The following is a 130,759-nucleotide window of genomic DNA, read 5'->3' on the forward strand; positions in this document are numbered from 1 at the left end:
CTCGTGACGTTCATCTTCTGGAGTGCGACGGACATTACTGGAATGTTCAGGAAGATAATATGGAAAGGTCAGCATCAGAAGCATGCATCCTGGCTGGGCACGGTGGCTCATACCTGTAATCCAAGCACTTTGGGAGGCGGAGGCAGGCAGATCACCTGAGATCAAGGGTTCGAGACCAGCCTGGCCAACACAGAAACACTGTCTCTACTAATAATACAAAAATGAGCCAGGTGTGGTGGTGGGTGCCTGTAATCCCAGCTACTCAGGAAGCTGAGGCAGGAGAATCACTTGAACCCAGGAGGCAGAGGTTGCAGTGAGCCAAGATCGCACCACTGCACTCCAGCCTGGGTGACAGAGTGAGACTCTGTCTCAAAAAAAAGAAAAGGAACATGCATCGTATTACTAGCTGTCTCATGTCCAGTACTATGAGATGGGAGTAGATGAATGGCTGTCCTGCTGTTGAAGTCCTTATGTTTTACATCTCTTTAAAAAAATGAAAACAAAAGGCCTGATGCAGTTGCTCACGCCTGTAATCCCAGCACTTTGGAAGGCCAAAGTGGGTGGATCACGAGGTCAGGAGATCCAGACAATCCTGGCTAACACAGTGAAACCCCATCTCTACTAAAAATACTAAAAATACAAAAAATTAGCCAGGTGTGGTGGCGGGCGCCTGTAGTCCTAGCTACTTGGGAGGCTGAGGCAGGAGAATGGTGTGAACCTGGGAGATGGAGCTTGCAGTGAGCCGAGATCACGCCACTGCACTCCAGGGTGGGTGACAGAGTGAGACTCCATCTCATAAATAAATAAATAAATAAATAGGCCGGGCGCAGTGGCTCACGCTTGTAATCCCAGCACTTTGGGAGGTTGAGGCAGGCGGATCACAAGGTCAGGAGATCAAAACCATCTGTTGAACACGGTGAAACCCTGTCTCTCCTAAAAATACAAAAAATTAGCCGGGTGTGGTGGTGGGTGCCTGTAGTCCCAGCTACTCGGGAGGCTGAGGCAGGAAAATGGTGTGAACCCAGGAGGCGGAGCTTGCAGTAAGCCGAGATTGCGCCCCTGCACTCCAGACGGGACGACAGAGCCAGACTCTGTCTCAAAAATAAATAGATAAATAAATACATAAATAAAATGAAAACAAAAATATGTAGCTTGTCAGACCACGCAAAGGCACATAGGCTTATAACAGAGCTCAGGAATCTCCAGTCCTTTCTGGAGCAGGCACAGAGACACGTGGGCTTCAGCAGAGCCTATAGGGTACAGATGATTCACATGAGAAGTTTCAGGGCTGGACCTGGGGAGGAAGCCTGAGCCTGAGCCGGCTGTCCTGAGCCTGAGTAATCTAGCTGCGTTGTCGTCATCCATCTGGCTGCCATCCAATGCCAGGACACAGTAATGAGAGACTGAGCTTCCTCTGGGAGGGAGGAAACAGTTAAAATCTTGCAGCAGCTGCAATCATCTAGGCGTGGTTCTCTTGTCTGAGTTGGGCTGCACAGATCCTGGGCCAAGGGACAGAAGAAAGACAGCCCAGGAGCAGAGCCTCCCAGATGGCTGAATTGGATCTGATGGCTCCAGGGCCACTGCCCAGGGCCACTTCTCAGCCCCCAGCCCTCCTCAGCCTGGACTCTGTGTCGGCCAGCCCAGTGGAAGAAGAGGACATGGGCTCCTCAGAGAAGCTTGGCGGGGAGACAGAGGAACAGGACAGTGACTCTGCAGAACAGGGGGATCCTGCTGGTGAGGGGAAGGAGGTCCTGTGTGACTTCTGCCTTGATAACACCAGAAGAGTGAAGGCGGTGAAGTCCTGTCTAACCTGCATGGTGAATTACTGTGAAGAGCACTTGAAGCCACATCAGGTGAACATCAAACTGCAAAGCCACCTGCTGACCGAACCAGTGAAGGACCACAGCTGGCGGTACTGCCCTGCCCACCACAGCCCACTGTCTGCTTTCTGCTGCCCTGATCAGGAGTGCATCTGCCAGGACTGTTGCCAGGAGCACAGTGGCCACACCATAGTCTCCCTGGATGCAGCCCGCAGGGATAAGGAGGTGAGTGCTTGGGGTCCATTCATCCATTTGGGAGAGGGCGGTCGGGGATGGTATGCCTGGCTGGCTGCAGCTGCTGGGTCCACTGACACCACTACCATGCGCTGAGCATACCTGAAAAAGACTTTAGTTTCAGCGTCTGCCTGCTGGGTCATTGTAAATATACATTGCACTTGGTTTTGGAAGCTGTGGAGTAGGTTGCTCTGTCCCCATCTCTGTCCCACTGTCTGTGCAATCTCTGTCTGTGTCGCTGTCTCCTCCTGCTTGCTGGTTTCCTGCTGTGCCTTATACAGCTTTGGGTGGAGGGCGCAGAAGTTGTGGGGCTTAGGACGGTGGTATGTCCGTCTGGCTGGATCTGCATGGCACATCCATTGTCAATTAATGAAATAAAACCTTGGCAGAAATTCAAGAGAAAAGAACAACTCTTTCTCCTAGTTTCTTTTCTCTTTACCCCAAACAAGAGACCAGTAGAACGGGCCCCTCTGGAGGTAACAGGAAATCTAAGAGCTTGAAAAGTGCTAAGATAGCAGAGAATTTGAAACTTAGGTCCAGATACAATGTCACAGGTGGCTTAGGGAAAATAAAAGTTCCTCACCAGGTGGAGGTATCAGGAGAGACTAAGAAACATCATGCTCATAGCCCGTCGTTTTTATTTCCATCAGATAAGGAAACTGTTTCTAGAACAAGTCATTTTTCTTTGCCCTAAGGCTAGATCCTGGAGAAGTTCCTGGAAATTGGTTTGGCACTTTATATGCTTTTTTTTCTTCTACTTTGACTTTCAGCGAACGCTGTTTTCAGTCGGGAAGTGTAGTTGACGTTTGTCCCACATTTCTTACATTCATCATCAAGGAAGTTCCCTGTTGACACTGCGTGCAGACGGCAGACCTATGGCCATTTCTTGGCAAATGTTCCCTGGCATCAAAGGAAAGAGGTTTCTGGGAAAGGGGGTCTACTTGCCAGGGCCCCTCCTCTCTGCCAATCCCTAGACATAGATTTTAGCTGGTGCTAGTGGGATTTTTCTGGAAACCTCTGTATTCCAGATGCCAATGAGTCACCGTTTCTGGCCTGGGAAGCCACTTGCCAAACTGTTTCCAGCGTTTCCAGGGTAGGGAGTGTCCCATCTGGAGGACAGGTAGATGAAGAAATAGATCAAAGGGCAAAGCTCCATAGAATTGAGGAAAACAGCCTTCATTGAGTATTGCCATGTGCTAAATGCTTTTTGTGGATTTTCTCACCCAATCTTCAAATAACTATGAAGTTATCTCATATCCTCATTATCTCCACCACACTTGTCCAAGCTCATAGTCGACTAAGTCACAGGGTGAGGAATGGAAGCCTCTGGAAAGCCATCCTACTGGAGAGACATGAAGAAAGGACACAAAAATCACAACGTTATACTCTTTTTTTTTGCACCAAAACCTGCCACACATATACAAGAATTTTATTATTTTTAACTGGAAAAGTGATGCATGACGATGTTAAACAATAATCTCCACCAGCCGGGTATGGTGGCTCACGCCTGTAATCCCAGCACTTTGGGAGGCCGAGGCGGGTGGATCACGAGGTCAGGAGATCGAGACCATCCTGGCTAACACTGTGAAACTCCGTCTCTACTAAAAATACAAAAAATTAGCTGGGCATGGTGGCACACGCCTGTAGTCCCAGCTACTAGGGAGGCTGATGTAGGAGAATCACTTGAGCCCGGGAGGCAGAGGTTGCAGTGAGCCAATATCAGGCCACTGCACTGCAGCCTGGTGACAGAGGGAGACTCTGTCTCAAATAATAGTAATAATAGCAATCTCCACCAAACAGTGCAATCGAATTTACTAGGAAAGGAGGGTCCCCAGTCCATCCCAGATCACCAAACCTCCCTTTTCTTCTCGAAGACTAATACTGTCTACACTTTCTTGTTTCCTTGCAGAAACATTCTATGCCTGTACCAACAGAGATACAATGTAAATTTTAAATATAGGGCACCTCATGTATTACAGAGACGTGGGGTAATTGTAATTCCAAGCAGGAGGAGTTGTGTAGAGCACACGCAGAACTCTGAATTCAGACGTCCTAGGAGATAAATATCTAAGGTAAAATGAGGACAACTGAGGAATGGGCTTAAAGGCAGTTTGGGGCTCAGAAGCAACATGGCTTTAGATACAGTGCTAAAGCCCCATTCCCCAGACCCCTCTGCTTTCTGGTCTGCTTAAAAGAGCTCTTGTCCTTCCCATCCTGTGTCCTTGTTTTCAGCTCGGAGAGCAAGTTTACTCTGTAAGTGTAGCCACACTCTAGGTGGCTTGTCCAAATCTTAGAAGCCAAAAGGTTTCTTGCAAGGAGCCCAGGAGACCAGCCTAGAAGACACAGTACCTTGACGAGGCTAAAGCCTCCACCAGGATGATTTTGAAAGTCATCAGACATAACTAAGGCTCCGGAAACCCAGTAGTCCTTTCAGCTAGCCCAGGCCTGCTGGAGTTACTCACTGAAGGTCACTTTGGGTGGTGTGAAGGGCTAATTACTCGGGCAGTCATCCTGTGTATAGGAAACTGCAAACGGCAGGGTCAACCATGAAGACACAAAGTGGCTGAGATCCTGCTAGGGTCCACAGAACGACTCATTTCTCAGTTAACCAAGTGAGCCCTTTCTGAAGTTCCTATGGTTTCTAGCCACATTGGTGGGCAGACACTGTGTGCTTTGAGAAGTGGGTGTTCTTTGGTTGTCTTTTCTCTCCTGCTGAGCTTCCAGAGCCCAGCTATTTTTCATGGGGACCTCAGCACTTCCCTTTGACCCAGCCCAGCATCTCCAGGCTCCTTTGTTTTTTTTTTTTGTTTTTTGTTTTTTTGACAGAGTCTTGCTCTGTCACCTAGGCTGGAGTGCAGTGGCATGATCTCTGCTCACTGCAAGCTCCACCTCCTGGGTTCATGCCATTCTCCTGCCTCAGCCTCCCAAGTAGCTGGGACTACAGGAGCCTGCCACCATGCCTGGGTAATTTTTTGTATATTTAGTAGAGACGGGGTTTCACTGTGTTAGCCAGGACGGTCTCGATCTCCTGACCTGGTGTTCCGCCTGCCTCTGCCTCCCGAAGTGCTGGGATTACAGGTGTGAGCCACCACGCCTAGCCGCCCCTTTGGTTTTAAGAGCAGCTGGTCTTGCCTGCTGGCTGCCAAGTCTTCTCACCTTCTCTGAATCTCAGGCTTGCTATGTGGAAATGAGATCGTGTGTGTGTGTGTGTGTGTACAGGAAATCTGGACTCCTTCTATGACTGCCTTTCCTGTTTGTTCTGATCCATGAAGCAGGTATGGTTCTTTCGTGTTCCTCAACCATATCAAATGTTACTAAGTGCTTCCTATCGCTAAGTGCTGGGCTGCACTGTCTCGCCTCCAGGAGCTTGGACTTTAATCAGGAAGCCGAGACACATACCCTAACTCCATGGGGTACCAAGAGGCTGGCACAGTGCAATTACTGCACCTGTGGAGCCAACCCTGGGAGCAAGGTCAGGGCAGGTTCCTAAAGCAGGAAGACCTGAGCTGAGCCTTGTCCTAGATCTTTGGAGAGCGTTAATGCCAGGCCACAACACCGAACCTCCGCATCAGTCCCAGAAACTTCAGGGCTGGATGCTGACTGCGGACACAGTCTCCATGGTGAGCAAGAGCCAAGTATCTAGAGCCAAAAGTATCCGTGCTCATTTGGGGAGCAGTTAACTGGCATCACTCACAGACTGTTTGCTGGCAGCCGAAAGGTGGATGATATGTGTATGTGGCCACTTGGGAAAGGAATTACTTGAGCTGGGAGCAGTGGCTCACACCTGTAATCCCAGCACTTTGGGAGGCTGAGGCAGGTGGATCGCCTGAGGTCAGGAGTTCGAGACCAGCCTGACCAACATGGCGAAACCTTGTCTCTACTGAAAAAATACAAAAATTAGGCTGGACACAGTGGCTCACACCTGTAATCCCAGCACTTCGGGAGGCAGAGGCAGGCGGATCACGAAGCCAGGAGATCGAGACCATCCTGGCTAACACGGTGCAACCCCGTCTCTACTAAAAATACAAAAAATTAGCCAGGCATGGTGGCAGGTGCCTGTAGTCCCAGCTACTTGGGAGGCTGAGGCAGGAGAATGGCATGAACCCGGGAGGCAGAGCTTGCAGTGAGCTGAGATCACACCACTGCACTCCAGCCTGGAGACAGAGTGAGACTCTGTCTCAAGTAATACTACTACTACTACTACTACTACTACTACTAATAATAATAATATTAAGTATTCACATAGTTCAGAGAACTACTGGAAAAGGAAAGCCATGAAGGCATCATTTAAAGAGTTAGAATCCAGCCCTCTGAGATGATGAAAGCTAAGGTATGATCATGTCTGCAACTTACTTTTATATTGTTGGCCCCTCTCTCCCAAAAGGTAAATATGACAAATATTATAAATTTTTGAGTGGGCGTGGTGGCTAATGCCTGCGATTCCAGCACTTTGGTGGGCCAAGGTGGGCAGAACACGAGGTCAGGAGATCGAGACCATCCTGGCCAACATAGTGAAACCCCGTCTCTAATAAATACAAAAAAAAATTAGCCGAGCGTGGTGGTGCATGCCTCTAGTCCTAGCTACTTGGGAGGCTGAGACAGGAGAATTGTTTAAATCAGGGAGTCGGAGGTGCAGGGAGCCAAGATCGTGCCACAACACTCCAGCCTGGCAACAGAGTAAGACTCCATCTCAAAATAAATAAATAAATAAATAAGAAGATAATATATTGTCGTTTGCAGTTGATAAGACTGTCTACATAGAAAAACCAACTATGGCCAGGCACAGTGGCTCGCGCCTGTAATCCCAGCACTTTGGGAGGCCGAGGCGGTTGGATCATGAGGCCAGGAGATCGAGACCATCCTGGCTAACATGGTGAATCCCCATCTCTACTAAAAATACAAAAAACTAGCCGGGCGTGGTGGTGGGCGCCTGTAGTCCCAGCTACGGGGGAGGCTGAGACAGGAGAATGGCGTGAACCCGGGATGCGGAGCTTGCAGTGAGCCGAAATTGCGCCACTGCACTCCAGCCTGGGCGAGAGAGCGAGATTCCGTCTCAAAAAAAAAAAAAAAATTAGCTGGACACAGTGGCAGGTGTCTGTAATCCCAGCTACTCAGGAGGCTGAAGCAGGAGAATCGCTTGAACCTGGGAGGCAGAGGTTGCAGTGAGCCGAGATTGCGCCATTGTGCTCCAGCCTGGGTGACAGCAAGACTCCATCTCAAAAAAAAAAAGAATTTCTTTCAGCCATTTTGAGGAATGCCCAGGACTCAGTATCACGTAACTTGGTTTTTCTTATTCTCCCAGGCTGTATTTTGAGAGGGGTGAGTGTGTGTCTTATGTGACTGAGCTGGCATGTACTATATGTCCAGTGGTGAATTCTGACCAGCTGACCGAGGAATGCAGTCAGCGTCCAGGTGAATGCTAGCGCTGCCTTCTCTAGAATGGCGAACCCTGCGTGCTTGGAATACAAAGGAAATGGCACAGTCTGGGATTTTCTTCTCTCTTCTCACTCCCCCTGTTCTTCCTGTTTTTCATCTCTAACATGACCTGGCCATCACTCTCTGTGTGCCGCCTTTGCCCTGTAGCAGAAGGAACCCTTCTGTTAGCATATTGATGTAGTCTTGCACCAGATAAGAAGCTAAATGACTTGAATGGCTTGATGAAGCCCATGTGGCCAGCTCGTGGCTGGTCACATAATATTCTGGACTCTAAATCGTGTGCCTTTGACACGTTTGTCCGTTGTCTTGCTGAAGCAGGCAGAGCTGTCTGTGCCCTGCCTTCCAGAGCTTTCTGTGCTCATGGGCACCACAGTCCTGCCTCTGGGCAGGGCTCACCCTTACCTGAGACGTGTGTGTGGCTGACCTCTTGGGAAACCCTGAAGCCAGAGTCTGAGGCACCCCATCATTTTCTAGGAACAGGAATAACTGGAGAAACAAGTCTTCCAAAGTGGCTCCACCTTTTGAGGTAACTGGGAGTGCCTTTTCTTGGGGTGACTCACTCAGGAAGGTCCCCGATTGTGTGCTTAAGAAGTCCTTTTCTCTCCTTTTATGGTAGTCTGCAAATAGCAGAGAGAAGCCCTTTCTCTGGATGCTCCCTGGGTGCCTCCTTATGGCCCTGCTGCTACCGACTGCTTTAACACATTCTTCTGTCCCTGCTGTTTAGATGCCATGTTGTAGGAGCCTGTTGCTAGGGTGTGTTCTGTTGTGTCTTCCACAACCTTTAAACAAGCAGCTCATGTTCCTTTTCTCTCCCCTGGAATGGATCACTGTGTAAGCCTTTTTCATAGGTTAAGAATCCAGGATTGCCCCCAAATAGGCCAGACCCACCCCCACTCCCCACTCCCAGGCATCAGGTCTCAGGTATCAAGGGTGAAAGGTCACTGGGGCCCCCTCAGCTCCACTCTGAATGACCTGGAGCCTGAGCAAACATTTCCTGCCTTCTGCAGTGTCCTGGAGAGATGAGTCCCCTGCCTGCAGCAACTTCCCTCCCCAGGGGGCCTGGAATTCCCCCCCCCCCCTTCAGTGGAGAATGGAGAGACAGTTTATGCCCTCTGAGTTCTATCAGGGCATAATGACTCGCAGCTTTAAATGCAGAGGGAAGCTATTAAAAGCAGTGAAAGCTATTCTTTTTTTTTCTTTTTCTGTATTGCCCTTATGGAAGTAGGAAAGTGACAGGGTCTTTGAAGTTCACAAAGGCTTAAGTGCGCCTTGGCACACCTCTTGGTGGAAGATGTTTAGTGCATCCCAGGAGGCAAGATTGAAGCTGAGGCCAAAGCAGGCAAACCCGGGGTTCTTGGGCAGGCACTTGCCTGGGCTAGAAGGGCTGGCTCTGCCTTCGAATACAGAACATGAATGCAAAGCAGCCATGGTAGCAGGAGTAATAATGATTGATGTGACGATGCTGGCACCCACTGACATTTATGGAGCTCATTAATAATGTCCCCGGTACTATACAAAGTTCTTATTGACATACGTTATCTCATTAGTCCATTCTTTCCTAATCCTATGAAGCAAACACTTTACTGATCCCTGTCTCACAGGTGAAGAAATGGAAGTTTAGAGATAATAAGTTCTGAAATAAACAGGCCAGGCACGGTGGCTCACACCTGTAATCCCAACACTTTGGGAGGCTGAGGTGGGCAGATCACGAGGTCAGGAGTTCGAGACTAGCGTGGCCAACATAGTGAAACCCTGTCTCTACTAAAAATACAAAAATTAGCTGGATGTGGCGGTGTGCAACTGTAATCCCAGCTACTCCGGAGGCTGAGGCAGGAGAATCACGTGAACCCGGGAGGTGGTGGTTGTAAGACTGCGCCATTGCACTCCAGCCTGGGTGACAGTGCAAGACTCCATCTCAAAAAAAAAAAAAAAAGAAACTTAGGTTTGGTCTCTGCCCCCATTTCCTGGCACCCAACAACTCTTAGAACCCCCAGACTCTGAAGTGATAAGTGTCTGAATGCCAATGAGATGACTGGGTGACTGAGGGGGCTCCCGAGAGCCTCAGGCTGGGGGCTAGTTGCCAAGGGAGCCAATCCTGTGATTAAAGGGTTTGACTTCCAGCCCCATCTCCCCAGTCTCCTCCAGGGAGGGAAGTGAGGCTGAAGGTTGAGAGGATCACCAATGGCCAATGATGTAATCAATCATGCCTTGCACAGTGAAGCCTCCATATAAACCCAAAAGACGTCAGGCGCGATGGTTCACACCTGTAATCCCAGCACTTTGGGAGGCCGGGGTGGCAGGCAGATTATTTGAGGTCAGGAGTTGGAGACCAGCCTGACCAATATGGTAAAACCCCGTCACTACTAAAAATACAAAAAAAAATTAGCCAGGTGTGGTGACACATGCCTGTAGTCCCAGCTCCTTGGGAGACTGAGGCAGGAGAATTGCTTGAACCCAGGAGACAGAGGTTGCAGTGAGTCGAGATCGCACCACTTCACTCCAGCCTGGGAGACAGAGCGAGACTCCATTTCAAAATAAACAAACTTCCAAAAGGCTGGGCTTCTGGGAGCTTCTGGATTGCTGAAGGAGTGGAAGTCCCTGGAGGGTGTGCACCCTGCACCTGGAGAGGACATGGAGGTGTCACTTCCCTCCCACATCCCTTGCCCCATGCATCTCTTCCATCTCCAAGTAGGGAGTGTCAGAATTGAGTTACATTTTAGGACACCCAGCTGATGTTGGAGAATGGCTTCGTGAAAGTGTTCTGTGTTGTGTGAGTATAAGACAAAGTTTGTTTTTGCTATTCATAAGTAAATTTGCCCAAATTCTCAACTGCTAAGTAAAAAAAATGTGGACTTCCCACCTGGCCATCTGACTCCAACCCTGCACTGCCTATGAGGCTCCTGTGGGGTCAGCCTGGGCTCAACTCCACTGATGAACTTGGAAACATGACTTGATTTTGTCACCTGTACATTTGAAATAATAATCATGTTTACCTGTGCTGACAAAAGGAGTCAAACTCTGTAAAATATTTGAAGATATTCATCCTGAGCCAAATATGGGAGACCAATGGTCTGTGACACAGCTCTCGGGAGACCCTGAGAACGTGCCCAAGGTGGTTGGGGTACAGCCTCGTATACGTTTTAGGGAGACATGAGACATCAATCAAATATATGTAAGATGTAATTTGGTTTGGCCTGGAAAGGTGGGACAACTGGAAGCCAGGGCTTCCAGGTCATAAGTAAATTTGATTTTCTGATTTTCTGATTGGCAGTTGGTTGAAAGAGTCAAGTTATTGTCTAAAGACTTAGGAATGTCTGAGTTAAGATAAGAGGTGGTGGAAACCAAGGTTTTATCATGTGGGTAAAGCCTCCAGGGAAGAGGTTTTGGAGAGAAGGGATTGTAAATGTTTCTTATCAGACTGAAAGAGTCTGCTGTATCAGTAATTCCAAAAGGGAGGAGGTTATAATGAGCCATGTCTGACCCCCCTTCCCATCATGGCCTGAACTAGTTTTTCAGGTTAACTTTGGAATGCCCTTTGCTGAGAGGAGGAATCCATTCAGATTGTTGGGGTTCTTAGGACTTTATTTCTGGTTTACAGCTAGTATGGGTATGGCAAGGATGGTGTGGGGTAATCCACAAAATGCTTGAAATGGTGAGCAGCATGGCATATGTGCTCACTGTATTTTTGCTGACTCATGCTGACTGTAGCCCCAGGAGGGCATGGACTCACTGCTGACTCTTCATGCCTCCCGGCTGGTTTCTGAGATCAACCACAGAGGTTAAACTTCTTTCCAGGGAAGAAGGGCGGGGATGTCAGGGCCGGAGAATGCCTGTATCCTTCTCCATGCATTGGGCTCCTTCCTCCTTAATTCTCTGCTTTCCACTTTTTAGGCTGAACTCCAGTGTACCCAGTTAGACTTGGAGCGGAAACTCAAGTTGAATGAAAATGCCATCTCCAGGCTCCAGGCCAACCAAAATTCTGTTCTGGTAAGACCAGCCTGGGTCAGCCAGGCCCTTCTAGGGGCGTGGGACATGGTACTGCATGCCTAGCCTCCATTCCTGTAGGTTCCTCGGGGTTTCTCCACAAATGAGAATTGTAGATACAGTTGACTACACCATGGGGTAGCCTCACCTTGATGTCAGGATTTGTTATGAAATTAGTTTAAGTTTTAAACCTGGCAAGTGATTTGCTTTTTAATAATATAAATTAGAACCAAGATGAATCCTATAATAACAACATTCTTATTTCTACATTTGCATATGCTGTCTTGACAGGGTGTATGTGTGTGGGGGGCTGGGTGTTTAGTCAGAGGTCCAGAAATTATATGTAATCTTGGCTTCTTCCATTATATGAGTCTCACCAGTCCTATGACCTGGCAACTGGAAAAAAGGAGTTGAGAACTCAGGATTAGTGATGGTATTTGAGAAGGCTGTGGTGTGCCAGGCTAAGTAGGCAGTAAGTGGTCTCCAAGTGGACTCTGAGGAGTTCTGCAAATGCCTCTCATCAGTGGCAAGCCAATAACCACCACTCAGAAGAAAATGCAAAACAGGCTGGGCGCAGTGGCTCACACCTGTAATCCCAACACTTTGAGAGGCTGAGGCGGGCAGATCACTTGAGGTCAGGAGTTCGAGACCAGTCTGGCCAACATGGTGAAACCCCGACTCTACTAAAAAATACAAAAATTCGCCAGGCATGGTGGTGTGCGCCTGTAGTCCCAGTTACTCAGGAGACTGAGGTAGGAGAATTGCTTGAACCCAGGAGGCGGAGGCTGCCGTGAGCCAATTTTGCACCACTGCACTCCAGCCTGGGTAATAGAGTGAGACTCTGTTTCAAAAAGAGAGAGAGAGAGAATGCAAAACACCTACCCTGTGGAAGTGAATCAGCATTGTCATCTCTATATCCTGAGAATGAATGATTCCATCCATCCTCCATCCATCCATTCACCTACCCCTAATGCATGTATTCATTTCAACTTAAATTTTTACCTCCTGGGTGTTTACAACCAACTAGCTACTGAAGGATGAAACACCTCTTTCTTACCCACAATATTTTATTAAAGGAAGAAAGAGAATTATCACTTTAAAGCCATATAAACCTTCAGAGAGAATGGATTTCCAGGCTCAAGCTAACCTGTAGAACCACAAGAGGGTCTTGTGTTTCCCCGTTCTTTAATTTTCAGACACTTTGATCCCTCCTCAGTTCTCCTAAGTACATGATGACCAGGGGAGGTAGTTACTACAATAGCTACCATGCACAAGGGGCATGAAGATGACAAGACTTGTCTAGGGCTATCTAGATTGATGGAACGGGAGAACCTAGAGTTGTTGCTCCCTTGACCTAGGAATGACTCAGTATATTGACAGGCATGCACACCACCCTCCAATCTTTAAACCATTACCTGCTGGCTCCTTGGATGTGTTGAGGCCTCTCCTCCCTGTACTATTTCTGCTTTAGTAACGCAGTAAGTAATGCCCTTTGCACATTACATTTACATGCAAGAAAGAAGTGTTTCTCAATGGGAAGGTTTAGGAATGAGAGGCCAGGCCACAGCAGAAGTCAACTCAATCCACCAATATCATCTGACGCCTCCCTTCCAGCATCCTTCCCGAGGATGGCCTCAGTTGGGGCTGGGGGTGAGGATTTGGATCCTGAGTTTGTCTTTAGTCTCATGCCTCTTAGTCTTGTGGTATCGTGCTTCTGTGAGGAACCTATGGGTCGTAATTATAGACAGGATTCTGCCCCTTTCCTACAACACCCTCATGCTGGTTCCCATGCTGTGTCCTGCTCCTGCTTTCTGGAGGTGATTGGGAGTGGGCAGTGCAGGCAGGGAGTACTCTGTGGCCTCTGTGACTCGTAGAGCCTGGACACCTGGAGCCTGAGTGGACATGAAGGGGGTGAGTAAGCCGGGGAACTAGGACACATTAGCTAACACAGAGTCTGGATCAAACACTGATCCAGGCTGTTTGCCCCTATACCACCACTATTTGCCCCTGCTCTCCCAAATGGTTATAAGCAAAACTCTCCTGTCTTCTGAGGTAGATTTCTTCATCGTTACTTCTTTGCCATATGGAAATGTAATTTGACTCTTAGATTTAAATCCAGTCGTGATTAATATCTCAGGAATTACAGTATTTACAATGTCAAGGAGGCAACACCTATAAACAGTTGGCTCAGGAATTGCTGGGAGGCTTGGCCTCTTTCCCTCTTGGTCGCCTGCTCAGCAGCAGCCTGTGTATTTAGTCCATTATGGGCATAGGATGTTCCCGTAACTGGTGCCCCCAGTGAACAAGGGGCTAGGCCCTCTCTCCTGTCGGATCTTGGGAGGGGCCGAACTTAAAGGTCCTTCCCTGCAACATCCCCCCCAGCCACAGCTCGTGGGCTGAAAGAAAGCTCAGCTGAGCTCCTTGTGTGCCTCCCCAGCTCGTCCTAGTGAATGTGCCAGGGCCCAGAGGGAGAGGTCAGGCTGTGCCAGCTAAGTGCTATACTGCAGACACATGGATCCCCAACCCTGGGCCCTACTTCGAGGCAGTGTGGAATGGTGGTCAAAGGGATGGACTCCAGAGACCAACAGTCTGGGTTCAAACCTTGGCTGTGTTATCTTGGGCAAATCAGTCCATTTATCACTGTCTCCATTTCCTTATTTAAGAAATAGAGACCCTAATAGCACCTACCTTTTAGGGTTGCCAGGAGAACAGTGCCTGGCACATAGTAAGAACTTACTACATGTTGGTTGTTTTTATGATTATTGTTATATAATTAAAAGAGTGACCAGGCTGGCAGCAGAGGGTCCTCATTCCCAAGAGAGTGGCAAGAGGGAGAGAGGTGAAGTGTCAGAGGGCTGCAGAGCCTACACCTGGCAGAACCCCAGGCAGCAGGTTTGCCACCTGGGGGGCCTGGGTGGGGCCCAGGTGGCTTTCCTAGATCTCAGGTCTTCACTCTTCAGGCAGTGCTCTGAGCCTCCCATCCACAGTCCAGAGCCCATTCTCTGCCTGCCTCCTTCTCCACTATTGTCCCCACCTGCAGTTTCTCTGAGCAGCTGGTTCAGGTGCTGCTATTCCTCCTCCCAAGGGTGAGGACCAGCCCTGAACAACAGGACTCTGGAGGGAGCCACAACACCAGATAGCCTCAGGTTTCCCAAACCGCCTCTCCTGCTGCCATGGCTTCTTAACACCATCACCTGTCTAAAAGCTTTTCTTGGTGTGGACTGGAAGAATTTGGATAAAGTCTACCATCCCCGCTCTTCCTTAATCCTATTACCACAGTTTATTTGCTCCTAGCTCTGTCCAGCTACCTAACCTCAAGGAAGCCAACAGGTAATGGAAAAGTTGGCATAAAAATGAGAATGTAGGCCGGACGTGGCGGCTCAGACCTGTAATCCCAGCACTTTGGGAGGCCGAGGCAGGCAAATTGCTTGAGACCAGAAGTTTGAGACCAGCCTGGGCAACATAGTAAGATCTTATCACTACAGAAAATATAAAAATTAGTTGGGCATGAAGGTATGCACCTATGGTCTCAGCTACTTGGGAGGCTGAGGTGGGAGGATCATTTGAACTTGGGAGGTCAAAGCTGCAGTGAGCCAAGATTGTGCCACACCAACCTGGCAACAGAGGAGACTTTGTCTCAAAAAAAAAAAAAGAGAGAGACAGAGAATGTAGGGAGATTGTCTGTGTCTTCCCACCATCCCCCTCCAGTAGGGGTACCCCTTGGCTTTCTTTGTCCTGCTTATTCTTCCCTTTGCCACCAGACTGAAGACTGATCAGAGACCAGTCATTCTCGTGGACTGAATTCCTGAGCCCTGGCCTAAGCCAGGGCCTGAGCCAGGCAGAAGACCTCCTATCTGGTGTCATCATTTTTTCTTCCCATCTCCCTCCAAACCTTTAGGCTCCCACCCAACCTGGGCCCAGAATCCCATCCTTTCTGAGTCCTCTCCTTACTGTGCTCTCCCCTTTTTGATCCGGGTCTCATTCTCCCTCCCTGTCTCCTTCCTTGCCAGGGATGGGAGGTGCCCCTGAAGCCTCTGCCCAAGGATATCTGCTGTTTGACTTGCTTTGGAGCCCTGATGTTCAGAGCTGGCCCTTAACATTGGGAGGAGAAAGAGAAAACAGCACCCGGAGGGAGCTCAGAAAGTCTCAGATGGGATAGGGCTGGAGTGCAGGGCCTTGATCTCCGCTCACTGCAAGCTCCGCCTCTCAGGTTCATGCCATTCTCCCGCCTCAGCCTCCCAAGTAGCTGGGACTACAGGTGCCCACCACCATGCCCAGCTAATTTTTTGTATTTTTACTAGAGATGGGGTTTCACTGTGTTGGCCAGGATGGTCTCCATCTCCTGACCCAGTGATCCGCCTGCCTCGGCCTCCCAAAGTGCTGGGATTACAGGCGTGAGCAGCCACCACGCCCGGCCGTCTGCACCAATTCTCAAGAATACCAGAGAAGAGGAAACCTTCAGAACTTGGAAGGATGTTGTAAACATGATATTGATCGAAGGCATTCCCAGAGGATGCTCACCATGCAGAAGAGTCCACATGCATATGCCCTATTGTTCAGACCCTTAATGTTTCTCACCTGGATTTTCTTTTATGTTTTATTTGAATGTCACGTTCTGTTCTGTATATACATGCTTGTCCTGGAATTGCTTGGGTGCCATGGTCATCTATACCATAAACATTTTGTGGTGATTCTCTACATGGTAGAGACAGTATCATCTTAGACATGCATTTGGGTCTGATGGACTCAGTGTTCAGTTTAACCAGACATAATGAAATGCTAACTCATGCTGATTATACAAAAAAAAAAAAAGCCAAATTCTTTACCTCTTGAAATATAACTATCAAGTAGACTGAGTACACGCATTGCTCTGGTAGGAAAATCAATTTCAGAAACTTGATTAACAATCCCAGAGTGTCAGGGTTGTGAGGGATCTCAGAAGTCATAGAGGAATTCACTCTCTCATCAAATGGATGAGGAGACCAAGTTAACAAGTAAATCCTTTTTCCAGGTACCTGGAATTCACATGAGAATAAAGGATTCCTTTTACAATAGGGAACTGCTCCCTAGTATATGTTTCTCAAGCTGACATTTCTGTATGTTGAGCGTCTATCAAGTTGGACGCCTCACTAAGAAGTGCTTGGTTGTCTTCCACCCCATCCCCCCACCAGGTGTCGGTGTCAGAGGTCAAAGCAGTGGCTGAAATGCAGTTTGGGGAACTCCTTGCTGCTGTGAGGAAGGCCCAGGCCAATGTGATGCTCTTCTTAGAGGAGAAGGAGCAAGCTGCACTGAGCCAGGCCAATGGCATCAAGGCCCACCTGGAATACAGGAGTGCCGAGATGGAGAAAAACAAGCAGGAGCTGGAGAGGATGGCGGCCATCAGCAACACTGTCCAATTCCTGGAGGTATGGGGGGTGAGGGAGCGGAGGCATCCCACAGCTGCCTCACGAAGCACCCTCGCTTTGCTAGGCCCATGGCCATCTGTGAATGGAACTGCTTTTTGTTAAATGCTGTGCACAGGGAGCTGTGGGAACAGAGAGAAGCAGATTCTTCATTCAGCAGAGTATAGGAGGGGTAGGGAGGGAGGACTGCTCAGAGCAGGGAAGCTTGAAGCAGGTCCTGGAAGATGAGTCAGGTTCAACGTGCAGTATGTTCCAGGTAGAGGGAACAACATAGGCAAAGGTAGAGAGGTTTGAGGAAGCACAGCTGACTTGGGGAACCAAGGTACTTTAACAAGGGTGGAGCCTGGGGTGCTGGGTGCAGAGTGAGGAGGCTGGCATGGCCAGGCAGGTGTCTGGCTGGGAAGGGCCTCAGATGGAAGAGTGATGAGAGTCAGTGAGTATGTTTTATAAACCGCTCCAGCAGTCCACTGCATGGAGGTTTGCTTGGTAGGGATGAGACTGGAGCCCTGCTGCTTTTCAGAGAGGGCTGTGGCTGGAGTAATTGAGGAAGGCTCAGAAAAGGAAATGCTTTTTATTACAGTATATCATTAGACATTAAACTGTAAACCATTGGAACCAGGAAATACTTTTCATTACAGTGTATCATTAGAAATTAAAATGTAAGCCATTGGAACCAGATCTGAAGAACATGTAACCTTTCGGGGAAGGAACACTAGGTTGGGGGTAAACTACAACATACTGAATCGGTCACTAAACAGCTCTGTAACAGCTCTTAACATCCCTGGGTCTCAATTTTCTCATTTATCAACAAGCCCACTGGAGTATATAATTCAGAAGCCTCCATCTAAGCTCTGATATTCTGAAATACAACTTTTTTCTTGCTTCCATTTGTGAAAAAATTCTCTGCTAGTTACAAAAACAAATGTTTATTGTGAAAAACTTGGAAAATACAAAAAAAGAAGAAAAAAATGATCCATAATCCCAATACACAAATACAACATAATTAACTTTTGAATGAGTAAAAGAGAAGCAGAGAAAGACAGACAAAAACCCCAACAGAGTTTCTCTCTTTCTGTTAGTTTCTTTGCTTTTCAATATCAAAACACAAAGAAAATATGAACAACCATTTAATAACCATTTGGCTTCCCACCTCACAAGTTTCCCTTAAGATCTGCCCAAAGAGTATACAAATTATTTCTGTTTTCTCCTTTTGTAACTTTATTTATTTATTTTTGTTTTGTTTTTTGAGACAGAGTCTTGCTCTGTCGCCCAGGCTGGAGTGCAGTGATGCGATCTTGGCTCACTGCAACCTCCTCCTCCCGGATACAAACAATTCTCTGCCTCAGCCTCCTGAGTAGCTGGGATTACAGGCGCCTGCCACCACGCCTGGCTAATTTTTTTTTTTTTTTTTGAGACGGAGTCTTGCTCTGCCGCCCAGGCTGGAGTGCAGTGGCCGGATCTCAGCTCACTGCAAGCTCCGCCTCCCGGGTTTATGCCATTCTCCTGTCTCAGCCTCCCGAGTAGCTGGGACTACAGGCGCCCGCCTCGTCGCCCGGCTAGTTTTTTGTATTTTTTAGTAGAGACAGGGTTTCACTGTATTAGCCAGGATGATCTTGATCTCCTGACCTCGTGATCCACCCGTCTCAGCCTCCCAAAGTGCTGGGATTACAGGCTTGAGCCACCGCGCCCGGCGCCTGGCTAATTTTTTTTTAAATTTTTAGTAGAGACGGGGTTTCACCATCTTGGCCAGGCTGGTCTCAAACTCCTAACCTTGTGATCCTCCTGCCTCGGCCTCCCAATGTGCTGGGATTGCAGGCGTGAGCCACCATGCCCAGCCTGTAACTTTATTTTTAACATAAAAGACTTTAATACATATAAAATAAATTTTAGTGTAAGATAACTTACTTATTGGCCAGGCACGGTGGCTCACGCCTATAATTCCAGCACTTTGGGAGGCCATGGCTGGCAGATCATAAGGTCAGGAGTTTGAGATCAGCCTGACCAACATGGTGAAACCCTGTCTCTACTAAAAATAAAAAAAAAATTAGCCAGACATGGTGGCGCATGCCTGTAGTCCCAGCCACTTGGGAGGCTGAGGCAGGAGAATCGCTTGAACCCGAGAGGCAGAGGTTGCAGTGAGCTGAGATTGCGCCATTGCACTCCAGCCTGGGTGACAAAGCAAGACTATGTCTCAAAAAAAAAAAAAAAAAAAAAAAAGATTTATTTTGGCAAAAGATAACATTTCCCCCAAAATTGTTGGTTAGGCATTCAAAACAACATTTATTGAATAACTTATCCTTTCTCCCACTGATTTAAAATGCTACTTTTGTCATGTACAGTATATAGCATTAAAATGTTGAATTACCCTTTTCTTTATCAATTCTCTGGTTTTGATTTCCATGGCTCTATCTAATCATTTTCATACAACTGTTTTCATTACTGTGTTTTCTGCTATACCTGGTCTGCTCTTTAATGCTTCATTTGCAGCTGAAGTTTGATACTGTGTTATATCTGAAAGCATCTTTCCTGATCACACGTTGTTTTGAAACTTAATGAAACTGTGTGATTGTCTGTGTGAAGACACTTTCGAAATACTAAAGCAAGGTACAAGAATTACAGGAATTTATGCATTGGATGAAATTGACAAGGAAGAGGCAGCACTTCTGCCTAAGAGCTCCTCCATTTTCTACCATGGCTTGTGTTTATATTGTCAAAAAACAAGTATTGACGGAATTAACAAAGCAAGAATGTTCTTTATTTTTTTGGTCCCCAGTCTGGACTGTGTATTGGAGCTGTTCATGGCCATCTAGTACATCTTGATTTTTAAAAGCCCACTTTCTCACTTAACTTTTAAAAATCCCACTTATTCTGAGGGTCTAGCAGCTAGAAAAGTGCTTTCTATTTTGTTAGACCCCGAGCTTGACGCTTTACGTGTACTTTCTTTGTCAAGGACACGTTACTATCAGCCCATTTTACAGATGCAAAAAGTGACTTAATGAGGAGAGAAGCCTAAGTTTAGAAATACAGAAACCACAGCAAGTTCTGCTGTTTCCTTTTCTGTAGGAGTACTGCAAGTTTAAGAACACTGAAGACATCACCTTCCCTAGTGTTTATATAGGGCTGAAGGATAAACTCTCTGGCATCCGCAAAGTTATCACGGACTCCACTGTACACTTAATCCAGTTGCTGGAGAACTATAAGAAAAAGCTCCAGGAGTTTGCCAAGGAAGGTGAGATGCATTCTGGGCCATGGACTATAGTGGGTGTGTCTCTAGCAGTAGATGATGGGAAGGTGAGAGAGGGTCAGGGAAGGGAGGATGAAATCAGGGGAATGTCTCATTTTCTTTTCTTTTCTTTTCTTTTTCTTTTGTGTGTGTGTGTGTGTGTGTGTGTGAGAGAGAGAGAGAGAGAGACAGTGTTGCTCTGTTACCCAGGCTGGAGTACAATGGTGTGATCTTGGCTCACCGCAACCTCCACCTCCCGGGTTCAAGAGATTCTTCTGCCTCAGCCTCCCTAGTAGCTGGGATTACAGGCACCTGGCTAGTTTTTGTATTTTTAGTAGAGATGGGGTTCCAACATGTTGGTCAGGCTGGTCTCGAACTCCCAACCTCAAATGATCCGCCCACCTTGGCCTCCCAAAGTGCTGGAATTACAGGTGTGAGCCACCATGCCCAGCCAGATGTCTCATTTTCTCAAAGCCATCCTACAGACAGTGTGTGTTACTAATGGACTCTCATCTTGATGATTTTCTTTTACAATTGAGACCCAGAGAAAGAGAATTAGTCATGCTTATATTATGCCATCGGCTGGCATTTCTATGACTAGCTTCCCAGGTTGCTGATGCCTATACTTTTAAGTTAAATCCAAGACAGTCTGGATCACTTTTTCAGTGGTTTATACCTTACCTATGAAAGAAATGTAGTCTATTGAGCATATCTCTGTGAAACATTTCTAGTTTTCAGCCCCTTCTTTCCCCAGGAAGTCCAGGGAAGGGTGGCTGGGAAGTCCTGATTTGCAGATTCCTGACCACTTGGACAGGTGTGCATTCACAACTCTCTGATTTTCTAGAGGAGTATGACATCAGAACTCAAGTGTCTGCCGTTGTTCAGCGTAAATATTGGACTTCCAAACCTGAGCCCAGCACCAGGGAACAGTTCCTCCAATGTAAGTTGTGAATGGCACCCCCTTCTCCATTGTTGATATCAGTGCAGTGCTTTGCTAAGTAAGAACCATCATCTCTCATCGAGGTTTCAGGTTCTTACAACCTCATGTCTATCCCTAAATGATATACTTCTTAAAATTTAATTTAAACAATTTTTTAACTTTTCATTTTGAAATAATGTGAAACTTACAAAAATATTACAGAAATAGAACAAAGAATTCCCATATATCTTTCACTCAGTTTCTCCTAATGGTAACATGTTACATGACTACAATACATTGATCAAAACCAGGGAATTAACATTGCTATAATGCTATCAACTAATCTACAGAATTTATTCAGCTTTCACCAACTCTTTCATCAATGCCCTTTTTTCTAGCCCAAAGTCCAATCCAAGGTCACAGATGTTTCCATGTCTTCTTAGTCTCCTTCAATCTGAATCAGTCTTTCAATCCTTGTGTTTCATGACCATAGCAATTTGAAGAGTGCTGGCTAGTTACCTGGTAGTTCATTTCTATGTATGACTTGGCCAGAATTGCATAACTCATTGACCTGTCATTAAGTGGTATTGACTTGGTCCATTAGCATTTTTAAAACACTGCACAGTTGACCCTCGAACAAGGTGGGAGTTGGGATGCCAATCCCTCATATTGTTGAACATCCACCTGTAGCTTTTGATTCCTCAAGAACTTAACTAGTAATAGCCTTCTGTTAATTGACATAAACAGTCAAGACATATTTTGTATGTTTACATATATATGTATGTATGTATGTATATTTTTTGAGAAAGGATCTCACTCTATTGCCCAGGCTGGGGTGCAGTGGCTTGATCATGGCTCACTGCAGTCTTGACCTCCCACATTCAAGCAATCCTCCTCCCTCAGTCTCCTGAGTAGCCACAGGCACATGCCACCACATCTGGCTGATTTAAAGAAAAATTTTTTTTAACAATTGCAGAGATGGAGCCTTGCTGTGTTGCCCAGGCTGGTCTCAAGCTGTTGGCCTCAAGTGATTTTCCCATCTCAGCTTCCTGAAGTGTTGGCATAAGCCTCTGCATCCAGTGAGAACTTTTTAAATTATGGAATTTTTAAAATAGCCTTTAATATGCTAATTCATTTGGCAAGCATATACTGAGCATCTTCTCTGAGCTAGAGAAGAATCCCATGCAAAATGCGAAGCTCATAGATTAGAGGGAGGACAAGCAGGAAACAAATACTCACTAGAATACATTATTACAAATGAGGAGGGGTGCCAAGTTTAAAAAGCCATAGTGCTCTGAAAGAGAGTGATTTAGAGTCACAAAGGGCCTCTTCGAGGACATGAACTCTCAGTTGTAGCCTGAATGGATCAGTAGGAATCACCAGACTCAAGGTAGGGCATGATCACATCTTGGAGGGAACAGGTTGTACCAAAGGCTCAAAGAGGATTGAGTGCTGAGTAGGTCTGAGATCAGCATGGTGGGAATGTAGCAATCAAGGGAGAGAGAGACACAGGAAAGGACCAGGGATGCGGGGCCTGGTAGGCCAGGGCGAGGGGTTGCTGCTTTATTGTAAGAGCAAGGGGCACCATGAAAGGGTTTTAAGCTAGAACAACATGACTGGCCTAAGCCTACAGCTCGAAATAAGCAGCACAGCTCTGTTGTGGAGAAGGTCTTGAAGTGGGCAAGAGAGAACAGCGAAATGACCAGTCAGGAACCCACTGCACGAGTCCAAGTGAGATGAGTGTTGGCTTAGGTTGGGGGTAAAGCACGGGGCTGGAGAGAAGTGGTAGAATCCATAGGAGTTGCTGCTGCCTGTGTGTGTGGTGAGGATGGGGGATGAGGGTGAGGGCAAAACAAATGTCAAAAATGACATAGAGCTTGACTTAAGCAATGGGGTGCATGAGACCCTGTTATTCTTTGGGAGTGGGAGGAGAACATGAGGGCATGTTTGAGAGTTCTTCATGCTCCATTTGATCCATTCATTCATTTTTAAGATGTTTTTCAAATATTTTGAAAAATGAATGAATGGTTCAAATGTGGGTATAGGAGTACCTGCTTCCCCAAACACTTGGCAGCACTGGGTAGGATAATGCCAGGCATTCAATACATGTTTGTTGAATGAATGAATGAAAGAGTAAATTAATATATTTCTTGATTCAGTTCATCAAATAATATCATCAATGTCAAGCAATTTGAGCTTCATAAGGGAAGGGAGTAGATGATTTGTGCTCTCTGTTTTCTGGTCTTCACTCACCTCTTTGCCTAGGGAAACAGCAGCCTGGGTAAATAGAGAACAGAGAAATGGATGTTTTCTCATATGTGCTTTGGAGCCCAGCTGGGTTTAAAGCGTTCTGTCTGAATCAGCTGTCAGTTCCTGAACCACTCTCCTGCCTTCTGTGTCTCCTCAGATGCTCATGACATCACGTTCGACCCAGACACAGCACACAGGTATCTCCGGCTGCAGGAGGACAACCGCAAGGTCACCAACACCACGCCCTGGGAGCACTCGTACCCGGACCTCCCCAGCAGGTTCCTGCACTGGCGGCAAGTGCTGTCCCAGCAGAGTCTGTACCTGCATAGGTACTATTTTGAGGTGGAGATCTTTGGGGCAGGCACCTACGTTGGTCTGACCTGCAAAGGCATCGACCGGAAAGGGGAGGAGCGCAACAGTTGCATTTCCGGAAACAACTTCTCCTGGAGCCTCCAATGGAATGGGAAGGAGTTCACAGCCTGGCACAGTGACATGGAGACCCCGCTTAAAGCCGGCCCTTTCCGGAGGCTCGGGGTCTATGTCGACTTCCCAGGAGGGATCCTTTCCTTCTATGGTATAGAGCATGATGCCATGACTCTGGTTCACAAGTTTGCCTGCAAGTTTTCAGAGCCAGTCTATGCTGCCTTCTGGCTTTCCAAGAAGGAAAACGCCATCCGGATTGTAGATCTGGGAGAGGAACCCAAGAAGCCGGCACCATCCTTGGTGGAGACTATTCCCTAGACTCCAGGAGCCATATCCCGGACCTTTGCCAGCCACAGTGATGGAATTTGCATTTTAGGGTGATTTGGGGGCAGAAATAACTGCTGATGGTAGCTGGCTTTTGAAATCCTATGGGTCTCTGAATGAGAACATTCTCCAGCTGCTCTCTTTTGCTCCATATGGTGCTGTTCTCTGTATGTTTGTAGTAATTCTTTTTTTTTTTTGAGATGGAGCCTCGCACTATCGCCCGGTCTGGAGTGCAGTGGTGTGATCTTGGTTCACTGTAATCTCCACCTCCCAGGTTGAAGCAATTCTCCTGCCTCAGCCTCCCGAGTAGCTGGGATTATAGGCGCCCGCCACCATGCCCAGCTAATTTTTTGTATTTTTAGTAGAGACGGAGTTTGACCATGTTGGCCAGGCAGGTCTCAAATTCCTGACCTCGTGATTCACCTGCCTCGGCCTCCCAAAGTGCTGGGATTACAGGCATGAGCCACCGCACCCGGCCTGTTTGTAGTAATTTTTAGGCACCAAATCTCCCTCATTTTCTAGTGCCATTCTCCTGTCTGTTCAGATAAATGTCACACTGTGCCTCGAATGGATGACCAGGAACCTTCAGAGTGGCTGAAAAGAGTGCAGAGTTACCATGATAAATTGCTAACTTGTGTATTTCCTATGTGCTAGATACTGTCCTTGTGCTCTCTGCATATTAACTCAGTCCTCACAGAACACCCATTGGGTAGATGCTCATATCATCCTTTTTTTTGCAGATGGAGAAACTGTCCGGGGCAGTTAGCTAATTTGTTCAAGGTCACTCTGGTCACATGATGACTGAGTTGGTCACATGGTGACTGAGTGGCAGAGCTAGGATTCAAGTCTGGGGTAGAATGACACTGGACTTTAAACCACCACATCATATTGTCTTCTTTATTACATCATGCACATTGTATGGAATAAAGTGCATAGCAGAGAAACTTCTTGAAGTTTGCAAATCCACACGCAACATCTGAGTCAGCCATCCCGCCATGCACTGGCTCACTGCCTCACTGCCTCACACAGCAGCCCTTTCTATTTGGGGACAGCAAGGATTAGAAGAAATGTCTTAACAGAGTCTTGAGTTTTAGTCCCTGTGACCTCTGAAAAGGGGTCCTACTCCTCTCCTCTAAAATAACCTGGAGTATGTGGATTTGTGTGATTTCTCATTCAAAGAATGAGGTGCTTCAAGAACTGTCATGTAACCCCCACGCCCCAGATGTTCTTGTTTGCATATTAAATTTTCCACCTTCCTTTATGGTTCTCACTCCTTTCCCTCTGATTATTTCATTCTTCTTTCGGCAGATGAGCTTCCTAAGATTAATCACAAGCATTCATCAAGCCTTTAGGTAAATGGCAAACTGTCTTTAAATGAATTTCTGAGGCTATAACCTTAAGTCTCTGGTGGGATTCACTAGAAATATAAATTTTGAGTCTGTTCCTGTGATCTTTATCAAGGCCACAGGAACTCTTTTTCTTCAGTCAGTCTGATTGGCCTGTCTCAAGAGTATGTTACTTTAGCATAACTTGACTTGTTACCTATATTTGTGTCTAAGGATGTATACAGTGTAGGATTTAAAATGATTTTACTTTAATTTTATCACATTATTGCTTTATGCTGAGATACTTGCGATTCATGGTTCCTCATCCAGTATATTCGCTCTCCTTCCTAGCTTAGTGTCACCTGCACAATTGGTAACCCTTTCTTCTTAAGTCTTATCCTTGTTGCTAAATATCTTGATGAGATTAGGACCAAATCTAGAATCTTGTGGCACTCAGTCAATAGCTTCTAGGTTTAGTTACATACAAATTATGCACGGGTGGAACTGTGCAATAATGTGGCCCCAGCTTTTTCACCTTTATCCACTGAACTTGATGAAAGACATTTTCAGTGGGAGAAATCAGGATATGCTATGTTTAGGCCGGGTGTGGGGGCTCACGCCTGTAATCCCAACACTTTCAGAGGCCGAGGCAGGAGGATCACCTGAGCTCAGAAGTTCGACACCAGCCTGGCCAACATGGTGAAACCCTGACTCTACTAAAAATACAAAAATTAGCCAGCCATGGTGGCACGCGCCTGTGATCTCAGCTACTCAGAAAGCTGAGGCAGAAGAATTGCTTGAACCCAGGAGGTGGAGGTTGAAGTGAGCTGAGATTGTGCCACCACACTCCAGCCTGGGCGACAGAGCAAGACTCCATCTCAAAAACAAAACAAAACAAAAAAAGATATGCTATCTCTGAATTTCTTTGATCTATCTAATAATGATCTCAAGAGAAATTGAGATCAGCTTGGACTGCCTTATTTTATTGAATCCCTGCAGGTTGTTAGTGCTTGGTCATGGTCATTTTCTTTTCTAAATATTCACAGAATATTTGATAAACCACTTTAGATTTCTGCTGTGGGTTAATATCACGCTTACTAGTCTGTTGTTTCCAGAATCTATCTTGTTTTTCTTTTTTAAAAAATTGAGATGCCTGTCCGCATTTGATACAATTTGGATATTTGTCCCTTCCAAATCTTATGTAGAAATTTGATCGCCCATGTTGGAGGTGGAGCTGGGTGGGAGGTGTTTAGATAATGGGTTGGATCCCTCATGAATGGCCATGACGACACCATGCTTCTTGTACAGCCTGCATAACCATAAGACAAATCAATTTATTTTCTTTATAAATTCCTCCACCTCAGGTATTCCGTTACAGCAACACAATGGGACTAAGAGACCGTCCTCTGTCATTCTCCCTAGTTTCTCAAAGATTCCCACCTGATTTGCAGTCACGTCATTAAGTTGTGTCAGATTCCTGAAATGTAATTTGTTTAGGCCAGAATACTTGAGCTCATATAAAAGGAACCATTTAGGTGTCTCCTTGTCTTGAACTTCATTTTCCTGTTAACTTTTTGTCTATTAGTTTCCAAGTTCAAGACCTTTCTTCTTGATACAAAAGAGCGAAGCAAAATTAAGAGTTGGGCATATTTGGCCAGGCACAGTGGCTCACTCCTGTAATCCCAGCACTTTGGGAGGCTGAGGCAGGCAGATCACGAGGTCAGGAGATCAAGACCATGGTGAAACCTCGTCTCTACTAAAAATACAAAAAACTAGCCGGGTGTGGTGGCGGGCTCCTGTAGTCCCAGCTGCTCTGGAGGCTAAGGCAGGAGAATGGTGTGAACCCGGGAGGCAGAGCTTGCAGTGAGCCAAGATTGTGCCACTGCACTCCAGCCTGGGCGACAGAGCAAGACTCCGTCAAAAAAAAAAAGAGTTGGGCATATTTGGGCCAGGCACGGTGGCTCATGTGTGTAATCCCAGCACTTTGGGAGGCTGCAGAGGAATCTGGAGAAAAGGTGTGAGTAGATTAATTAATTAATCAGGAAGGCCAGACAAAGGAGGGTGGCAAAGAGGAGGGAGGCCCGAAGCAGACTCTTTGGATCTGTAAGGTGAGCGCATTACCCTAAGGGGTTTGCCTTCTGTCATTGCCTCAAGCAGTGGGCACGTCTTTTTTCTTTTTCTTGGTCTAAAAACTGAAAATTGACTAAAACAAATAAAAAATGAAAAATAGAACAAGGGCTTATTTTATATTCTCTGGCATTTTCCTTAGCTGTGTGTATGCCACTCTTTTGTATTTACCCATCCGTATCTCTTCTTCCATTATGTAGACTTACTAAAAACAAAACAAACAAAAAAAAGAAACCACACTGAACATCTGAATTCACCAACAGCTCACTTTGGTGCCACATGGTTCTGCTCTATTACCGGACCATTTGTAATTGCAGAGTCAGAATTCCTCTTCAGACAGAAGAGGTTGAGCTGTGAGAACTGATCTCATTCTTAACCTGATTCCTGTTCCCCCTATTCTGACCCTAGTATGTGACTACCATTGCCAACCAAACCCCAGCGATGGATTCCATTACCTTTCTCTGGTTATGCCTGGTCTTCCAACGTGGGCATTAGAAAGGCACACAATATTGCAAACCTTTTGGTTTGATCTAGGGTAATAATGCTTTAGTAACAGTAACAATAGCAACAACAACTTCCCGCCTTTATCTTCTCCATCCTCATAACTATGATGGAGACACTGAGGCTCAGAGAGGACAGGTTGCTTGCTAAGATCATATAGCTCCTAAGTACCAGAGTCAGTGTTTGAACCTAGTCTTACCTGAAATAGGAGAATTATCTCAGCATGACTTTGAAACTCTGTCAGCTGCCCAATATGTTTTGCCTGGGCACTTTGACAATGGTGAGATTTCTGGTTAGTATTCTGAAGCAGTTAAATAACTTAAATTTATATTAAACATTTCTGGTTTTACTTTGATGATGACTTAAGAAAATGAATATAAACATATTTAGTATCATTGGGATAGCCACCTTGTAACTGAACAGATATAAACATAAGAAGTTTGCATCTTATTTTATTTTATTTTATTTTTATTTTTATTTTTTTTTTGAGACGGAGTCTCGCTCTGCCGCCCGGGCTGGAGTGCAGTGGCCGGGTCTCAGCTCACTGCAAGCTCCGCCTCCCGGGTTTACGCCATTCTCCTGCCTCAGCCTCCCGAGTAGCTGGGACTACAGGCGCCTGCCACGTCGCCCGGCTAGTTTTTTGTATTTTTTTTTAGTAGAGACGGTTTCACCATGTTAGCCAGGATGGTCTCGATCTCCTGACCTCGTGATCCGCCCGTCTCGGCCTCCCAAAGTGCTGGGATTACAGGCTTGAGCCACCGCGCCCGGCCCATCTTATTTTATATTCATGAATATTCAGAAGCCATATATAACAGTAATTAAAGCACAATACCAGTAATAGTCCACATATTACTTAAATTTGCTTAACAGTATTCTTGTTGTTCTAGAAATGAGATGACCAGCTCTTTCAGAATATACAGCAACTGCCTCCACATAAAGCAGTGCCAGGTTTAGGAGATTTACGGTAAAGCCATGTTTCCAAGGAGGTCTGTACAAAGAGCCAGACTTCTACTGGCAGTTTCTGAGAGAGATACGCTTTCCATCCATGGCAGCCATTTACTTTTGCTCTGGGAGACGTTTGTAATTGAAAAGGCACAACTGGGATATTTATTCATTTCTCCCGTTTCTCTAGTGTTCGGTGGTGGTGCCGTTGCAAGTAGGCAGGGCTAAAATGAGCTGGTTATCTCAGGATCATGGAAAACCTGGAATCAACGCTCAAGAATGCCCCCATTTTCATTGTGAGAAGGGAACCGATTCCATCCCTCTATGCCAGAAGTGTGAGACGTGTGTCTTAGCCTGGAAGATCTTCTCTACCAAAGAGTGGTTCTGCAGGATCAATGACATATCACAGAGGAGGTTTCTAGTTAGCATTCTGAAGCAGTTAAATAGCTTGTATTTGTTACACTATTTCCAAAATATCCTTCAGACCACACAGGGAAAGGATTTCATCTATAACAGGTCCCGGATCGACCTCAGCAAGAAAGAGGGGAAAGTTGCGAAGTCCTTCTTGAACCAAATGTTGGATAAAACAGTAGAACAGAAGATGAAGGAGATCTTGTACTGGTTTGGGAACAGCACCCACTGGACCAAGGCGAATTATACTCTCTTACTGCTGCAGATGTGCAACCCCAAATTACTGCTCACTGCTGCCAATGTGATCAGAGTCCTGTTTCTGAGAGAGCAGAACAGTATCTCAGGTAAACAAGGCCACAGGCAAAGACCAGAGGGCCCCCAGAAACCAGAAGACAAGACTTCAGAAATCTGTAGGGAGCTGCAGTTGTAGACAACCATAGGTAGACAGAGATTGCACAGAATGCAGCATAGGTGTTTTTGAACTGACATCTTGTCCTGACACCCGATCCTGTTTACCAAAGGAGAAATGACTGAATGTAACTTCCTTCTTGAAAATGATCAATGCAGGAGGAAGTACACAACTTTTAACTGACAAGCATTTATCATGGATTTCTGCATCTCATAGGCCCAGAAATGGCTGGCCCCTGCCTCTGACCCCTTAATGCTGGTGTCATTCCTGCTTTAGGGATTGGACTGGGCTTGAGAGGGTTGTAAAGGGGAAGCTATTGGTTTGCTGTTCAGCTGCCCTGTACAGAAACCAGACCAAGAAGTCAAAACTTACGGCTTTTTTTTTTTTTTTCATTCATTCTACCATGCTCCTTGCTTATCCGTGAAATCAAACCTTAAAGTCGAGTTTCTCCAAGGCTGGAGATAGCTTAAGGGTCAAATAAGTCTAGGGTGGTAGTTCTCCAGCTGTGGCTTGTATCAGGATCTCCAGCAGGACCTGTTAAAACAAGCTCCTCCCCCAGAACTTCGGACTCAGCCGGTCTGAGGTGGGCCCAGGATTCTGTATTTCTTTTCTTTTTTTTTTTTTTTTTGAGATGGAATCTCGCTCTGTCACCCAGACTGGAGTGCAGTGGCGCAAAAGTGGCTTACTGCAACTTCCACCTGCCGGGTTCAAGCAATTCTCCTCCCTCAGCCTCCCAAGTAGCTGGGACTACAGGTGCGTGCCACCATGCCTGGCTGATTTTTTGGTATTTTTTAGTAGAGACGGGGTTTCACCATGCTGGCCAGGCTGGTCTCGAACTCCTGACCTTGTGATCCACCTGCCTCGGCCTTCCAAAGTGCTGGGATTACACGCGTGAACCACTGCACCCAACCAGGTATTCTGTATTTCTATCAAGTTTCCAGCTAGTGCTGATGTTGCTGGTCTGGGGATCTCTTTGAGAATCACAGGCCTATGGTGTTAGAGAATCCTGGAAGTGTTTGGCCAGCTAGTTCAGGGAAGCAGAAGAAACAATAAGGGTGGTGTCTGTTTTGCTTTGCTATAAAGGAATGCCTGAGGCTGAGTAATTTATAAGGAAATGTATAAGTCATTTATAAGGAAAGTTTTATTTGGCTTGCAGTTCTGCAGACTGTACCAGAAGCATAGCACCAGCATCTCTTTCTGGTGAGGGCTTCAGGAAGCTTCTACTCATGGTGGAATGTAAGGGAAATCAACGTATAATGCGGCAAGAGAAGCAGCAAGAGAGGGGGAGGGGTGTCAGTTTATTTTAAACAGCCGACTCTTTCTTGAGCTATATTAATAGAGCGAGAACTCACTCATTACTGTGGGAAGGGCACCAAGCCATTCATGAGAGATCTGCCCCAAACCCAAAAACCTCCCATCAGGTCTCACTTCCAATATTGGGGGTCACAATTCAACATGAGATTTGGAGGGGACAGATATCGAAACTGTATCAGGAGGCAAGAGAATTGAGTTTTGGAGGGGTCCGGGAGTGGAAGGGTCCAGTGTGGGGAAGCTCAGATTTAAGCAGGGGTGGGAGAAAGCTGGGAGGGGGTGGTCACATGGAGGCATTTTGGAGTTTTAGCTCTTGAAGGTGTGTAATTCCTGTCACCAATGAGACCTGAGAGGTGGTCATATTTGTAGACTAGTGGAATCGAAAAGAATTTTAAAGCTGGATGGCCTAGGACGCAGTTAGATCACAATGTATGTCACTTGATTTATTTGGTGTGTCAGGGGTATAAAAGAATGATAATATAGAATGAAGACACATTGAATCCCAGGGTGTCAAAAACAGTAAGTTAGATTGGAGATCAACCGACTGGTTGATCCTTAATAGTTACATAAGGAGACCAAAGTCCAGGGCATCTGAATGACTTTGCTTAAGTCACCCACCATGTGGGTTGAAAACCAGGATCCCCTCCTGAGCCTCTTCCACTCTGCAGCGCTGCCAGCAGCGGAGGGCCTGGCTTGTACGCACAGATGCAATGCTCCGCGATGCTCTTCCAAAAGTTTCATCACGCACCATAGAAATGGGCTATTTACATTGGAGTTGTGTAAGTCCTATTACAGGTTGTGGCAACCTTCTTTTTTGTTTTTTTGTTTGTTTGTTTGAGATGGAGTCTCACTCTGTCACCCAGGCTGGCCTGATCTCAGCTCACTGCTGCAAGCTCCACCTCCCGGGTTCACGCCATTCTCCTGCCTCAGCCTCCCGAGTAGCTGGGACTACAGGGGCCTGCCACCATGCCTGGCTAATTTTTTTTGTATTTTTAGTAGAGACGGGGTTTCACCGTGTTAGCCAGGATGGTCTCGATCTCCTGACCTCGTGATCCGCCCGCCTTAGCCTCCCAATGTGCTGGGATTACAGGCTTGAGCCACTGCGCCTGGCCAACAACCTTCTCTTTTCTTAGAACAGATTCTCTCTTAAGAAATTAAATGTTCTGGCCGGGCATGGTGGCTCACGCTTGCAATCCTAGCACTTTGGGAGGCCAAGGCGGGCGGATCACCTAAGGTCAGGAGTTTGAGACCAGTCTGGCCAACGTGGCGAAACCCCGTCTCTACTAAAAATACAAAAAATAGCCAGTTGTCATGCGCTTGTAATCCCAGCTACTTGGGAGGCTGAGGCAGGAGAATCACTTGAACCCAGGAGGTGGAGTTTGCAGTGAGCCAAGACCATGCCATTGCATTCCACCCTGGGCAATAAGAGCAAAACTCCGTCTCAAAAAAACAAAAACCAAAAAAAAGTTAAATGTTCTAATTTGACTCGAGGGTGGTTATTTCTATCATGAAAGAAAATTCATCTTGAGCTTCCAAAGAACATTCCCTGTTGCAATTCCGGACCTCAACTCTCTCTCTTCTTGTGTAAACAGCTCAAGATATTTTACATTGGAAGTACGCTGAAACGCTAACAGGAAGCTTTCTGAGATTTTTGCATAGAAGTTTGGAGGCCCCAAATAAAAACAGACACAACTGCTCTGGTCCGTTCTGTACATCTTTAAAAGAAGGAAGAATCATGCCTGTAATCCTAGCACTTTGGGAGGCCAAGGCAGGCGGATCACGAGGTCAGGAGATCAAGACCATCCTGGGTAACACGGTGAAACTCTGTCTCTACTAAAAATACAAAAAATTAGCCAGGCGTGGTGGTGGGCACCTGTAGTCCCAGCTACTCGAGAGGCTGAGGCAGGAGAATAGCGTGAACCCAGGAGGTGGAGCTTGAAGTGACCTGCAGTCGTGCCTCTGCACTCCAGCCTGGGCGACAGAGTGAGACTCTGTCTCAAAAAAAAAGGAAGAAAAAATGAAAAAGTTTCTCTCCACCTCATTTTCCTCAACACACCTGCTTCAAAAGCAACCTTGTATTGGTCTTTTGTTTTTCAGGGCTCAATCAAGACATCACAGATGTGTGTTTTTCCCCCGAGAAAGACGACAGCTCCAAGTCTGCGACCTCACAAGTCTATTGGACAGCCAAAACTCAGCACACATCCCTTCCTTTGTCCAAAGCCCCAGAAAATGAACACTTACTTGGGGCAGCATCTAACCCTGGTAAGTCAACTTTCAAGAAGAAAGCCAATATGAAACCAATGTGAGATTGGGAAGACCCCGTGGAACTGGAGGGGCTGGCAGGGTGATAGCATCTGGGGATGGCAGATTTGAGGAACTCACATTCATTTAGCATCTACAATGTGCTGGGCTCTTTGACATTTACTTCCCCATCTAATTCTCACAGCTGGTAAGGGGAGGAGCAAGGATTGAAATTGATCAGTATGGCCCTCAAACCCATATTTTCACCTCTTCACTGCGGTGTCCACAAGACACATCTGAAAATAGAAATCAGAAAGGAGACTATCAATGGTTTCCTTTGGAGTCTTTCTGTGCTCCGAGCCACAATCCATCATCTAGTCCCTGGGCTCTGGCATGGTGGCCAGTTCTAGAATTAAACCCACCAATGGCTATTTTTACAGTATTGGATTCGATCTTGAGGAGGGAATAAAATTAATGGGGAATTTGGTTCCCCACCTCAAGGCACTCCTAAGTTGGGTTTTGAAGCAAGACATATACATGAAATATCATAGGAAACACAATATCGTAGGAAATGGAAGGCATAGATTCAAAAACACTTATATGGAAAATTTCAAATTTCAAAAGGATATAGAACAGTATGATAATCACCCACCCACATAGCACGGGGTTCAACAATTATCAACATTTTACCGATTTTATTCCATTCATTTCCCCCCCTTTCTTAAATTGTTTAAAATTTTTTCTTGTTGGAGTATTTTTAAGAAAATTCCAGGCACAATGTCATTTCAGACTCTGATACTCTAGACTTCTCCTTGGGCTGAAAAAGTTGAAAAGTACATGTATATTTGGGTCAAAAGGTTCTATTCTCATGTGGCAGAAGAGATGACAAAAATCTAGTGGCCTAAGGGTAGATTCTGAGGAGGTTTATTTTGTGGGAGAGCTTTTGGTGAGGACTTGTTCTTGGCCTGGAGTTTCTACAGAGCCAACTCAACCCCATACCTTTCTCTGGCTTCACTCTAGAGGAACCATGGAGGAATTCACTCCAGTGTATTTTGGAAATGAATAGGCTGTTTTCTGAAAAAGGAGGCATAACCAAGCCAGGGTACGATCCCTGCAGTCTATTGGTTGGCTTGGATGACATCAGAGACCTGTCTTCTGGGTTCAGCAAATACCGAGACTTCATCCGTTACCTGCCCATCCACCTCTCCAAGTACATTCTAAGTATGCTGGGATGTTTGAGGGGATTTCCCAGACACCTCCCATCTTGGCCCAGTTCTGGGGTTTCTGGATCCATCTTTTTTTTTTTTTTTCCAGGAATGCTGGATAGACACACCCTGAACAAGTGTGCCTCTGTAAGCCAGCACTGGGCCGCCATGGCTCAACAGGTCAAGACGGACTTGTCAGCGCACGCCTTCATTCAGAACCAGATTATCTTCATGCAGGTACTTCCTGCAAGTCTGAAAGGGGAATGTCTGAGACCAGCTTCATTTTCGTGTTGAGACTGATCTGACTGTGGACCTTTCGTAAACCCTTAGCTGGCCTCCTGCTCTACATTTGTGGCCTTTTAGGCTTCATGGGTCTTTTCTTTTTGGTCCAAACTCCTGTTGATGACTGAGTACTCTCTCATTGTCAGTACATCTCACAAGGACCATAAGGATAGAGAGCACTCAGGAGCAGAGAGGCAGAGCCTTTCCAACACCTCACAAAGCAGAGAACCCCCAGTCCCCAGGGAGTTATATCGCAGCTTACGCAGCAAGAAAGCCATAAATGTGTTTCTGCATCAGCCTCATATGGAACACAGATGTTTATAAGGCCGCAAAGTATTTTTTTAAGTTGAAACGCAATTTTCCCCAATGGTAATCTTCTCCAGCATTTTTACTTCTCTGTTTCTTGCCAGAAGTCTCACCCTAAACCATGGATTTTGGTAACTTGATTTTTTTTTTCCCAGCAGAGAGGACAGAGGATGAAAAGCAGCAGCTATGGTGAGGCTGGCGATAGTCTAACCATCTTTGCTGGTCCCCCTGTGGCATTTGGTGTTTATTTTTCTCCTCCATTCGATCTGCACACACTGCCAGAGGAACTAGCCAGAACTGGGCCTGCCTGCCGCAGCCAGGGCTTACCCATCTTTCAGATTTTGCCAAGAACTAGTTTTTCCCTTCTTCTTGCAGAGTCGGAGCTAAGTAAGAGTAGCCATTTTCTGTTTTTATTTTTATTTATTTTTAGTTTTTTGTCTTTTTCCAGGGGTCCTACACAAGAGGAATTGATCCTAATTATGCCAATAAGGTTTCTATCCCAGTTCCTAAAATGGTAGATGACGGGAAGCGCATGCGTGTGAAACATCTGAAGTGGAAGCTGAGGACGAAGGTGGGTTCCAACGGCATCTGGGGCAAGTAACTGTGAATGTCTCATTCTAATTGGCCATTGAAGGCTGAAGTCCAGACTCAGCTCTGGAGTGAGGACAGAGGATCATGGCAGGTAACACTCCTTAAGGTAGACCAGAGTTCTGTGTTGCTACTGACTTGCAAGATACTTCCTCTTCTTCTTCTTTTTTTTTTTTCTTGAGACAGAGTTTCGCTCTGTTGTTGCCCAGGCTGGAATGCAGTGGTGCGATCTTGACTCACTGCAAGCTCCACCTCCCGGGTTCACGCCATTCTCCTGCCTCAGCCTCCCCTGTAGCTGGGACTACAGGTGCCCATCACCACACATGGCTAATTTTTTTGTATTTTTAGTAGAGATGGGGTTTCACCGTGCTAACCAGAATGATCTTGATCTCTTGACCTCGTGATCAACCCGCCTCGGCCTTCCAAAGTGCTGGGATTACGGGTGTGAGCCACCATGCCCAGCCACACTTCCTCTTCTTAAGCCTTGCTTTACTCATCTGTTGGATGGGTGGATTGATCTGGTTGTCCTCTCAGGGTTCTTCCTTACTTCAAAGCCCATGGCCGTGTTCTGTGTCCATGGCACCAGGTCATTTAGTGGCAAGTTCAGAGGCCAGGAGCAACTCCATGAGCCCATGCCTCTGGAGGCTCCAGCATCTGCTGCTCAGGAATTCGAGGAGGACCCGAGGGGAGGGCCAGGGCTGGTTCCAGAATGCCTGGGGCCTAGATGAATTCGGCTCCTTCATCTCTCACTTCCAGGTTCATTCTGGCTCTAGGATGGAAGGAGAGAGTTAATTAAATGTAGCCCTCTCCACTAGTTCATGGGCAATAATGAAGAGTGAATGGAAGACTCTTTGCACTCTTTGCTTTGCCTATCAAGGCATGGTTGATATTCCTAAAACCATTAGATTTCTGCCCCCCCCCTGCTTAAAGTCTATTTTGAAGTCTATTCAATTGGCCCCAAAAGGATAGTTAATGAGGGATGGTTTGACTGCTGCTTCCCATAAGGAAGCTATGTTAAATTAGAATTTGAGAAACAGAAGCATCCAGAGAGAGTCTCTAGCTCATATGACCTGGAGGGGCCAGGCAGGTGACACAAAGGAGGAGGCGGGTGGTGTGGGCAGTAGCGGACGGTGTGACTGTCGTGGACTGGACAGTTCACCTGCATCTGAAGGGCCAGCTGCTGCTCAGTTCTGGCTAATTCTTGTCTTGAGAGATTATTTTGAGGCCCCTGACCTGCTAGACCATCTAAGCCTTAGAAGATAGAAATCTGACATATTATGTGAAATCTCTTGCTTTTATTAAATGCGGGCAACCGTTTAAAAGCAGTTTTAAAAACTACACTGGCCAAAGAAAACACATTTCTGGGCCAGGCGTGGTGGCTCACACCTGTAATCCCAGCACTTTGGGAGTCTAAGGCCGGTGGATCACAAGGTCAGGAGTTTGAGACCAGCCTGGCCAACATAGTGAAACCCCGTCTCTACTAAAAATTACAAAACATGGCCGGGCGCGGTGGCTCAAGCCTGTAATCCCAGCACTTTGGGAGGCCGAGACGGGCGGATCACGAGGTCAGGAGATCGAGACCATCCTGGCTAACACGGTGAAACCCCGTCTCTACTAAAAAATACAAAAAAATTAGCCGGGCGAGGTGGCGGGCGCCTGTAGTCCCAGCTATTTGGGAGGCTGAGGCAGGAGAATGGTGTGAACCCGGGAGGCAGAGCTTGCAGTGAGCTGAGCTCCGGCCACTGCACTCCAGCCTGGGCGGCAGAGCCAGACTCCGTCTCAAAAAAAAAAAAAAAAATTACAAAACATTAGCTGGGCGTGGTGGCGGGCGCCTGTAGTCCCAGCTACTTGGGAGACTGAGGCAGGAGAATGGCGTGAACGCGGGAGGCAGAGCTTGCAGTGAGCTGAGATCGCGCCACTGCACTCCAGCCTGGACGACAGAGCGAGACTCTGTCTCAAAAAAAAAAAAAAGAAAACACATTTCTGGATTTCATTTGACCTGCAGTTATTCATTTCTGAGCTGGTCCCTTCACCCATTTTATAGATAAAGAAACTGAGGCACAGAGAAGTCAAGCTCTCCCAGCCAGCTGAGTGAAAGAGGCATTAATTTGAACGTGAACCTGCTTTTGTTTTAAAGTCTGTTGCTCTTTTATGTATAACACAAGCAACACCCTTCTTCCTTGGGTGATGCAGTCAGTAATGGCCCAACAGAAGGACTACCCAGCCAGTGTTTGACATTCTAGGAATGTATTCACAGAACTGGAGCACCGTCATCTCGGACAAACACCGCCACTTTAAGTACCAGGTCCCTTTCTAGTCGCATGCGTTTCAAGGAAATCACTTCTCTTCTAACTACAAGCAACCAGAAAGAGCAGATAGTAAAACACAGATAAGACATCTTGGGCACAGAGGGAGGTAGGTGGGAAGTCTCTTGGGTAACTGCCGGACTTCACCCTCATACAATGGGCCCCAGTAAAACAGTGGGCCATAATAAGCACATTCCTTTCCCTTCAAGTGCACTAGGATAGGGAAGCTAAATCAGACTCGGTGGGTATGTCTGCAGCTGCAGAAAGATGTATGGGGACAGACACACAACTCTCCCTCCCAGATAAGCACAACAAACAGACACAAAAGCAGTCCGAGCATCTGATAAACTCTCCCACCCTGAATCCTTAAAAACTCTTAGTCTCTAAGAGAGTGTGGCTTCCGACCTAACTCAGTCAGAATTCCCTCCCAGATTTGAAATAAACCTGTTGACTGTCAAGCCACCCTTCGTGTTTCTCTCCTCTTTCTGTAATTCTTACATGTATAGTTTAAGAAAAGGGGCCAGGTGCAGTGACTCATGCCTGTAATCCCAGCACTTTGGGAGGCTGAGGCAGGCACATTACCTGAGGTCAGAAGTTCAAGACCACCTGGCCAATATGATGAAACCCTGTCTCTACTAAAAATATAGAAAATTAGGCTGGGCGCAGTGGCTCATGCCTGTAATCCCAGCACTTTGGGAGGCCGAGGCGGGCGGATCACGAGGTCAGGAGTTCAAGACCAGCATGACCAACATGGTGAAACCCCATCTCTACTAAAGAATACAAAAATTAGGCCGGGCGCGGTGGCTCAAGCCTGTAATCCCAGCACTTTGGGAGGCCGAGACGGGCGGATCACGAGGTCAGGAGATCGAGACCATCCTGGCTAATACGGTGAAACCCCGTCTCTACTAAAAAATACAAAAAACTAGCCGGGCGACGAGGCGGGCGCCTGTAGTCCCAGCTACTCGGGAGGCTGAGACAGGAGAATGGCGTGAACCCGGGAGGCGGAGCTTGCAGTGAGCTGAGAGCCGGCCACTGCACTCCAGCCTGGGCGGCAGAGCAAGACTCCGTCTCAAAAAAAAAAAAAAAAAAAAAAAAAGAATACAAAAATTAGCCGGATGTGGTGGCACACACCTGTAATTCCAGCTACTCAGGAGGCTGAGGCAGGAGAATCACTTGAACCCGGGAGGCGGAGGTTGCAGTGAGCCAAGATTGCACCACTGCACTCCAGCCTGGATGACAGACTGAGACTCTGTCTCAAAAAAAAAAAAAAGAAAAGAAAAGAAAATTAGCCAGGCATGGTGGTGCATGCCTGTAATCCCAGCCACTTGGGAGACTGAGACAGGAGAATCGCTCGAACTCAGGAGACGGAGGTTTCAGTGAGCTGAGATTGCGCCACTGTACTCCAGCCTGGGCAAGACAGTGAGACTCCATCTCAAAAAAAAAAAAAGAAAAAGAGAGTGAGAGAGAGAAAAGGGAGAGAAGCAGGTGAAGCAGTATGGAGAACACATTAAATAGCAAGACTAAGCAGTTATAGAGTCTCCTAGGAAAAGTGGAGGTGAGTGCTTCTCAGGGTGGTAATAGCATGAGTGTGAACTGTGTGCCAGGCATAATGCCCATAGCTCTGCATGCAGCATTTACTTGACTTCACCATAGATCGAGGAGATGTCGTTGTTCCCAGTTTATGGATGTGGAAATGAAGGATATGCTGTGAGAAAGTGCCCAGGGTCTCATAGCTGGGCAGTGGCAGAGCTGGAATTTAAACTCAGGTCTTTTCCCTCCCAATGACTCCACCATGTGGCTTCTTGGGCTCACAAAACTTAGGAGATGAGGAAGGGCCAATGAATTCCCCCTGGGTTGGGAGAATCCAGGGCAGCAGCATTTAATTTAGGCTGGGATATGGAAAGCTCCCTGGACCCTGGAGGGGAGACAGGTTGGCAGATTCTTCTGGGCAGAAACTTGGTGGACATTGCTACGTGGTTAAAGATTAAGGAGAGGGAGCAGAGGAAAGAGGGCATCTGAGGAAGAGTCTAAAGGCATGGAGCAGAAGGCTAAGGTTTAGAAGGAGACTTCAGAGATGTCCCCAAGAGGACTCTCGGGTGCAAACATGATGCTATGTTCTTCTTTGCCTTCAAGATAAATATATTCTGGTTTTTCTTTCCTGCTAGTTTAATGGGACTGTAATTTCCGACTATTTGAGGATAGAATATGGCAGGGAATATAAATGGAACTGAGAATCTAATTCAGTCATCTATGCCAGAATTTAGCATGTCTGGAATGCCATACCTGCTCAGAAGGTGTGTGATAGAGGAAGCAAAGGAGGGAGGAAGAATGAAGGCAGGCAGGAAGGAAATAAAAGACAGACTGGGAAGCAAACAAAAGCGCCCCTGTCAAGACTTGATAAAATTGATTTCCTTTCCCTGAGTCCCAGATACCTTATCTGTAAAATAATGAGAACATTTTGTGGGGCAAGTGATCTACCTTGTAAGGCAGCTGCAAGGACAAATGAAGGTTGCAGATGTATGAAAACTTTGAAATGCAAATGCAGGTGGGGTGTGGTGGCTCAAGCCTGTAATCCTAGCACTTTGGGAGGCCGAGGCAGGCGGATCACCTGAGCTCAGGAGTTCGAGACCAGCCTGGCCAACATGGTGAAACCTCGTCTTTACTAAAAATACAAAAATTAGCCAGGTGTGATGGCACATGCCTGTAATCCCCCCTCTTTAGCAGGTTGAGGCAGGAGAATTGCTTGAACCCGGGAGGCAGAGGTTGCAGTGAGCCAAGATCATGCCATTGCACTCCAGCCTGGGTGAGAAAAGCAAAACTGTCTTTAAAAAAGAAAATGCGGCCAGGCATGGTGGCTCACGCCTGTAATCCCAGCACTTTGGGAGGCCGAGGCGGGCAGATCACAAGGTCAAGAGATCGAGACCATCCTGGCCAACATGGTGAAACCCCATCTCTACTAAAAATACAAAAAATTAGCTGGGCGTGGTGGAGCATGCTTATAGTTACAGCTACTCTGGAGGCTGAGGCAGGAGAATCGCTTGAACCCAGGAGGCGGAGGTTGCAGTGAGCCGAGATTGTGCCACAACATTCCAGCCTGGATGACAGAGTGAGACTCTGTCTAAAAAAAAAAAAAAAAAAAAAAAAAGCAAATGCATAGCATGTGCAGCAGTAATCTCACATGTGGCTTAAAATCCTGAGTGTGCTTTGTACTATCAGGTAGATGTAATATACATATGACATTCCAACTTCTGTGAAATGGTCAGTCAAAGGGCACCTGTGACTTTATGTTGTGAGGATACCCTTTGTGAGCTCATTTTTGAAAAAGTTGTGTTATTGGTGCCATTTGGAATTCAGCCTTGAAAGTTCATGGAATCAGGGCACATGGAAAATCAAAGAGATGAAAGAAAAATGAAGAACCTTGACCCAACACTTTCTAACTCACGGTTTCCTTTGGTGCTTGCTCACCGGCTGCTCCCTTCTCTGCAGAGCAGCAGCCTCAGCCTTCAGAGGAAGAATCCGTGAGCCCTGTGCCCTTGCCAGAGAGACCCTAGGGGCTCTGGGACTGTGGGTATTTGAAGTTACCACTGAGATTTAACTTCAAATATTCCCTTGTTAGAATGAGTACAACCTGTGGACTGCATACCAGAACCAGGAAACGCAGCAGGTCCTAATGGAGGAGAGAAATGTTTTCTGTGGAACCTACAATGTTCGCATTCTCTCTGACACGTAGGTACTGGGTTCAGAATCTGGGTCTCTAGGGACGCTTGAGTTATCCATACTGACACTTGGGATTTCCCTGACCTTTGTGTACATGGAAAGGCAAGCTCTCCTCACCTCAAGCTCCAGCCCTAAACTTGCACGTGATCCCATGTAGGCAATAGCTGCTTCATTTTGCACCATTCTTGGCAGTGGGTAAAGGACACTTTCCCTTTATAAATTCTGGATATGCTGACCAACAACCTTTTGTACAAGTCACACATAAAATCTTTATTTTTTGAAATCTCTTTATTTTGTTATATTAATTTTAGAAATAATATACAGTTACTGGAAAAGGTCTTCCAAATGCCAGAAAATGTGTAGAGAAAGGCAAAGTTTTCCTGTAGTCTATCACCTAGCAATAACCACCATTAATATTGATGTCTACCCTTCTAGAATTCTTTTCTTTCCATACTTAGCACATCTTTTAAGTAGCGGTGGTGTTATATTACACATATTTCTGTAACCCAGCGTAGCAAAGTACTGTAGATATCTTTCCATGGTAAATATGACAATCGTATTTATAATTGCATACTCTGACATCATTTCAATATGCCGAGAGAAGAAGGTTCTTTAATAATCAACTTTCTGCCATATTTAGGCCTAGGACTTCACTTTATATTCACAAGGTTTTGCAAAGTCCACCTCTACTTTATTTTTGGCCATGAATCTTATTAACAAATTGCATCTGGAGAGTAGAACAGTCAGTATGAGGAAGACAGAGAAGGTAAGATAGGGGAAAGGCAAAGTCGAATTTTTATGGATAGTATGGTGATAACTGTTCTTTAGAAGAGATGGTGACTAGTTGAACTCTAGGTATGACAAACGGAATAAGGGCAAAAATATCAAGAATTGCTCCTTATAATATATGTGTGTACATATACATGTATACACACACATACACACATATGTACATGTATATATATTTTAAAAGTATATATACACACACACACACATATATATATTTTAAAGAACAGTTATCACCATACTATCCGTATTTCTTTTTTCGGAGTGAACCTCATTCTGTCGTCCAGGCTGGCATGCAGTGGTGCAGTCTTGGTTCATTGTAACCTCCACCTCCTGGGCTCGAGCGATTCTCCTGCCTCAGTCTCCCAAGTAGCTGGGACTATAGGCACATGCCACCACGCCTGGCTAATTTCTAAATTTTTTTGTAGAGACGGGGTTTCGTTCTCTGGTCAGGTTGGCCTCAAAGGTCCTCGTATTTAGAGTGACTATACATCCCTGTTTGTTGGAATGATCCCTCTCTACTCTGCAGTCCTAGTGTCATTAATAATAGTGTCCCCAGTTTGGGTGTGGTGGATCATGCCTGTAATCCCAGAACTTTGGGAGGCTGAAGTGGGAGAATTGCTTGAGGCCAAGAGTTGGAGTTTACAGGGAGTTATTACTGCGCCCCTGTACTCCAGCCTGGGTGACAGAGCAAGACCTTGTCTCTAAAAATAAATAAGTAGTGTCCCCTTTCACAATAAAAAACTCTCAGTTTGGACAATACATTATTTGGTCATCCTGTTCATACTTTGCCTATTTGCTAATAATCCTGTGATTGAAACATTAATTCAACTCACCTAGTTTTATGGGACAATAAGCTCATTGTAAGTAACGTCCTTATCTGATAATTCTTTATATTTCCTGTGGTATCTGCTAGCACAGGACTTTGAACCTAACGTATGTTCACTGGATATTGATTAAGGGAAAAAAGAAAAGAAATATAGTGTGCAGAGGACTTCCCAACTGTGTTCCTCTGATGTTTTCCAAGAAAAAAGGTTTCCATGATCAATTAAATTTGGGCAATGCCACATACTCCATTCTCTCTCGGGGATTTAGCATACATTTACAGAATTTTTAAAAAATTGCCTTTTGTCTTTAGTTTTAAAATTTGATGGAAATGGATTTTTATCATGTATGAGACTGGGGATCCCTCAGGGCCTGTTAATTCTCGACCTTGCCTTCTGCTGCCTCCCTTGTTGAAAGGCCCTGATTTTTCCTTTATACCACTGCTGTAGGCGAAAGTCAGGGGGCTAAGTCAGTCCCAGGAAGGACACAGACTCTTCTTTCATGGATAATCCTTTTCCCCTGGCACTCAGGTGGGATCAAAAAAGAGTCATCCACTATTCCGGGGGAGATCTGATAGCTGTGTCATCTAATCGAAAGATCCACCTTCTGGACATCATACAAGTAAAAGTGATACCCATTGAATTCCGAGGCCATGCTGGGAGTGTCCGGGCCCTCTTCCTGTGTGAGGAGGAAAATTTTCTCCTAAGTGGAAGTTATGACCTAAGTATCAGGTGAGGAGTCCAAAGGCATCATGATCCCCATCCCACCTAAGGCCTAGAGGCAGCTCATGGAAGAAGTATGCATGCTTTTTTCTTTTTATATTTAACAGTTATCCTAGAAGATACTGACTTCTAGAATAGCTTCAGCTTATTATTTTGGCAAGGAAAAAGTCAGGAATGTATATATTGCTTAAAATTTGAATGAGATAGATTTATAACAGTTATCAGATATATTTTCTAATTGATGAGTGCAAGTCAGAAAAATTTTCTTTATTAGCATTCTTAGATGAAGAAATAATTTACCTTTGTTCTTACAGATTCTTTCAGGGAACATGGCTTTTTATGGGTATGAGACAGACTATAGAGGCAAAATAGTGTTTTAAAAACGCATATGTATGTATATTTTTAAATAGTATAACAAACACTCATGCATCCATTAGATATCACCATTTCCTAACCCTCCCACTGTGCCTTTCTCCTCTTGCTTCTTCCTGCCAACCAGAGGTAATGTTATCCTAATTTTATACTAATTATTCCCTTGCATTTCTTTATCATTTTGGCTTCCTTCTTATATATCTCCAAGAGTATTAATTACTTTTGCCTGTTTTTGAACTCAACATAAAAGGAATCATATTTTTAAAATTTGATGGTACTTCATTCTTACATGGAACTATGTTTTGGAGATTCACCTATATGATGTAGGTGGCAGAAATTCTTTCACTGAGATACAGTATTACATTGGATGATTGTATCATAACTCATGTGTTTGTTTTTCTGTTGGTGGACATTTGCATTCTTTCTAGTTTTTTGTTTGTTTGTTTGTTTTTTGAGACGGAATCTCGCCTTGGTCTCCCAGGCTGGAGTGCAGTGGTGCGATCTAGGCTCACTGCAAGCTCTGCCTCCCGGGTTCACGCCATTCTCCTGCCTCAGCCTCCCAAGTAGCTGGGACTACAGGCGCCTGCCACCACGCACAGCTAATTTTTTTTGTATTTTTTAGTAGAGACGGGGTTTCACCGTGTTAGCCAGGATGGTCTTGATCTCCTGACCCTCGTGATCCACCCGCCTCGGCCTCTCAAAGTGCCGGGATTACAGGCGTGAGCCACGGTGCCCGACTCTTGTTTCTAGTTTTTCATTATTTCAAAGAATGCTGCCAGAGACGGGTCTTGGATGTGTTCCCTGATGCTCATGTGCACAAGTGTTTTAAAGGTATATTCTTAGCATGGGAATTTCTAGGAAGGAGTACTAAACTGCTTTCCTAGTACTAAACTGCTTTTGTATTAATTTACATTCCCATTGGCAGCATATGAGAATATCTCTTCTTATGTATTCTCACAAACACTTAATATTATCAATCTAACAGTTTTGTCAATCTGATGGGTATTAAATAAAACCCACTGTGTTTTATCAGGGTTTAAATTTTAACTTTCCTGATTATTAATGAAGTTGAGCACCTTTTCATATGTGTATTAGGATCTCCAGAGAAACAGAACCAATAGAATGTGTATATACATAGGAGATTTGTTATAAAGTATTGACTTGTGTGATAAAGGCGGCTGGCAAGTCCAAAATCTGGGGGCTGGAGACCCAGGAGAGCCAACAGTGCAGATGAAGCCCAAAGGCCGTCTGCCAGAGAATTCCCTCTCACCAGGACTATCTATTAACTTTGTTCACAGTATCTACATGAGGTTTGTTGAACAACAATTCTCAATATGGGCCGGGCGCGATGGCTCACGCCTGTAATCCCAGCACTTTGGGAGGCCCAGGCGGGCAGATCATCTGAGGTCAGGAGTTTGAGACCAGCCTGACCAACACGGAGAAACCCCATCTCTGCTAAAAATACAAAATTAGCCGGGTGTGGTGGCACGTGTCTGTAATCCCAGCTACTCAAGAAGGCTGAGGCAGGAGAATCGCTTGAACCCAGGAGGTGCCACTGCACTCCAACCTGGGCAACAAGAGCAAAACTCTGTCTCAAAAAAAAAAAAAAAAAAATCGATATGAATGTAATAAAACATCAGTTTATCAGGGTTTTTCCCCCTCTTTTTTGTGATTCTTCCCTCTTCCAGGTCACAGAGACATTTTCTAATATTTTCTTCTACCAACATTACAGTTTTATCTTTTGCAGTCAGTTTTTTAATCTATTTGCAATTCAACCTTATATGTGGCGTTAGGTAGGGTTTCCATTTCATTTATTAATATTTAAATAAAATCAGCAGTCTCTCTCTCACAGCAACTACTATATAACCTGCCACTTCCTCCACTGATTTGTGGTGCTATCTTTATCACATGGAAATTTCCCGTATGTGCATGAGAATGTCCCTGAGCACTCTGATCTAGTCCATTTTCTGTTTTTCTGTTTTTAGTCAAAATCCCCCTTCTTGAAAATTGTTTGTATTATTTTTAGGTATGCATTTAGAGAATGTTTTAAAATGTGATGGGGAGGGAAATTCTACTTTTCACTTTTCTTTCTTTTTTTTTTTTTTGAGATGGAGTCTCGCTCTGTCGCCCAGGCTGGAGTGCAGTGGTGCCATCTCGGCTCACTGCAAGCTCTGCCTCCTGGGTTCACGCCATTCTCCTGCCTCAGCCTCCCGCGTAGCTGCGACTACAGGCACCCGCCACCACACCCGGCTGATTTTTTGTATTTTTAGTAGAGACAGAGTTTCACCGTGCTAGCCAGGATGGGCTCAATCTCCTGACCTCGTGATTCGCCTGCCTTGGCCTCCCAGAGTGCTGGGATTACAGGTGTGAGCCACCGTGCCCGGCCTCACTTTTATTTTTTGTGTAACAGCTATAGTATATACGTTTTGAGTTTTTGGAGTAAGTTTATCAACTTTCAATAAAAGCTAACTAGACTTTTTATTGGGATTGCGTTGAATTTATAGATTAGTTTGGTAAACACACTCAATTAAATAATCTGTGTTCTTTCTTAGAGCCTTAAAGTTTTTTTCATAAAAGTCCTGTGTATTTTTACTTAATGCCTGTAAACGTTATAATTTTGTTACTGTTGTGAATGGTATCTTAATTTTGCTTATATTTTCAAATTAGTTATTGCTGGCATAGAGAAATGCAACTGATTTTTGTAAATTGATCTTGTGTCTGGCATCATTGCCAAACTCTCTTATTAGTTCTAAAAGCATGTATGTTTAATAATTGGTTTTTCTATGTAGACAATCTTATCAACTGCAGATGACTATATATATATATTTTGTTGTTGTTGTTGTTGTTTGTTTGTGTTTTTTTTGAGATAAAGTCTCACTCCGTTACCAGACTGGAGTGCTGTGGCGCGATCTCGTCTCACTGCAACCTCCGACTCCCTGATTCAAACAATTCTCCTGCCTCAGCCTCCCTAGTAGCTGGGACTACAGGCACATGCTACCATGCTTGGCTAATTTCTTTTTTGTATTTTAGTAGAGACGGAGTTTCACTATGTTGGCCAGGATGGTCTTGATCTCTTGACCTCGGATCTGCCCACCTCGGCCTACCAAAGTGCTGGAATTACAGGCATGAGCCACTGTGCCCAGTCAACAATATATTATCTTCTTTTCTATTTTTTTTCTTTTTTTGAGACGGAGGCTCGCTCTGTCACCCAGGCTGGAGTGCAGTGGCCAGATCTCAGCTCACTGCAAGCTCCGCCTCCCAGGTTTACGCCATTCTCCTACCTCAGCCTCCAGAGCAGCTGGGACTACAGGCGCCCACCACCTCGCCCGGCTAGTTTTTTGTATTTTTAGTAGAGATGGGGTTTCACCGTGTTAGCCAGGATGGTCTCAATCTCCTGACCTCGTGATCCGCCTGCTTCGGCCTCCCAAAGTGCTGGGATTACAGGCTTGAGCCACCACGCCCGGCCTATCTTCTTTTCTAATGCCTATACCATCTTTTGTTTTTCTTTCCTTCTAACTTTGCCTAGGCCTTCCAGTGCTGTGGCAGGCAGTAGCAGTGAGAGTGGGCATCTTCATCTTGTTCCCCTTCTGGAAGGGAATACATCTACAATTTCTCCACTGAGCATAATATTTACTGTTATGACTTTGGCTTATATCTTTTACTAAATCCAGAAAGTTCCTTCTATTCCTATTTTTCTGAAAGTATTTATCAAATACCTTTTCTTGCATAAATTCAGAAAACCAACCTGAAGACATAAACCACCATACTGCTAGAAACAGAAATTCAAAACATGCTTGCTTTCAGAGCACTGTGCCATCATTCAATGCACTGTGGCTGCATTGGAGGCTCTGAGAAACTGGTAAGGCATTGGTAAGGCTGCAAGACCCTCGGGAATATTAGAAGAAAAAGCTTAACATATTCAAAAAACCCCAAAGACCTATTAATCGTTTTTATGTGCAAAACCTCACAATAACTGTACGAAGTGCAAATTTTTTTTTTTTTTTTTTTTGAGACAGAGTGTCACTCTGTCACCCAGGCTCGAGTACAGTGGCGCGATCTCGACTTATTGCAAGCTCCACCTCCTAGGTTCACGCCGTTCTCCTGCCTCAGCCTCCCGAGTAGCTGGGACTACAGGCGCCCACCACCACGCCCGGCTAACTTTTGTATTTTTAGTAGAGACGGGGTTTCACCGTGTTAGTCAGGATGGTCTCGATCTCCTGACCTCGTGATCCACCTGCCTCGGCCTCCCAAAGTGCTGGGATTACAGGCGTGAGCCACTGTGCCCGGCTTTATTTTTAATTTTATTATTATTATTATTTTAGACGGAGTCTCCCTCTGTCACCCAGGCTGGAGTGCAGTGGCGCTATCTCGGCTCACTGCAAGCTCCACCTCCCGGGTTCACGCCATTCTCCTAGGTGGGACTATAGGCGCCCGCCACCACACCAGGCTAATGTTTTGTATTTTTAGTAGAGACGGGGTTTCTCCATGTTAGCCAGGACGGTCTCAATCTCCTGACCTCATGATCTGCTCGCCTTGGCCTCTCAAAGTGCTGGGATTACAGGCGTGAGCCCCCCAGCGTGGCTATAAGTACAATTATTGTCCTCAGTTTACAGATGAAGAAACTGAGGTACGTGGTGGTTCAGTAACTTGCCCAGGATCACACAGCTGGTAAGTGATGTCCCTGGGAATGGACTTCGGGAAGCCTGCTCCAGAGCCATTATCTCAGCATTCTGCTTTGTCCTGTCTCAAAAGCAGCCTACCTGAAGCGGAAGTACAGTTGAGAGACCTTGGGCACGTGTTCTTAACAAAAAACAGGATAATTCATCTTTGCTCCCATCTATCTCTTAGATATGCTCTATATGTACATAAATATTTTGGATCTAAGTGACTGGTAAAGGATTCTGTTGCTCTTGTTTGAAGATCTGCTGTACCACTGAATCAGTGCCATGGATTATAAGGCTGGTGGTCATTCAGGACGCTTCTACCTGAAAACCACGTGACATTGATCAAGCATTTTGTACATGTTAGTCACTATTCCAGTGTTACCTCCACTGGTGCAAGGTTTCTCAACCTTGGCGCTATTGTCATCTGGGGCTGGGAAATTCTTTACTGTGGGGCCTGCCCTGTGCAATGTAGAATGTTTAGCAGCATCTCTGGATTCGACGCACTAGATACCAGTGTCTCTTCCTTCCCTGCTTGTGACCACCAAAAATATCTCCAGCTATTTCCAAATGGCCCCTGGGGGTAGAAGTTACCCAGGGTTGACAATCACTGTATTAGTCCATTTAATTCTTCACAAAAACCCTATGATGTAACTACTCATTATTATTTCCATTTTATCAGTGAGGAAAGGAAACTTACACAGAAATTAACTTCCTCAAAGTTACACCAAACAGGTGCTGCAGCTGGGATTAAAATCCAGGCCCCTGACTCTAAGCTGAACCACGAGGCTCTGCTGCCTCCCAACTACCTACTTATCTACAGGGATTCTATGCAGTATGATCCTCTGAGCCCTCAGGAACTCTCACAAACATTCTTTTGGCCTGATTCCTGCAGATACTGGGATCTGAAAAGTGGGGCTTGCACACGAATCTTCAGTGGTCACCAGGGGACTATCACTTGCATGGATTTGTGTAAGGACAGGCTCGTGTCGGGAGGAAGAGATTGCCAGGTAAAAGGTGAGAAAGAAGTGCCTTAAATTTTCTAAGAAGTTTCCTGCAACTCATGGGTTACCAAAATGCTTTGTTTTGTTCATTTCTATAGGCCGGCAGTCATTTATTCTCTTCCTTCCTTCCTTCCATCCATCCATCCATCCATCAATCCATCCATTCAACAACTATCTGTAGAATACCTACACCAAGCTACACACTGAGCTAGGTGCTGAGGAGAAAAAAAAAAGGAATAGGATACAGCCCTTTAGATACAACTTTTTATTTCTTCAAAGGGCTCATAGTCTCCTAATGGAAGCAGATACATAAATATATAGTGGGGAATATAATAAATCCATGAACAACAACAGCTGCCATTTACTGAGTACCAATTTTGTGACAGATGCTTAACATACATTATTGAATCCTCACGAGAGCCCCATTGGTAATTTTATAAATGGGCCAAGATATATACATAAAATATAAGCGAAGGAACGCATACTTACATAGTTAGGGATAACCTAGCATAAATGGTTAAGCACAAGGCCTCTGGATCCAGACTCCCTAGGTTCAAATCCCGGCTCTGCCACTCACCACCTACCTGAGCAGGCAACCTAACTTCTCTATGCCTCAGTTTCCTCATCTGTGTAGTGGGGAATAATAATAGTACTTTTCTCGTGAAGATGAGCTCATGCATGTCACACACCTTGAGTGGTCGCTGGCTCACTGTTAGTGCCATGTAAGCATCAACTCTGGTTGTTGTTATATTTTTTCTCAGGCCACTTGTCCTGTTGCCTGAGGAGGAAGGTGCTTTTGGGAAGCACCTTTGAAGGAGATTTTAATATTTTCATTCCTGAATTCATAGAGTTCACTTTTAACTTCTTTTTTTTTTTTTTTTTTTTTTGAGACGGAGTCTTGCCCTGTGGCCAGGCTGGAGTGCAGTGGCACAATCTCGGCTTACTGCAACCTCCACCTCCCAGGTTCAAGCGATTCTCCTGCCTCAGCCTCCCGAGTAGCTGGGACTACAGGCGCGTGCCACCACACCCAGCTCATTTTTGTTTTTTTAGTAGAGACAGGGTTTCACCATGTTAGCTAGGCTGGTCTCGATTTCCTGACCTTGTGATCCACCTGTCTCGGCCTCCCAAAGTGCTGGGATTACAGGCGTGAGTCACTGGGCCTGACATCAACTTCTTCCTTTTAGGAAACCCTGTTCTGCCACCCACCCACCCACTCTCATCCCCACTACAAGATGCCAGGCAGTTGCTGTAACACAGTCTGTGTTGAAGCAGCAGTAAACCCACCCCTAGCCGTGACCATTTCTCCATAAAATCCAAAAGTCAGATTCAGAAGTATTTAAAAATGAGTGAGGGAGGCCGGGCGCGGTGGCTCAAGCCTGTAATCCCAGCACTTTGGGAGGCCGAGACGGGCGGATCACGAGGTCAGGAGATCGAGACCATCCTGGCTAACATGGTGAAACCCCGTCTCTACTAAAAAATACAAAAAACTAGCCGGGCGACATGGCGGGCGCCTGTAGTCCCAGCTGCTTGGGAGGCTGAGGCAGGAGAATGGCGTAAACCCAGGAGGCGGAGCTTGCAGTGAGCTGAGACCCGGCCACTGCACTCCAGCCTGGGCGGCAGAGCGAGACTCCGTCTCAAAAAAAAAAAAAAAAAAAAAAATGAGTGAGGGTAGACGACCTTCTTTTATTTTGGGGATAGAAGGTGTGGGTCAGGAAGACAGCATCTGGGAAAATGACAACACTACATGTATGCCGTGATTTTCTTCCTTTTTTTTTTTTTTTTAAATTTTACCTGCCCCTACTCAGGCTGTATGCCATGATTTTTATGAAATCTACTTGATAGCAAGCATGTTTCAGGCTTGATGAATCAGCTGATTGGAGATGAGCTCCAACTTGGCCTCAAGGCTAAGTTCCAGGGCCATAGCCAAGGTCTTCTAGATTGCGGGCTCCCCCAACCACCTGTATTCAGGGCACTCTGTGCTGTGGGTACATGAGCTCTTGGTGAGCCTGTCCTGCGGAGGTGCTAGGCCAGGGGAAGTCCTTCTAGAGTCTGACTTGATGGGCTCAATGAGTCTTTGCTTCTGTGATGGGGAGCAGAACTCCACTGTCAACTTTCCTCTTCCCCCTTTTTCCCCACTCCCATCTCTTCCTCTCTCTCCCTCCTGTTCAGTATGGGATGTAGACACAGGGAAGTGCCTGAAGACGTTTAGACACAAAGACCCCATCTTGGCCACCAGGATCAATGATACCTACATTGTGAGCAGCTGTGAGCGAGGGGTGGTGAAAGTGTGGCACATTGTCATGGCCCACTTGGTAAAGGTGAGTGGGCAGTGGGCTGCCTTGGGGGAAAGGGCACTGGGGAGGAGATGGGTGGGCTCCCCCTACCTAGCTCCTCAGGTCATCCTAGAGCAACTGAGTATGGCCATCAAGAAGGACAGTCCTGAAGCTCTAAAGGGGAGGGCCCCAAAATGGGGCATTCAGAGTCCATGGAGGGTAGGGGCTCCACTGCCCACATCATGACCCACGGTATCATGGGGTTGGTGGAGGAAGGCTGCATTCTGACTTAGCATGAGTTATGGGCTCAGGACCTTCTAACAGCAGTGGAGGTGAAGTACCTTTTTCTCCTCAAGAGTATTGCACTCTGTAGGGCCAAGTGCAGTGGCTCACACCTGTAATCCCAGCATTTTGGGAGGCCGAGGCGGGTGGCTCATGAGGTCAGGAGTTCGAGACCAGCCTGACCAACATAGTGAAACCCCATCTCTACTAAAAAAAAAAATACAAAAAATTAGCTGGGCATGGTGGCAGGCGCCTGTAACCTCAGCTACTTGGGAGGTTGAAGCAGGAAAATCACTTGAACCCAGGAGGCGGAGGTTGCAGTGAGCTGAGATCATGCGTCTCCAAAAAAAAAAGAAAAAGGTGTTGCATTCTGGCATGGGGTGAGGGGATGAACAAAGCATTTTTTTCCTAAGAAGAAAATACTGGGGGATGAACAGAGAATTTTTTTTCCTCCTTGCTCTCTAATGAAGAGAGAACATGGATGGTCTTGAAAGTGATTGGATGGTCATAAAACATATTCTTGCTGGATCTGAACCCCTGGCCTTAGCGGGTGGTGGTGACACATGATTTGCAGCAGGAACACAGGATCACAGTGAAAAGTGGCTGGCTTGGCCTGTGGAATTTTCCCACCAATCCTGTCACTATGGCCAATCCAGCAGTTGCAGGTACAGGGATGGCCCATGTGCACTCTGGGTTCTGGCAAGGAGCTGGGATGGCACACGTTGCCTTCATCCTTCTGACAGCAAAGGACAGTGATTTCTGGCCCTTTCTGGTACTCCAAGAAGGTAGTGTCTGCCCCAGACACAGACCCACCAGAAACATGGCCCCTCCCTGATCCCATTCCTCTGTAACCAGAGAGAGAGCTCTACGTGGAATGGACTCCACTGGCCTTCTTTTTTTCTCTTCTTTTTGTTTTTTGGAGACAGAGTCTGCTCTGTCACCAGGCTGGAGCACAGTGGCGAAATCTTGGCTCACTGCAACCTCCACCTCCCTGGTTCAAGCGAGTCTCCTGCCTCAGCCTCCCAAGTAGCTGGGTTTACAGGTGTGCACCACCATGCCCAGCTAATTTTTGTATTTTTAATAGAGACGGCTTCACCATGTTGGCCAGGATGGTCTCGAACCCCTGACCTCGTGATCTGCCCACCTCAGCCTCCCAAAGTGCTGGGATTACAGGCATAAGTCACCACGCCTGGACTCCATTGGCCTTCTTACAGCAAAAGCAAGGTTATCTAATCAGGTACCTACCGAGTGAATGGCAGTCACAGATTGGTGGGGGGTGGCTTTGGCATTCATCTGAAGAAGCCTCAGCTTTGGTTCTTGGAGGAGTCACAGTCTGAGTTGAAGATAGTGGTATCTTTTCTTGCAGACTCTCAATGGCCACGAGGGAGCCGTTAAGTGCCTGTTCTTTGACCAGTGGCATCTCCTCTCGGGAAGCACTGATGGCCTGGTCATGGCCTGGAGCATGGTGGGGAAGTATGAGCGCTGCCTGATGGCCTTCAAGCATCCCAAGTAGGTGCCTGTGAAGCCTGGAGCGGTGAACCTGGTGTCCTTCCCTTCCCCGTCATAGCCTAGACTGTAATCATTGGCAGATCTTCTGCTCCCTGTGGACATCGTGTTCTCTGCACTTCACCCTCTCTGCTTCCTTCCTCTTCCACCCGGGACCCATTTTTCCCCACCATCTTCTCTGTTTGGCTATTAACCTCTTCCACTCTTCCTTGTTTCTCTTGCGAAGTAACTATAGAGCTGAGGGTTTTGAGAAGTTATTGAATTCTTTTTTTTTTTTTGAGATGGAGTCTCACTCTGTCACCAGGCTGGAGTGCACCGGCACAATCTCGGCTCGCTGCAAGCTCCACCTCCCAGCTTCATGCTATTCTCCTGTCTCAGCTTCCCGAGTAGCTGGGACTACAGACACCCACCACCGCGCCCGATTAATGTTTTGTATTTTTAGTAGAGACGGGGTTTCACCGTGTTAACCAGGATGGTCTCAATCTCCTGACCTCGTGATCCGCCCGCTTCGGCCTCCCAAAGTGCTGGGATTACAGGCGTGAGCCACCACGCCCGGCCTGAAATTTTATATTTATGACCCTCATGATAAATTCATACCTGATAGCTATCAGACATATGAATACTGGCAGAATCATCCCAAATAATGCCAATTCTAGTAAACTTAAAATTCTAGGACTTGGTCTTTATCCCAGGATGCTTGTGCTCACAAAAGCTTAAAAATGATCCAAAGACTTTAAAAGACCTGAGAGCTTAAAAAGAGGAACTTACAACTACAAGTCTACAGGCTGGATCCTATTCCAGGGTAGCAAATGGATTTCATTTTACATGCCAATTCAAATTTAGTGGTGGTGGCTGCTTGGAGCCAAGTAATAAGCATTCTGAGGTCACATCCGCGCTTGTTTGGAAAGAGTATTGTGGTCAATTCTGCCATGGTCATCAGTTTTATATGCTACTTTATGCTACTCTTATACTACATGAATATAGCTTCTTTCCCTGAATGCATTATAAAAATTTCCAGGAAACTAAATGCTACCTTAATTGATTAAAAGAATAAGTGGGCTTTTGGCCGGGTATGGTGGCTCACGCCTGTAATCCCAGCACTTCAGGAGGCCAGGGCGGCCAGATCATGAGGTCAGGAGATGGAGACCATCCTGGCTAATACCGTGAAACCCCATCTCTACTAAAAATACAAAACATTAGCCGGGCGTGGTGGCAGGCGCCTGTAGTCCCAGCTACTCGGGAGGCTGAGGTAGGAGAATGGCACGAACCCTAGAGGCGGAGCTTGCAGTGAACCGAGATGGTGCCACTGCACTCCAGCCTGGGTGATAGAGCGAGACTCCATCTCAAAAAAATAAAAATAAAAAGAATAAGTGGGCTTTCTAGGGGATCCATCAGAGGAAACTTATTTTTAGTAAATTGATCTTTTTTTTCTGGCCTACAGTGACTTATCTTACTGTTAGATATTAAGAGTCAAAATGAACCATGATTGCTTCCTGATTGCTGAGTTTTGTGCAAAGCCCTCTTAGTCCCCACCACAAGACTATAACTCCACCCAGCCAGCTTAGTAAACCTTCTGGATTATCAAGCCTTGATCTCCGGGAGGAAGTCAAGCTTTATGAAATCACCTGAAAATGTCAACTATATGTTTTAAAATCTTCTAAGCAGGATTCATTAGGATTAGTTAGTGAGCAGAAAATAATTTGTTCCCAGCAAGCCCAGCAATTTCGTCACGGTTCCATCATACCACTAGCCTCTCCCTCCACCTCTGCTATGAGACCTTCTCAGACAATTCCCACTCCTATTGAATGACAGTCCCTGACATACCATGCATGTTAGCTCTTGCTATCCTGCATAGTAACAGAAAAACCATAGACATTTGGAAGACAGAGTCAATACTCTCATTTGTAGATCTCTTTCTCCCAACTTGTCTGTAGGAGCTCTGTGCTCAATAAATGTATCTAACTGATTGGTAACAAGGAATAATTTGACAGCTTGCCTTTCTGGAAAGTTCTAACGATTGGACTGATAACTCATCTTTTGAATGTGACATAGGTGAGAAAGCAGATATAGTTGCTATCTGTCCTTTGATGGAAGAAGCGCTGGAGAAAGTGGTCTTTCCATTCCTGATGTAATATTTTTTCAACCAAAATTAAGATTTTGCACATAGCGTGGGACAGAATGGATATGAGGGAGGAAATCTGAGGATGCAAAATAGGACTGACAGGAATGATGATCTTTGGAAAAGCTTCTGTACTTGTAGTGTCCTTTTATAAATTTATTTTTATTTATATTTTTATTATTATTATTTTTAATGGCGTGACGCTGTGTTGCCCAGGCTGGAATGCAGTGACGAGATCTCGGCTCACTGCAACCTCTGTCTTCCAGGTTCCAGCAATTCTCCTGCCTCAGTCTCCTGAGTAGCTGGGACTACAAGCATGTGCCACCAGGCCTGGCTAATTTTTGTATTTTTAGTAGAGACAGGGTTTCACCAAGTTGTGCAGGCTGGTCTCAAACTCCTGACCTCAAGTGATCCACCCACCTTTATGTTAGTATATAGTATCCCAGACTCCCAAAGTGCTGGGAATACAGACGTGAGCCACAGTGCCCTGCCTGTAGTGCTTTTTTTTTTTTTTTTTTTTTTTTTAAATATAAACCTGGCCAACATGACAAAACCCTGTCTCTACAAAAAATACAAAAATTAGCCTGGCATGGTGGCACACACCCGCAGTCCCAGCTACTTGGGAGCCTGAGGTGGGAAGATCACCTGAGCCTGGGGAGGTTGAGGCTGCAAAGAGCTGTGATTGTGCCACCGCACTCCAGCCTGGGTAACGAAGTGAGATCTTTTTTCAAAAAACAAAACAAAAAAAACTTTATTCCTTAATGTATTTTCCATAGCTCACATTGTAATTTGTTTTTCACTGCGATTTTTAATTAGGATATGATTCACATAACATAAAATTCACCACTTTTGTGTGCAATTCAATTTTTAAAGTATTTTTTAAAGTATATTCATAATGTGCAACCATTACCACTATCTAATTACAAACATTTCCATCGGTCAGTAGAAATGTCCCCTGCTTTATTCTTTATATTAGTAATCTGAGTCTTCTCTCTTATTTTCTTGGTCAAAGATTTGTCAATTGTCTAGCTAATAGTTTGTTGACTTTTTTTTTTTTGAGACAGAATCTTGCTTTTTCTCCCAGGCTGGAGTGCAGTGGTGCAATCTCAGCTCACTGCAACCTCCGCCTCCCTGGTTCAAGTGATTATCCTGCGTCAGACTCCCGAGCAACTGGGATCACAGGTGCCCACCACTGCACCCGGCTAATTTTTGTATTTTTTAGAAGAGATGGGGTTTTGCCATCTTGGCCAGGCTGGTCTCGAACTCCTGGCCTCAGGTGATCCAACCACCTCGGCCTCCCAAAATGCTGGGATTACAGGCGTGAGCCACCACGCCTGGCCGTTTGTTGACTTTTTAAAAAGAGAACTGCTGGGTGTGGTGGCTCATACCTGTAATCCCAGCACTTTGGGAGGCCGAGGCGGGTTGATCACCGGAGGTCAGGAGTTTGAGAGCAGCCTGGGCAACATGGCGAAACCCCGTCTCCACTAAAAGTACAAAAATTAGCCAGGCGCCTGTAATCCCAGCTACTAGGGATTCTGAGGCTGGAGAATCATTTGAACTCGGGAGGCCGAGGTTGCAGTAAGCTGAGATCACGCCATTGTACTCCAGCCTGGGCAACAAGAGCAGAACTCCATCTCAAAAATAAGTAAATAAATAAGCAAATAAAAAAAAAATAAAGAGAGAACCAACTTTTGGTTTCATTTGATTTTCTGTATTTTTAAATTGTCTATTTCTAATTTCTGCTAAAATCTTTATTTTCCTTCTGCTTCCTGGTTTGAGTTTCATTTGATCTTTTTCAAGTTTTTTAAGGTGAAAGATTATTGATTGGAGAAAGGTAGGCATCTACTGCTATAAATTTCCCTCTGAGCACTGCTTAGCTTCATTCCCTAAGTTTTGATAGGTTGTGTTTTCATTTATCTCAAAACTATTTTCTCATTGCCTTTCTGATTTATTCTTTGACTCAGTGGTTAAGACAAGGTTGTTTAATTTCCACATAATTAAGAATTTTCTAAATGTCCTTCATTATTCATTTCTAATTTAATTTCATTGTAGTTGGAGAGCATACTTTGATTTCAGTCTTTCAAAATATATTGAGATTTGTTTCGTAGCCTAACATATGGTCTATCCTGGAGAATGTTCCATGTGCATCTGAGATAAATGTGTGCTCTGCTGTTGTTTGGTGGAGTGTTCTGTATATGTATGTCAGCTCCAGATAGTTTATGATGTTGTTCGTGTCTTCTGTTTCCTTATGGATCTTCTAACTAGTTGTCCTATCCAGTCCCAGCTATTCAGGAGGAGGCTAAGGTGGGAAGATCGCTTGAGCCCAGGAATTTGAGGCTGCAGTAAGCTATGATCTCACCACTGCACTCCAGCCTAGGTATGGAGTGAGACCCTGACCCCAAAGAAAAAAAAAAAAAAAAGAAGACTTACTTCTGTTATTATGCTGTTTTCCATAGTCTTATGTATTTTTGTTCCTGAATTATTTCAGTGTTGCCTTTCTTTGCGTTAAATGGATATTTTTAGTGTGTCATTTTAATATTCTTGTCATTTCTCTTTTCTATAAGGTGAATGTGTCCCCAAGAAGTATGAGTTAGAAACTTAATCCCTAATGCAACAGTGTTAGGAGGTGGAGCCTAATGGGAGGTATTAGGTCACTAGGGCTCTCCTTCAGGACTGGACTAATGCTATAGTGGGAATGGGTTCATTATTGTGGGAGTGGGTTCCTTATCAAAGGATGATTTCAGCCTTCTCTTCCTCTCTCTTTTGCTCCCTTTGCCTTCGGCACAGCAAGGTTCTCACAAGATGCCAGTCCTTTGGCCTTGTACTTCCCAGCCTCTAAATCCATGAGCTAATAAGCTTCTGTTGATTAGAAATTACCCAGTGTATGGTATCTTGTTATAACAGCACAAAATGGACTACGACAGTTTTCTTTCTTTTTCTTTTGAGATGGAGTCTTGCTCTGTCACCCAGGCTGGAGTGCAGTGGCGCGATCTCGGCTCCCTGCAAGCTCCACCTACCGGGTTCACGCCGTTCTGCCTCAGCCTCCCGAGTAGCTGGGACTACAGGCGCCCGCCACCATGCCTGGCTAATTTTTTGTATTTTTAGTGGAGACGGGGTTTCACCGTGTTAGCCAGGATGGTCTTGATCTCCTGACCTTGTGATCCGCCTGCCTTGGCCTCCCGAAGTGGTGGGATTACAGGCGTGAGCCACCATGCCAAGCCAACTACGATACTTTTCTAATGATAAATCATCTATTAATCTTACTGAGGATCCTTTTTACATGAGGACCTACTTCTCTCTTGTTGCTTTCATTATACTCTTCACCCTTGGTGTCTGAAAATTTGATTATGATTGCATCTAAGTGTGGACCTCTTGTAGTTTATCCCAGTTAGAGTTTATTGAGCTTCTTAGACCTGTAAATTAATGTTTTTCATCATATTTGGGAGGTTTTCAGCAATTCTCTCTTCAAATATTCTTTCGGCCCCTTTCTCTACTTTCTTCCTGGATCTCCTATTATGCATGTATTGATTTGTTTGATGATGTTATATGGACTTCTGGGGCTCTATTAATTTTTCTTTATTCTTTTTTTCTTTTTGTTCCACACACTGCATAACTTCAATTGACCTTGTTTCAGGTACTTCCCTTCTTCTGCTTGCTTAAATATGCTGTTGAGCCCCTCTAGTGAGATTTTTTTTTTTTCCCTGTAGTTGTTGTAGTTGTCAGAATGAGGTCCATTCTGTTCCCTCCACCACCAGGACTGGAGGCTGTTACTTTCATGGCTACCACTGGGCTGGGGGAGGTGGAAAGTGGGACTAAGTTAAGTTAACCTGTCACAAGTCTCACTATTCTTTATTCTTTTTGGTTTTGTTTTTTTTTAGACATAGTCTTGCTCTGTCACCCAGGCTGGAGTGCAGTGGCACAATTTCGGCTCACTGCAACCTCTGCTTCCAGGGTTCAAGTGATTCTTCTGCCTCAGCCTCCTAAGAAGCTGGGATTATAGGTGTGCACCACCAGGCCTGGCTAATTTTTGTATTTTTAGTAGAGATGGAGTTTCACCATGTTGGTCAGGCTGGTTTCGAACTCCTGACCTCTAAGTCTCATTATTCTTATTGACACTATGCCATTTTACTTGTGTAAGTCCTCCCTGGGTTGCTGTAAACCTTTGATTATTTTCCAGAGTTCTGGATAAATTAATTTTGGTGAGATCGTGTCACTGCACTCCAGCCTGGGTGACAGAGCGAGACTACATCTCAAAATAAAAAAAGAAAAAAGAAAACTGAAGACTGAGAGATTAAATTACTTTCTGAAGGTTATGCAGCCCATAAGTGGTAGAGTCAGGTTTTGATCCCAGGTTTTCTGATCCCAAAGCTTGTGGTTTTAATTACTAGGCTACAATGATATAGACTGAACTACCAAATATCACAGGGATCTATGGGAAGAGAAGTATGGACTCAGCTCAGCAAGATCAAATGAGATACATGAAGAGGCAAACTTTTCCATCACATGGCATCTCTCCCAGTGCTGGAGTACATGATTGGCAGATTGTGCTGTGCTTAGGATACCATCAAAGTTATTATAGTTCCACCTTGAAAAAATTTAGAAATGTGTTGGGTCTTTCTTTCTTTCCCTTTCCCTCCCTCCCTCCCTCCCTCCTTCCCTCCCTCCCTCACTCCCTTCCTTCCTTTCCTTCCTTCCTTTCTCTTTCTTTCCTTTCTTTCTCTCTCTTTTTCTTTCTTTTGTTCTTTCTCTTTCATTCTTTAGTTCTTTTTTTTTTCCCCTAGAGTCTTACTCTTTTGCCCAGGCTGTAGTGCAGTGGTGCAATCATGGCTCACTATGACCTCATAACGTAAAACTCTTGTGCTCAAGTTAGCCTATCACCTTAGCTTCCCAAGTAGCTGGGACTACAGGCACACACCACCATGCTCCTGGCTAATTTTTAAATGTTTTTTAGAGCCAAGGTCTCAAACTCTTGGTCTCAAGCAATCCTTCCACCTCAGTCTCCCAAAGTGCTGGGATTATAGGCATAAGCTGCTATGCTTGGCCTTGTTAGAGTTTTTAATACTTATTTTACAGCTGAGTTCTGTCTGTCTATCTATCTATCTATCTATCTATCTATCTCACATAATCAGGGGTTCACATCATATTTGCCTCCTTGCTGTCCTTTGAGTATGCTGATCATGCTCCTGCCTTTTGAGGTCTTTGTTATTTCTGTTTGGTTAATGGTTGGGGCCTTGAAAAGTCTTCATCTGGGCCGGGCGCGGTGGCTCAAGCCTGTAATCCCAGCACTTTGGGAGGCCGAGACGGGCGGATCACGAGGTCAGGAGATCGAGACCATCCTGGCTAATACGGTGAAACCCCGTCTCTACTTAAAAATACAAAAAACTAGCCGGGCGACGAGGCGGGCGCCTGTAGTCCCAGCTACTTGGGAGGCTGAGGCAGGAGAATAGCATAAACCCGGGAGGCGGAGCTTGCAGTGAGCTGAGATCCGGCCACTGCACTCCAGCCTGGGTGGCAGAGCAAGACTCCGTCTCAAAAAGAAAAAAAAAAAAAAAAAAAAAAAGAAAAGTCTTCATCTGATCCTGGGATCTGACCAAGTCTGAGACCGAATGGCATAGGGTGGACGTCATTCTTTTAACACATTGTAGCAATGACCATACTCTGAAAACATGAGCAGACAGTCACTTTTTCAACAAATATATATTAAGGACCTACTATGGGCTGAGTGCTGTGCTAGGTTATAAGTATGCAATGATATGAGTTGTGCCCAAGAGAATCTGAAAGTATACTTGAAATTTGTGTACATGTGTGATGGGGGGACATGTAGGACGGAATTAAGATAAGAGATGGCTTTTTGGAGAAGGTAGCACATGAACTAGGCCATGAATGGCCTTGGATGGGTAGAGCCGGCAGGAATTGATGGACTTGCTTTGCATATAGAATCTAACAAATTGGTGGTATCAAATTCAACTTTTTGGTGTCATTAACAGGAATAGGGAAATTATACTTCTTAGAATTGAATACTCCACATATCTGGAGTCTAATTGGAACCCAGAAAGGTTCTAGAAAAGATTTTGTTGGAGGAATCTGTCTAGATCTTCTCCTGGTCCCCCCTCCCTTTTCCTATTGGCCATCAAAAAAGGACATTCCTAAATTTCATCCCTGGATACAATTTTCCTTAAGGATATTTCACTGAAAGAATAAAAGTCACCAATTTAAGATAAAAACGAAACTGCTCAAATGTAAAGTATTTGCTTTATATAATGATAATCATTTTCCTTCCTGTTTTTTCGTTTTTAATATGATAATAGTATTATTATTATTTTTTTGAGACGGAGTTGGAGTCTTGCTCTGTCATCCAGGCTGGAGTGCAGTGGCTTGATCTCAGTTCACTGCAAGCTCCGCCTCCTGGGTTCACACCATTCTCCTGCCTCAGCCTCCTGAGTAGCTGGGACTACAGGCGCCTGCCACCACGCCCGGCTAATTTTTTGTATTTTTAGTAGAGACGGGGTTTCACCGTGTTAGCCAGGATGGTCTTGATCTCCTGACCTCGTGATTCGCCTGCCTTGGCCTCCCAAAGTGCTGGGATTACAGGCGTGAGCCACCGCACCCAGCCGATAATACTATTTTAAAAGGAATCAAAACATTAAATAATTCTCAGCATGACTATTGTATAAGTAAAAGCTAGGAATCAAATTGCAAGAGACAAACATGGTCATCTATATGTTAGATAAAAAAAAAGATTGTGACGTCAGCCCTTTTGTTTTGTCATCTGTGGCCCTGTGACCTAATTGCAGGGAAAGTAGCTGCAGAATGGAAAGAGGTATGTCTTCAGAGTAGCTCATGGTTTAGTTCCACAATTATAAAATGACAGCATACTGGGCGCGGTGGTGCACGCCTGTAATCCCAGCATTTTGGGAGGCCGAGGTGGGTGGATCACCTGAGGTCAGGATTTCGTGACCAGCCTAACATGGTGAAACCCTGTCTCTACTAAATACAAAAAAATTAGCCAGGCATGGTGGTGCATGCCTGTAATCTGAGCTACTTGGGAGGCTGAGACAGGAGAATCACTTGTACCTGGTAGGCGGAGATTGCAGTGAGCCAAGATCACACTATTGCACTCCAGCCTGGGCAACAAGAGTGAAACTCCATCTCAAAAAAAAAAAAAAAAAAAATCACAGCAAACACCATTTCAAGGCCAGTTATGACCACTGCCTCCCAATCACACACAAAATACCCCCAACCTACTAACAAACCCAGGCATTTTACGAGAGGATGGGTACTGCCTGCTGTTCTATTCCCTTCCAGGGAGGTGCTCCACGTGTCCCTTGTCTTCCTCCGGGTCATCAGCGCCTGCGCAGATGGCAAGATCAGAATTTACAATTTCCTCAACGGGAACTGTATGAAGGTGATAAAAGCCAATGGCAGAGGCGATCCTGTGCTGTCCTTCTTTATTCAGGGCAACAGGTGGGTGATAGGTGCGGAGATCAGAACTGTGACGATTCTGTTTGATTTTTTCCTCCCTTGGGATACCAGCCCTGGATTTGCTGTCAGGAGAAGACAGTGTGCAGTGACTCTCTACAATTTTGGCTGGGTGCAGCAACAGTCTTGTTGTGGGGACTAACAGGGCTTTGCACAAAACTTAGTAATTAGGAAGCAATCATGGTTCATTTTGACTTTTTTTTTTTTTTTGGAGACATAGTTTCACTCTGTTGCACAGGCTGGAGTGCAGTGGTGCAATCTCAGCTCACTGCAGTCTCCGCCTCCCGGGTTCAAGCAATTCTCTGCCTCAGTCTGCCAAGTAGCTGGGATTACAGGCACCCACCAATATGCCCAGCTAAATTTTAGTATTTTTAGTAGAGATGGGGTTTCACCATCTTGGCCAGGCTGATCTTGAACTCCCGACTTCGTGATCCACCCGCCACGGCCTCCCAAAGCTCTGGGATTACAGCTGTGAGCCACCATGCCCGGCTTATTTTGACTCTTAATTCATCCTGGGTATTTGTGGGAATTGCAGTGGGTGCAACATAACGCTTCTGTAAGGATCACAGTTCTACCAACGTGCAGCCCCTGCTTGCTCTTTGATCATGCCTTTGGCTGCCTGAGAGCTCTATCAGCTAGCTATCTTTGATGCCTCACGTCTAATGCAAAGAGGCATATAGGAGGGTGGGGAGTGACAGCAGCAGGGGGTACAGTGAGGGGGAGCTGAGCTGGTGAGCTTACAAAACCAGTACCATGACTGACTGCATTGTATATAGTACTGTGCTTTATATATGCATAGATTCAGGGTGCTATTATATGAAAAAAAACAAATAGAACTAACCTGTAAATTCTACTTCAAGCTCACTTGAGACATCACTTAATGTCCCTGAACCATATTGCCTTCCTTTTAGTGAAACTTCATTAGTATTATTTACCATCTTAAAGAGGGCAGCCTGGTGATAAGCCTCAATTAATGAACACTTTTCAGTCAAGCTGTTTAAAAAAAAAAAAAAAAAAGCTCTGACCGGTTTGCACTCACAGCATCCAAAGAAAGGTGTTTTCCTTTCGGCTGGAGTCTAACAGGGATTTCTTTTTTTTTTTTGGGGGGGACGGAATCTCGCTCTGTCACCCAGGCTGGAGTGCAGTGGCCAGATCTCAGCTCACTGCAAGCTCCGCCTCCCGGGTTTACGCCATTCTCCTGCCTCAGCCTCCCGAGTAGCTGGGACTACAGGCGCCTGCCACCGCGCCTGGCTAGATCTTTGTATTTTTTTAGTAGAGACGGGGTTTCACCATGTTAGCCAGGATGGTCTCGATCTCCTGACCTCGTGATCCGCCCGTCTCGGCCTCCCAAAGTGCTGGGATTACAGGCTTGAGCCACCGCGCCCAGCCTAAAAGGGATTTCTTATTGGCATGACACCCTGCATTCCATTCCAGCAGTTCCAGCCAAAACAAGTTACTTTTCGAGAGAGTTTATGCTGTTGGTTAAGGTCTTAACATTGCAGCCTTTGGAGCAGAAAGAAACCTGCCAGAGTGTTTTCATTTCTTGTTTACAGTTAAGGGAAGAGCACAGAAAGGGGAAAGCTGCTTGCTTGTAAAACTGGTGGGTTGGGAAGGCAGTGCTGTGGGGGGACAGGCAGGGGACAGGGAGGGCAAACTCTGGAGCTCTTTGTCTACGGAGCATAGAAGTGGGGATTAGAGAAGTTAGAAATCATCTCACTTTATAAAGTACAGATGTTCTGTCTACATCTAGAGTATGTGCAGAGATCCTGGAGTGACAGCATGGAGTGTGTGGTGTCTGTGTGGAGGGTCTGTGAAGGAGAGGAGTCCTCCCCATTAGAGAGCTTTCCTCATTCCCAGCAGCAATAGTAATATTGAGTTTGGAAGCTGTGCTTGAAACAAACAAACAAACAAAGTGAATTTCAAGACATCTGTGTGCAGAGTACCTTCTTGGCACCCTAGGTACTTGGCACTCACTCCAGGAACAGAAATTCATTTAAAAGCATTTTAACTTGAGGCCAGGCGCAGTGGCTCATGCCTGTAATTCCAGCACTTTGGGAGGCCGAGGTGGGTGGATCACTGAGTCCTGGAGTTTGAGACCAGCCTGAGCAACATGGTGAAACCCTGTCTCTACTAAAAACACAAAATGAGCTGGGCGTGGTGGTGCATGCCTGTAGTCCCAGCTACTCAGGAGTTGAGGCACGAGAACTGCTTGAACCCAGGAGGCGGAGGCTGCAGTGAGCCGAGATCATGCCACTGCACTCCAGCCTGGGCAACAAAGCGAGACTCCCTCTCAAAATAAAAAAAATAGAAAAAAATAAGAAAGCATTTTAACTTGAGAAGTGAAACAATCGGAACATATGTGCCCCAATCATGTTTATTTTTTAAAGAAAAGAGTGACAAAGCTAATGACTCCTGTTGCATGGCCTGGTAACTTTCACCACTCTCCACCCTCCAGTCGCCTACACTACTAGTCTGTTTGGTCATTACCTGGGCACTGTTCCCTTGGTCTAAAGACCAGGTGGGATGGTAATTGCAGTGCATCTTTCGGTGGCCTCCATACTCCTTTTGTGGACAACCCTGTTGTTTCGGTTCCAGGATGGTGGTCAACACAGAAAGCAATGTTCTCATGTTCCAGTTTGAACACATAAAGTGGCAGTATGCCATGGAAAAAACGAAACAAAAGAAGAATAAGGAGAAAGAGGAGGAAAAAGAAGAAAATAGCCTCATGGAAATTCTCTCTAAGTCTAATATGCAGGTTCACAGCCCGAGAGAATCTGTATCCAGTAAACAAACTGTGATCCAAGAGCTCCTACCGAGCAAACCTCCCAAGTCCCGAGTACTCCTGAAGCCGGCCAAGTTCTCTTCAGGTAAAGAACGGAAATACCAGCAAGTTCAGTGATAACCTACAGAGCAGATCGGGTTTGGTCGGGGTGGTGGGAGCGGGGGAGGACTGGTTCCTTTATGGAATATTTTGGCCAATGGTTTCCTGAGGATATATATGCTAACCCTCCAGGAAGCCAGAAAGGTAGGAGCCATTCTCTCTGACCCGCCAAACAATTTATCTCCCAGTTAATGGGAACCTTCTGGTTTGCAAGATCTAGTCGATCTAGTCAGTCCTTCCTTCCTTCCTTTTTTTTTTTTTTTTTTTTTTTTGACAGAGTTTTGCTTCTGTTGCCCAGGCTGGAGTGCAACGGCACGATCTCAGCTCACCGCAACCTCCGCCTCCCAGGTTCAAGCGATTCTCCTGCATCAGCCTGCTGGGTAGCTGGGATTACAGGCATGAGCCACCACGACTGGCTAATTTTGTATTTTTTTTTAGTAGAGACGGGGTTTCTCCATGTTGATCAGGCTGGTCTCAAACTCCCAACCTCAGGTGATCCTCCTGCCTCAGCCTCCCAAGGTGCTGGGATTACAGGTGTGGGCCACCGCTCCTCGCCTGCAAGAGCAAGATTTTCAAACTTATAAGAATCTTTGCACAGTAGATAAGACTAGCTTTAATACCGCTGAAACAAAAAGTGAGCAACCAATACCCCCAAACCCCCCAACTTAAAACATATATTACATAACTATTTCTTCAAGACAGAGACAGAAGTTGTTATAAGCAGAAAAATGATCTATGCAGAATGTATTGTTTTTAGATCTGAGAGATAATGTTTGTAGCTGGAAAAATCTCACGTATAAAGCAGGTGTGTGTGCGTTTGTGTGTGTGTATGTAGGTGGGGGTGCAGGCATGGCCAATGCCATTTATAAGACATCCAAAGAACAAATCATGTGTAGGTGAGAGTAGCAAGACTCCTTCCTTATACCAGCCCTATATTTGGCAGGTGAAATTGGATCCACAGATCTATAGAGAAAACTACAAATCACCCCCAAGCATATCACACTACAAATAGTCAGCTATCTCTTGAGAGGAGGGAACTGAGAGTGTTAGCTGATGCGTAACAGTAGGAAAAGTGGGTCGGAGGGGGAGTCAGGATGCGATCTAGGCCTTAGACTTGCCAACCTAAAATAATCAAAAGATTCAGGATCTAGCTAAAAGAGTTCACCCAAGTGCAAAGTTTGAGGGCAGCATCCACGGACACAGGGACACCAAAGACTAGTGACCAGTGCTCCTGGAGTGGGGAAAAGTGAACATCCTTTAAACAGACAAAAACAGAGGTGCTGAACAGAATTCAATTTTCCATACAAAGGCTAACATACAGATGTAAGACTAGATTGGCTACTATTGATGACCTCTAATGGTTGCTTAGCATTCTGCTGTAAAGAGGTGACAATCACAAGGGGAGTTGCTTAACATTCTGCTGTAAAGAGGTGACAATCACAAGAGTGTCTATCTCCACATCATTTAGTCTTGGTTTCAATGAAGAATAGGGAGTCTGGTTAATGGAAGCAGGAAAACAGCTGTGCTATGTGACTCAGTTTCCAGGGCTTCGCTTTTCCCTGTCACACAGTCAATTTAGAAGGCTGTTAAACTCTCTTTACTTTTCACAGACTCCAGGTAACTACTTGGTTTCATAGGACAATAAACAATATGGTGTTTGGTAGAAAAATACAGTTAGACGGAAGAGATATAAGTTCCAGTGTTTGGTTGCACAGTAGGATGACTACAATTATCAGTAATGTATAGCCGGGTGCGGTGACTCACGCCTGTAATCCCAGCACTTTGGGAGGCTGAGGCAGGTGGATCACCTGAGGTTGGGAGTTTGAGACCAGCCTGATCAACATGGAGAAACCCCGTCTCTACTAAAAATACAAAAAAATCAGCCGGGCGTGGTGGCGCATGCCTGTAATTCCAGCCTTACTCGGGAAGTGGAGGCAGGAGAATTGCGTGAACCCAGGAAGTGGAGGTTGCGGTGACCAAGATCGCGCCACTGCCCTCCAGCCTGGGCAACAGGAACAAAACTGCATCTTAAAAACAAACAAACAAAAAACCAATAATGTATTGTATATTTCAAAATAGCTAGAGGAGAACATTTGGAATGTTCCCAACACAGAGATGATAAATGTTTAAGATGACAGATATCCTAATTATCTTGAACTGATCACTACACATTTTATGCATGTATCAAAATATCACATGTACTCCATAATTATGTATAATAATGTACCCATAAGGAACAAGATAGCGATATTTTGTATAAAAATCAGTCCAATTATCAGCCCCCATTATGATTGATTATATTATTTTATGCCCTAATTGAAGTATATAATGACTACAGCTTCTTCCTCTATCTCAGTTTAGCAGTGTTAATAGAGGAACTTCAAAGTCAAGGAAAGTCAAAATCACCCCGAAGAGATGGTAAAAAGAGAGTTTATTCTGTTCATAAGGGAACAAGTGGCATGGATGGTGGGCAAGAGAATTTGGAAGCAAAATCCATAGCAGGAGATAAGACAAACAGTGATCCTTAATTCTGAATTAGTGGCAAGATCCAAACTCTCTCTCTCTAGTTTCCTATTGTCTTCCAGCAGGCCACTACCTTTGCTTATCTTTGAGAATCTGGAATGAATACAATGCCTGGCTTCTCCCAAGAATGACTGGTTCTCCTTAATTGTCCCTTTTCTGACTTGAGGCCACAGAGGGAGAACTATTTTCCAGTTTTTGGCTGACAGCCCGCCTGTGTTCCCTGCCAGCTTCCTCACTTCTTGAACTGTTATGTCATCAAGCTGAGAAATGGGCACAATAAAAGGGAGAACAGGCAGTTGAGGCTGGTTTCAGAGAGCATTTTAAGAGACTTTGTTAGGTATGAGAGAGATTGGGGGCAGGTGCTATATATGTGAGATGAGATAAGGGAGAGAGAGATGGGGATGTGCCTTTTAAGAAGTGTTGCTGGGATGGGCATAGTGGCTCATGCGTGTAATTCCAGTGCTTTGGGAGGCCAAGGCGGGAGGATTCCTTGAGGCCAGGAGTTGGAGACCAGCCTGGGCCACTTAGCGAGACCCTTATCTCTACAAACAATTTAAAAAATTGGCCAGATATGGTAGCACACACCTCCTAGCTACTCAGGAAGCTAAGGCAGGAGGATCCTTTGAGCCCAGGAGTTTGACATTACAGTGAGCTATGATTGCACCACTGGGTGATAGTGACACCTAGTCTCTTAAAAAAAAAAAAAGTGGCCAGGCGTGGTGGCTCATGCCTGTAATCCCAGCACTTTAGGAGGCTGAGGTGGGCAGATTGCCTGAGGTGAGAAGGTCGAGACCAGTCTGGCCAATATGGTGAAACCCCATCTCTACTAAAAGTGTAAAAAAATTAGCCGGGCGTGGTGGCATGTGCCTGTAATCCCAGCTACCTGGGAGGCTGGGGCAGGCGAATTGCTTGAACCAGAGAGGGGTGGGGGTTGCAGTGAGCCGAGATGGTGCCACTGCAACTCCGGTCTGGGTGACAGACCAAGACTCCATCTAAAAAAAAAAAAAAAGTTTCTGGACATCATGACTCATGACTGGGATGTCCCTTTGTTATTTTTTAAGGACATAGATAAAAATTTAAAATGTCTTTCAAATATTTTTGACTAGTATAATAGTGTTTCTTTGGAACAAACTCTGTGCAGAGACTGGTTTCAAGGTGAGGGGAAAACAATTGTTTTATGAGGGCTGCGCTAACAGTGGACATCCTTGTATAAACCTATGTCAGTGTACAGGTACAGGTATACCCGAAGGGTAAAGTCCTACGAGTGAAATTGCTAAGCCAAAGGATAAGTGCATTCAAAAACTAGAAAGATATTGCCAAGGTTGTCCTGAAAAATATTATACTAATTTACACTCCCACAAGCAATGCATGGGAGACCCCACTGCATCTGTGCCAACTCTGGGAGTTAGCTGGCATTTTGTACTTCCTTGTATAAATAAAAATGGTGTCTGCATTTTCTTCTAGGTTGATCATTAACAAACTAAATGTCCACCAACAGGCAATGGCTAAGTAATTAAAAATCTATTGTATGGAATATTATATATGGCTAAACGTTGTATGATGAGGATTTGTATATACTAACTTGGAAAGAGATCCACAATACATTATCATTTGAAAAAAGACAAATGAACAACAATGAGCTCATCATAATTCCTTTTTTTATAAAAGGAGAAAAATTCTCTTTTTGAGTTTGCAAGGAGAATAGGGAAGATTTTGACATCTTGATTTCACCTTTTTTTTTTTTTTTTTTTGAGATGGAGTCTCACTCTGTTGCCCAGGCTGCAGTGGAGTGGCGTCATCTTGCCTCACTGCAACCTCTGCCTCCTGAGTTCAAGTGATTCTCCTGAGTAGCTGGGATTACAGGTGCCTGCCACCACACCCGGCTAATTTTTTTGTATTTTTAGTACAGACAGGGTTTTTCCATGTTGGTTAGGCTAGTCTCGAACTCCCGACCTCAGGTGATCTACCCACCTAGGCCTCTCAAAGTGCTGGGATTACAGGCGTGAGCCATCGCACCTGGCCTGAAGACAGGTTTTATTTCGGGCAACATTCAAGATTGTTTGGAGTCAAATTTGATTAATAAGGTAAAGATCAAATTTTGCAATATAATTATTGTTGAAAAATACAGTTATGCTACTATAAATTTATTAAGATCTGCTTTGTGTGAATCATAAATGAGATGTGAAGGTCATTCCCAACTTCACATTTCCTTTTTTTTCTTTTGAGACGGAGTCTTGCTCTGTCGCCCAGGCTGGAGTGCAGTGGCACAATCTCGGCTTACTGCAAGCTCTGCCTCCTGGGTTCACGCCATTCTCCTGCCTCAGCCTCCTGAGTAGTTGGGACTACAGGCGCATGCCGCCATACCTGGCTACTTTTTTGTATTTTTAGTAGAGAGGGGGTTTCACCGTGTTAGCCAGGATGGTCTGGATCTCCTGACCTCGTGATCCGCCTGCCTCGGCCTCCCAAAGTGCTGGGATTACAGGCGTGAGCCACTGCTCCCGGCCCCAACTTCACATTTTCAAAAATAAGTGGAGCATCGAAATCACATGTTGCCTTCAAAATAAGCACACTTAGAGGCTAATATACACTTTACTCAATACTAGCATTTTATTTAAAACTGGTTTTATTAAATCATTTCTAGTATCAGCATTTCTAATATGACTGAGGATGCCTGCCTGTATGATGGCATACCTGTTGGGCAACAAAGACCTCAATGTGCTTTGAAGTTTGAATGCCCAAGTACTTAATGCATATGTACTTCATATTTTTCACAGAATGCCGATTTTTTTTCATTTTCTTTTTTTGAAGAAGCAGATGATGTCGAGAAAGCACAAAAACAAGGACAATTGGAAACTCCTGAAAAACTGCTCAATCACCCAAAGAAAAAGTCTTGGAAAATTCCTATGTCACCTGACCAATTCCTCCTGACTGTCAGCGCCCTGCAGCAAGCCCATAATTCCGGGAAATTCGCCTATCCCTGTAGGCCCCGAACAGAAATTATTGATGTCTGGGGACCTTCAATTTCATACCCAAGGAAGGTCTTGAATTTCAAAGGAAAATCAATCCAACATGCAGTTGATCGGTTGAGATTGAGCAATCCTCCTACAGATGTGAAACAAACCAGTATTCCCCTTGAAATCCAGAAACTGCAGCCCAACTTGAAGATCTCTTTGCACAGTCCCAGAGTCCAGTCCACCTTGCCGCAGCCCATGATTATCCGCTCCAGGTTCTCTGGCAGCTTAAAGGGTGGAGACCAAGTGACCAGTTCAATTGAAAGGGCAGTGTGCAGTCCCCTGACCAGTATGCAGGCCATTAAACCAAACCGCATGCTAGCTCCACAAGTGGGCACAGCCACCCTGTCTCTTAACAAAGAACGGCCTCGCATCTACACAGCCCTTGATCCCCTTAGAGTGAACACTGAGTTCGTGCTGTTGACCGTGAAGGAGGAGAAAGAGCACCAGGAAGCCAATATGGAGGAATATCAGGCCAGGGAGTCCACTGGAGTGGTTGATCCAGGAAAAGCCAGCAAAGCTGCATGGATCAGGAAAATCAAAGGCCTGCCTATTGATAATTTCATGAAGCAAGGGAAAACAGCAGCCCCTGAACTTGGACAAAATGTATTTATCTGAACCAGCCTTGGGAAATTACAATGTTTTACAATAAACAGCCGAGAGGATATTGCTATTTGGCCTTTGTCTTTTTTTTTTCTTTTTTTTTTTTTTGACTGTTTTTTCCTGGTAATTAATGTGGGAACTCCCAATTATCTTCCTCTGAGCCACATATCTGATATCATCAAAATAAGAAAACAGAAGGAGGTTGGGTGAGATTAGCATCTCTACTCCCTCTGAAAAAAAATTTAGTGAGCATCAGGAAAGCCCAGTTTCGTTGATGGGGGATGGGGAGACGATCATTGGAAATTAGATACCATTCATCACTATCAATTTAGTGCTATTAGTTCTTCCGGCAAATAAAGTTATGGGATTATATCAGGGTAATGCATTGGAGTTTTCTGGTATTTTTGCATAGAAGCCTGATGAAACCCATTAAGAATTTAAAAGGGGAAGCCCTTAATGGGGTTGACCTGTTGCATTTGACCACATCTAAGGAAGAGAATTAGCATAATATCCTCTGTACAAAGAGGGCCAGTACCATCAAGGGCATTGAGGTTTCTGCTTAAACCTTTGGACTATGGTGTCGGGGACCAGGTAATTTAGAAGACTGCAGCCCACTACAAGAGCTATGGCCCATCAGAAAGTTCAAGCCTTGGCCAGGCGCGGTGGCTCACGCCTGGAATCCCAGCACTTTGGGAGTCTGAGGCGGGTGGATCACCTGTGGTCAGGAGTTCGAGACTAGCCTGACCATCGTGGTGAAACCTCCTTTCTACTAAAAGTACAAAATTAGCTTTAAAAACTAGCTATTAAAAATTAAAAGACAGTAATGAATGAAAACAGAATGCCTTAAAAAACAAAAACACCATAAAACTCCACAGCACTGAGTGGGCCACTGAAAACCTGCCATGGGCAGTCTGGATGTACAGGCCCCAAATTTGTCTTTCATCTCCAAGGGCACGACTGCGATTGTGCTGCCGAACTTTCTCGCCTTTGAGAAAGCGTGTGTGTTTTTTCCCCTTTCATTATTAGAATATTAGGTTTTAAATGGCACTAGCAAACAGCCACGTAAAATTTGTTATTTTAATAGAGAAAATCCCTTCAATCAAGGAAACGTGCAAATATCACTATGCCAACAACAGCAGTCTGACTAGGCCAGACAGATAGAATACTGTCATCATCACCGTTTCAAAAATGACTTAACGCCCCTAAATTTCACATCCTTTGTTCAGGCAAGATCACACATGAGCTGCTGGACTTAAAACAGTAATAAGAATAACGACTCCCATTTACTAGTAACGAAACCATTATCATCCCCACTTTACGACTGACGAAAGAAGCACATAAAGGTTGGTGATATGATTGGCAATAGAAGACCCAGGCGTCCAAGCTCCAGGGTGCAAGGTCTCAACTCCTATTCCTTAGTTTCCCGGCGTCTAAGGTTATACCTCCCATAATAATGCCGTCCATTACTTACTCTAGAGTCCCCCTGCCTTGTTTTTCTTAACGTTTTACTTCTTCGCAAGCACATATTTTAAAAAGTTGTTTCTACAATTTAAAGTACAAAAGTAATACTATACAGGAGTATGTCTTTGTAAAATATTCAAAGAAAATTAAATTAGAGACTAAAACCCCGACCTCCTGCATTCCGGGTAGCGACGCTGGCGGGAACGACTTCAGAATTTGCACTGGATGGACAGCAAACATTTCCTCAAAACAGACCAAGAAGCTTTCCACTTAAGAGCCCACTGTAGTCCCAATGCCTTTCCCAGCGGGTTTTTGCTCCTGCTCCAGGCTCCGCCTCCGCCGTGTCCGCGCTTCTCGCCCCGCCCCACACAGCAGCTCCGCCCCCGGAGTTACTTCTCCGGCGTTGCTCCCTCAAAGCGGAAGTGAAGCGGGACTGAGGCTCCTACAGTCGTCCCTCCTGGCCTTTGGTGACGAGTCGCGTCAGTTCCGACCCGGACCCGTACGCTGCTGCGCTGACGTGGCTCCCGGAAATAGGGCTGGCGTAGGGCCGCCATGTTGCAGCAGGTGAGAGGCTGAGGGCGCGCAGGGAGGATGGCGGCTCCTGGGACGGGCTCTGCAGATTCCTTGGGACTGGAGTCCGCCTTCCCTGCGCCCGCTACTCGAACTCGAGGAGGAGCGGGGCGGTCGGGAGTGGAAGGCTGTGGGTAGTTGTCTGAGGAGGGTAGCTGGGGGTTCTGAGGCCTCTGGAGGAGGCGTGACCTGTGCGGCACCGAGCAGGTACTGCTTGCGGCTGTGGAGACGCCCGTTGTTGACCAGCCCGAACGGGGGTCTCTCTTTCCTCAGCCCTTAGTGCGGGGGTGGAGGTGGGGAGTAGCGGCCTGCGGGCCTCTTAGATCCCTGACCCCCAGGGCTGCGATGCGATCTTGTAGGAATCGGCGACACCGCCAGAGCCTCTCTTTCAAGTTACTCTTCCCAAACTAATGTTGGTGATACTCTCTTTTGTGCTCTTAAATTGTAGTCCACGTGTTGGCAACCGGAGACTAGTCAGATTAATTTAATAATCTCTTCTTTTTAGAAAAAAGCTAGTGTTTATAGTCACTTAGATTGTCTTACGTGTTTTTTTTCTTTCGGTTCACACATAATTTATTGAGGGATTACTATGACTCAGACATGGTTGTAGGCCCAGGGATAGGGCTGTGACCAGTACAGACAATTTTTTTGCCCCGTATTTTCGGGTTAGAGAAGTGGGTTCTAGGAGATGGGAGTGGGGTGGGGAGACATGATACATTATATAACCAAAGATATTTTCAGTTAATTGCAAAGGCAGGGTGATGAAATAGCAAGTGTCTGAGGATAGGAGAACGAAGATTTGTGGTCAGAAAAGACTGCTTATGAGGAGATGCCTTGAGTGGAGAAAATCTAATAATGGTTGAGTTCAGCTATGTTACAGGAAAGGTGTCCTGATCCAGACCCCAAAAGAGGGTCCTTGGCTGGGCGCGGTGACTCACGCCTGTAATCCCAGCACTTTGGGAGGACGAGGTGGGTGGATCATGAGGTCAAGAGATTGAGACCATCCTGGCCAACATGGTGAAACCGTGTCTGTACTAAAAATACAAAAACTATTTGGGCGTGGTGGTGCACGCCTGTAATCCCAGCTACTCGGAGGCTGAGGCAGGAAAATCGCTTGAACTGGGGAGGCGGAGGTTGCAGTCAACCGAGATTGGGCCACTGCATTCCAGCTTGGCTACAGAGGGAGACTCCCTCTGTCCCAAAAACGTTCTTGAATCAGGCAAGAAGGAATTCAGGGTGAGTCTGCAGTGCAAAGTGGCAAAGTGAAAGCAAGTTTATTAAGAAAGTAAAGGAATGGCTACTCCATAGAGCAGCCTCGAGGGCTGCTGGTGGCCCATTTTTATGGTTATTTCTTAGTGATATGGTTAACAAGGGGTGGATTATTCATTCCTCCCCTTTTTAGAACATAGTAACTTCCTGATGTTGCCGTGGCATTTGTCAACTGGCATGGCGCTGATGGGAATGTAGTAGTGAGGATGACCAGTGGTCACTCTTGTGGCCATCTTGGTCTTGGTGGGTTTTGGTTGGCTTCTTTATTGCAACCTGTTTTTTCAGCAAGGTCTTTATGGCCTGTATTTTGTGCCAACCTCATATCTCATCCTTTGACTTAGAATGCCCTGTCTGGGAATGCCGCCCAGTAGGTTTCAGCCTCATTTTACCCAGCTGCTGTTGAAGATGGAGTTGTTCAGGTTCACATGCTTCTGACATCTGAACCTGGCACCCAGGCCGGATGAGGCTGGAGAAACACAACCATGCCGACTGTTCCCACTATTTATGTATGTATTTATTTATTCATTTATGAGACGGAGTTTCACTCTTGTTGCCCAGGCTGGAGTGCAATGGCGCGATCTCGGCTCACTGCAACCTCCGCCTCCCGGCTTCAAGCGATTCTTCTGTCTCACCCTCCAGAGTAGCTGGGATTACAGGCGCCCGCCACCATGCCCGGCTAATTTTTGTATTTTTAGTAGAGATGGGGTTCCACCATGTTAACCAGGCTGGTCTTGAACCCCTGACCTCAGGTGATCCACCCGCCTCGGCCTTCCAAAGTGCTGGGATTACAGGCGAGAGCAAGGCCCAGCCGACTGTTCCCACTTGGTAAGTTTGTGACGCGAACCTCAGTCGAGCCCTTAGTGCTGCCAGGCGGTCATTCTCCATTTCTATAGCCCTGTCACCCTCTCACCTTAGGCAACTATTAAAACTCAAATCTTCAACATTTCTTCTCTTATCCTCTCTCAGCTGGTAATGTTGCTTCTTGTTTCACTGAAAATGGAAGCCATCGGAAGACAATTTTCACACTAGCTGCCTATTTATTTGCATGTTTACTCATGGTCTCATGTTCTTGTGTGATAATTGGACTGCCCGTGCTCCATTCTTAGGTCTTCCTGTCTACTGTGTCCCGGTTTCCATCTCCTCTTGCCTACTGGAAGGCATTGTTCCAGTAATTCTCTTTCTTTTTTTAATCCTTTTAAACGTTTTTTCACATCAACATATAAACATGTTTTAATTTCTCTTACCTTAAAAAATGAAAACTTGACACCATGTGCTCTTTGACTTGTCACCTCATTCTTTTTCCTTTAAAGACTTGTATCATATATACTTGTCTTTTAATTCTTCCGTTCTCTCTTGTATTCATTCTAGTCAGCCTTTCTTCTCCTCTCCCAACCATACTGGAACTGAGGTCCCCGATGACCTGTTACAAATAAAGTGGCTGGCCGCGGTGGCTCATGCCTGTAATCCCAGCACTTTGGGAGGCCGGAGTGGGCGGATCATGAGGTCAAGAGATTGAGACTATCTTGGCCAACATGGTGAAACCCCGTCTCTACTAAAAATACAAAAATTAGCTGGGCGTGGTGGCCCTTGCCTGTAGTCTCAGCTACTCGGGAGGCTGAGGCAGGAGAATTGCTTGAACCTGGGAGGCGGAGGTTGCAGTGAGCCAAGATCACGCCACTGCACTCCAGCCTGGCGACAGAGCGAGACTCCGTCTCAAAAAGAGAAGAAGAGGAAAAAATACAGTGGTCACTTTTTGGTTTTCATCTTACTTGTGAGCAGTATTTGACACAGATGATGGATCCTCCTCCTGGAGGCACTTCGTTTGGTTTCCAGGACACTACCCCCTCCTGGCTCACCTCATGTTCCCTGGTACTTCTTTTTCAGTCCCCACTGCCTATTCCTTCTTATCTTTGTGATCTCTAATTATTGGAATGTCAAGAATCTGTCTTAGCCATCTTTATCTTTTTAGTTGTTCAGGACAAAAACTTTGGAATCTTCCTTGATTCCTTTTATTTACCCTTCCTCCACCTCTCCAGTCAACCCATCAGCAAATCTTGTCAGCTCTACCTTAAAATGTATTTGGGATCTATTTTTCATCACCTCCACTTCATCCACCCTAGACCAAGCCATTACTTCTTGGCCTCGTGATTGAAGTAGTTTTCTAACCAGTCTCCTAGCTTCGTGCCTTTGTCCCTCCTTCCTCTCCCCTCCCCCTCAAGATTTTTTACTACAGTAGCCAGAATTCTCTATTTAACAGGTGAGTCAGAACATGCAGTCTTACAGTTAGAACACTCCAGTGGATCTCCCTCTCAATGCTTTTTGGTTTTAAAAATACTAGCATCTTAAAATGTCCAAAATCAAACTGCTGATTTTGCCCCGAAATCTTTTGTGTCTTCCCCATCTTAGTAAATGTACATTAGTAAATGTAACTCCAAGAGTGCAAAGCTATTTGTCTTTTTTTTTTTTAATCTGTACCACTTACAGCAGTACCTGGCACTTGGTAGGCACTCAGTATTTGCTGAATAAATGAGAAGAAATCAGTCTTTCAAAGAGCAGGGTAAGAGAAGTATTCTAGGTAATATGAACCATAAGTGCAAAAGAACCTGATGGGGCCTAAGTTTGGCATGTTTAAGGAACTGAAAAGAAGGCCAGCCTGGACGTGATGGCTCATGCCTCTAATCCTAGAACTTTGGGAGGCCAAGGCAGGAGAATTGCTTGAGCCCGGGAGTTTGAGACTAGCCTGGGCAACACAGTGAGACCCCATTTCTGCAAGAAATTAAAATATTAGGTATGGTGGCTTGCAGTACTCAGGAGGCTGAGATGTAGAGCCTGCAGTAGTGACCCCTGATTGCTCCACTGCACTCCAGCCTGGGCGAGAGCCAGACCCTGTCTCAAAAAGAAAAAAAAAAAAAGCCAGTCTGGCAGGAGCTTAGGTACTGTATAAATTTCCTATTGGTACTGCAGCAGCAAATTCCTATGTACTGTTGTAAAGTTCTGGTGGTCAGAAGTCCAGAATGAGGCTCCAGGGGTTAAACATCAAGGTGTGGGTAGGGGTTCTGGAGAATGAGTTTCCTTGCCTGTTTCAGCTTCTAAACACCTGGGATCCCTTCCCCATCTTAATGCCATCAGCACAGCGTATTCGAATCTCTGTCTCTGATCTCTACTTTGCTTGTTTTATCACCTTCTCTGATTGACCCTCCTTTGTTTCTCTTGTAAGGACCATTGCGATCACATCATCTGGCCAGCCTGGGTAATCCAGGGTAATCTCTTGACCTCAAGATCCTTAACTTAATCCCATTTGTGAAACTCTTTTTGCCAAGTAAATTCACATATTCACAGGTTCCAGGGATTAGAACCTAAACATCTTTGGCAGGGGTGAGGAGGTATTCAGCCTGCCACAGTTCATGAAGGGTGAGTGGCCTGAGATAAGGTCTTAGAGATTGGCAGGTACCAGATCATGATAGATCATGATAGGGAGTCTGTTTTTTAGTCAGAGTGCTGAGGGGTTTCAGTAGGGGAATGATATGATTTGATGTGAAAAAGTCTCCCTGGCTGCTGGATGGCGATTAGACTGTTGGGATCAAGAGCAGAAGGCCTCAGCTTTTTATTCATAACATCATACGGTGGATCTCAATCTTGGCGCTACATTGTGATCACACCTCAAAGCAATTATATCTGAACCACTGAGGGCTGGACCCAATTATCAGCTTTTTTTTTTTTAAATAAAAAAGAGCATTCTAATTGTAGCGAAGGTTGAGAACCACTAGTCTCATAGATCTGAATCCATTTTACCTTTTCAGCCTTAGCTCAATAGGAGCTTCTCCCATCCATCACTTACTGCATGGGCTACTTGGCCATTTCTTAGACAAACTTCCTGTATTCCCACCTGTGCCTTTCAAAATATACCTAGTCTAGGGAGGCCTATGCGGACTATCAGGGCCCAGCTGATAAACTCTCCTCCAGAAAACTTCTCCAGTGCCCTGTAGTAGGAATGATTTGCTTCCTTCCCCAGCTCCCATTTGTACTTAGATTTCTCAGCCCTGATCACAGTCAGCTGTATATTATACCCTCCTTTGCTTATTTACTCATGCCTTCAACAAATATTGTACCACTTGGCTGAATGCTCTGCTAGACACGAGGATTTATTACAATGCAAAGACAGTCCTGGTTGGGCGTGGTGGCTCACACCTATAATCCTAGCACTTTGGGAGGGTGAGGTGGGCGGATCGCTTGAGGCCAGGAGTTTGAAACCAGCCTGGCTAACATGTTGAGACTCTGTTTCTACTAAAAATACAAAAATTAGCCAGGCTAATTAGCTGAGATAGACTCCTGTAATCCCAACTACTGAGGAGGCTGAGGCACTAGAATCACTTAAACCCAGGAGGTGGAGGTTGCAGTAGGTTGCAGTAAGCTGAGACCATACCACTGTACTCCAGCCTGGGCGACAGAGCAAGACTGTTTCACAAAAAAAAAAAAAAAAAAAAAGACCTTGTTCTCCAGGTCTTCCAGCAGTTTATATATGGAGGGTAGGAGTGGCTAGACTTGCAATAAGAATACTCCGAGATAATTGTTCAAATGGAGATTTGTCCAAGTGCTGTAGGAACATGGGGTTTTCAGAGACAGGTTTTCAGCTATTTCGGTATTTGAGCTAAAAAACTTGAAGGATGATTTGGTATTTGCCTGGCAGTGAGCAGGCCATGGGGAAGGGAAGAGTTAGTTCTGAGACAACATGTGAAAGGCAGGAGATGGGAGAGAGATTGCAGTGTTTCTTAGAGACTATGTAGTTAACAGTATTGCTTCAGTGCTCAACAGTGCTCAATGAAGACAGTGTCAGAAGCAAATATGGGGCATTAGATTCCATGATCTCCTATGCTTTATGTGAAAGAGTTAAATTTTATCTTATACTTGTAGGGATGCCATTGAAAAATTTAAGCAGTAGAGTGACATGGTATGATTTCCATATTGGGAGGATTGCTCTGGGTAATGTAGAGGAGAGGCTGGAATAGAGAGGGATAAAGGCAGGGAGGCTGTTGAGTGGCACTAGGAGAGGAACAGGAGCAGGTTCGTTGTCGTTGAGGGGAATTGCAGTGAATTGAGGTGTGAACCACTCTTAGAAGACTAAGGGTATGGGGCTGGACAAGGTGGCTCACGCCTGTAATCCGAGGACTTTGGGAGGCCAAGGCGGGTGAATCACAAGGTCATAAAATCGAGACCATCCTGGCTAACACAGTGAAAGCCTGTCTCTACTAAAAACATGCAAAAAATTAGCCAGGCTTGGTGGCACACGCCTGTAGTCCCAGCTACTTGGGAGGGTGAGGCAGGAGAATCACTCGAACCGAGGAGGCGGAGTTTGCAGTGAACTGAGGCCGTGCCACTGCACTCCAGCCTGAGCGACAGAGCAAGACTCCATCTCAAAAAAAAAAAAAAAAAAAGGCTAAGGTTGTAAAAGGAAGCAATGCTTTGGGAAGGTAGAGGATTGAAGGGGAGATTCAGGATCAGGGTTCTTAAAATCTTTTTTGCCTAATAAGTGGCCTTGAAGAAGTTTATATGCATATGCTGATTAGAAAGATTCAGTAGAGGCCGGGCTCGGTGGCTCATGCCTGTAATCCCAGCACTTTGGGAGGCCGAGGCGGGCAGATCGCCTGAGGTCAGGAGTTCAAGACCAGCCTGGCCAACATCGCAAAATCCCATTTTAACTAAAAATACAAAAATTAGCTGGGCGTGATGGCACTCACCTGTAATCCCAGCAACTTGGGAGGCTGAGTCTGGAGAATCGTTTGAACCCAGGAGGCGGAGGTTGCAGTGAGCCAAGATCATGCCATTGCACTCCAGCCTGGGTGATGAGCAAAACTCCATTTCAACAACAACAACAACAACAACAAGATCCAATAGATAGACCTGAAGGTAGAAGAAAATGTAAATAAAGGGGAAAATGATGAAACAAGTCCCCGAGGAGGTATGAAAAGAAATTATTCTGAGCACAAATAATTGGTTTAGCCTTGGATAAGAAGAGAAGGAGTTGTGAGAAGGGGTCATGGAACTAAGGATGCAGTCAGATGATTTTGTGAAGGAGCCAGAAACCGTGAGATTATCCCCAGTAGCCTCGGCTTGCTCTGTGACTTGGGAGAGAACAGGTGAGGATAGGTGTTAAGTTTGTAGTAGCATCACCTGCACCCCAGAGTTTTCTCAGAAAGTGCAGCCTACGGGCAGGAATGGAGCAGCTGAGACTTGTATTATTACCTGGGGTTTTTGCCAGATGATTTGAGGAGGGTGGGATGGAGGATCTGCATTGTGTCCTTTTCTTAGGTTTTGAATTCCTGATGCTGTAACCACATTATTTTATCTTCTGTTTTGATGAGTATGCAGTTTTGCATGCAGTGACTGTAAACACTGAATATCCTTTTGCTTCTTGACCATTTATTTTTCCTACTAGGATAGTAATGATGACACTGAAGATGTTTCCCTGTTTGATGCAGAAGAGGAGACGACTAATAGACCAAGAAAATCCAAAATCAGGTAGGAGGAGAAGTTGCATGAGCTGTGTTAGTGTCCAGTGCTGTTCTGTACGTATGTCGTTGTTCCGCTGTGCTTCTGAATACTGCATGTTGCTGGTTTGACAACATGCAGTATTTAGTGTAAGACCAAGATGACATTTTAGATTTTCTTGTGAATAATTGGCATATGGAATTTTACTTAATACTGAGTTTTAAAATTAGCAAATCCAATTATTTGAACACCTGTGTTTTAATTCTGTGCTGTTTTCCAAGAATGTACCATTTCTTCATATAGTTTCTATAGATACGTTACATGTTGATTTATTGTGCACGTTTCAAAATCACATGACATTTCTAAATTTAATTCTCTCTAAAGAAATTCACTTACTGAAAGCAAATTCTACCTGAACCCTGCTAAAATGCTGTTTTTCACTTTTCTTTCATCTTTCATGCCAGTCACAAAAGACCACATATTGTGTGATTTCATTTGTATGAAAAGTCCAGAATAGGCAAATGTGTAGAGACAGAAGATAGATTAGCTGTTGCTAGATACTGAGGGGTTTGAAGGTAAATGGGGAATGACTGCCAGTGGGTACAAAGATTCTGTCTGGGGTAATGAAAAGTTGTAAAATTGATTGGAGTGATGTTTGTACAACTCTGTGAATGTACTACAAACCATTACAAACCATTAGATTGTTTACCTTAAGTAAGTAAATTGTATGATATGTGAATTATATCTCAAAAAAGGTGTTAAAAAACAAGAAACAGGCTGGGTGCAGTGGGTCGCACCTGTAATCCCAGCGCTTTGGGAGGCCGAGGCGGGTGAATCACGAGGTCAAAACATTGAGACTATCCTGACTAACACGGTGAAACCCCCTCTCTACTAAAAAAAAATACAGAAAATTAGCTGGGCGTGGTGGCGGGCGCCTGTAGTCCCAGCTACTCAGGAGGCTGAGGCAGGAGAATGGTGTGAACCTGGGAGGCAGAGTTTGCAGTGAGCCGAGATCATGCCACCACACTCCATCCTGGGCGACAGAGCGAGACTCCGTCTCAAAAAAAAAAAAAAAAAGAGAAAGAAACAAAACAAGAAACAACCTACCTGATAACTTTGTCTTAATTTCTGAAGTGATTTCTGAGGGCTAAGGAATTCTTCTGGCATGGTTTGAAAATATGATTCAGATTCTAAGATACAGTTTCCTTATTTCTCCAAGCGAGGTAAAGTTCTTGATTACATATTTTGTGAAAGTTTATATTCAATGAAGTGTTAAAGTCATCTGTGCATAGTGTATTTTCTGTGACAACAGGGCCTAGTCAAATAGTGGGACTTAAGAAAAAGAGAGCTAGAGGCCGGGCGCGGTGGCTCAAGCCTGTAATCCCAGCACTTTGGGAGGCCGAGACGGGTGGATCACGAGGTCAGGAGATCGAGACCATCCTGGTCTACACGGTGAAACCCCGTCTCTACTAAAAAATACAAAAAAAAACTAGCCGGGCGAGGTGGCGGGCGCCTGTAGTCCCAGCTACTCGGGAGGCTGAGGCAGGAGAATGGCGTGAACCCGGGAGGCGGAGCTTGCAGTGAGCCGAGATCGCGCCACTGCACTCCAGCCCGGGCAACAGAGCGAGACTCCGTCTCAAAAAAAAAAAAAAAAAAAAAAAAAAAGAAAAAGAGAGCTAGGACGTTTGCTTCCTCCTAAAGTCATCTCTTTTGACAAAACTCTTCGCAGTTACACTATGGCTAAAACATTTTTTCTCTACATTTGCTAGTACCTGTAGTAAAATGTAATTGCATATTGTGTTTTGGTTTTCAGACATCCAGTAGCATCATTTTTCCACTTATTCTTTCGAGTCAGTGCCATCGTCGTCTACCTTCTCTGTGAGTTGCTCAGCAGCAGCTTTATTACCTGTATGGTGACAATTATCTTGTTATTGTCGTGTGACTTTTGGGCAGTGAAGGTAATTTTGATTGTTTTTATTCGAAAATTATATTTAATATGAAAATGATGTATAAAATAATGAGAACATTTTGCGTTAGAATTAATCTTTTGTTACTTCAAACTTTGTGTTAAAGTGCTAGATATATCAAATTACATGTAGTTTTTTTTTTCATTTTTTCCCTTTGACAATACAAGATGAGACATGTAGGTTACTGTGCTGCTGATTTTTCTGTGCCATATTCTAACCTACATCAGCTTTAAAGTCAAATAAACAAATGTGACTAGCAACCATAGACCCTCCAATGTTGCTTCTAATCCATACCATGGGTTTTGCTTCAGGCTTACCTGTAGGTGTGCTATATATAATTTCTAGATAAGGCCCCAGTGTAGGAATACCTACCTTTTGCAGAAGCTCCTATGGGTGCTTTAGGGCAGTGTTTCTCAACCAGAGACAAGCTTGCCACCCACTGAATATTTGTCAGTGTCCAAAGACATTTTTGGTTGTCATGACTGGAGGTGGGAGGAGTGTGCTATTGACATCTAGTGGATAGAGGGCAGATATGCTGCTAAATATCCTAACACGCAGGACAGCCCCCCTGCAACAAAGAATTACCCAAAATGTCAGTTGTGCCAAGGTTGAGACACCCTGCTGTAGGGGATAGAAAGGAGTGTAAGAAATGGTTTTAAACTCAAGAACAATGATGGCCGGGCGCGGTGGCTCAAGCCTGTAATCCCAGCACTTTGGGAGGCCGAGACGGGTGGATCACGAGGTCAGCAGATCGAGACCATCCTGGCTAATATGGTGAAACCCCGTCTCTACTAAAAAAAAAAAATACAAAAAACTAGCCGGGCGAGATGGCGGGCGCCTGTAGTCCCAGCTACTTGGGAGGCTGAGGCAGGAGAATGGCGTGAACCCGGGAGGCGGAGCTTGTAGTGAGCTGAGATCCGGCCACTGCACTCCAGCCTGGGCGGCAGAGCGAGACTCCGCCTCAAAAAAAAAAAAAAAAAAAAAAAAAAGAACAATGATTAGAGAGATGGATGGATGGATAGATAGGTACATGGATAAATAGATAATCAAGTAAGCATAATAAAATATTAAATATGGACTCTAGATGATATTTGGGTATTCACTGTAAAATTTAACTCTGTGTGTTTGAAAATATTCATAGTAAAATAGTGGAGAAAAAAAATCAAAGGCTAATTTTGGAGTTTCAGAGACATATACTGATTCAAAGACCAGTAAGATGTTACAGCCCTGTTCACACCCACCAATGTATCCATTTTTAGATCTTTTAATTCTTGTTTTTTTTTTTTTGAGATGGAGTTTCACTCTTGTTGCCCAGGCTGGAGTGCAATGGCATGATCTTGGCTCACTCACAGCAACCTCTGCCTCCTGGGTTCAAGTGATTCTCCTGCCTCAGCCTCCCAAGTAGCTGGGATTATAGGCATGCACCACCATGCCTGGCTAATTTTTTTGTATTTTTAATAGAGACTGGGTTTCTCCATGTTGGTCAGGCTGATCTCGAACTTCTGACCTCAGTGGATCTGCCCGCCTCAGCCTCCCAAAATGCTGGGGTTACAGGCGTGAAACACCGCGCCTGGCCATCTTTTAATTCTTATAGATATCAGAAGTGGTTGGCTTGGTGATGGCCAGTTTCCATAGGCCACATAATGCCAAGAAGGAAGATTTCAAAGGTCTGTTTTCTTTAGGTTTTTCTTTTGTCCACTCTTCTTTAGCTTGCATTTCTTTGAATTTCTTCTGTTACTTTATGCTCTAAAGTATTTAGTACATACCTACTCACAGTTTTGATATGCGTTTCTTTTTGTTGTTCATAAAATTTCTGTTCAGCCAAATAGAATATACTTTCCAGTCAGTTCTTCCTGGTAATTTCCAAACTCTTAAAATTTTTCTGGGTTTAGAGTTTTAAAAAATGTGATCAAAATAGTTTATTTTCTGATAAGGTTTTGTTTTGTTTGTTTTTGTTTTTTTGTTTTTAAACAAGGGCTTAAAAAATGGCACCCTTTTATCCTTGGCAAAATTATAGATAGCCAAACAATGGAGATATGAAGCAAAATTAAGTCAAGAATAGGGAAGTTATTAAGTGGACTTCGGATAAGCAGGGTTCTGAAACAGTTAAAGTAGAGATGTGTCATAATTGTTATAAATCTCAATGTACTTACTAAAAAAACAAAAAAGCAGTCTTTATCTAAACCCCTAGGTGTCCAATCTTTTGGTTTCCCTGGGCCACAGTGGAAGAAAGAATTGTCTTGGGCCACACATAAAATACACTAACATTAGGTGATGAGCTTAAAAAAAAAAATCACACACAAAAAAATCTCATAATGTTTTAAGAAAGTTTATGATTTTCTTGGCCAGGTGGTGGCTCATGTCTGTAATCCCAGCACTTTGGGAGGCCAAGGCGGGTGGATCATGAGGTCAGAAGATCAAGACCATTCTGTCTAACATGGTGAAACCCCGTCTCTACTAAAAATACAAAAAAAAAAATTAGCCTGGCGTGGTGGCGGTCGCCTGTAGTTCCAGCTAACCTGGAGACTGAGGCAGGAGAATGGCGTGAACGCGGTAGGCAGATCTTGCAGTGAGCTGAGATCACGCCACTGCACTCCAGCCTGGGCGACAGAGTGAGACTCTGTCTCAGAAAAAAAAAAGTTTATGAATTTCTCTTGGGCCACATTCAAAGCTGTCCTGGGCAGCATGAGGCCTGTGGGCAGAGGGTTGGATACGCTTGCCCTAGGTGATGTTAATGAGGATAAAGAAGAGGTAGAGAACGGAAAATAATTTAAAGGTATGTTTAAATGCTAAAGCTTATATTGGTTTTTATTTTATTCTTCACTCTGACAAATTAAGTAAAAAAGGTTAAATAATAGTTTTAAAAATTTAATGACCACTATTAGTAAAATTTAAAACAAGTCATGTATCTTCTGAAACATTAGAGAAGATGGAGCAAGTAAAACAGTTCATAGAGCAAAAGAAGGAAAACAAAGCAAGTGTCAAGGAAGCTTAAATCAGAAAGCACATGTATAAGGTGATGTAAGTAATAGCAAATTCATTATAATAGTAAATGTAATTTGATTAAAATACCCATTTAAAGACAAGAATTTTAAGATCGGGTCAGAAATCAAAGTCCAAACAAAAGATCTAACCGAATTAATGACATTAGAAAAAATAAAAGAAGGCAAAGATAACATCAGATTAACTCAAACAAAAAGAAACTTGGCATTGTATGATTATCAGATGAGATATGAATCAGGGTAAGAAAGCACAAAGAGGAACAAAAAGTGTCATTTTATGAATCACAGTGAAGATCGTTCAGAGCAAAATTATATCAAACTATGTATTAAAAAAATTAGAAATATTAGAAGATAGAAAAGCATTATGATAAGTCTAACAAACTACAATCTTTAACAAACCAAAATGCCAAAAAATAACTAAGGTCTGAAGGATCTGAATGAAATAATTAGCAACATCAATTTAATAGCAGTTTTTGGGACTTTGTATGACAGAATACTTTCTTGTAAAGTGCCTGTGGAGCATTTACAAAAATTGACTAAGTATCACTGTGAAGAAAATCGAAATAAAATTGCCCAGAGCACCTACATTTTCTAGTCCAATGAAACAGAACTAGAAATTAATAGAAAGTGGTTGTCAAAATTGGAATTCTTTTTAAAAAGCCAACTGCTATGTAATTGGGTTTAAAAGGAAGAAAAAAACTGTAAATATAGGTTATTTATACCTTAATGGTGATCATTTACAGTCAAGCTTTCTGAATATGTCAAAAACTGAATTCAAAGGGAAAATAGTAGAAAGAGGGAAAATAATGGACTACTTAAATCCAGAAGTTTCAAAGATAAGCAATAAGCCTGAGAAATTAGGAAAATAAACTAATAAAGATAAAAGCAGGAAAGAGTTGGAAAATGGGAACATGGAAGAGTTTGAAAGTATTCTGAGAGCATTATTTGAAAAAACCTCTGGTTTAGGTCTCCCTTGCCAGCTCTTTTTTTTTTTTTTCACTTAACATCTCTCCCATAGGAATTTTGGTTTCATAAGACTCTTCCTTTTCTTCTCCTGTATTCCTTTCCTAAGGAGTGCCATCTGTGCTTCTGGTTTTGATTGCTGATCTGTAAGCTGTGTTGCCTCCCAGATCTGTATCTCCATTCAGGTTTGTCTTCACAACTCAAGGCCTCTCCATGTGTCTTCTTCACGTTTTTATGTGGCTGTCTTGAAGGCATCTCAGATCTTTTTTTTTTGAGATGAAATCTCGCTTTGTCGCCCAAGCTGGAATGCAGTGGTGTGATCTCGGCTCACTGCAACCTCTGCCTCCCGGGTTCAGGCGATTCTCCTGACTTGGCCTCCTTGGTAGCTGAGACTACAGGCATGTGCCACCATGCCTGGCTAATTTTTGTATTTTTAGTAGAGACAGGGTTTCGCTATGTTAGCCAGGCTGGTCTTGAACCCAAGTGAGCCACCATGACTGGCCAGACATCTCATATCTTAACATATGTAAAATACTACTTGCCATCTTCCACTCCCCACTCTTCTTCTTTAAGTGTTCCCTTTCACGGGATCTGGAATCACTATTTTTTTTACTTGAGCAAACCAGAAATGTATCAGTTGCCTCCTTCCTACTCCATATCCAATTAATGACCAAGTCCCATAAATCCATAGATTATACTTTATTCATTAGGGCGTCAGTGCCTACTACTCTATCTGGAATGCTCTTCTTGCTTCCACATCACCTTAATACAAGGATTCCTAATCTTTTTATGCCATGGGCCCCTTTCATAGACTCATGATAATGTTTTCACATATATAAGGTACATAAGATTACAAAGGAAGTCACTTATATTGAAATATAATTTTAAAATATTAAAAAAGTAAATTTTTGATTGAGTAATATGTGTAGTAGTCCCCCCATTATCTGAGGTTTCACTTTCTGTGGTTTCAGTTATGTAGTACACTGTACTAAACAGTAAGATATTGCGTGAGGAGAGAGAACCACGTTCACATAAATTTTATTAGATTATGTTGTTATTGTTCTATTTTTATTTCTTGTTATTAATCTCTTACTGTGCCTTACTTATAAATTAAACATTATCATAGGTATGTATGTATAGGAAAAAATATAGCATATATAGGGTTTGGTATTATCTGCAATTTCACGCATCTTCTGGGGATCTTGGATTGTATACCCTGCAGATAAGGGAGGACTACGATACTTTATCAATTTATTAATGGTAAGATCTAGTGGCAGGTCTAATAACTACTTTCACAGCAGTAGTGAGCATAAACAATGTTTTGAGATAACTGCAGCAAGTATAGTATGAAATGAAAAATGTCTGTGGTTTCTATTGTGTCAGGGTGTTTTTAATTTTATCTATATTCGTAGTTTGTTGTCTCCATTAATAATTTAAAGATAGGCTAACTACTTTCAAAGCAGTGGTGAGCCTAAACAGTATTTTGAGGCTGGGTGCGGTGGCTCACTCCTGTATTCCCAGCACTTTGGGAGGCTGAGGCCGGTGAATCACCTGAGATTAGGAGTTCAAGACCAGCCTGACCAACATGGAGAAACCCCGTCTCTACTAAAAATACAAAATTAGCTGGGCGTGGGGTGCATGCCTGTAATCCCTGCTACTTGGGAGGCTGAGGCAGGAGAATCACTTGAACCTGGGAGGCAGAGGTTGCAGTGAGCTGAGATCGCCCTGTTGCACTCCAGCCTGGGCAACAAGAGCAAAACTCCATCTCAAAAACAAAAAACAAAACAAAAAACAAAAAACCTACAATATTTTGAGGTAACTGTAGCAGGTATAGTACAAAATAAAAAAAAGTCTGTGATTTCTGTTTTGTCAGGGTGTTTTTAATTTTACCTACGTTTGTAGTTTGTTGTCTACATTCATAATTTAAAGATGTTAAATTTCAGCCAGAGGTTAATGGAAATGAAGATAACATTTTTTTTACCCATCGAAGTTCACAGAACCACTGAATCTATTAGTGGACATCATTAATTAAACATCCCCGGTACTACTGATTCTTATTTATTCTTTAAATTTCATTCCAAATGTTGATTCCTCAGAGAGTCATTTTCTGATACCCAGACTAGATCAAATTTTGCTGTTATACCCTTCAATCATCCCACACTTTTCCCTTGCAGGACTTAACCTCAGTTGATAATGGTACATTTGTACATTGGTTGTCTGCTTCCTCTTCATCTCTTTCTCTGAGAAAAGAGATGGTATCTGTTAGTCACTGTTGTATTACCAGCACATAGTAGATGCTCAGTAAATATTTGTTGAGTAAATAAACATTAGGAAAGCTATCAAAGGAATTTGTTACCTTAGTAAATAGGAAAAGGGCTTGGTACACTCGAGAGACTGACTGAAGACTAGTGTGTATAACCATTTTTGGGGATATGTAGTTGTAAAATATATGTAGCTATAGTCAGGATGTAAGGTAGGTCACAGTAACCAAATAGCAAGGAGTTTAGGGAAAATTAGGGAACTGGAGAAAGGGCAAATTGTTCATGAGGGAAAAGAGAAGGGGTAATGTTTATGGGTAGACTTGTGGCTTGCTCTGTTACCTCTACCTCTACTAGTACTGCCATTATCATTTTACTTAATCATTTAGCCAGGCCTGATATATAGTAGTCTTTGCTAACTGGATATTATGGAGGTAAAGCTTAAGGTTTTTGTTTGTGAAATGTTACACTAAGATATGAGCTGATGATAGATCTTCAAATAATGCTTTTAAAATGTGCTTGTTTACATTAATCTTCACCAGAATGTCACAGGTAGACTAATGGTTGGCCTACGTTGGTGGAATCACATTGATGAAGATGGAAAGAGCCACTGGGTGTTTGAATCTAGAAAGGTAAAGTGCCTTTTTTGTTTTAGATAGTGTTATCAGCTAAATTATTTGTAGATTATATTTAAATATTAGAAGATGAAGTATTCAGAATTAAAAACACTTAGCAAGTCACTTGGCATGTCGGTACTAAAGGAGATGGCCTTCTAGAATTTAATGCATTTTTCTGTCTAGTTCAGACCAGAAACAAGCAATACACAGAACAGAATCCTTTGAGGAAAGACACTGGGTCAGCGTTTATACAGTGTGCTAAGCTGCCTGTCAGGGACTGCTGATAAAATACCTCTGTGTTGCCTTCGTTAGTATCTCCATGAATCCCTCTATGCCCAGCAGATAACTGCTTTCAACATCTTGTTCTGTCTTTGCTCCTGTGGTCGTCTTTCCTTTCTGGGCAGGAAAAAGGAGGAGGAGGAGTGCAACTGGATAGAAAAGCTGATCAGAGCACTCTATTCTTCAAGCTTCTGCCTTCAGGAGCCCTGGGGGTCCTGGTCTGTTTTGGGTTAGCCTGCTACACTATAGTGAATATTCACTTTCCTTGTGGAAATAAGTTTTGGAAGGAGAGGACCAAATTCTTGGCGACAGTACATCAAGGGTATTGACAAGTTATTTTAAGAAAGTAGCACTGTGTTCAATGAGCCTATATTCTTTTATGTTATAGAATCTACCTTGGACACAACTTACCACCCTTATAAATTCCTGGGTATTGTAAGACATTTTGATAATTGTCTTGAATCCCTTAATTCCATTTTTCCCCCCTCTGGATGCTAATTTGATTAGTCTCCAGAATGATTATAACTGTGATTTCCTTGATCCTTAGTCAGAAAGGTATCATTTAGAGCTTCCTTATGAATAAGTAGTACAAGTGCAAGAAGAATTGAATAGAAGCCTATCAGAGACCACTCTTTACTGTCATGTGTTGTGGTAAACCATCCATCCTGTCCTGAAAATGCAAAATTCTTGAGTTAATATAGATCAGTTCCTAAAATTACAAGAGTGGAAGTCATGTGTTTTTTTGGCTTCTGACTTAGGACTTGGGCTGTCTGTATTAATATTTGAACTTGTGAGTAATATGTTTTTTATTAAACATGTTGACCTTTTTATCGATAAATCTCACAACATGACAATTGAATTTATGTTCTTTTATAGGAGTCCTCTCAAGAGAATAAAACTGTGTCAGAGGCTGAATCAAGAATCTTTTGGTTGGGACTTATTGCCTGTCCAGTGCTGTGGGTGATATTTGCCTTTAGTGCACTCTTCTCCTTCAGAGTAAAATGGTTGGTGAGTATCAATGTAGAACTTTCAAATAATCCATTAAGATGTCTGATGGTAATCACAGGAAGTAACAACCAAGTCCTTATCATTAGGGACCTATCTTGAATAGGCAGCTTCATCATGTAATTTCCAAGGTTTGCTCCCAACTCTACCTTTCTGTATAATACTGGAGAAGGGACCCTAAAAGACCCCTTCCCACCTGTTTTCTAGGATATTAGTGGTCTTTTCTGGAAATAATGGTTGGTAATCTGTTTTGGTTACCTATTGCTGCATAAGAAATCACCCCAAAACTTAGTGGCTTAGAACAACAACAGCCATTATCTCACAGTTTCGATGGGTCAGGATCTTGGGAAGGGCTCTGCTGGGAGATTCTGGCTTGGGGTCTTGAGTGGTTGCAGTCACACAATAGTTGGAATGATTGGGGGTTGTGAGCCATCTCCTCTTCATGAGATCCCATGGCCTCTCCACATGTTTTTCCATGTCTGTTAATTTGGGCTTCCTTATGGCGTGGTGGCCTGATGGTGGTGGGACTGTTTACATGGAGGCCTAGTACTTCATTTGTGGGGTGTTCTAGCTCACAAGCTTTTACAATCTAGCCTAAGGTGTCATAGCATCACTTCTGCTGCCCACCCACATTCAAGGAAATAGGAATTAGGCTCTACTCTTGATAAGGAGTAAGAAGGTGCTAGAAGACTTTGTGGAAGAGGAGATATTCTTGCTGCTATCTTTGGAAAATATAGTTTGTCACTTGACCCAGTTTGTAAGTCTTATTATTTCTTTTATATTATTTTTTCTTATTCTATCTTATATCTGATACCTGATATCTGATATAAGATATCAGATATCTTATATCTGAAATTTTTTCACACAATATTTACTGATATCAGGTATATTTTGACCTTAATTATGTTTTTCCTCCTAATTTGTAGTATTTTTTTAGTTCTGTTTTGCGATACAGGTTCTTCTTTTCTTTGTGTGTGCTCATACATTCATACTTCTTTGGATTTGGAAACTTACTATCTTTTTCAGTTCTTCTAGTAGTTACCTTTAATTACTTTGTATGTTTATATCATTACCCTCTTTCATGAATTAGGAAATTTATTCAATATTTGTAGATTTCCTGCTCTGGAAAATGGGAAACTTTACACTCATGGTTTCTTTAACTTCTCCCTGCTCCTACCTCTAGAGTTTTGCTTATTGTAGTCTTATTTTAGTCCTTCTAGTGGTTTTCTTTGTAACATTAATTAATGTACTTAAACCTGTTTATTGACTTAATAGACTCTGTTTAGAAAGGGAAGAAAATAAACACTCATATTCCTTCCTATGACTCTCCTCCTTTCTTTCTTGTTTGTTCCAATGTTATTTTTGTGTTACCAAGTATTGTAATAGTTACCTTTTGAAAACATATTTCTTATGGGTGTTCAGTCTTTGATCTGTTTTTTAAAAAAATCGATTCATTGCCTATCGCCAGTCTTACTGCAGCTTCTCCTTTTACTTATTGGTTGGTTACATTTTCTTTTGACTCATGTTTAAACATACGAGCCTATTGACCATTCTTGAATGATGACCTGGCTGGATTAATATTCTTGGGTCACAGTTTGTTTCCTTTTGGAAGATGCTATTCCATCATTTTCTTATATTGAATATTTTGGAGAAGTCTGAGGTCAGGCTTACTTAACCTTTGTAATCTCTCCCCATAAGGTTGTGTTTTGTTTTTTTTAGTTCGTGTAACCCGGATGTATCTGTATTTATCTTTCCATATCAATTTTCTGGAGCCTGTGTGCCTTTCTGAGACAGGCAGACTAAAGTTTTACTTGGAATCAGGAAAATTTTTTTCTGTTAAATCTTTGCATTTATTTATGTTCTATGTTTTGACCTTTAATTTTGAAGTATTATGTCTATGTTGGATCATTTTTATTTGTTCTCGTCTACTATTTTCTTGTTGCTGTAATTATTCATTTCCTTATTTATTCAGCAATTTTAAGAGTTCACTGTTATGTCAGAGCGGCCTGGGGACACGGGGATAAATTAGGGGACAGGTAAACAAGATGACTGTTCCAGTAGAGCTTGTGTTCTAGTGGAAGGTAGACAGACAGTAAAAAATACAGTAGGGTATGTTACTTAATGATACAAAGTAATGGGGTAGAGAGGGCAGAGGAGAGAACAGTAACTATTTTAGGTGCTCAGCTAAGGCTTCTCTCTGTATTTCCTTAGCTTTGTCAGCTCTGTTTTTATCTCCTGTTATCTCATCCTCATGCTTTTTGAGTTCTTATCTTTAGGTTTTTCTGTAAGAGGGTGAAGTATTCCCAGGAATGCTTTTATTTTGATTTTTTTTTTTCTTTCTGAGTAGATTCTTCACCTATCTACTGTATACTGTGCTTCTTTTTTCTTTTTTTGCTATAGTTTTGCATAAATGCACTTTCCTTTGTCCTTATCCGTTTTGCTTATCCTTACAGTGACAGCCCTGTCCAGCCCTTCTCTTTCTACTGGTTTAGTGAGGGTGAATCTTCCTTGACCACCTTCCCCTGATGTCTGAGGCATGTGGCTGCTGCTCTGAGCTGGAGTTGCAGTGCTGGGTTTGGTGGCATTAAGACACAGGTGTGAGGTGCGAGGTGGAGAACTCGCCAGGCTCTGGCTGTCTTGGCTGGGTGGCCTGGTTTTGCGTTCTCTTCCTTAGTGGAGCTCTTGTCTCCTGATTGGCTGTGCACTCTCCTCTGGTTCTTCCCTTCTGCTTTGGATTGTTTGTGAGACCTTGGAGTTTTAGCATCCATCCAGGAGAGTCAGCCCAGTCTTTTTCTAGCAGTGTTTCTACTTCCTTAAAACAAAACAGGGAGAGGTTATGTGAAATATGTGAAAGCCAGTTTGATCCTGTGTTAACCTCCTTATGCCTAGTGTTCCATTATTGGAACACTAAGCATGTAGGAGTTAGTTATATCCTATTGCTCAAGGCCATCACCAAGGTCTGATTTTTCACTCATGCAAATATTCACAAAATTGCAACCTACAGCATAAATAGGTTAAGACTGCTGGGTATAGTGGCTCATGCCTGTAATCCCAGCAGTTTGGGAGGGCCGAGGCGGGCAGATCACGAGGTCAGGAGATCGAGACCATCCTGGCTGACATGGTGAAACCCTGTCTATACTAAAAATACAAAAAATTAGCATGGAGGCAGGTGCCTGTAGTCCTGGCTACTCGGGAGGCTGAGGCAGGAGAATGGTGTGAACCCAGGAGGCGGAGTTTGCAAGGAGAGATCATGCACTGCACTCCATTCTGGGCGACAGAGCGATACTCTATCTCAAAAGAAATAATTAATTAAAAATAATAAAAATAAATGAGTTAAGACCACAGGACAGGAAGGTGCTTCACCCAGGCTCTCCATGAGCCTCCCACCTTCTCACTTCTCTTAAGATGATCAGCTCTCATGATTATTGATGCTTCTGTGCTTCCTCTCCTGCCTTCTTCCCACCTGGTGTACCACTATGGCCAGCTGCAGGGATTTTCCTGCCTTTTTGGGCCATTGTTAGTTGGGAGGAGTTTCTGTTGTCATGGCTATTTCTGCATGTTTTTTCTCGGGTCTTTTGCTTTTCTGTAAGTTGCTGGGGATGGCAATTATTAGTGAAATCTTCCTTAGAGCTTCTTTGGAGAGTGTGGAGCTGTGTAGAGCTGTTCCAGGCTGGCTCTTCGGCCACCAGCCCTTTTTTATGTTTGTTGGTATTAGTTTATTTGCGTTTTTAAAAACGCTGTTTGCTGTTTATACCTTAAGGGAAGGAAGATCTTCATGCCTGACTTCACTGCACCATCTTAAACCGGAAGTTTAACTTACAGATTTTAACATTTGTTGCCATTGAGTAAATTGATGCCTTAGCAGGACCTGTGATTGGTCTGTGAATTCAGGTGTACCCTGGCATGTTGATATATACATACCCAGCAGCGTCACTGTTTGAGAAGCATGGGAAGTTAAAAGGACATTTATTCAAATAAAGACACAGTTTATGTTTATGTAGGTAACTAGCAACCTCTTATTACACTAACACGTTTAATTCCATGAAACGTAAGTTTAGAACAGAAAGGACCACTTCCTTGTCTTTTACTAGGAATGTGAACCTGTTCATTAATCAAACATTTAAATCTATTAATTAAACATTAAAATCAGCCATACATCTTGTTAAGGGTAAGGAGAATAAATCTGGAAAAAGACATTTCATTGAGCTGCTTTGCTTGTCACAGATATAAAAGAGTAGAATGGTCGATGAGCTGTTTATTCCAGAACAAGGGTTGGCAAACTATGGCCTGCAGACCAAATCCAGCCTGACACCTGTTTTTGTGAGTTTTTATTGAAAAACAGCCTTGTGCATTTATATATCGTCTATGGCTGCCTTTGGATTAGAACATTAGAGTTGAGTAATTGCAACAGAGACCGTATGGTCTAAAATATTTATGATTTGGCCCTTTACAGAAGAACTTTGCTGATCACTGTATTAGAATCTTTAACCATGGGAATTCCTCACACTGTCTTAATTTTTCTAATTGAGATTAATCAGAAATTTTTAAAGAATGGGTTTTGAGTTTCTTTTTCTCACTTCTCATTGATCCTAGTGGGATCACCATAGGTGAGAAAAAGAAACTCAAAGGAACAAACAGCTCTGCAAAAGTACAGTTCCCCTTGGAGCTGTCTCCCTCCTCAGGGAAGGCAGGCATCTGTTGATTGCTCCCTTAGGGCATTGCATCCCCTCTACTAGAAGCCAGTTGTCACATAGAGCAGAGATTCACCCCTGCCTGCTCTCAGTTTATTGGACTTGATCTACCTCTTGACTGTTCTTTTGTAATTCTTACGGGAATAATTAACATTTGAGCCTTTCCTGAGTCTCGTTTACTTTTCCTAACTTTACTCACAGACCAGGGGGAAACAGAGAGCAAGAAGGCTCCCCCTTCACTGCATGCCCAGCAGCTAGTATGTGCCTGGCACATAGAGCGGTTGTGTTCAGTAAATACTTGTTGGGTGAATGGCTCGTGCCTTGTGCAGAGCGTCTATCAGTTGGGTCTATTCTGGCAGCTGTCTCTGGAAAAGTCTCACTGGCACAATCATGGCTTTGCAGAGCTTCCTCTTCCCTCTCTTTCTCATGACAATCTGCCTTGTCTCATTTATGGCACAGAGAAGGGTCAATTTCAGGCCAGTAACCACTGATTATTTTTTCCCTTGTCCCAGGCGGTGGTTATCATGGGTGTGGTGCTACAAGGTGCCAACCTGTATGGTTACATCAGGTGTAAGGTGGGCAGCAGAAAGAATTTAACCAGCATGGCTACTTCATATTTTGGAAAGCAGTTCTTACGACAAGTAAGTGTTTTCTGGATGTGATCAGTGACTAATGCAATTATTTTTAATCTTTTTTTTTAGACGGAGTCTTGCTCTGTCGTCCAGGCTGGAGTGCAGTGGCGCAGTCTCGGCTCACTGCAAGCTCTGTCTCCCGGGTTCACACCATTCTTCTGCCTCAGTCTCCCAAGTAGCTGGGACCACAGGCGCTCGCCACCACGCCCGGCTAATTTTTTTGTATTTTTACTAGAGACGGGGTTTCACCGTGTTAGCCAGGATGGTCTTGATCTCTTGACTTCATGATCCTCCCACCTCGGCCTCCCAAAGTGCTGGGATTACAGGCATGAACCACCGCACCCGGCCCATAGTTTAATTTTTATGAAACGCTCCTGAACAAAAGTTTTTTAAAGGCATTTAGTTATTTAAATATAAAGATGTTTTAATTGCTCTTTGGGGGTGTTCAAGACAATCTGGAAGTGTATTGTCAGTATCCTAAAATTATTTTAAAGCCAGGAAGGATAAACTATCATTGATAATAACTTATTTTTTAAAAATTACTTTTAAGTTCAGTTGTTTTTCATTAATTATGGGAGCTTTAAGTGAATATCCTTGAAGAATGTTATATGGTTTTTTTTGAGACAGAGTCTTGTTCTGTCACCTAGCCTGGAATGCAGTGGCATGATCTCGGCTCACTGCAAGCCCCGCCTCCCAGGTTCACATCATTTTCCTGCCTCAGCCTCCCCAGTAGCTAGGACTACAGGCACCAGCCACCACACCCGGCTAATTTTTTTGTATTTTTAGTAGAGATGGGGTTTCACCGTGTTGCCAGGATGGTCTCGATCTCCTGACCTCGTGATCCGCCCACCTCAGCCTCCCAAAGTGTTGGGATGACAGGTGTGAGCCACTGCACCCGGCCTGTATGTTGTATGGTTTTAGGTAGAACAGTTGAATCACAATAGGACCATAACATTTGTACTCAGATGTCTTTTCCCCCTAGAACATAAGGATTTTACTATAATACCCCAACATCAGGGTTTTCAGGAGGATGAGTAGTCGTCGTAGGTAAATAATTATTGGTTAAATCTCTTGGGAAAAGTGACAAGGTCGGCCAGGTGCGGTGGCTCATGCCTATAATCCCAGCACTTTGGGAGGCCGGGGCGGGCAGATCACCTGAGGTCGGGAGTTCGAGACCAGCCTGATCAATATGGAGAAACCCCATCTCTACTAAAAATACAAAATTAGCCAGGCGTGGTGGCACATGCCTGTAATCCCAACTACTAGGGAGGCTGAGGCAGGAGAATCTCTTGAACCCGGGAGGCGGAGGTTGTGGTGAGCTGCAATCGCGCCATTGCACTCCAGCCTGGGAGTTCGCTCTTATTCCAACAAGAGTGAAACTCCGTTCCAAAAAAAAAAAAAGAAAGGTGACAAGGTCTTTATATGAGTAATACCTTGCATTTGGTTAGCACAGTAGGTTGGGCAAGTGATGTTATATAGGACAGGGATTCTCAAACTCGAACATCCATGAGAGTCACCTAGAGGGCACAGGATTGCTGAGCTCCACCTCCAGACCCCTGATTCAGTAGATCTGGGGGTAGGGTCTCATAATTTGCATTTCTCCCAAGTTTCTGGGTGGTACTGAGGGTGCTGGGCCAGGGATTACATTTTAGATAACTAAAGCCCTGAGAAATTAAATTATTTACTTAAGATTATACAGCTAATAAGTGGTACAAAGCTAGATCTTAAACCCAGCCCTTCATACTCAAAATGTATTGTTCTTTTTATGCTACTGTACAGTTTCTCTTCCAGAAGATGAAAAGTAGAGAAAGTGAATATTCATGTAGGGACATGATCATCTCATTCTGAAGGATATTTGCATGGTCCCAGTATACCTTTACTGTGGTCCACCTTAGGGTAACTTTCATGTATGTACTTATTAGGTGTTTTTCCTTAGAATTTTCAGTGTTTCTGAAGGTCTGAGGAGGGACATGGAATACAGGTGAAATTAAACCTTAAACCTGGCATAACATGGATAGGGTTAGTGTCTTACGTGGTACTGGCATCTGCTCAAATGGGACAAACCGGACAGCTGGGTGGATGATGGTATCCATGGGTTTACTTCAGTAGCGCGTGTCTACTTTTTTTTTTTTTTGAGACGGAATCTCGTTCTTTCTACCCAGGCTGTAGTGCAGTGGCGTGATCTTGGCCCACTGCAAGCTCTGCCTTCTGGGCTCAGGCCATTCTCCTGCCTCAGCCTCCCGAGTAGCTGGGACTGCAGGCGCCCGCCACCATGCCTGGCTAATTTTTTGTATTTTTAGTAGAGACGGGGTTTCACCGTGTTAGAGCCAGGATAGTCTCCATCTCCTGACCTTGTGATCCGCCCACCTCAGCCTCCCAAAGTGCTGGTATTACAGGGCGTGAGCCACCGCTCCTGTCCTGGCATATCTACTTTTTAATGTGATTGGGCCATTGTATGTAAGGTAATGCTCTGCTTAGCAATATAGAGTGTTTTCCTAGGCGTAGGGCTTGAAGTCCATGGTGTGTGAAGTGAAATAACTTTGATATTAAGGAGTTTTTTTTTTGTTTGTCTTTTGCAGAACACTGGAGATGATCAGACTTCCTGAATAGAGAAAACTTAATGTGCTTTGTTACATTGGGGAACAACTGAAGAGATTCTTGACTCTGAACCTTTTAGAGCTTAGTCCATGTTGCAACGAGGAGTGTTGGCTTTGTTTTTCCACTTAAAAACTTTATTTATAAAAAGGAAAAGTAGTTTTCATATTAAGTTTTTATTTCCTTTCCAGCATTTGGGGCTAGAAAGTATATGTTGGATTTATTATGCACATGTTCCATAGGTGTGCACACAGTCATGTAATATCAGTATATCCCAAGTTAATGAAAGTGTTTATTTACATAGGTAATGGAGACCTTTGCATTTTGATCCATAAAACATAGGAGGATGTTCTTAGTCTGTCTCAAAGCTCTATGTGTTTACATATTATTTCTGTAGATTATTTTCAGGAGTAAATTTTGCTTCCATGGTAAGAGTGAGCACTTTGGCTTAATAAGTTAGAAATTATTGTTAGTTTTTAATATGTACTTCATGGGGAAATTTCTTAGACATATACAAGCAAGTGAAAACAATTAGGGCCAGTGGTATTAACTCCTTTCTAAAATCTTATTTTTATTTGTAAGAAGTCATTTACTGAAGGCCCAGTTAATATAAGTGGAATCATCATCGTTTGTTTAAGGAATACCCAGAGATTGCTGCTGTTCTATTTATTTTACAGAAAGGATAGCTAGATTGAAAGCTCTTCAGTGGACCTTGAGCTAATAGATCTTTTACCACTAAAAGAGCATTATTCTCATGTCATAATGAGAATAATAATTTACATACTTGGCATAATAAATGCCTAAAAGACATTTTATTTTCTGAATCTATTTTTTTCTTGCTATAATGGGGATATTGTAAATTATGCATTTGTATTAATGGTATTTCTTAAAGCATTCTGTGTAACTGTAAACCAATCTACAAACTATTGTAGGCATTTGTAAATTCTGTTGTAGGTATCATAAACTTTGTTGAAGTCTTAATCAGCAGATTATGTTGTGAATATATTTGTACATTGTTAAAATTAGTTTTTAAGATTATTTGTTTAACTGAATAAGTGTCTTATTGGAGTGATAGCTTTGAAGGTGCAAAACTTTATATTTGTATAAAATTCTACTGTTTACAAGGCATTTGACATGTGTAATCTCATTTAATCCTCATGACAAATAGGTAATACTTTAGATGATGTAACAGAACTTTCAGTTATTGAGTGACTTTCCTAAGGAAAACAGATTACAGGAATATCTGTAGGATATAAAACACGATATATTAGTATTTTTAGAGAAAATATTTGCTCTAAATGCCTTTTCCTTTCTTAAAAATTAATAATTTGTTAAGAGCTCGTTTATTTTACTTATACTCAGCTGTTCTGTCTGGTGAGAAGAATTGATACTGCACTGAAGACATTTTAAAATTTAATCTGAAAGATCTAACCTAAATCTTTAGGGCTGAGAGTCTAACAGAGGATACATTGGTATAGTTCTTTTAGGTAACTGTGTTATTTGAACTGTAATCCTAAACCAAGTAACAACTGAATTTTAGAATATGCATGTGGCAGGAGCTACCATGTATTCCCTAATATTCGTTTTTCCCCTTCTACAGATTTACCACCTAATTAGCTAGGGCATGGCATCCTGGAATAAAGATAACTTTTCCCAAGTTTTATCACTGTATCTTGGTGTGGCCACATGACCGAGTTCGGGCCAATGGATAACATTTCCAGGAAGTATCCTTAAAAGGAGGAGGCATGCCCATCCCTTCCCCCTTTTTCCTGAAAGGTAGACACAGTGCAGGAACTAGAGCAGCCATCTTGGACTATGTGGTAAAGGCTTCGTTTTGTGAATGGCAGATAAATGAGGTAGGTATTGTCTGAATCCCATCTTGTGTATAGCATCCCTGAACTTGTCTGAATTTTTTTTTGAGACAGAGCTTTTGCTCTTGTCACCCTGGCTGGAGTGCAGTGGTGTGACCTCGGCTCATTGCAACCTCTGCCTCCTGGGTTCAAGCGATTCTCTTGCCTCAGCCTCCCTACTAGCTGGGATTACCACCCTGCCACCACGCCTGGCTAATTTTTGTATTTTTAGTAGAGACGGGGTTTCACCGTGTTAGCCAGGATGGTCTCTAGCTCCTGACCTCGTGATCTGCCTGCCTCGGCCTCGCAAAGTACTGGGATTACAGGCGTGAGCCACCATGCCTGGCCAGCTGTCTGAACTTTTAATAAAAGTGAAGGGAACTGTCTTCTCCAAGTGTTATTGTTCTGACTTCTCTGTTGGTCATAGCCTAACTGGATTCTTGTCAATACAGTGCACTTTTGAGCATTATCCATGATTATTTCCATTTGTACTAACTTTCCATATTGTACTAACTGGAGTTGTTAGTACAGTACACTCCAGTTGTTAGTACAGTATTAGAGATATAATAATTTAGTAAATACATAGTTGATCTTTATGTAGTACTTAAGTGAATATTATAGTTGCCACTGAGTTGCACTGTCCCAGATGCTGTTGCTACATAAAACTCCACCCCCAGAATTACTGGTACTGGTGGAAAACAAGTCATTTTATTATGCTCACAAATTCTGTAGGACAGGAATTTGGATGGAGCACAGTGATGGCTGGGGAAGGAGCCAGGAAGTGGCATGGAGCTTTTCAGCCACTGACCTGGAGGTTGACATTGGCTGTCAGCTGTGGCGTCAGCTAGGCTGTTGGTTGGAACACCTACACTGTCTAGTTTCTCCCTGAGGGCACATTTGACTTCTTCACAACCTGGCACTGGGTTCTAACAATGAGCCTTCCAAGAGAGCAAGAGAAGTGCATGGCATTTTAATGACTAGTCTTGGAATTCACATTATGTCTCTTCTGTCATACTTCATTGGATGAAGCAGTAACCAAGGTCCATCCAGCTTCAATAGAAGGGTACGTAGAGTCCAGTACTTGATGAGAGGAGTGTTAAGATTACATTATAATAAGAGTATGTGGGATGGGAGATACTCTTTGGAAAATAAAATCTGTGACACTTTAATCATTTCATCAAGACTGAAGAAATTAGGAGACTGAGGATAAGTGGTTTTCCTCTCTGTTGTCCCTGGTCAGCCTTGGATACAGGTGAATTGACTGAATGGTGCTAGTAAAATGAAAGTAGAATCACATTTTTTTTTTTTTTTTTTTGACATGGAGTTTCGCTCTTGTTGCCCAGACTGGAGTGCAGTGGCACGATCGTGGCTCACTGCAACCTCCACCTCTCGGGTTCAAGCGATTTTCTTGCCTCAGCAGACCAAGTAGCTGGGACTACAGGCGTCCGCCACCACAGCTAATTTTGTATTTTTAGTAGAGACGGAGTTTCTCTATGTTGGTCAGGCTAGTCTCGAACTCCCAACCTCAGGTGATCCGCCTGCCTCAGCCTCCCAGAGTGCTGGGATTACAGGTGTGAGCCACCGTGCCCAGCCCTGTAAAATCACATTCTAATTCCACATCCCCTAGAGTGTCTATTCTTTGACCCAGACCTCTAAATAGATAGGTACGGATGTGTGTGTGTGTGCGCAGAGGTGATGGCACATTAATTCCAACATACAGGTACTATGGGCCTTTTTAAATCTCTGTAACTCTTGGAGCTTATTAAAGTTCTTTTATGTATTATCTCGTATGATTCTCCCCAAGAGGGAAGAATGACCATTATGTACCATGTAACCTCATGTTACAGGTAGGTAACTAATACTGAGAGGAGTAAAATCATTTATTGAAGGTTGCATATAGTAGAGATAGTAACGCTCACTAAACGTTCCATTTGTTCTACATTTCCCAGCTTCCTTAATTCACTTGAGGCCATGAAATGTGAGTGCACAATGGCCAATGAAATGTGAATGAAAGTGAATACAGATGCTAGGTGCCTAAATAGCATAGGACAATTTTAGACAGCAAAGAATTGTCCTGTATCTCATGACTTCTTTGTACCTCGCTGAATAATTATGTACATGGAAATCCTGTTTATAATGAGAAAAGAAAAGCAACCCTTACAGCTGTCAGTTGGAAGCTGACCTGGCTCTAATGGCTAGGCTATTCTGTTGAATATAAACAATTTTATAGAACACCAACATCTGACAAGGCCACTCTGAATGTGGTGGAGGAAGACAAAAATTAAGACACTCCATAGTCGTGTTAAACTTAGAAGAAAGATTCTGTGTAAATCACAGAGCGACCAAACATTCCTGTCTCTTGGCTTACATGTGTGATAGTTGGTTCATTACCCATTGGATCACTCTGTTCCTTATTCCGCCTAGATTAAAAATTTTAATATTTACAGTCATTTAGAATTGCCCTTGCTTTCTGAAAGCACTCAATCCAGAGTAAAACTAGGATTCATGGAGCCTTTCTTGAAATTACCCAACACAACCCCAAATCCTATAAAAAGCCCTTCCCGGCCGGGCGCACTGGCTCAAGCCTGTAATCCCAGCACTTTGGGAGGCCGAGACGGGCGGATCACGAGGTCAGGAGATCGAGACCATCCTGGCGAACACGGTGAAACCCCGTCTCTACTAAAAAATACAAAAAACTAGCCGGGCGAGGTGGCGGGCGCCTGTAGTCCCAGCTACTCGGGAGGCTGAGGCAGGAGAATGGCGTAAACCCGGGAGACCGAGCTTGCAGTGAGCCGAGATCCGGCCACTGCACTCCAGCCTGGGCGACAGAGCGAGACTCCGTCTAAAAAAAAAAAAAAAAAAAAAAAAGCCTTCCCAGCACTCTCATACTGAGGCACCCCATGGTTCCCCATGCTGTATGATCTCTCTTGTGCAAAAGCATGCTGATAAACCCAACTCGATTCAATCAGATCTGTTCCTCAAGATCTCTCACTGGTGGACATCGACAATTTTTTGAGCTTATAACTCCATTTCATATTTTTGTTGTTGCAGATCTGCAATACTTGTTTTGCCCAAAAATGCAATTAACAGTTAAGTGAGGGAAGGTTGTGTCTTTGTTCAGTACGTAACCAAGAGTTTTCTATCACTTTAAAAACTCAGTAGTGGCAGCATTGCTTGTGGCATTTGAGTTCCAGGTCAAAAGTACTGCAGTAGTCTGCATTTGTAGTGGGCACATTAATGGTAATTATATGTACATATGTAAGCACCTAATTATTGTGTCATCAGGAGTTTTGGCCATTTCCAGATGAACTACATACTATCATAAGTTGCTTCCTTTTATTTCTCTGTTACATTACAGTTAGATATTAAAGATACCTTTAATCATGATAGATGATTAAAAATATGCCTGAGGTTAAGTTATATTGTTTGTGTTTTAGAATAATAAAACATTTAAAAATATTTCTGATAAAAAGTGGCTGTGAGCCTGAAGGGGTGAAAACCATTAGTCTACAGTCATTGATGAACAGTCTGTCCCTTAGGCCCTCTTAGTTGGAGCTGGAGAGTGGATAGACATGAACTTGAACTCTGGTGTTCTAATATTCTGTGTTGTTTACTGAAGGTAGATGCCATGTGCTTTGGAAATCAGCATGGACATTCTATGAAATAAGAGAAACAATTTTCTCATTTAGATGGTCTATCATGGGTGGTAATGTCTAGTGTTCTAAGTGAATGTAGTAGATGCTGCTTATATTAATTTAAGAGAAATCCTATGTATCTCATTAAAAAAAAAATCCTAGAGAAACATTTCCGGAATGGTGGAGTATGGATCTTTGAATATCTGATTCTGCATAAAATCAACGAGTACACTGGCAGAAATGATCAAAATAAACTTTTTGAAACTCTGGAAATTAACCAAAGGATTGCAACAACCCAAAGAAAATGTGTTTGAGAAAAAGGCTGAATCTCTGTATGATCAGTAAGCTTTGTGGTGTTTTAACTTGTCCTGTCCCCATCTTCTTCTCTTCACTTCCACAGTAGCCTTGAAAATCAGCAACCTTGAGACCACAGTAGCTGTGAAAACCAGTAGCTTACAAGCCACTGAAGGAATTTAGAGTCCCTCTAAGATAGGTTTGGAGTTATCTAAGAAGCTCCATCTCTGGAGATTTGTTACTCCTTGACCTGCCTGGTAGCTCCCTGGAATAGTCCCAATCACAGGGCTTGTCTTCATTTAACCCAACTCAGGTCACTCATTGAGGAAAGTATCCTCAGGTTGTTTGTCAGAAACAATTGGTGGCAATTATTTAAACAGCACAGTTGCCTGACATGGCTATACTAGCTGGGACAAATGAGAGACTGGCCAGAAAACTTAAAAATAAGGGGAGTGCGATGTCTATAGAGGCTTTGAAAAGTGCCAAAATATTCTCGGGAGCTAGAAAGTCAGGTAAGGTGAGAGACTTACTGCTTCAATCACTTAAGGAAATCCCTGTCTAATCACATGCTCAAGACTAAAGTAACCAGGCAGAGATTTCGGTGACTCCAACATGACAAAGAATACAGACTAAACAGAATTAGTCCTGGAAAGGTACTAGACATACCACCATTGCAATAAATATAACAACAACAAATAGTAACAAACCCTACAAGGGTGGAGGGTGTGGGACAAATCTGATTTGCAAAGTTGCCACCTTATATTATTTAAATTTTCCAGTTTTCAACAACAACAAAAGATGTGAAGAAACAGCAATTATGTCTGCCTATATATGGGGGGAAAAAGCCCAGAAAACAAACCATCCCTGAGAACACCCAGACATTAGATCTACTAAACAAAAAGTTTGTCAACCTTTAAATATGCTTAAAAACCTAAAGGAACCCATGGACAAAGAACACGAGAAAGGAAAATAATGTGTAAACAAAGTGAAAATATCAGTAAACAGAAATCATGAAAGAAATTCTGGAGCTAAAAAATTGTAATTGAAAAATTTCCTAGAGGAGTTTACAGATTTAAACAGGCAGAAGAATCAGCAAACTTGAAAATAAGACAAATAGGGATTATCCAGTCTGAGGAACAGGAAGAAAAAAGAATGAACAATGAACAGAGCCTGAGGGATCTGTGGCATGCTATCAAGTTTCTAACATACGCATTATAGGAGTTCTAGAAAACTGAGAGAAAAAGGCAGAAATAATATTTGAAGAAATAATGACTGAGACTTCCTAAATTCAATGAAATACATGAACCACACATTCAAGAAGCTCAACAAATTATAAGTAGGATAAACTCAGAGATCTATTACTAAGCACATTACAATCAAGCTGTCAAAAGCCAGAGACAAAAGGAATCGTTAAAGTAGCAGGAGGAAAACAACTTATTACATATAAGGAATCCTCAATAAGATTAAATGCCTACCACTCATCAGAAACTACAGAGGTCAGAAGGCTGTAGAATGACATATTCAAAGTGCTAAAAGAAAACAGAGAATTTTAGATCTAGCAAAACTATCCTTCAAAACTGTAAGAAAGGGTGAGCATGGTGGCTCACACCTGTAATCCCAGTACTTTAGGAGGCTGAGGCAGGAGGATTGCTTCAGCCCAGGAATTTGAGACCAGCCTGGGCAACATGGCAAAAAGCCATCTTTACAAAAAATACAACAAACAACTGGGTGTGGTGGCATGTGCTTGCGGTCTCAGCTACACTCAGGAGGCTGAGGTGGGAGGATCACTTGAGTCTGGCAGGTTGAGGCCTGATTGTGTCACTGCACTCCTACTTGGGTGACAGAGTGAGACCCCCCTCTCAAAAAAAAAAAAAAAAAAAAGTAGAAATTAAAACACACCCAGATAAAAACTAAAAGAATTCACTGCTCGCAGACCTGCCTCACAAGAAATGCTAAAAGAAGGTCCTTCAGGCTGAAAAGAAAGGACACTAGACAATAACTCCAATTCACACGAGGAAATAAAAAGCATCATTAAAGGTAACTATGTAGGTAAATATGAAATACAGTATAAATGTATTTTTGTTTGTAATTCTTTTCCTGTCTGACCTAAAAGACAACTATATAGAGCAATACTTATGAAATAATGTTGATAGGGTTATAACTTATAAAGATGCAATTTGTACAATAATAGCACAAAGGAGGAGGGAGGGAATAGAGCTATACTAAAGTTTTCAAGTATTACTGAAATTAGCTTGGCATTAATCTGAACTTAGATTATGTTAAGATATTAATCATAGTCCCTAGGACAACCACTAAGAAAAAAACTCAAAAAATACAATAAGAGGAACAAGAAGGAAATTAAAATGATATACTAGAAAATACCTATTTAATACAAAAGGAAGTAGTGGAGAAATAAAATCAAAAGACATAAGATGCATGAAAGGAAAAGAGCAGATATCCCACAAATAACTCCCACCTTATCAGTAATTATATTAGAAGAAAACCAGTTAAATATTTCAATCAAAAGACAGATAGGCGGCTGGGCACAATGGCTCATGCCTATAATCCCAGAACTTTGGGAGGCCCAGGTGGGCCGAGGTGGGCGGATCACTTGAGGTCCCAAGTTCACGACCAGCCTGGCCAACATGGTGAAACCCCATCTCTACTAAAAATACAAAATACAATTTATCTGGATATGGTGGTGGGTGCCTGTAATCCCAACTACTCTGGAGGCTGAGGGATGAGAATCGCTTGAACCCGGGAGGTAGAGGTTGCAGTGAGCTGAGATCACGCCACTGCACTCCAGCGTGGGTGACAGTGAGACTCCATCTCAACAAAACAAAACAAAACAAAACAAAACCAAAAAAAAAAAAACCCAAAAAACAAACAAACAAAAAAAAACAGATTGGCAAAAAACATGATCCAACTATATGCTGTCTACAAGAGGCACACTTTAGATTCAAAGACACAAGCAGGTAGAAAGTAAAAGTATAGAAACAGATATACCATGCAAACAGTAATGAAAAGATAGCTGGAGTGACTATGCTAATGTCAAACAAAGTAGATTTTAAGGCAAAAATTGTTTCAAGGGACAAAGAAGGGCATCACATATTGATAAAAGGACCAATTCATCAGAAAGACATAACACTTAAAAACAAATATGCACTTAAAAAATCCCACACATGAAACACAAGCTGACAAAACTAAACGGTTTAATAATTATTAACAATTAATTTACTCTTTTTTTTTTGAGATGGAGTCTCACTCTATATCACCCAGGCTGGAGCATAGTGGCACTATCTCGGCTCACTGTTACCACCCACTCCCATGTTCAAGCAATTCTCCTGCCTTAGCCTCCCAAGTAGCTGGGATTACGGGCCTGTGCCATCACACCAGGCTAATTTTTATATTTTTAGTAGAGATGGGGTTTCACCATGTTGGCCAGGCTGATCTCAAACTCCTGACCTCCAATGATCTGTCTGCCTCAGCTTCCCAAAGTGCTGGGATTACAGGCATGAGCTTCTGAGCCTGGCATAACAATATACTCTTAATAATTATTAATAACTAAATGAGATAATCCATGCGAAAGAGTCAGCATAGTCCCAGGTATATGGTAAGCACTTGATAATGATAATTCTTATTTAGAAAGAAAAACTGAGTTTCTTTGCTAGTTAAAGGTAAAGAAGTCAGAAAATCTAACAATAGTGGCTGGAGACATCAACACTTCATTTATAGTAATGCATAGAAGTAGGCAGATGATCAACTAGGAAAAAGAGGATTCAACAGCACTATAAACAAACTAAATCTGCTGGGCATGGTGGCTCATGTCTGTAATCCCAGTACTTTGGGAGGCTGGGGTGGGCAGGTCACTTGAGGTCAGGAGTTCGAGACCAGCCTGGCCAACATGGTAAAACCCTGTCTCTGCTAAAAATACAAAAATTAGCCGGGTGTGGTGGCGCATGCCTGTAATCCCAGCTACTCGGGAGGCTGAGGCAGGAGAATCACTTGAACTTGGGAGGCAGAAGATTCGATGAGCCAAGATCACGCCATGGCACTCCAGCCTGGGTAACAAAGTGAGACTCTGTCTCAAAAAACAAGCAAACAAACAAACAAAAACCAAACAGACATCCGTAGAGACTCTGTCCAACAATAGCAGGATACACATTCTACTCAAATGCACATGGAACATTCTCCACGATAGACTGTATGTTAGGCCTTAAAACAGGCTTCGATAAAATTTAAAATAATTGAAGTCATACAAAGTATAATCTTTGGTCAAAATGGAATTACATTAGAAATGAACAACACAAGGGAATTTGGGAAATTCACAAAGATGTGAAAATTAAGCAACGTACTGCTAAATAACCAATGGGTCAAAGAAGAAATCACAAGGGAAATTAGAAAATATTTTGAGATTAATGAAAATGAAAACACAACATACCAACACTTACGGGATGCAGCTATAACAGTGTTTATAGAGAAATCTGTAACTGTAAACTTTTTTTTTTTTAAAGAAGAGATCTCAAATCAAGTCTCACCTTTCATCTTAAGAAACTAGAAGATGACCATAGTAAATCAAAGTAAGCAGAAGGAAGGAAATAATAGATTAGAAAGGAAATAAAAAACATAAAGACTGGAAAAACAATAGAGAAAATCAACAAAATTAGAAGTTGGTTATTTGAAAGGATTAACAAAATTGACAAACCTGGAATCAGATTGAAAGAGAAGATACTACTACTGTTTACTGAAAAAGCAATCCTTACTGAATGCTTTTGTGAAGTGATTGGTTATCCCAGTAGAATATACACCACTTGACACCTATTTTTTGTGTGAACATTATGTAAGCATTCAAACATTGTTGCTTCTCCAAAAAGTGCTTTCCACGAATTATTTCATCCTTGTGACATTCTTAGAATGCAGAAGCTGTTGTATTTAGTAAACTAATCATTAAGAACTTGTATTTGATTCAGGCAGATCTGAGTTGTGGATCCAGTTCAATATCCTTTTTTAGACTTTGAGAAAGTCACTTACCCCATTTTTACAGATGAGGCTGCAGGCTCAGAGTCATAAGCACAAATAAATACCCTCGAGGTGGGAGGAGCTTGTGAGGATTAAATGAGATAACTCATGTAAAATGTTCAGTATAGTCCCAAGCCCACAGTAAGCACTCGATAATGGTAACTTGCTCAGGTGAAAAACCGAATTGCGAAGCTAAAGGTGGAGCAGTCAGGAGACCTAACCCCTAGTTAAGTGGTTCCTCTTTAATTTAGATTCTCATCTAGTATATGGCATGGATAATCCAAATGCAGCAAAGCAGTCAATTACAGGAAAGAATGCTGATTTTATTTTATTTTTTATTTTGTTTAGAACAAGTTAGAGATGATGGAAGAAAAACTTTAAACAAAATAAATTTAATGGAGCAAAGAATGATTCATGGGAATTGGGCTTTGCTCTGAAACATGCACAATGAGTATTTACAGGCAGAAAAAGGCTGAAGAATGCAGAAACAAAGAACACAAAGTGGACTGGTTGTTTCAAAATTACTTTCCTGGTAAAGGTTAAAGCAGAGGGGACTTCCTTATCAGGCAGGCTAAAACTGGCTGTTTGGAGATGTGGCTATTATCTCCCTCTCTCTCCTGATTTCTCGGAAGATCAGGTAAACAACGTAGTTTTGGCTTGGTGGCCTGGAACTTTACCGTGGGTAATTCCATTTTGGTTTGGTCTACTACGGCCTAGTGCAGGACTTAGTTCAAACCAATGACCTCCTATAAATTTTATGTAACAGAGATCATAAGTTTATGAGCCAGTAACTTACTCTGGCATTCATTTCTAATTTATAGTTAAAACACATCCTGTTATTTATTTTTTTCACATAATTGTTGAAATCCAAACTGCTACGGATGAGTCTTAATGTTTTAAACATTTCTTCTAGGATGTTGCCTTTCTCTACAAGCCCCAGTTCCCTCTTGCTTGTACTTGCACTGAGTCCTCTAGATGGCAATATAGGAACATATGATGTAAATGAAACAAATGCGTACTAGAGCACCCAATTTACTCGGTTTAGTAAGAAATGATGGTTTTCCTGCAAGTGGTGGGTTACGACTAAATCCATGCATCTTATTGTGAAATTAGTCAAAATCAGTGCCAGGGAATGAATAGATGCTGAATAAATAAGTACAATAAAATACCCACAATGTACCAGACATCAAGACAGGGACTGTAGACACAGAGAGACGTAAGAACTATGTGTGATATGTGTCTACCTTCCTGATCTCGGCAAACCCTGCCATTTAACAAGTGAGGAAACTGAGCATTGGGGGTTTAGTAGGTTTCCCGGGGTCGTGTAACTAGAGAGAAGTGAAGCCAGGACTTGTCAATGGTGAGGCTTCGATGATGAGCATGAATTTAAGATATGTCAGATTTGAAGCCAATGGATCATATCAAAGTAACAAAGTGCAGTGGAAACCTGGAACTCAGAATTAGGCTAAAGGTATACATTTAAGAGGCATCTCTGTGGCGCAGAGTGGAAGCTGTAACAATGTAGGAGTGGTCTACGGCAACTGTGTCTGTTAAAGAACTGATAGCTGAAGTGTAATTCCCAAAGACCACGGTGATATGGCAGAGGGTAAAGGGCATACACAGTACACAGACAAACCTGAGTTTAAATCCTGGCTTCATACTTAGTTGCTGTGCTGTTCATGGGCATTTAACCTCTTAAATATCACAAGGTACTTAATCTCTTTGACTCTTTGCCATAACCCTATGAGGGACATACTATCTCCATTTTACAGATGAGGAAACTGAGGGTTAGAGAATGTAGGAGTTGACCCAAGGTCATGGTGCATCTAGTACATGATGGATCCAAGGTTCCGATCTGGACAGTCTGCCTTAGGCTCACAGTGCTAAGTACCACATGCAGTTTCCCCAGTCATACCCCTTAGGACACCACCTTTGTATGTGGGTCTCCTTGTGCCAGAGATGAATGCGCGCACACACACACACACACACACACACACACAGAGATTTATTTCAAGGAGCTGGATTACGCGGTTGTGGGAACTGACAGGTCCAGATTCAGTAGGGCAGGTCAGCAGGCTGGAACTCTCAGGCAGGAGCTGATGTTGCAATCTTGAGGTCAACTTTCTACTTCCTCAGGGAAATCTTAGTTTTGTTCATAAGGCCTTTAACTGACTGGATGAGACATTCCCACACAGTAAAAGGGCAATCGATTTTACTTAATGTTAACAGATTGTAGATGTTAGCCACATCCATAAAATAGCTTCAAAACAAACAACACCTACATCAGTGTTTCATTAAATAACTCAGTACTAGCCAAGTTGATGCAAAAAATTTACCATCACACGCCTCCAGTTGTCTGTAAACGCTACGACAGCAGGAACCCTATCTTTCTCATTCGTCTTCACATTGTCAGTGCATGGCCCAGTGCCAGGCACCTAATGGTACTCAATAAACATTTATTGGGCATGTACCCACCTTTTAACAGTATAGGTGAAAGTCACTGTATACATGCTGTTTTCAGCTACTGACCTGGGCTAGGTACAGATTTTCAGTGTGTTCAACTCACATATTACTTTGAAGGACTGATCTCAAAGCAGGAGACAGATACACCTCCTTCCTGGAGATCTGGCTTGGCCAACTGGGTAGTTTTCCTTTTCAGAAGACGAAGCAATGGTCATTGCCAGCGGCCATGAGGAGGGCTGCCGCTGCCAAGAGCCGAGTGGTGGTCCTGGTAGGACACTGCTCATACACTGTGTCTGTTCTTAGGTTTCAGGGGCATCTGTTTCCAGCTCTTGGTGCTATTTGCAACTTTGTATCTTAGGATGAAGGCGTAAAGGTCTTCAAGCAGCAAAACCTTCCAGGGTTAGATAAGAGGGTTTCACTGTGGATCTGTGAGCATCTATCTATAGCCACTGTGTGCATCTTTCTGGGACCCCAGTAGCTGCTTCTGAGAAAACAGAGGGATGGAGAAAAGGACGCCACCCACATGGTGGAAACATCTATCAAAAGTTAGGATGTCCTCCGGAAAGCCTCTTTGGGTGTCTGATTTCATATCTCCTTCCTCATCAAAGAGAATGGCATCACCACCTCCTATTTGATGAGAATTTAAACACATCTAGAACATGTGCTTTTCTTTTCTCCTCTCTCTGGGATCACATCATACTGCCTCCCAGAATCCTGTCCTTAACCCCCTTCCTTAGAATTTACAACATAGCCTGGCAGCAACCAAGCATTCATCCTTTTTTTTTTTTTTTTTTTTTTTTGAGACGGAGTCTCGCTCTGCCGCCCAGGCTGGAGTGCAGTGGCCGGATCTCAGCTCACTACAAGCTCCGCCTCCCGGGTTCACGCCATTCTCCTGCCTCAGCCTCCCGAGTAGCTGGGACTACAGGCGCCCGCCACCTCACCCAGCTAGTTTTTTGTATTTTTTAGTAGAGACGGGGTTTCACCGTGTTAGCCAGGATGGTCTTGATCTCCTGACCTCGTGATCCGCCCGTCTCGGCCTCCCAAAGTGCTGGGATTACAGGCTTGAGCCACCGCGCCCGGCAATTCATCTTTATTCTAAAGTACCTAGGACAGAGCTGGATATGTGACAGATGCTCAGACTGTTTAATCAAACAGGAAAAACCCATATTGGGAGTAGGGAGTAGTGGGAGGCAAAATGGTACTCTCAGTGAATTATAATATTTTCAAATTTGTCTGATAGAGAATATAAAGCAAACTGGAGAAGCATAAAGGAAGGTCATGCTAATTTTCATGAGGTATTTTCTGACTCCAGGAACAAAATGGTGAAAGGGCATTCTAAGTCAAAGGAATTTATTGTGTAAAGGTGTGAGAGTAACACACACACACACACAGACATGCACACACCCCACTCTGTGCTACAACCACAAGAAACACTTTGTTGTTCTTCAAATGCACCAAGCTCTCTTCAGCAGCGTTTTGTACTGCATATAGGACATCTTCGAAATAGTCTGGATATTTATCCTTTGTCTTCTTGGCATGTTAAAAATATCTTCTGGTGGCCGGGCGTGGTGGCTCACGCCTGTAATCCCAGCACTTTGGGAGGCCGAGGCAGGTAAATCATGAGGTCAGGAGATTGAGACCATCCTGGCTACCACGGTGAAACCCCATCTCTACTAAAAATACAAAAAACAAAATTAGCTGGACATGGTGGCGGGCGCCTGTAGTCCCAGCTACTCGGGAAGCTGAGGCAGGAGAATGGTGGGAACCTGGGAGGTGGAGCTTGCAGTGAGCCGAGATCGCACCACTGACTGCACTCCAGCCTAGGAAACAGAGCAGGACTACGTCTCCAAAAACAAACAAACAAACAAACAACAACAAAAAAATTTCTGCTCTATAACTTCACTTTTAACATTGTTTAGGGAGTTTTGTGTTTGTTCGGTTTGTTCTTTTTAGAGGGAATCTTGCTCTGGTGGCACACAGGCGTGCACCACCATGCCCGGCTAATTTTTGTATTTTTGTAGAGGGGGGTTTCACCATGTTGGTCAGGCTGGTTTGGAACTTCTGACCTCAGGTGATCCACCCGCCTTGGCCTCCCAAAGTGCTGGGATTACAGGCATGAGCCACCATGCTTGGCCAGGAGTCTTTGGACTTACATGTTTTAAAAACTTGTATGTTTTTAAAAAATGTAGCCAAACTTACCAACTTTTATGACTTACTTGTCTTTTCAATATTCATTTAAAACACTCTTTCCTTATCAATGTAAAATGATACTCTACATTTTCTTTTAAAGTTATAAAATGCTGCTTTTCATATTTAGCTTTTAATATTATTTAGAATTTATCTTGGCATATAGAGTGAAGTAGGGATCTCATTTTATCTTTCCCCATGTAGTCAGCCAATTGTATCGGCACCCTGTATTGAATAATCCAGATTTTCCTCACTGATTTCTGATGCCATTCTGTCAAATACTAAGTTCCTAGTGTGAATAGGTCTATTTTTTCCTTGTTTATTTATAGGGGTACTTTGTGTTTCCTGAATGCGAATTCTTTGCCGCTGATATATATTGTGAATGTCTTATCTCACTTTGATTTTCTCATGAATAGCAGCTCAATTAAAATTGCCAATCTTTTATAGCTTCTGTTTTATGTTTCATATTTGTGAATCTCTTTCTTACCCTAAGAACATAAGGATATTCTCCTATATTCTCTTAAATGTTTCATAAGTTATGTCTTTAAGCCTCCTTAAATTGATTTTTTTGGTATGGTGTGAGTTAGCATCTGTAGTAATTTGTATTATTTGCTCACAATTCTTTCTTTCCTTCCTGCCTGTGCCATGATTCATTTTGGGCAGAATATACTCCACTTCCCCACTGTCTTTGAGCTTAACCACGTGACTTGTTTTGGTGATTAGAATGTGAGCAGATATAATGTATGTCCCACACAATAGGAAATCTTAAATGTGTGGTTTGATTTACTCTCGTGTATTCCTTACCTGCAACATGAGAAGTGCATGCCCCAGGTAGCCACATTCCTTCAGCTTGGGTCAAAGAATGAGAGACATGTGGAGTAGACCTGATCTGACCTGCAGTATGCCACAACTGACTTATAGACCTCTGTGTGACAAATCTGTGTTACTGAGATTTGGGAAGTTGTTACACAGCATAATTGCAGCAACATGGCTGACTAACACATAATCACATTCCTTTTTATTTCCCATATGGCTAACCAATTATTGAAATATCTGTCCTGTTCACATTGATCTCCAATACCAACTCTATCATAAACTAAGTTTCTCTACATATGTGGCCCTCTTTTATGCCTCTCTTTTCAGTTATATTGCTCTATTTGAATACCAATTGCTCTATTGAACACCAATACCCATGAACTTAATTAGTATAGATTATACTAATTTTATAATCAACTTGATAAGTACCAAAAAAGCTCTGCTGGAATTTTGATCATAACTCCATTGAAACCATATATCAAGTGGGGGGAATTCTCATCTTTGTAATACTGAATCTTCTGATCCATGAACATTGTATGTCTCTTAAGTCCTTGATTTCTTCAAGTAAAGTTTTTATAATTTTCTCTATAGAGGTCTTTTCCATTTGTGGCTAGCTTTATTTTTGGGTACTTCACATTTTTTGTTGCTTTCATTAGCAGTATTTTATGCAATCATGTTTTTTAAAGGTTCATTTTAAATGTATATACTTTAGGATTTTTGTGTAGATATTTTGGGATTTTTATCTAGACAAACATGAAACTGCAAATGATGATAGATTCTTTTCCTTCATTTCCAATCTTTGTATTTTTTTATGCCTTACTGCTTTCCCTAGGTACTCCAGTATAATTTTGTAAAGACATGGTGGTATCAAGCACCCCTGCTTGCCCCCAATATTAAGGGTAATGTTTATAATATCACATTTAATGGTAAAATATTAAAAGCTTTGTTTGAATATGTGTGGATGTCCAGTTTCAGCCATAATGTGATAACAAGAACCAGACTTATCCTCCCACTGTAAGTAACTAGAAAGTGGACAAGATACATAAAATAACTTATTTCAGGAAGTATATGATTGTGATCCCTGGGAAAATGGACATAAGTGAAATGAACTCTATAAGTGCCTTGGCTTTCTACCTGGAGGCAATTTCTGACAAGAGGAAAAGGGAGGAGGAATCTAAACAGAGCCTGGAATCCTCTCTGAGTTGAGAAGATCAAAGATGACCCAAGAAAGGGAGCCCAGGGGAAGTTAGTTGATCTGAAACCATGTCATCTGGAAAATACTTAGAAGTCTTGGGCTGTTTAACTGGCAGTAGAGAAGACTGAGGGGCAATATGAAAAGCATCTATAGAGATTAGAAAAACTGTCGTGTTGAGCAGGAGTTGTTTGTGTTCTGTATGGCCCTGAAAGACAGAGTTTAGGACAGCTGGATAGAAATGAGAGGAAGAAGATTTGGGTGACGTCCAAGGAAACACTTCCCAGCAATCACGGTTGATCAGGCTGGAGTGGGCAGCCTTCCTCAGCTGGTAGATGAAGGCACTGAGCAAGCATGCTGGGTTGTTGCTGAAGGAGCTTCCATAGTGGCAAGTGACCAAGCTAAATGGCATCCAGGGTCCCTTTTACTCTTAAAGTTTTTCATAGTTTGGTTTGCATAGCTTGGCCTCCATAAAAGGCAGCTGTCACCAACTGACAGTACTTTTGTTTGTTTGTTTGAGACAGAGTCTTGCTCTGTCACCCAGGCTGGAGTGCAGTGGCATGACCTCAGCTCACTGCAAGTTCCACCTCCCAGATTCATGCCATTCTCCTGCCTCAGCCTCCTGAGTAGCTGGGACTACAGGTGCCCGCCACTACGCCCAGCTAATTTTTTGTATTTTTTAGTAGAGACGGGGTTTCACCATGTTAGCCAGGATGGTCTTGATGTTCTGACCTTGTGATCCACCCACCTCAGTCTCCCAAAGTGCTGGAATTACAAGTGTGAGCCACCATGCCCCGCCACCAACTGACAGTACTTTTAAGGCATGTTGAGAAAAATGAGTCCTTGAAGACCCCAACCTTTATAAAACTGAGTAGACAGGGTTTTAAAAGAGAATTTTCCCCATGCTTAACACATAATTTGTGTATGTGTGTGTGTGTGTGTGTGTGTGTGTGTGTGTGTATTTGAGATGGGGTCTTACTGTGTCACCCAGGCTGGAAAACAGTGTCACGATCATGGGTCACTGCAGCCTCGAACTCCTGGGCTCAAGTGATCCTCCTGCCTCACCCTTCCAAAGTGCTGGGATTACAGGCAGCAGCCACCGTGCTTGGCTTGTATTTATATTTTTGTTTGGTTACCTACCTCTGTATGTCTTTTCTTGAAGGCAGGGATCATGTCATACACATGTTTTCATGTTCTAGTATGGTAGTATATGGATACCAGGTGCTTCTTCAACACCTAAGTGAATTAAAGGTATATTAGTCTGTTTTCACACTGCTGTAAAGAACCACCTGAGACTGGGTAATTTATAAAGAGAAGAGGTTTAATGGACAGTTCTGCATGGCTCGGGAGGCCTCAGGAAACTTACAGTCATGGTGGTAGGTGAAGGGAAAGCAAGGCACGTTTTACATGGTGGCAGAAGAGTGAGAGAGAGTGGGGAACTGCTACACACCTTTAAACCATCAGATCTTGTGAGAACTCACTCACTATCACCAGAACAGTATGGGGGAAACCACACCCAAGATCCAATCGCCCTCACCAGGTCCCTTCCTCAACACGTAGGGATTACAATTTAAGATGAGAGTTGAATGAGGTCACAGAGCCAAACCATATCACAAGGTGATTTGGCCTGAGGAAGGGTTGGAAAACCTTCATCTAGTGTTCTCCTCTCCCTCTTGTATCCTGGGCAGACATCACTAGTCAATCGTGGAGCTCTTCTCTACTGAGCCCAGTCTTAGCCATGGAATTCTTTGGAAAACACAGATTCTAGACAGTCACTTTTAATTAATTAGAGTTAGCACGGACACTGTCTGTTTGTCATCCCAGAGCTAAAGGAATGGGAATGCTTAGGATTCTCTAAGGCACAGTGACAACCTGTCCTAGTCACAGTCTACTTTGTTGACCAGCTGCTGAGAGTCCAACTGTCATCTGCTTTCCAGATGTAGGAGTTACATGGGTATTGCTGGCATGCTGATGGTTCAGCTGAGTGCCAAGGGGGACATTTTGGGCCCCTGAATGCTAGGGATGCCTGCTGGATTATGCACATGAAAAGCTTTTTAGCTTGGATATGCTGTTGACACAGTATGTAGCATTGCAACCACATAGAGTAGGATTTGGGACATGATCACATCTCTGAACCCCCTTATATTTGGGTAGATCTTGATGCTGTATTGGCTTCACCTCCTGACTCTTAGTGCCCATGGGGTTCTCTGTGACAGGCTGGGAACATTCTTCTTTTTTTTTTTTTTTTTTTTTTGAGATGGAGTATTGCTCTGTCACCCAGGCTGGAGTGCAGTGGTGCGATCTTGGCTCACTGCAACCTCTGCCTCCTGGGTTCAAGTGATTCTCCTGCTTCAGCCTCCTGAGTAGCTGGGACTACAGGCACGTGCCACCACACCCAGCTAACTTTTAAAAATACTTTTAGTAGAGACAGGGTTTCACAGTGTTAGCCAGGATTGTCTCAATCTCCTGACCTCGTGATCCACCCGCCTTGGCCTTCCAAAGCACTGGGATTACAGGTGTGAACCACCGTGTCCAGCTGAGGCTGGTAACATTCTTGAGCGAGAATTCTCTTATGGTGCAGTGGGAAGAGAATGGGCATGGGACTCAGCCCTTCTGAGCTCACCTTCTGTCTCTGCTGCCTGCCAGCTGTGTAGTCATCTGGATGTTACTTACTTTCATTGGATGTGGCTTCCTCCTCTTTAGGGTGGGATGGCAATATCCACCTCAAACCATTGTTTGGAGGTTTAATGAGACAACCTAGGTAATGTGTCAAGCACATGATGGATATAAACAATTCCCAGTACTCATATAGGTTGACTGTGCACTGAGTGCTACTCTAAGCCTTCTACATGTATTAACTCATTTAATGCTCACAACAACTTGATGAGGTGGATGATAAAAGTAATTATCACCCTTATTGGATAAGATGAGGAAACTGAGGCATGGAGTAGCTAATTCTACTCAGGGAGGGTCACACACCTAATACTTGGTAAAGATAAGATGCAGATCATGGAATTCTGTGCTCTTAACTACTGTGAACCTGTTAGAGATCATTACCCATTTCTCTGCATAACTATTGATGCATATTTATTGACCCCTGCTCCCTGAAAGAAACTGTGTTAGATGCTGGGGAGGATACACGTATTAGTTAGGTACGTTTAGGACTGAATAAAAAGAGCTATGAGATTGAGTGGGACACAGTCCCAGGCCCCAGAAAGTTTACTACCAGTTGGGGAGTGACAGGGAGGTGGAAAGGGTAGACAGCAAAGTAGTCCATGGAAACGTATGACCTATGGAAATGACTGGTGTGCATTATCCTGCCAGGAATCTCTGTGAGTAAATTATTAAATAGAGACTCTCATTTATAAAGCAGCCTCTTTGGGGTTTGCTTGGCAAGGGAACTGACTGATGGGGGGCTTGTTCAGCACTTGAATAGATACAATTGAGTTTCTGAGCTTGCAAACCTGGGATGAGTTGCTATGCCTGTGTTTTCCCAGACAGCACACACCGTGGGATACCCCCCTGAAGTAGGGCAAGCAAGCAGGATCTTCTAGTCTCCTGTAGCCAAGGCCTCTCTCCTGAAGTTTATGCCCAGGTCTGTGATACACCTGCCGGATGTTCATACTTGGGATGTGTGGCCATCCCCTCAAATAGAGTCTTTCTGGAATCAAACCCACCATAGTATTGCTAACTCTTAAGGGATGAATTGTCCACCCCCACCCCCAATTTCATATGTTGAAGTCCTAACCCCACATTACTTTTCAAGGTGACTATTTCGAGACAGGATCTCTAAAGAGGTGATTAAGATAAAATGAGTTCATATGGGTAGGCCTTAATTCAGTCTGCCTGGTGTTCCATAAGAAGAGGATATTAGGACACAGATACACACAGAGGAAGGACCATGTGAAGACAAAGGGAGAAGATGCCATCCACAAGCCAAGGAGAGAGAGGCCTTAGGGGAAACCAGCCCTGCTGACACCTTGATCTTGGGCTTCCAGTCTCCAGAACGCTGAGTAACACATTTCTGTTGTTTAATCCACCCAGTCTAGGGAACATTGTTATGATAGCCTGGGCTGACTAATGTACTAACCATCTCTTCCTTCTCCCTGTCACATCTGTTACCAAGTCCCCTAGATTTCCTTCACAACCAACACCTGTATTTCTTCTCCATTCTTGCTGTTGTCTCCTGTCTGGATACTGTGACAGGTGGCCTTTGGCCTTGCTGTGTGTATTAGTCTGTTCTCTCATTGCTCTAAAGAAATATCTGAGACTGGGTAATTTACAAAGAAAAGAGATTTACTTGACTCATGGTTCTGCAGGCTGTACAGGAAGCATGGGAACATCTGCTTCTGGGGAGGCCTCAGGGAGCTTTTACTTATGACAGAAGGCAAAAGGGGAGAAGGCATCTTACTTGGCAGGAGAAGGACCAAGAGAGGGGGTGGAAGTGCCACACACTTTTAAAACAACCAGATCTTGTGATAACTCTATCAGGAGAACAGCACTAGAGGATGGTGTTAAACCATTCATGAGAAGCCACCCTCATGATCCAGTCGCCTGACACCAGGCCCCACCTCCATCTTTAGGGATTACATTTCAACATGAGACAGGCAGGGACACAGATCTAAACCCTATCACTGTGCCTGTCATTCACTCGTCTTGCTCAGGTCTGCAGTCCACCCAGAAGACATTTGGAGACCCTGGGGCAAGGGAGGGGAATGGTAAAAGCTGGGGTTTAGGATCATTAGGGTCTCCATTCCTTGAGTGTGGCATTCAGAGACTTGTCCTCTATCACCTGGCCATCCTAGGTTCTGATTCTCCACTAATAAAAACAATTTATAACGATACCCGTATTCACACTGTCCTCTGAATCCAAAGTACTTTTTCAGTGTGAAAATCGTATCTCATGTAGTTCAGTTTTCATTGCTCATGTCTCAGGCTCCCAACTAGGTGTGTATGTTTCTTGAGTGGAGGCAGGATTCCCCTCTGAGGGGTTAATTCCCCAACAGTGCGTGGCCTGGTGCCTGGTTCACATGGGTGCTTGTCTCAGGTCAGGTCCTCAGGACCAGATGCTTACATGAGGATTCCTACACAAATGATTTATTTCTGGTTCCAGGGGAGTAAAGTTGAGTTGGAGGAGCATCAGGTAGGAGGGGGTATAATTTTAGGTTAAGTTCCAGGGAGTTTCAGGCTAAGTTCCGGATTGCACAGGGGGACTCTGGAGTGTACGTTATACCTTTGCATGTTTTCCCTTTGTCCCTGGGACTCAGGGAGCAGGGCTTTCTTGCTGTCACATCTGTCAGTCATCGATTCAGGGCCACGCCCACTGTGGGTATGGGCACTCCTAGCCACTTCTGGCTTATGTATTCTGGCAGCTGTGTTTCTAGTACAATCCCAAAGACAATCCTTGAAAAAGGAGTTGCACTTCTGGGTTGTTGGAAACCTAAAGCACACTGAAGCTGGGGAAAGATGCCCCTAACCTGTAAAAGGGATCCGCGGGGACCTGGGTGGCACGCTCCTGGTGTCCGCCGCAGCCATGTGTAAGTCCCTGTTGTCTCATCCACCAGAGAAGGGGCTCAGGTTGGATCCCATTGCTCAGTTTCGCACTTGTGTTGTCCTCTGTGGCTTTTTGTTTCATGTGTATTTCCTGTAAGTAGCCCTTGTAACAGGAGAGGTCTCAAGTGTTGAGTAGTGAACCCTTTTTGACCTGGCAAGATTTTGTATTATTTTATGTGTTTAATCTTTGACCTCAATCGTTTACATTGTAGCACTCTCTCCGTTTTGCCAGTTTTGCCATAAATTGCCTACATTATACTCCGCCACACTGATGTCAGCTTGCCTATTTCCCTGACCTTTGGAATATTTTGATCCTTATTTTCATTTATCCCTTTCTTTCATGCTGTTTGTTTTCTATCACATACAGTTTAGCCATTTTGTCATTCTTAAAAGTCATAGCTAAATTCCAAAGCATGCACACACTTCTTTAACCATGTAAAGAAATCAGACAGCTATATAGGTCTTACAAACATTTTAACATGCTGTACTAAGTTGAAAAGAGGTAACATGTTTAATGTTGCAACAGAAATCCTACTATTTATTGTTAAAGATTGAGTGTCTGTTTATAAACATTTCCTATTCTTTTGAAGTGACCCTACTTAATTGTCGTTTGACTTGTTTAAGCCACCCAGGCTGTGGTATTTTGTTATGCCCCAGCTGAGGCAGGACAGTTGAAAAGGCTGCTCCAACCTGAAAAAAGATTCTTAGCTTTAAAAAGGGTGTTTGCTGCCGGATTGATGGGCCATATTCACCTTGAGAGTCCAGCATCCTCTCCTAAGCAAGTAGCCCAGAGTAAATGGCTGCACCCCACAAACAGTGGTAAGAACGTTCTCTTGGAACATGCGGAGGATGCTTCTCAATGCTGTGGTTTTCTGGTTAGTGACAGGTCCTGAGTCTCTGGGCCTCCCTCACTGTCCGCCCCTGCATTCAGAGCACGCTTGAGAAAATCATGGAAAGCACTTTCTATATCCAGCTTCTTCTGCTCTATGCTGAGATTCAGACAGTAGCTTTCCTTCACTGCCTTTTTTTATGTTTCTGTATTACTTTAGTGTGAATTAGGGAAAGGTTGCATGGAGCCAGTGGGGTGGTGATAGTTAGGGACTCAGATATCCATTTTACTGGATGTTTCAGACTGTTTACGGATCTGCTGCTCATGTCTTGCTGGGGAAAGCCAGGCAATGCTAAGAGCTAAGCATTTGGCAGATACTAACCTCCTGCTTGAAAAGAACCCTTTGTCCTGCTATTTGATGCTATGAAAGAGAATCCTGAAACTGTCAGAAAGAAAAGAGAAAGCATTTTATCTCTTCGCTTTGAAAATGTAAATTGCTTGAGAGATTTAAAGTTATAAATCTTCGTCCCTTGCTATCGACGCTAGGACTGGACAGCCCTTGAACCATGACGTTCAATTCCCCATCTCAGGCTGGAGCTTCCTCTATACTTACCAATTCCAGTTGTGAAAATCGAAGTAAAGAAAATGGATAACTGTTTTAAAGAAGAAATACTCAATTGTTTTCACATAGAAAGTTTTTTAAAGCCTAGTTTAAAATTCAGTCCACTTTCAGGGTATTTTTAGTCTCTTGAGAATGTTCCAGATTGCTGACTCAGTAAGCCCAGGCTGTTAAAAATGCATGTTTTTAAACTCCACAATGTGACATTGTCTAAGCTCCTTGCCATTTGAGTCTGACTGTATATTCTGAAGTCTGCCTTGGCTTCTTAAGGACTGTTCCTGGCCTTCTGGAGCCCCCAAACTCCCCCACTCAAATCTGATGATGGGGCAAGTTCCTTGCATAGTACAAAGAGAAGGGGCCCAGTAGTGGCATGCAAAAGAACAGAAAGTTACTGTGTTTATGGCCGTCGGAACCAAAAGTGCTTCTGAGAGAATGAAATCTAGCTTTCTAGAAGAAGAAATTAAAGCCCAGGGAGGAGAGGGGATTTGCCTAACATCCTACGTAGCCCATCTGTGCCATGTCCTCAGCCTTCCCAAGCAGCGGGGGACTCCATGGGGGTGGGTGGGTCATCTCCCTTTTGATTTTACATAGTCCTTAATCAGGCATCTTTCTTTGGCCCAATTAAGTTTGGTCATGGTAGTAGGATTGGCTTGCTTGAAATAAAATGGTTGCTTTAGGAGTTGGTAACTTAATATTTCCTGATCTGAACTATATATCTGTAATAAAGATATATCAATGACCTTCTATGGGCTATTGAAAATTCACACATATATATACACGTATGTATATATATGTATGTACATATATGTATAATATGTATATATATGATGTTCGTGCAGCCAGCAATATGCAAAGCAGAGAGCATGGCTTCTAGTAGTTTGCGGATTGTAGCAACAGAGATTGCTTTCCTCTTGGGGACTGGATGCCACCAGATAGGACAACAGACTCTCCTTTCTTACGAACCTTTGAACGTTGCAGGAATTGTTTGGGTGTTGTCATAGTTACCGGTACTGGTGACTTCCCCCAGTAGCCTTGTGCCCTTTGTTTCTTCTTCTTTTTTTTTTTTTTTTTTTGAGACGGAGTCTGGCTCTGTCGCCCAGGCTGGAGCGCAGCGGAGTGATCTCGGCTCACTGCAAGCTCCGCCCTGGGTTCACGCCATTCTCCTGCCGCAGCCTCCCGAGTAGCTGGGACTACAGGTGCCTGCCACCACGCCTGGATAATTTTTTTGTATTTTTAGTAGAGACGGGGTTTCACTGTGTTAGCCTCGGTCTCCTGACCTCGTGATCCGCCCACCTCGGCCTCCCAAAGTGCCGGGATTACAGGCCTGAGCCACCGCGCCCGGCCCCTTTGTTTCTTCTTATGGAAGGTCCTTTTGGAATCCCAGGGTGATATAGAGAGAGTTAGAACCTGATCTTGCCAGGTTTCTTGCTCATGAGATAAAGCTTGGATTAAAGAAGGAAACTGGCAAAGATTTTAAAAATGAAACCTGTCATCCTGGCTTACAGTGTCTCTCCTCGTCACTTCCTAACCCCATCCACTTCAACATCAGAGCAACCCACATCCCAAGAAAGACAGAAGAGAAGGCTTCTGTGGTTTGTCTTTCTTGGCTCTTCCAATAACCATGTAAATAAGTGGTTCTCAAGTGTGGTCCCAGGACAAGCAGCCTTCACCATTCCCTGGGAGTTATTAGAAGTTATTAAAAGTGCAAATCATGCTGTCCCACCTGGATCTACTGACTCAGCAACTGGGGAGATGAGACCCAGCAGCCTGTGTATCAGCAAGTTGTCCAGGTGATTTCTGAGAAGAGCTGTTCTAAGCAACCACTAATTAAACCCTAATTTCCAGTTCCTTGAGTATTCCTGGCACTTCTGTAATTAATTTGTCTGCTAGTAAACATTAAAAATATCAGATTACTTAATTTTACATATTAGATATGGAAAATAATATGAAACTATCATGAGATCATATCATATTAGATATTGAACGTATCCAGTATTTTTCCAGAGTCACAAAACAAAATTGAAAAAAAGAATATAACAGTGGAATTCTTGAGCCGTTAAGTGGGGACAAGGGAAGCCCATTCCATAAACTTGGAGACATTTTGATTGAAGGAAGCATATGGACTGGAACAATTCTTGGATTTGAACAAATAGAACTGGGAAAATGGAACCAATTAAAAAATTATCTGTCTTTCAGTTTTTTAACCATGCAGAAACCTAAACTTGTGGCCGGGCGCGGTGGCTCAAGCCTGTAATCCCAGCACTTTGGGAGGCCGAGACGGGCGGATCACGAGGTCAGGAGCTCGAGACCATCCTGGCTAACACGGTGAAACCCCGTCTCTACTAAAAATACAAAAAAACTAGCCGGGCGAGGTGGCGGGCGCCTGTAGTCCCAGCTACTCGGGAGGCTGAGGCAGGAGAATGGCGTAAACCCGGGAGGCGGAGCTTGCAGTGAGCTGAGATCCGGCCACTGCACCCCAGTCCGGGCGACAGAGCGAGACTCCGCCTCAAAAAAAAAAAAAAAAAAAAAGAAACCTAAACTTGTAGGACTACCAAAAACTCTATTAGTACTTTAAATTTCTTAATGATTCCAATTCTTTAGGACCTAAAACCAGTTGTTTGGATTCCCGGAAATGGCAGGAACTTTTAGGATGCTGCTCTATTAATGAATTACAATTTTAACATTTTCCGAAGGCTTCCAGTGGGGCAAAATTGATGCCTTTGAGATCAGGGACTCTGTCTTTATTATGGTGATCCATGGGAGTGAAATAGAGCCCTTGTTCTTGATGGCACTGAGCACTTTCACTTCTGTAATGTCATTGTTTGCTCATAATAACCTCTCACATTTGTCTGGCTCTGTGGTTTTTAAAGCTCTTTGAATTTGGTCTTGTATTTTATTTTCATAAAACCTCTCTACTGTGGGTACCTGTGATTAACATTTATGATCCTGTTTCCTTAGCTATGAAATGCAGGAAGGGGCTTGTCCAAGATCCCATGACCTGTGGGTGGCTACCGCTTCCATTATCTTTCTTTTTTTTTTTTTGAGATGGAGTCTTGCCCTGTCACCCAGGCTGGAGTGCAATGGCACGATCTCAGCTCACTGCAACCTCTGCCTCCCAGGTTCAAACGATTGTCCTGCCTCCGCCTTCCAAGTAGCTGGGATTACAGATGCCTGTCACCATGTCCAGTTAATTTTTGTATTTTTATTATTATTATTTTTTTATTTGAGACGGATTCTCATTCTTTCACCCAGGCTGGAGTGCAATGGCGCGATCTCAGCTCACTGCAACCTCTGCCTCCCAGGTTCAAAAGATTCTCCTGCCTCTGCCTTCCAAGTAGCTGGGATTACAGGCGCCTGCCACCACGTCCAGTTAATTTTTGTATTTTCATTATTATTATTTTTCTTTGAGACGGAGTCTCGTTCTTTCACCCAGGCTGGAGTGCAATGGCGTGATCTCAGCTCACTGCAAGCTCCGCCTCCCAGGTTCATGCCATTCTCCTGCCTCAGACTCCCTAGTAGCTGGGACTACAGGCACCTGCCACCACGCCTGGCTAATTTTTTGTATTTTTTAGTACAGACGGGATTTTACCATGTTAGCCAGGATGGTCTCGATCTCCTGACCTCGTGATCTGCCCGCCTCGGCCTCCTAAAGTGCTGGGATTACAGGCGTGAGTCACCGTGCCTGGCCTAATTTTTGTATTTTTAGTAGAGATGGAGTTTCACCATGTTGGCCAGGCTGGTCTTGAACTCTTGACCTCGTGATCTGCCCGCCTTGGTCTCCCAAAGTGCTGGGATTACAGGCATAAGCCACTGCACCTGGCCCCATTATCTTTTTAAAAATAAAAAGGGCCAGTGATACTGCTTTTCTGTTTTTTTAAGAAAATACATGGATATGTATAAAAGCATTGACATGTTGCTAGAACTTGGTAAATGGTAGTTATTCTTATCTTATTGTCTCATTTAATATGGGGAATCTTAGAGGAATTAGTGGCTTTTTGGTGACATACAGGCCATTGCAGAGTTGAAACTATGACTAAGGTGACTGGGCTCTTAGCCAGCTGTTCTCACCAGTCGTGTATAAGCATTCCCTTTTCTCCATAGACTGGCCAACATCTGGTATTTTTTGACTTAATAGTAGCCATTCTGACTAGTGTGAGATGGTATCTCATTGGTTTTGACTTACATCTCTTTGATAATTAGTGATACTGAGCATTTTCTCATGTTTATTGGCTGCTTGTACGTCTTGTCTTGATAAGTGTCTGTTTGTGTCCTTTGCCCACTTTTTATGTGGTTGTTTGCTTTTTTCTTGTTGATTTGTTTGTTAGCTCAAGTCTTAGTCCCTCAGGCCTCACCATCATCTTTCTCCAGCCCAGCTCCCCTCTCTACTTCCTCCTCTGGAACTCCTCACTAGAACCCCGAAAAAAGCAAACAGAAACATTTCCTGAATGCTTGCTGCAAATCAAACGCAATTCTAGACATGGGCGATGCAGAGACACAGGCCAGCTGGCCACCACATGTCATTCATTCTAAGTAGCACTTTTGCTGTTTTTAAAAACATGTCAATGTCTCCGAAATCAGGGTATGTCTTACCACTCATAGCCCATTGGCAAGTTCTTTTCTTTCTTAGAGGTACATAAAACAATGATGCATTTTACAACCATGGCATCTTAGGTTTGTTGAAATATAATAGTTTCTCCCTTCAAGGAACTTACAGGCTGCCTTCAGGGTGAGGCAAGAACACAGTAAGAGCTAAGTGAGAGCATGCCTGTGAGCCAGGGAAGGAGCACTTCCTTCTAACCTGGAGCATCAGCGGGTTCTCCCTGATAGGGGACGATCTGAACTACAGCTTGAAGGAGGAGTGGATTTTTCTGGTTTTTTTCCCTTGCTCTGTCGCTCAGGCTGGAGTGCAGTGGCAAAATCATGGCTCCTGGGCTTAAGCGATCCTCTCACCTTGGCCTCCCAAAGTGCTGGGACTACAGTTGTGAACTGTGCCCAGCCAGATGAGTGGAATTCTAATAGGCAGAGGAAGGGTGGAAGGGCATTTTACTCTCAGGAATCTGTATAAGCAAACACCAAGAAACTTGCAAAGGTGCAGGTGGTAGGAATCACCACTTGGAAGGAAGGCGCGGTCAGCGCTGATATTCAGCACTCCTGGCTGTCAACTTTCTAAAGTATTTCCTGACTAGTTGTAACCAGCAGCTGCTCCAGGCCTCCCAAGTGCATCCTGTCACCTGGGCTGTCCCCCTGCCATCTCCCCTTGGTCCAGCAACTAAGGGGTCTATGTGGGCTGAGCCCAGAGCCTCCAGGTTCCTCTAATTGGTTGGTTGGTGCCAGGTGCTTCCCTCTGTTAGAGGTTGTGCTTATTACTCTGGTTGGAGAACAACCCTGGGAGCTGATATAGCAAGGAAACCTCCCCGAAGCCAGATCAGAGAATGACAGACGGGTGCTGTGGGCCAGGACACTGGCCGCCAAATCTTTAAAATTGTGCCCTTCCACATTTGCTCATGCATCCTCAGTAACTGCGTATTTATTTGTTAATGTAAACAGCTATTACTGTGCCATTATGTAAATCTAAAACATACCCCCAAATAGAAGTTAACAAATGAGATAAATAACAATTGAAGTCAGAACATTTTCTGTCCCCAGTGCAGGGACTCATCGGGGTCTCCCCGCCTGGCAAGTGCCCCCAGTTTACCAGGGTGCTGTCTAGACACTGGAGAGGCTGGGGCTGCAGTGAAATTACCCTTCACGTTAGAGGCACGAGGAACACAGGG

General features: G+C 43.9%; 3 protein-coding genes across 9 annotated transcripts; all 3 read left to right on the forward strand.

The window, feature by feature from the left end:
* The first annotated feature begins 1,122 nt into the window (after positions 1–1,122).
* TRIM16 (tripartite motif containing 16) lies at positions 1,123–24,661 on the forward strand. The gene is made up of 6 exons (XM_033184473.1): positions 1,123–2,045; positions 11,382–11,477; positions 16,646–16,879; positions 19,940–20,105; positions 20,944–21,039; positions 23,426–24,661. The coding sequence occupies exons 1-6, from the start codon at positions 1,548–1,550 to the stop codon at positions 24,007–24,009; spliced, it is 1,674 nt and encodes a 557-aa protein (XP_033040364.1). The 5' UTR covers positions 1,123–1,547; the 3' UTR covers positions 24,010–24,661.
* A 4,500-nt stretch (positions 24,662–29,161) lies between these two features.
* Positions 29,162–72,795, forward strand: CDRT1 (CMT1A duplicated region transcript 1). Its single transcript, XM_033184472.1, is given in 14 exon segments — positions 29,162–29,195; positions 29,198–29,665; positions 33,139–33,303; positions 34,303–34,503; positions 34,597–34,724; positions 35,524–35,646; positions 41,586–41,695; positions 43,828–44,028; positions 49,948–50,069; positions 52,226–52,374; positions 53,978–54,120; positions 63,542–63,700; positions 66,311–66,582; positions 71,928–72,795. Coding segments are annotated over 14 exon segments (3,096 nt in total). The 3' UTR covers positions 72,749–72,795.
* Positions 72,796–74,597: 1,802 nt separating this feature from the next.
* On the forward strand, positions 74,598–101,656 carry LOC117067658 (Golgi apparatus membrane protein TVP23 homolog B). 7 transcript variants are annotated; one of them, XM_033184474.1, is made up of 7 exons: positions 74,608–74,758; positions 82,467–82,549; positions 84,333–84,477; positions 91,252–91,341; positions 92,482–92,613; positions 97,814–97,942; positions 100,513–101,656. In XM_033184474.1, exons 1-7 carry the CDS (start codon positions 74,747–74,749, stop codon positions 100,537–100,539), a joined length of 618 nt encoding a protein of 205 aa, XP_033040365.1. In that variant the 5' UTR covers positions 74,608–74,746; the 3' UTR covers positions 100,540–101,656. The 7 variants fall into 7 exon arrangements, with proteins under 7 accessions (XP_033040366.1, XP_033040371.1, XP_033040365.1 ...); XM_033184476.1 differs by lacking the exon at positions 74,608–74,758 and adding an exon at positions 74,766–76,000; XM_033184477.1 differs by lacking the exon at positions 74,608–74,758 and adding an exon at positions 74,766–74,971.
* The last annotated feature ends 29,103 nt before the right edge of the window (positions 101,657–130,759 follow it).

The sequence above is a fragment of the Trachypithecus francoisi genome, unplaced genomic scaffold, assembly GCF_009764315.1.
Source record: "Trachypithecus francoisi isolate TF-2019V2 unplaced genomic scaffold, Tfra_2.0 Lachesis_group20, whole genome shotgun sequence".
Classification (NCBI taxonomy): Eukaryota; Metazoa; Chordata; class Mammalia; order Primates; family Cercopithecidae; genus Trachypithecus; species Trachypithecus francoisi.

What these genes read in the sequence shown, in the direction of transcription:
- TRIM16 (XM_033184473.1), top strand. Translation starts at nt 1,548, where the DNA reads ATGGCTGAATTGGATCTGATGGCTCCAGGGCCACTGCCCAGGGCCACT. An exon ending in CAGCCCGCAGGGATAAGGAG is followed by an intron (nt 2,046 to 11,381) that starts GTGAGTGCTTGG and finishes TCCACTTTTTAG; the next exon opens with GCTGAACTCCAGTGTACCCA. An exon ending in CAGGGAACAGTTCCTCCAAT is followed by an intron (nt 21,040 to 23,425) that starts GTAAGTTGTGAA and finishes GTGTCTCCTCAG; the next exon opens with ATGCTCATGACATCACGTTC.
- LOC117067658 (XM_033184474.1), top strand. An exon ending in GGGTGTTTGAATCTAGAAAG is followed by an intron (nt 91,342 to 92,481) that starts GTAAAGTGCCTT and finishes GTTCTTTTATAG; the next exon opens with GAGTCCTCTCAAGAGAATAA. An exon ending in CCTTCAGAGTAAAATGGTTG is followed by an intron (nt 92,614 to 97,813) that starts GTGAGTATCAAT and finishes CCCTTGTCCCAG; the next exon opens with GCGGTGGTTATCATGGGTGT.